This window comes from Atractosteus spatula, chromosome 4, assembly GCF_055471065.1.
Source record: "Atractosteus spatula isolate fAtrSpa1 chromosome 4, fAtrSpa1.hap1, whole genome shotgun sequence".
Lineage (NCBI taxonomy): Eukaryota > Metazoa > Chordata > Actinopteri > Semionotiformes > Lepisosteidae > Atractosteus > Atractosteus spatula.
The window spans coordinates 65,152,210-65,296,388 of record NC_142709.1 but is presented as its reverse complement, the minus strand read 5'-3'; the positions used below and the strand labels follow the sequence as shown (position 1 = coordinate 65,296,388).

Below are 144,179 nucleotides of genomic sequence, written 5' to 3'. Positions count from 1 at the left end.
GAACATTGTCACAAGCAGCAACATTTGAGTTTGTACTAATTTATAGGTCTGGGAGAAAGGTCAAGCTTTATAATTTTTTTCTGAAGGTGACTTTTATGTTCCGCTCTCTATGGAACTGCAAATTGACCAGTTTATACCCCAGAGATGACCAACCCGGGCTCTGGAAAACTACAGGCCTGCTGATCTTACTCCTATTGTCAATATGTATTTACAGGGTTGTCAAAGTAGAATTCTTCAAAGGATTTACATGTATGAGATGCACACATTCAGAAACACTCAACAATGCTATGTAACCAAGTAATATTACATTATTATACCTATTATACCTATACCTATACATTACCATTTATAATGCAGAACACAGATAAACAAAAGTAACATTTTTACTGTAAGTCAAAGGACATGATTTAATTAAATGAATGGAAATGATTATTGCTCAAATACAGTCACAAATTTTGGAAAGCACTGTGCATATCTAGCCCATTTGGGAGTTAGTAGCTAGTTCATCCCAGGATCTCATCCATCCATTTCTTGAAGGAAGCCAGGTTATCAGCTTCAGCAACATGGCTTGATGGCTTGTTCCATATGTCCACTTTGAGTAAAGACATTCTCAGCTTTACTTTCACGCAGTTTCTACCTGTGTCCTCTTGTTCATGTTCCAGTGTTAATTCTAAAGAAGTCTACCACATTAACCTTATCAGTGATAATAACGAACCCCTCAAGGTCCCCTCATAGTCTTTAACATAATATCTCAATTTAAATTCTACACTTGACTACATATGCTAACGTTTTGTTTTCGATTGATTCCCTACATTGTCTAGAAGATACCACTGATGCATCAACAGAAACATGGAAGTCTTTTAGAAGTAGCCAATTCTCAATCCAAACACATACATTTCCCCAAAAGCCTCATGCCTTTGAGAAATTATCTTTTACAAAAGCCTTCTGACAATCTAAATACATGCATATCCAGTACAGCTATGGTGTGTTCAAGGATATCCAACAGGTTGGTTAGGAAAGACCTACCTTGTTTAAATGTGGACTAACCCCTAGAACATTATTTCCACATAGATTATTTGCTGGTTTATCTCTAATGATTGTTTTCTTAACCTTAACTGTGACAGAAGTCAGACTTTGTGATCTACAATTACTTGGGTCAGTTATGTCATCCTTCGTATGCATGGGTACTGCATCTGCAAATCTCCAGTCCATGGGTACTACCCTGTCTTGAGCTAACAGCTCTGTACATTTGGTCCAAAGTCTTCTGGTGGTATTTGTGACAGACCTGTGAGCAGGATGTGTGAGAGGATTTTGACTTAAGAAACAACAGACATATGCATGTAGTCATAGGTAAAAAAAGTTTAAAAAATCAGTCACCTTTTATTTGCAGACTAAGAAACTAAAAAAAAAAACACACATACAAAAAAACTCAGTTTTTCTTTGAGGTCCATCTACACTTCGTTTTCTTCCACCAACACTGTTACAAACAATTCTTCTCATAACTCAAAGTTCCCAAAACCCTCTTCCTGACACTAGAATCTCTCTCTCTGAAATTATTCTCAAAACTTCCATCACTCCAAAGCCTCTTCCTTCAGCTGCCTCTTTGCTCCCCTCTCCCTCTCCCTCCGATCCACCACATCTCAGAGGCTCTTCTTTCCTCATGTACAGCACAAGGTGACAGCCATCCCAGAAGTCTCAGCTGCCCGGTTTAAAATGTCACCCAACCAATGGTCATCCAGGCATTGGTCAGGTGGTTGAGGACAGCAGGTGACTCCCCAAAGCTTCCTGGGACATTGTAGTTTAACAAGATCTTCTCTCTTACACATTTTATACATTTTGCCCCTTGAGCAAAGGTACTCTGATCCCAGGTGTACAAAACAAATATGGAGTTAGTAATTTCCGGGCAAACAGAGTGGCTACACTACAAGGAGTTGTTCTGAAGCATGCAGGTAGTGGAGTGGGTTCAATGCATGCTTTTAAATCTCTGATAGCTTTTTTTTTTATTTTGGATGTCCATCATGGCACCAACCCTTAAAAACCAGCAATGTCAAGGCCCGGTTACATTTGTTCCAGGTAGCATTACCTGAAGAACAACCTGTTCTTGCTAATTCACCCCAACTTGTTACATCAGTTCATGTCCAGACCAGAGGTCACTGGAAATTCTGGTCTCATCTTAATTTTCAGATCATTTTAGGAAGGACACTCGTTATTAAAAATATGAATACAGCATAGAAAAGACATCTTTATAACTATGTAAATGTAGAGCAGGAAACTGGAATAAATTTCGTTATTAAGAAAAATCCTGATGCAAACAGGATGCACCCTTTGAGACAAGAATTTTCTCAAATACACTAGATTGAACCGAAACTTATGAATTGGAATACAGTTATTTGAAGAACCCGACAAATACTGCGAAGGCAAGGATTATCATGGGGCGCTAAACTAGTGTAGCTTGTGAAACACTGCTGCCCTCTTGTGGTATTCAGATGTAATAGACGTGCAATTAGTCTCTAAAGAACAGCGGAAACACTACCTCACATATTGTTCTCGGAAGAAATCACAATAATACAAACAAGATATCTTTCCAAACCTTTTTGAGACAAATAAAAAAGTTTGTAATCTTCAAGACAATGTTTCATAATGTCTGGATAATTTCCCCACAACAAAGTTTTGGGTATATAAGATGATGTGTGGTGAGCGTTCTGGCGCACTATGGCTGCCGTCGCATCATCCAGGTGGATGCTGCACATTGGTGGTGGTGGAGGGGAGTCCCCATTACCTGTAAAGCGCTTTGAGTGGAGTGTCCAGAAAAGCGCTTTATAAGTGTAAGCAATTATTATTATATTTTTTAAACTGGGTTTTTGTGTTTTGTTGATATGAAAAGCTCATAAAAACGATTAAAATAATTTCACCGCAGAGCAAGTTGGATCTCTCTCTCTCACCACGTACAACCTGTTGAATTTGTTTGATTTGTACAATGGATGTTTCAATGTGCTGCTTTAATGGAAACAATGCATCACATTCTGTAGAACATGACTGCTTATTTTCAGGTTTCTCACTTTTATAACAACCCTTAGTTTTCAAGTAAATTAACCTTTGTATCCATGGGCTGTTCCTGCCCCAATTCTTTGAGTTATTAGTAGGCTGAAACAGTGCTGTTCCTAAAGCATCCGGTTCATGTACTGTATATTAGTAGAAAGACAGCACAGTAATGCAACATGTAAGCTTTGTTGTGTCAAAACATCAAAATGCATTTTTACTTAACACTGTACACACTTGACCCATAAATTACACTAAAGCTCATGGTTAGCTACACAAACTCTGCAGTGATTAAGCTGCTGTATCGTCACATTGCAGAGCAGGAATACCGTCTTCAAGTCAAGGAAAAATAAAGTTGTCCAACAGCAGTAATTGGAGAATTCCAGATCAGCAGGCAAGAACCAGTGGCTGTAGGCAGCGACTGTCCATGCATCTAGATGCAAAGAGCTAAACAAGCGATTAACTCAATTATCACTTTCAGAACAAAAAGTGCCTGGAAATATACTGTATCCCAACAGAATGGATTAGTCTAAATGTACTTTCACAAAAATTTCTTACTTGAACTTCAGTCTAAATTGAAAATGGGGGCGATATGTGATTCAGGCTTGACATTTGACCCACGTGTGCAACATATTGTCAAAACATCCTTCTTTTCCCTCTAAAATATCACCAGACTACATCCTATGTTATCACTAACTGTAGCTGAAAAGCTGATCAATACATTTGTCTTCTCCCGAATTGACTACTGTAATGCTCTACTTGCTGGGGTTTTTAAATCCGCATTGAACAAACTCCAGTATGTCCAGTTCCGTAGCCAGAATCCTGACCAGGTCAAATGACTCCTGTCCTGGCATCCCTGCACTGGCTTTCTGTCAAGTTTCGGGTCAACATCAAAATCCTCATGCTCACCTGTAAGGCTCTGCATGGCTTGGTACCTCAGTACCTGTCTGAGCTACGGTCTTCCTATTCCCCACCTCGCAACCTTCGTTCTTCTAATTCTGGTCTCCTATCTGTCCCTCAAGCCCGTCTACACTCTATGGGTGACAGGGCCTTCTCCTGTTCTGCCCCCAAGCTCTAGAATTCTATCCCCAAGGATATGAGAGTCACCTTCTCTAAACTCCTTCAAATCCAAACTCAAAACTTTCTTCTTTAGAAAAGCCTTTACTTTTTACTTTACTTAACTGTTCCTGTTCTTTACCCCCTCTGCTCCTGCTGTATTCAATACCCACCATCTACTAGCTCCTCTCATTGTGCATATCTTGGGTACTTTTTATTGTTGTTGTCGTTCTGAAAAGCACTTTGAGAAGCCACCTTTAAAGGCGCTATATAAAATAAAGTTTTTTATTAAAAAAAATAAACATTCGTCAATTAGTGCCACCTGGTGGTCTCTTGAGAGATGTTCAATGTGCTCGTAACCGTTGAGTCCAGTACATCAGACCAAGCTCATTGAGCAGAGTTACATATATTACTCCAACACATAGTAACGCAACCGTTGTAGGAATGTGAAGACCACCTAGACATAATCAAACACCGAATGCTTCGTACAGGATTAATATAAACAAAACGCCATGATTTAATAATGATACACTATTTAACCTTAAAATAAGCGAATGCGGCTTCTCAACCAGGAATTCACAGCGTGACTCTCCTTTAAAGGACAAGGTAATAACTAAAACGTCTTGCTGACTAACACTTCCTACTTCGTTTCACTGCAAAACCAAAACAAGCATATAACAGCCGCTGGGTTATTTTTCCCCCCCACGCAGATAGCGATTCAAGGCATTTAGGATTGGGGAGGTTTACCAATAGCGCAAGGTTTGTACAACTCTACACCCTGTTTCCTCGCCAAATTCAAAACGTCCAACCAAATCTCGCTCTTTCAAGGTCCCGCGATACGTCATGACGACTATATCAAACTCCCGCGATATTTCATGTCAAGGCCTTTGGTAGGGAGTTTCGATATCCCTTCCTATAGTACTCGTTTCCACACCCGGAAAGGTAACAGGGCAGCCATATTGCTGCGGTATGATTTCTAATCTTAGAGAGTTACAGTAGGTTACATGACCAACACACTGATGGCCTTACATTATGCATTATATACTCAGTCAAAAGCAGTAAATGCAAACAAGTTCATTTTGTACGTCTGAACATTTGACATTGGTTTTACACATTACCGGCACTAAAGTACCTGCCTAACGTTATGTATCTTGTGCTATCCCTCTTGTGGGTCTTACCCAGGTACAATTAAGCTAAATGTAAATCGAGGACCGTGAGCCTTTCAGTTTGTATCTGAGCTGATATTCTGTTTACGTCAATACTTTGCCAAATCTTCCAAATTTACTTTTAATTTATTAATTTCTACTACATTCTTACTATCGACCATATATTTTATTCTCCCAAGTATGCCTTACACATGTTACACACAATCCATTAAGTGGACCTACTATCATTTCATTCGATTGTTTTAATTTAAGTACATTGGTAATTCAAGAACCATTAGCGATTTAAGCGAAGGGCCTTTCTTCAGGGGGTAGCAGCAGCGTAAACCAAGGATTTGAAACCAGAACCCTCAAATCCAGTCTGGAGTCATCATTACCGCTTTGCAATTTCTGCCCTCTTGCAGTCATTTTTACCGAAAAAAACGTGGTCACAATGACAGATGATGGAGGTCCAGTTATTTTGACTTAGTGATTTAATGTAGGACTGTGAGAAACTTTTTTTCCCCTCAAAATTCTAATTTTCGTGTTACCAAGACCACATAAATTACCCGATCGATCTGTAGCTATCCATTACTCAAAACTCTCTGCTCACATACATTCTTCTTGCATTTCATGCATCGATTCATCTGTGTATATAAAAGCGGGTATTGTTTTATTTAGTAGATCACCGTGTACATTAATTCGATTCTACACTACAAGGCTAAACTGTATTCTATAAGACTGTCTTATTTATTATTGTCCTTAGTATCGTCATTATTTTTTTTACGTTAGACCTTAAGGTAGATATAAAAATAACAAGGAGAATGCCCTGAATCTCGGTGAACATCCCCTCCTCGTGTTGAAGGAGTTGGTTTTTTTTTTCCTGGAAGAAAAACAACTGACAAGTAATAAAGTGAAACTATTTATATAATGAATGTATATTAAATTTTAACCACTGTTTGTATTTTAATTTTTCGCCCTCTCTCTTCCATTACCCCGCATTAAAACTCGTTGTTTTCCAATACCAGACATGTCACAAATCAAAAGCATTTCAATCACTTAAGAACATTTCACTAATACAGTACCTTCGGGAAAAGAAAACTTTATAAGCCGTACTGTACTTCTGAAGCTCAAGGCTCCCTGTTTTGTGCAGCCATGCTACCCTCTGTCCGTGATCGATTTAAAACGTGTGTATTTTCAAACACGTGGTGGCCAAACACTAGAAGCACATGGGACGCCACTGTTCCACTCCCATTGGGTGTCTGTAAATGGGATTTGCTTGCGGGTGGATATTATGTATTTACTGAAAAGAATAGCCGTTCCGATGTATGTTACACCTCGCGTTTTTCACTTTGTGTTTTTGAAGTATCGCTTAAAACGTGTTAGAGCTCATGTGCACTTTAAAGTCACATGGATGGCCGGCGCTTTAGGTTTAATGGGCTGTGAACGGAACTCGAGATACCGGTACAATCCACCGAGAAGTCCAGTACACAAAAAAAGTTAATATTTTAACAGGTTTTATCGTATTTAAATTTGAAGTTTTTTTCTCATTCATAGTTTCGACTAAATGCCAAACGGTTCGATGAAATTGGAGCTTAAAATTATTTTTCTCTATTTTTTAAAAACTTTTACATCAATCCAGACACGAGTATACGCCTATACAAATTTCACACTAAAAACACATTTTATGAATACCGTGCCCCCAGCACTAAGTACATCCACTCTCGTCTCTTCGGGGCTCGGACAAGCGCGTTCACGAAAACCCCAGAAGCCCAGCGCGATGCAAATTCCTCCGACCCGATTGGCCAAGAAATAACACGTGGGCGTGGAAGGTGGAACGCGCACAACAGTAAAGCACCTCGCGCTTCTTCCTGCGAGTCCGTCTTTCTCGTCTCAGCGCCTCACCGAAGAGCAGGGTTAGGCCACGTGTGGAGCAGTGATTAAAACTTGCATTAGCCTTTTCGTTTTCCCGATCGATCTTAGTCGAGTAAACAACCCCGCAGACTGTCAAGATGGTGAAACTGGCGAAGGTAAGATGTGACTTTTCATCGCCGATTTCAAAATATAAAGTTCGTGGCGATGGGTTTGATGTACAAAATGGCACTTGAGATGTGAGATGTGAGATTTTGTTCCTTTCCGTATGCCTTGCCCGAGCATTTTTTTTTGCAGCAGATGAATGTTTTTTTTATGATTATGCGGGTGCAGTCGTGTTTTTGGGTAACGTAGGGGGTTACTAGTTTCCGGATGAAAGACGGAGCACAATGGAAGTGCGTTTTGGTGCCTGTTCAAGCCGACCCAGATTTCGAGTAATCAGCCATGTTTTTCTGCGTGGTGAACTCTTGTTTCTCAAAATGGCCATGCCTGCGCATTCGCCTGCGAGCGCGGAAGCTGTTTTTTTGGTTTTATCGCCTTACTTGATTACATTTTGGTCTTGTTTGAAGCAGTAATTCCTCTTAAATGTAAAATATAACTCCTAGCAGCGTGAGCGCTTTGCAATTTTGGCCAAAAAAAGGAACTTTACAATTTGGTTGCGCTTTTATATTATGATGTGGAAAAACAACAGACGACTGTTTCTTAATTGCTTTATTTCTGTTAATGATTAGAAACGTGATCGTGCTCTATGTAATTTTTCCATTTATGTTTATTTCGGGTTTGTATTAGCTGCATATGAATTACATATGACTAGGCCTCGCGGAGCACCACGTGGGTTTTCAGCGTGGAGCCATCACGCAGTAACCACGACGCGTGTCCGTCGAGCGGTTTAGACATTATTAGTTGGACATTGCAGGCTGTGTGCTGAACATTCCCTTTTTGGTTTTATTTTTAACTATTTTGAGAAATTCAGATTCTAAACATGCCAGCAAAGTCGTGTCCTAGAGAGGGAGCACGCTGTGGAGGGGACATGGCGGTGGCTTGTACTACACAGGCGTAGTTTTTTTTTTCCGGTGACCCGACCATTTTCCGTATACAAGTACACAAAAGTTTCGATGTCCAAACGGTTACAGTGTTTTTAGACGTAACTCCAAGGGCGATATACATTAGTTTTTTTGCGGCCTATGAATACACAGCGGGTGCCCCGCTGGGTAGTCATGCTTCATATGAAGCGGGTTTATTTTTATTTTAGGCAGCGAAAAAACCGACAACTACTCCTAAGAAAAAGGCCCCACCGCCTCCTAAAGACGTGGACTCCAATGAAGAGGAGGACAGCAGTGAAGAGGAAAATGAAGAGGTAAGAGCGACAGAGACTCGCCGCAACACGTGGGCTGAGGGTCGCGCTGTGACAGCGTGGAGCCAAACCGGAGGTCGTGTCCTACACGTGCTTGTGCGATTCGGGCCCTTTTGTTTTGGAGTTGGTGGTTTCGCTGGAAGGTGTAAGGTCTGTTTGGACAGTGACCCGTGTCCTAAGACGGGGTTCGACTGGAAAACCCAATACCAGTTTCACAAAGGGCATTTCTTTGTGCAGAAAGGGGGATCATGTTTTTTTTTTTTCCTTTCGGCTTCAGGTACCTCCCCCAAAGGCCAGCGCCAAGAAGGCAGCCACGCCAGCTAAAGTAACAAAAGCCGCCAAAAATGGCAAAGTGGCACAGAAGCAGGAAAGTGATGAAGACGATGGTAAGTGCTGAAACACGCCTGGGAGCCTTCATCTTTCACTCCATGCATGTTAGACAGGTCACGTATAGGGTCAAGTGGAAGTGCAAAGATCTGGACAGAGGCTGTTGCATTTGTTGTCAACCACCAGGTTTCTAAAATGGTGTCAACCATGTAGAAAATAACCAAAAGCCAGTGTTTGGCAGGATTTAGTTGTTAACCTACAAGATGCTAGCTGTAGTGAGTGTTAATTAAATAATTAGTAAATGTCCAAGTCTTTAAATCAGCATTGAGATGCCAGCAATACACTTATCACTATTATACGAAGCGTAGTTAATATTTTGAAGTGTTGTGTGGAGTATAAAGATTGTTCCACTCGGTTGTTCCTTCTTTGTAGAGGTTTAGGAAGCTGACACACTTACCTTTGTTGAGCCAGAAGGACGGAATATTTTTTGAACCCCACTGCTCTGAGATTTGCGTTGGGGGGGGGGGGGGTGGTATTCCCTTTTAGTTCAAAATGGCTGTTTTTTTCTGAAAGGGGGGAATTTCTGCTGCGATATTCCCCTGTATTTGGTCCCGAGTACAGTATGCTGGATTAACTCTTGCGTAATGTGATGCTCTTCAGAGGAAGATGCCCCCCCAGTCCCCGCCAAGGGCAAGGCCGCCAAGGGCAAGGCGGCGCCCCTGAAAAAAGCCGCCAAAGCTAAGAAACAGGAATCGGAGGAGGAGGATGACGATGGTATGATCAGTCACGGTGACTTTCTAGCCGTCAATAACAACAAGCCCAGCAATAGTCTTAAGAGGGCAGGGGTGGCTCGCCAGTGTTTGGCAAGGAGCTGGGGAGAGGAAGTTAAATCTCTGGGCTTGTGGTTTTATCCTGGATGGAGCCCTGCTGTTGGACCCTTCGGTAGAGATGAACAATATAAATGTTGTCAAGGTGGCATTTGTCCCCAGGAAGGGCCTTTTTCCGCTGGTTGCTGGCTGGGCCTCCATCCCTTTTCAGACCTTTACTTGGGGCTCGCTGACATCCCTGCCGGGGCCCTGATATTAAACCTGCTCGGGCCGGTCCGAAGCCCGGGAGACTCTTAACCTGTTCTGTTGTCGCAGATGACGAGTCGGAGGAAGAAGCCCCTCCGCCCAAGAAGGCCACCCCAGCAAAAGCCACCCCTGCCAAAAAGGCTGCCCCCGCCAAGAAGCAGGAGTCCGAGGAGGAGGATGACGATGATGAAGATGGTGAGTGACGGTGCAGTGATTCAGGGAGGCGGTTTAAAAGCCTGGGACGGTCTTGAGTTTCCAAGGCACTTGAGTGTGTAGGGAAAAATGGCCTCTTCCCTCCCCACCCGCAGATCTTTCTTCAAGCTACTTAATTGATTTGCTTAATTAAAATCTTTTTGGGTCCTGTTTTATTTGGCGGTGGTTCAGTTAGCTTAGCGCTCTGCTGGAGTCAAAACAGGAGGGTGGGATCGTGGATATGCAGAAACCCGGTAGGCTTGCCATATCCTGAAGGTGCTGCCAATACAGAGGTGTGCCTTCAATGCACAATGCAGTTTTAATCGCATTGTGTGTTTTAGAACCTTCTTAGTTGAGTTTTGGAGAGACAGGACTAGTTGAAAGCATAAAGGTAGGATATACAGAGGGCAGTGAAACAGTTTCTGGTGATCACAGATCTACTGTAATTGTCACTCGTCAGAAAGCTATACTTTTAGGAACATTAAGTTCTTGAATTCATTTAATGATTCCCTTGGATCTTGCCTATATTTTTGCCCTGTTTCTAACCCTCCCCCTTGGGTACGCACGCAGGCCCCCCACCCTTCACCAGCCTACCACTCTAGTATGTGGTCCAAAGCCCGGGAGGCTCTTAACCTGTTCTGTTGTCGCAGATGACGAGTCGGAGGAAGAAGCTCCTCCTCCCAAAAAGGCCACCCCAGCAAAAGCCACCCCTGCCAAAAAGGCTGCCCCCGCCAAGAAGCAGGAGTCCGAGGAGGAGGACGATGATGAAGATGGTGAGTGGTCTTGTGGTAAATTGCATAGGTGGAGAACAGTTCAGGGTTATTGAACAGCTTTGTCTGAGCAAAAAGCTTTGTGGATGCAGAAAAATTGCTTGCATTTTTTTTATGAACCCGTTGAAAGCAGTTTTAGGACAAATGTGCAAACTCAATATTTAAAGGAATGGCTAAGGTTTGAGTTTTCCTCAGATATGATGTTCCTGGCTCTCCAGCGGGCTTGTACTTTCTGTGGTGGTGTTGATTTGAATATGCCAGTCTGAGCTTAAGAAAAGGAGGCCCTGACCTTTTTGTTCCCCTGGTGCAGATGAAGAATCCGAGGAAGAGGCCCCTCCACCCAAAAAGGCCACTCAGGCAAAGTCTACCCCTGCAAAAAAGACCGCCCCAGCCAAGAAGGAAGAGTCAGAGGAGGAGGATGACGACGAAGATGATGATGAAGAAGATGGTGAGGGTTGTTTTGTTACATTTCAGAGCTGAAGGACAGTCTTACCTAGGAACTTCATTCTGTATCGGATGTATAAGCTGTCATGGCAGTGCAGGGCTTCTTACGTATTTGTTGCAAGGTCTGCAGATGTCGAGCTATGTTAAACTTTTTGCCAGCGGTATGTGTTTAAGATTATACAAAGAGTTGCAACCAGATTATACAAGTTGGAATTGCAGCAAGCACAAATGATGAGCAATAAGGGACTTAATACTGAGTTAAGTACTTGATGTCTTTTTTTTCCATACTGATGTGCTTGAAAATATGCAATTGGGTGGTATTTCCAGAGATCTCCCATCAAACCAGACATTTAAACTCCTGACAGTGGAATTGAAAGCAGTGGGTGATGAATGGTATGGGCTTGGTGCGAGGCTGGGGAGAGTGTACCAGTGAGGCAGTACTAACTTGTCCAGTGGAACAGTGGAAATGAGCACGTTGTGGTTTTCATTCCGTTTTAAAGACTCAGAAGACGAGCAGATGGACACGACTCCGGCTCCCGCTGCTAAGGCAAAGAAAGCTGGTATGGTGAAAGCAAAGGAGGAGTCTGAAGAAGAGGACGATGAGGAGGATGACGACGAAGAGGACGATGAAGACGAGGAGGAGAGTGATGAGGAAGGTGAGTTTAAAGCTCAAATGGACTTCAGACTTCAGCCTGCTACTAAAGGCCTGTTTGTAACTTGCGTTTGCACTTATTTTGTCTTTACGTTGTTCTGTGATTGTTTGCCTTTCCTGTTTGAGGCCACGGATGTGTAACTGGACTGTTTTTCAGAGCCTGCTCAGACTCCCGGGAAGAGGAAGAAGCCAGAGCCTAAAAAGAAGGAGACCCCTCCTGCCAAGAAGGCAAAGTCTGAGCAAGAAGGTTAGTAAAGATCTTGGTGTCCAGCTCAGCTAATCAGAACGTCTCCCTCGTTCCCCAAGATAAAACATAACATTTTTTCTGTTTTGTCTTTAGTGGTTGTGCACTTTTTAAATTTTGTTCTATTGAAACGTGAGGATATAAATGATGGTAAACTGCAAGACAAAGTTATACAAGCTCAGTTGCTGGGAGAGGCTGTTTGAGAAGCAGCTAATCTTCTTTTGTAATTAGCTGTTTTTTTTTTACATGGGGAAACTAAATTGGCCAAAGACGTGTTTAAAAGAGCCCTCATGACAAACCCCAATAGCGCCGAATATTGTATCCTTCCATCCACCTCTGGAACAGTAGCATTTTATTTTGCTGTAGTAGGTGGCAGGGGCTCGTCATAGGATACTCAGTGCTTATGAGAAAAGTAGGGGGGAAAAAGATTAAGATCCAGTCTGGTTAACCACTGGGCTTGGTTTTCATGCTAAGCAATATTGAATGTAACTAATTTCTTTTTTATTTTTTTTAGGCTTATCTGCTTTTGTCGGAAACCTCAATTCGGATAAAAACTTTGATGAACTCAAGGAGGCTTTGGGCAACTTCTTTTCCAAGAACAACCTCCAAGCCCAGGATGTCCGAATTGCGTACAGCAAGTGAGTACACAGGTTTCTGTAGATATTTGTGTGGCTTGTCGGACCATTTGTAATTTTAATGTTCGTGCTTTACTTGGTGCCAAAAGTAGCTTGAGCTAACTATTGCCGGTGTTTTGCTATAGGAAATTTGGCTATGTCGATTTTGCTACTGAAGAGGATCTGCAGAAGGCTTTGGAACTGAATGGGAAAAAGCTTCTGGGTTTGGAGCTCAGAGTGGACAAGGCAAGGAGCAAGCAGAATGCCCAGCAAGACCGAGATGGTAAGATTTTTGCGAAACAACTGTGAAAACGTCAGTATAACCATGTAGCCTCCTTTTATCAGCCTTAAATGCCACTTCTGCTTTCTGCTTGTCCTTTTGTTTGTTGATGTGTGACACTAAATAACTGAAATTAGATGACTTTCCCAAAAACGTCTTTAAAAAAAAAGTGTTAAGCTTCCCCTTGATGATGATGTGGAAGGTTGTAGCCACAAAGATGGTCCAGTTGCTTGACACCAGTGGGATGAGCCTGCTAATCGCTGCAGCTGTGCAAACATCATCAAAATCATGAGATCTAGTGACACTGCGGATGTCAGAGAGGCCCTGTGTTCAAACATTGATTATCATTGGCTCGTTTATGACATCCCATTCCCCTACAAAGCAAATGGTCTTTTCTCTACCTGAGCGTAGGAATGTTCTGTAAGGTTCAGCATTCTTGGTGTAATCTGTCTGCTTCCATCCTGGTCTATTTGAATCACTTGTTGATGTAATTTTCTCATTGAGGAGTTACTTCTAGACTAGGAGTGTTCAAGAAAGTTCGTAGTCTGTGGTGGTTGGGAGCTGACCTGGACACTGGCCCCTTACTGGTTCCATTTTTGTTTTTCTTCTGGCAGAGAGGGATTCGCGCACCTTGTTTGCGAAGAACCTTCCTTTCTCCATCACACAGGAGGAGCTGAGAGAAGTATTTCAGCAGGCGGTCGACATCAGATTACTGACTGCCAAGGATGGCTCCAGCAAAGGGTATGTGTGTTTCTTAGTTTGGCTTCAGGTGCTTGTTAAATGTATAGTCTTTGGTATCGAGGGGTCTGAGTGCCACTAAATGGATGGGTGGAGTCGGCCTGAGATGAATTTATAGTTCTTTTTACGTGCGGGCCTTTCTTCCCTACTCGCACAGCAGACTTACCTCCAACTTTATTTAAGGGTACTTTGCAGCTGGTTGTGTGCATTTGAAACTTCTGTTAAATTAACCTTGAGGGTAAGAAACTGACACAGGGGCTGTACTTAACTTGAGAATTCAAGTACATTCAAGCGTTTGCCTTTGGTTGCAGGATTGCTTATATAGAATTCGAGACGGAAGCCGTTGCCGAGAAGGTCCTGGAAGAGAAGCAAGGAGCCGATGTCCAGGGCCGCTCAATCATCTTGGATTACTCTGGGAAGAAAAGCCAGAAGGGGCCCAGGATGTCAGGTAAGCACTGAGATCGGATACTTTGCTGTACATAGTCTTCAAACATCGTCTCAAATGGATTGGATGGGTGTTGGTTATCTTGGGATCTGGCCTTGTTTTCTGCTAATAATTTAGTTCTGAAACGTGTCTTCCACAAGAACTCGCCTCAAAGTAATTTCTCTTGGGCATTGAGCATGGTTCTGGGTGGTAAGCTGCATTTAGAAATCTTTGGGCTTTACTCTTACAATTGAGCTCTGAAACATAGGGGATGTTTTGTTGTGCTTCAGCTTCTTTTCTGGACTAGAAATGATGAATTGAGACTCTGAGAAACCATGACGAGTTTTTTTTTAGATAGTCAAGTACTGAACTAGTCCTTACATTGGTACTTCATGTAGTTTAAAAGGGGTGAAAGAGTGCTGATCCTTTCTTCTCTACATTTCTAGAAAACATGGCTGGCAAGACACTTGTAGTCAATAACCTAGCCTACAGTGCAACAGAAGAGTCACTCCAGAGCACATTTGAGAAAGCAGTTGCTGTCCGAGTTCCACAGAACAACGGCAGAGCAAAAGGGTAAGTATTGTACTGTATTGTAGCTTGATGTATTGATTTTGTGATTAAATATCCAGATACGTCCGATACCAGACCTGTATTCCTGCTTTCCAGAAAAAAGACTGTGCTCATGTGATCTTTTTCTTTCCATCCAATCCATATAAAGATACGCATTTATAGATTTTGAGAACGCTGAGGATGCCAAGGAAGCCCTTGAAATGCACAACAACACTGATATTGAAGGCAGGACAATCAGACTAGAGTACAGCAAGCTTGCACAGAAATCGGACGGTGGCCGAGGGAGCTCCGGTAAGCACTTCTTCCCTGACGTTTGGGCGATTTAATGCTGAATTGCTGAGAATACCAACTTTTCATGTAGTGTGCGGTGAGTTTCGTCAGTCTATTAAGCGTTTCTCTTTGGACATTCAGGCCCCACCAAGACGCTTTTCGTCAGAGGTCTTTCTGAGGACACAACAGACCAGACCTTGAAAGACTCATTTGAAGGCTCTGTTGCAGCCAGGATAGTCACAGACAAGGATGGATCCTCAAAAGGGTAGGTTTTCTTCAGTGACTGCTTGGCAGGTCATCTGTTGGCAAAGTGAATTTGGATCAATGGTGTATTGGGAGCGCAGCATCTTGACGTCTTTTAGAAATTTTTCTGAACGAGGGTGGAACTGAAGTGGTTCTCTTCTCATGAGCTCCTCTCTTGTCTGGTTGGTGACAGAGTACGGATTCGCAAGAGAAGTAAACCAAACACAATTTGACCTCCCAGCTTCCCCTGCCTTGCGGGGAAATGCTCTCTAGGTCTGTTGTGACACGTGTATTAACTCGAGGATAACGTCGGTGTGATTTCCTGAACTTCTGTGTAGTCTAGGATGTGTTTTCCAAACCTGCACCTGCAGGTAAGGGGAAGAATTCACGCAGATGGTAATGTTAAGTTTTAGGAGTTGCGTAAAACAGTGGGGAGTGCTTTGTTTTGGTGCCGCAGGAAGAGAAAGTTTGCGGATAAGTGTCGAGGTCGCGTTTGGTGTAGTAACTTGGGCTTTTCCTGCCAGGTTCGGCTTTGTGGACTTCGACAGTGAGCAGGACTGCAAGGCCGCGAAGGAGGCGATGGAGGACTGCGAGATCGACGGGAGCAGGGTGACGCTGGACTACGCCAAGCCGAAGGGCGAGGGGCAGCGCGGCGGCGGCCGGGGAGGATTCGGAGGGTTCGGGGGCCGAGGCGGCGGCGGCAGAGGAGGACGCGGAGGCTTCGGCAGAGGCGGCGGCTTCCGGGGCGGCCGTGGGGGCAATCGCGGCGGGTTTGGAGGTACGTAGAGAAATATGACCGTTTCAGTTCTTTCCCCATAACAATGCTCCGTTCTCCTTTTGCTTCGTGCCCCCATCACCCTGTTTCAGTAGGAATTGTTCTTCAAAGTCACAAATTGGGATGGGTGGGTTTCTTGTTAAGGTACTGCTTGCTTCCAACAAATACTCTGGTCCTGGACGCGCTTTGCTGGGTTTTTCATTTATAACCCTTGGTGACACTAACCCAAGGTCTAGTGAGCAATCCTTGAGAAGAGAGGGCGGTCCCTGTCACTGTCTTAGAAGCAGGGTCTGCTGTGCTTCGGGACGATATGGAAGTTTATCTGCGACTCCCCCCCGTCTCGTTTCCTTGGAAAGTGAGCTTTGTAGGATCTGCAGCTCGCTTGTGGTTTAATTCTCGTGTCTGGTGTTGGTTGTCTGTTTCAGGAAGAGGCCGTGGATTCGGTGGAGTAAAGCCCCAGGGAAAGAAGACGACGTTTGACGACTAAACTTGTGTATATACGGTTGTTGTTTTTTTTTCAAATGGACTCTGTTTTCATTTTGATTACTTCTCTCAATGCGCTGACAGAGCCTTTGGACATTCCAGGAAGTAACAACTATATAAAATTATAAATGTGATGGACACCTTTGCCTTCCCTCGCCCCGTAGCTGAAGAGAGCTGTTTGAGCTCAGAGGTGTGCTGACTGCCCATGTTCATCTTCTTCATTAACTTTTTCAAAGGGGTAAAATGGAATGCGACGCCCACCTGCACTGTGAAACATGGTGCCGGTCTAGGTACATACTGTACATGTACATGTGATTTGTATGACTTCATTTTACCTTTTGTAAAAAGTGTAGTTTCCGTATGTGTTTTTTTATTTCTTACTTTTTTTTTTAGTTTGCTGTAAATGGAAAAGTTTTACCATAAGAAATGTGTTAAACTGTAACGGATGGAAGATTAAACAGACCCAGAGGAGTGTTTGGGTATTTAGATTCTCTGGTAGTTGCCTGTGTGTGCTGTTTGGAAATGGCAAGAATTTGTTCAGTGAGTTTTGTTGACGTCTTTCAAGAGGAGCATACGTTTTCTGATGGTGGAGATCGGTTGTGGTCAGCAAAGACCATTCGTATTTCATCTTTCTCTCTTTAACATTAATAAATTGATATTTTCAATTGTCTCTTAATTACTGGTTGCCGCTTTACAAGCAGATGAGATGCCTTTTTACAGACACATTTGATAAAGGCCTTTAAGATCTATCAACCGTTGGCCGTTGTCACAAGGGATTGTAACGAGCAGTAATGCTGTGCATGTTTTTTTTAAATTTCACTTTTCATTTTAAATCAAATTGGTAAACCTTGATCCAACTGGGACAATTGTAGTGTGAGTTTTTCACACTAATAAATTTTATATAAAATTTTTGTGCTGTTTGATTTGTGAAGTGCATTGCAGTTCTGCCTCTAGGCTAGTGTGGAATTAATGTAAACTGTTTTGTGGAAGAGTGTTCTAAATGAAGGGAATATGATGTTTGCCTTGGAGGACGTAAGAGGTTTGGCCGCTTCCTCAGGTTAATTCGTATATCTATGAGCTGAGAGTAATGAATGTTTTGATGTAGAAGGTTTCACTTGCCGAGTGCGTACTGTAGACTGGGAATAGGATCTTGCATTACATTTTCTGACTTTCACAATGATCCCTGTGATGATAAACAGGATGTAAGGTGGGGGGGTCATGTTTCCCGACTCGGTTCATTGTTCGGCTGACATACACCGGGTGAGAAGCTGTGGAATGGTGAGAAATAATTGCTTACACTTATATAGTGCTTTTCTGGACACTTGACTCAAAGCGCTTTACAGGTAATGGGGACTCCCCTCCACCACCACCAATGTGCAGTATCCACCTATCGGCGGTAATAAAAGACTGAAACCGATATCTTTGATGGCCCTTTTAGAGAACTATAGCACTTGACACAATGGAAGAAGCCCATTTCTTGAACGCAAGACTGGTTAGAATTTCTAGCCAATTTTTTCCACGTCCCTTTAATGCAAACGGTCAGTCGTAAAATTGTTCAATCTACGCCGGTTACTTGGTAACCAGTCCCTGAAATGAGAATAATGAAAGTGCTGCTTTAAAATGGAAGTGATTTTGGTCATCAAAACGGTAAATTTGCATCTGTAAGGTGTACAGCCCATGGCCAAAAGGTGGCACTTTAACTCGAGGTAAAGCGGTCGTTTCACATCCCTGTTCAACATCGTCAGCTTTTATTTTAAGCTACAGAGGACTGAATGAATGAACTCCTTGAATGTGATTGAAAATGCATATCATTTTGAGCCTGAAGTTCTTGTGAAATATGACGGTGGATTCTTACATGGTTTTGTTATTCACTGTTCAAGGCAAAAAGATGCATACCTTTTAATTTTCACAATAGAATAGTGGTATGTGCCACTAGATGGCAGTAAGGTCTTTAGCATCTTTGCAGGGCTGTTTGCCTTAAGTTTTAAACATAGTCCGATCCCAAATATCTGTGATGAACTGAGTTTAGAAACATTCATACAACAATTTTCAGTTCTCTTCTGGTGGGGGGTGATTAACATCATCCAGTTAATTTGTGAGTTCCTTACCACTTTTGTTTAGAATCCTACTCCACACCCATTTCATTTTCAAGGGCAGATGCATGAAAGCAAATTTTAAAAAAGGGCGGGTTTTGATCCTGAACCTGAGGGTGTTAAGTGAATATTGGTGGTATTGTTGGTTTTCGTCCTGGCTTGGAACTGGTTAGTTGTACCAGGCTGCTCTTCTTACTGGGAGGTGGTGCTCTGTGGTGTGATTTTCTGGGGAGGGGGAGGGTGGCATTCCTCTGGTCTGTTCAGATTCACAAAGAAAAGGCACCAGAGCACCAAGGAGACAGATGAAGGAAATTCATCCCATCATGTGATGTGTACTAGCAGCCTGGAGAGAACTTGTGAAGGAGACGGTCCTTGTCCGTCTTTTTCTGAAGCTGGTAACATCAAAGAATCAATTACCAAGAGCAGACAAGAAGCCTGACTTAACGCCTGCATTTCAAGTCATGTCCTTCCTTCTTCCTCCCAAATCAAGGCAAGGTAGTTTCATGCTGAATAGGTCAGCTAGGAAGAGCCCAGAAGGAAAAGGCACTTCTGTTTGGTGTTTATGGTCTCATGATACAGCCACTGACTAATGAGCCCTCATAATGATCATTTTTAATAACATGAATTGAGATCATATAAAGAATGACAAAACAGCACTCTTCCTTATCTTAAAGGTATAGTCTTCTCTGTAAACCTCAGGCTCTGGAGCTGTATTTTGGGTATAAAAGAAACTTACTTTCCCTGCCTCAGCCTTGCTTGCTGTAATGTGTAGTTTTCTAAAAGAAATGCCTTGGTATGCCTTTGTATACCAAGAATTGTTATATTCTTGAGAAGAGTAACAGTCATCTTCTGCTTTCAGTTGTCCTTATTAGATTGCAAGAGGGATTGTTTCCCTTTTTGACCTGGCATTTGTTTTAGATCTAAAATAAGATTTTCAGGTATGAGGGCGAACACAATTTTCAATACCATAATACTGAATTTGTCGCTTTTGGTGAACAGTAGATTGATGGACAGGTTGATATTGCTATCTAGAGAATTGCATTATGAATGCCAGGTGGGTAAAAGAGAATTCTGCAAGTCCTGCTTGCTTTGTGATCTGCATGGAGTTTGTACACAGACGCTTGGGAGCAGGTCAGCTTCTGCTCTCCTGTGTATCAGTATCTCGAACACGTCGAATCTCACACACCCCTCCCTCCCACCACCTCTTCTCCAGCTTCCCGTAGCTCTGGGTTTCAAGGGGAGGCCTCCTACTGGTGGGGGTTGAAGGAAACTGGAGGCAATCTCTGGAAGGTGGGGAGGGGTTCCCCTTTAGGGCTTTTCTTGCTTTCTGGGGAGGGGAGGGGGTCTCCTCGCGTATTTCTTGTTTTTAACCGAGGGTGTTCATCAGGCTGTTCTTCTGAACATGTTTTGCTCACGGACACAAGTTACATCCAAACTCCCACCTCCTGAAAATTGCACTATATGGATCTAGTACTTGATTTTCAGATTTTCAGTAGGCGGAAGCAAGAGCCAATTAACAAACAAAAAGTCGTCATTAAGTAGCAGCTTCTTTAAGTCCTGACTGGTGAATGGATTCAAGCTTTGGTCTGCGAGTATAGTTTGTTCCGTACCTTGAGAGTGAAATATTTCTGTAGATCACCAATCTACTGTTGTATTGCAAATTATGTCTAGGTACATGACACTTAAAGCCTGCACATTGTCTTCAAGTAATGTAACCTAGGATTTTGAACATCATATCGTTATATCAAATTCCATTAACTACCTTTATGTATGGACAATAACCTTAAACAATGTCTTGGAAATCAGGATAAATTTTAAATATCTTTATTTACAAACATTATTTTTCCTTAAACATCTTCAATTTTTACATTTATGTACACCATCCATATACAATACAGGCAATTTGTGACCTACTTGGTTATTATGATTTTATTCACAATTACAGTATATAATAGAAAAATAACAGGCAGTATTATTTTCTCTTTCCAAAGTGTGATTCTGGAGACTGTCAAATTACCATATCCCAGGTATGTACCAGTATAATTAGAATTTGATTTATTCTGATTATTTTTTAACAGTTCCAAAATATTTTCATTTACTGCTTACATTAACATCTGCGCATTTGTGTAAGACTACTGAAATATACAAATTCCACTAAATCTAAATATGAACGTTGAGGAAAAAATGCCCCTTATCCTGCTACATAAATATATATTAATAGATCTCAGAGGTAAACTATCGACAAACTAAAGTAGAAATGTTACTGTAACTGACTGCAGGATTTCATAGAGTAATTCTGTATTCTCATTAGAAGCTCCCCAGCTTCCAAGATGTAACACTAAGAAAACAAACTTACACTATTAGTAACAAACTCGCATTACATTAGTGGAAAAACTTATACCCACCAAGTAAGAAAACACCACATCTTTTTATAAAAAGCAATAGACAAAAAGAGGAAATCAGTGAGGTAGTGGCACTCTGTCCAGATGGCATAATGACAAGACAAAGTTATGCCAATTAATATCTGTCACTTCAGAAGAAGTCATCAATTATTGAGCAGTTCATTTAGCCTTCCTGAAACGTCAAGTATTTCTGCTTTAATTATTTAATTATTTTGTGTGGTTCTTATTTTCAAAAACGGGAATGAATGAAACCTTATGCATCCATCAATTTATCACTCAAAAGTCCATTTGTTTTTACTTCAATAATGTCTTGTTGCTTCATTTATAAATGCATCTACATTTTTCCCTAGGACAAGAAACAAACTCCATTCTTTGAGGCCTGCTGCATAAGGAATTGTAACTGGAAATTCATTCCAGCTTCGTTCAACTGGATTGAGGTTAATGGAAGCAAGATGAATAAGAACAATGAAAGTTGAATAAAAATCAGTGTTGGAGCATCTCTCAGTGGACAGGCTCGGCGTTTTCAAATGCCATTGAAGGATCCATTGCTGAAATGCATAAACTGTACATACGATTTTCAATACAGAATTCAAATTTCCCAAGAGCCGCTTTATTCCCAGGTATTCCATTACACGAGGTTTGCCCCCAGTACAGTACTTAAATTAACTAACTAAATTGTCCCAAGTCTTCTCCCAAAAAAGGGAGTACTCATCATTGAATACACTCTAATTTCACACTTGCTCCACCACCACCCACCCCCAGTGCAGTTTCTGTCACCCTAGGGCCCGTTCACTCTCCGGTGGAGTAGACTCAAGCGGCTATAAAATTTTTACTTTCCGGGAGCAAACGAGATTGCTGTTGACCAGCTTCCACATGCGCATGAGATCTGGAGGCAGCAACTTGTGTACCACGATCATACTTTTGAAAAAGCAGGGTTCTCTGTTCAGCTTGCTGCTCTTGTTCTTCACAAGCCCAAACGTCTTGAACGCATTGTGCTTGACGGGAGTGACCCGCAGCACCTCGAGGCACATGCCGAGAAACACGTCATCAATGGGATAGAGGTCCAAGGTTTCACAAGCTCCGAAGAGTCTCCTAGCCAGTGGCCCATCCATAAGGAAACCCCCACCGCCTGCATAGGGTGGGTAGTGGGTTTTATTGTACAATGCCTGGGGGATGTAGTACTTGTTCTCCTTTTTTCGAATGGGTTTGGCCTTGTACAGCACATCTCCTACGAAAAGGTTCCTAATCTTGCTCCCATCCAGGAACTCCACAATGTTCTCGATGCTCACGAAAACGTCATCGTCCCCTTTGAATATGTAGTGCACATTCTCGCAGTAGGTGGAGAACCACTTGAGAAAGTGGACCTCCTTCAGGGTGAGGTTGAAGAAACTGTCCATGAAGTTCCACTGCAGGATGTCCCTGTATTTGTAATCTTCGTACTCCAGGAGCTTCTGGTGGTTGGCTTTCTCCTCCTCCTTGGAAGGGGCACCCAGGAGGAACAGTGTCTTGATTCTTTTGCCATTCGCCTCTTTCTCCTTGCCCCATGTCTTTCTGATGACCTCCCTGCGGTCGTACTGCGTGATGATGGACTTGACGACAATCAGCAGGTGGATTTCTCCCTCGCACTTCTCTGGGTGGTTGATTGTCATGGGGAAATACCTGCAGTGTCTGTAGAGCAGGAACTGCTTGAAATTGGGCTCTAAGCCTCCAAACCACTCCATCTGTGTGAAGTTGAAGTTGGCAGTACAGTTGGTAGTGGTCACATCCCAGGTTCTCGGTGCTCTGGAGGTGGTGACTCTTGGCTTTTCTGTCGCGGATGCCTGCTTGCTTGCTTTCCAGAAGCCTTCCGTCCCAGATAGCAGGCCCTTTTTCTGCATGTGGCGAACACCTTCGAAGAGCGTCTCCTGCTTGGACGGGCTGTCCTCGCGAAACTGGGCTCCCCTCTGCAGCACAGTCAAAGTTATCACAGCGACAAAAAACATCAGACACGCCGTCTTGTATATTTTCCATCTGTCCCTGGTGGTCAGCCTAGAAGCAAGTGAAGAAAGAAAAATGATCCTAGTAGAGGTTATTGGAAAAAAACAGAACATGATATACAGTATACTGATATTCCCACCAATGAGTGGATTTGTCAGGGTGCAACTTTAATTTGTTTTTTCCTAAGTGAAACCTAAAACAATCGCATCAGTCCTGCGGTGCCACTCGTATGACATTACAAAGGATGTGATTGTTGTTTCAGGTAGGACATTCCCATCATGGGATTCTGGATAGTATTTTTGGGGCGAAAGGGACAACAGGCAAGACTTATCCATCGATTATCCATTGACTAAAAACATTTTCAAGAAACGAATGTGATTTGTAATGCACATGATATCTACAGTACCAACTCCTTCTTTGCCTAAAACCTCCAACAAACACAACAGCGTCTTTTAAAGACTATGGAGAGAGTTCCATTGATGTGTTCTACCATGGTTTTTAATTGTTGTTTTATGTTGTGATCTCAATAATAAAAATATTTATCTAAGAGAACCTGATACCACTTTTTTTTTGTTTGCCTTGCCTTGAGTCCGAGAGTCCCAATAATTAGTCATTTCATAATGGTCTCTTCTTTGCGCACTTAAGGTCGCGTTAAAAATAAAACCAAACGAAATAAAAAGTACGTTTCAGACGTGAGAACAGACAAAAAACGAACAACCAAAACGACAGCTTAAAAATCACACGGGATGCATACAGACATTAATTTTTTTTTAAAAAGCACTATAGGAAATAAAATGTTTCTTCTTCATTAACCAAGAAAAAAACTTGTTTCAGGTATCTACGGCCTTTTTTAAGTGCACTGATTTTGAGCAACCGTGGAAGGTATATCTTTTAAATTTGACAATTCTCACAATTCATTATGATATAGCCTTTACAGTTGTACCCTGGTTAACTCAATGCGTGGCATAGTGACAGTTTTCGTTTACAGGGCATTTCGTTTTCAAGCTATAGAAAAAATCACTGGATGGTCACGTCATCATACTGTACGTAGCGCCCTAAAGCAATGTATTTTCAAGAAAACAGCGGTTCACGTTAACCCTGTTGCGTTAATGGGTTTGGTCAAGCAAAAACAGAAGTAACCTAATCATAGTGTATAGATCAGCACTAGAAAAAAAGCCTGTAACCCATTCTCGTTTCAAAGAGACACATTTTTGTCTGTTTTAAAATATCACTATTAATCTTTTAATTATAAAGAACACAATTCTTATTCCTTTAAACAAAATACTTGTTGATATTTATTTAAATCTCTAATTCATTTTTCATTAGGTGGCTTTTCAATACTGTGAAATAATTCAGGAACAATGTGTCATAGTATAATGTTAGAGAGTTTTATATATGCTCAGGTACAGTTTTATTCCTCACAACTTTTTCTTCGTGATAATTACAACAGTGGGTTCTATAAGTCCTGAAAAAATGCACTTTTGTATTAAGATAATTCACTTCTTATTGTCGAGAGTAGTTTCTTAGTTTCAGTCTATAAAGACCTCATTTTTTCCACAGTTTTCCTTTTTTATGATCTTTTATTTTTCGTACATAATGGGCATACTACTTGTCGTTTTCTTTTTCCGGTGTTTGAATTTTTATCCGAAATGTGGAGCTTTTGCAAAAATATCGTGCCACGAATTTCGAGCAACATTGTTTAAAAATGCGATTCTGTGTGTGAAAAAGAAAATTCTGGAAGAAAACATTTGTATGCTCTTCAAATGAAAACCTGAGTGCCTTTGAATCGTGTAAGAACATTTTTCACAAGTACCGCCAGGTTAAAAGAAATCATAAACATGCAGCTTATTCAAAAGAATAAAGCAAGCATTTTATGATGATAATGATTTCAATAAAAAGACGAATACGTAATTAAATGTATTGCACGTCTTTACAATCTAAGACACAACGCTAAAAGAAAACTAAAACGTTTCTTCCATCTATATGGTAGCAATCTTAAAATGTTTAATATAACATGCAACGTGAAAATGTTACTAACGTCTGGTTTAAACACTTTCAATACGTGAGTTGTGAAGATCAGAATCGAACACAAGTAGTGAAAACATGTTTGTCCCATCCCATGCTCAGGCGATGAATTTCTGCCGATATTACGCTCATTGCGTTCGCAAACCAGTATCAGCTGCTTATCTTTCTGTTAACTGTAACTCCAAATAAGTTAAAAAAAAGCAACATATCAGTTCAGAAGGCGTCCGGACATTGTCCGTGGAATACTTACATTTTTTCCAGCTGTGATCAGGCGGCTGCTCAGAGCGGGTTTTGAGAAGGACTGTGCGTTTCTCGCACCGTGCGACCCCTGTCTGAGCGCTGTGCGGGCTCCTGCGCGATCACCAAGTCCGGCAGCACCTTCTCGTCGCGCAGTCCCACATCCCTCACCGCGGGGCGGGGGCAGCGGGAGTTGGCTCGGCCCTGAAGACACGGGCCCTGGAAGGCTATCAAGTAGATTCAAGAAAAAAAGAACGGGGGCCCACTCGTTCAGACTGGGCACCTCCTAACCCCAGCACTTCAAAAGTCAGGAAACCGCGGTGTGAAGCGTTCCTTTTCGCGGTGCAACTGAACAAAAAAGTAGTCCGAAGAAGAATTCTTACACTCTATGTTAAGAATTTAACGAGTTGTGTTTGAAGATCCGAAAATCAGTATCAATCATAATAATAATCGTTATCGCGATCATGTTCTCATCATTACCGTCATCAGCAGTAGCTTTATTATTTGCCTGAATCTCAAGTTTTTAACTGGTAATGAACGCTTTGAGCATCACTAAATGATCGTCATACATTGGTATGTATGATTTATTACACAGTATGATCAATATGTAAGTGTCTATCATGTCCACCTATCTTTCCTTCACCATTCCTCCTTCTCTAGCAGAAGGACCGGTGTATGATTATTATTTGTTTTTCAGAAATTGGGAATTGCTGAGTACATGGAGAGCCAAAGGCCTGGCGAACCCTGGCCAGCCAGCCAGTGAATGACTCATGCTCCAACTGGCGATCATAAAGCTCAGTCTGCAGAGACCTTACTAATGGAACCACTCATGAGGCCCCCTGCCCCCCTTCTCTTATAATCTTCTATAAGACCTTTCATATTACTAATGAATTGATATTCATTTTTATCATGTATTTTACTCAAAGTGTAAAAAGCCTGAAGTGGAGACAGCCACACGCATTACAGTATGTCTGTCCTCAGCTGCTTTGTAGTAAAGGTTTGTTCAGTGGTGTACGTGACATACAGGTGCTTCAATAATACTCTGACTGCATTGATACCTTCAGTACTTATAGACGCCTCTGAACCTTAACAGAATCCCTTGTTTCTCTGTCTTTGTTTATTAGTTATTGTAAATGATCACAAAACCATCTTGTCAAGGATCCATTTACATGCATTTTTGTAAACAAGGTCAATTTACCTGAAATCATTAACTGCTTAAGTGTTGCAAATCTAATACCAGAGCATGTTTCCTAGGAGACAAGTACTGTAGGTCTCTTTGACCTAAACAGAGTAACTGGCAAAACAAAGAGCACAGGAAGCTGGAAGTTCATAAGACAGGTAAGAGTGAATTATATTTTACCACTCCTTAGCAGTGGTCAAACCACGCATGAGCAGAGTTTCTGTATGTTGACCAGATGCATTTTGGCCTTCTCCCAAAAGAGCAATTGGAATTTCACCAAGAAGAAATGATTAATATTCATAAAACCATTTGAATGCATCTGTAATGGATAATGTTTAGGACTCAGGGGAGCAGTGAAGAAGAAAGCAGAACATTACTGGTACAGACGATTGAAAATCATTTCCTCTAAACAGTCTGCACACAAATGACATACTAACACAAAACTGTTAACATATCAGATTCCAAATGACTTGGTTTTGTGTAATTCAGAAGGGGGAAGTTCTGGCTCCCTCTCTGTGAGATAAGTACAGCAAAATTAAGTTCAAAACTTAGGCTTAGCTTCTCTTTTGCCTTTCTGTCCTGAATGGAAGTGTTATATTTCTAGGTCAAGTGCTACACTCTGGATTAATCAGAATCTAGGGCTAGGTCATACAAAAACAAGTAATTTATTTTTTAAACAAAGTTACATTCATTTTTAAAATAAAAATATTGCACGATACAATGTACTTCTGTTCAGTATCATAAGATATTGTTCATACATTGATGTCGTATAAATATTGAATTGTGTTTTCTCTTTTATGTGTTTCTCCCTCAGGCTTTAAACTTTAGAAAAAAGAAGAGCTTAAAAAAGCATGTAAGTCATTGGATCCATCTTTAGTTTTGAAATTGATGGCAGCTTTATTCAAATCTTATCAAAATGTTTCTTAAAATGAATGTTTGTGGACACCTTTTGAGTGAACACCTGTGCTTAAAAGACTTGGATACTAGTGAAGGTGACCAACACGGTAGCGCAGTGCATGGCTGGTCCCCTGTGTTCAATTCCAAGCCTGGGGTGCTCTCTGCACAAAGTTTGTATGTTAGAAAGAAGCAGTTAGAAAATGGATGGATGAAGCTGACCAAACACATGTTTTTCTGGACTAAAGGCACAGACCAGCATCCAGAACAGTAAGTATGCTGAATGCGACTTCATTAACTTGTATGTAAACATATCTACCGTCTGTATTACTGCCCCGCACTGGTAAAGACCATACACGTTTTTAAGTTTTTCATTAAGCGCTAAGCACATCACTACTTTCAGGAAATGCATGATGAACTGCTGGGATGTAATTCACTGCTTTTATCAAAACTCAGTAATGAAGCCTCCTTGTCAGGATGGAAAATCTTTAAGTGCTCTGTCCAGGGTCCTGAAATCTGAAGATGATCGATTTCCTTTCCTTTTAATGTTGAAGTGGATGAGCAGGAACGTTTTAAATGGTTTCCCGTTGGGTTTGTCTTTTAAACCTTCCTAAGGCATTTTTCCAGCTTGGGCTTTTGTTAATGGCAGCACAATAAGCCTGCATGCATCTCTGTGGTGTGTTTGTGGATGGACTGGTGGTGTAGCAACGCAAGATGTTCTTGGACCACAGCTCCCGGAACAAGGTCATTGTTTGTTTGTTGTTTAAACAAAAAGATAGGAGCAGTTTAATCTGAAGCTAACTGTTCTGTTGTGCACAGCAAAAAAACCCAAAACAAAACAAAACAGAAAAGCTCTTTCCTCTTTTTTCTCCCTCTCCATTTCCTGTGAAGTTCCAGCTATCCCTTCCTGGCCATGTGCATCCTGTAGTTTACTGCGAAGCGTTGCAGATTTCCCCCTCAGAACCGTGCCTCTGAGCTTGCTGTGCTGGCCCTGTGTATCGCGTTGAATTGGTGGAACACTGTACCTTTTCTTCTGGCCAACACAGAGAACACTGCGCCAGTCTTTCAGTGCACCATCCCTGGGGAGGGGCTACCATTCGAATACTACACTGCTGCCTTATGCCAGAGGAGGCCTCAGGCCAAGTGGAATTAATGTTCATAATAAAGTTATTCTTCACATAATGGCCCCTCTTTAGCTCTTCACTACCTACCCTGGATCTGCTTCTAGTTTCCCAAGATTTCCAAGATTTTACACAATACAGACCTTCCACGTGTTTTTTGTCAGTTCTTTTTGCGGAAAAAAAGGTGGTGAAGGAGTATGGTTTGGGAATACTTTAGCTTGTGAAAAGGTGGTCCTTCCATCGTATTTTGACTTTAGGCTTCGAACTGAATGTTCCAGATTTTTTAACTAAATGGTTTTTAAAAGAAATGGCTGGATATGATCCTTGGAATAATTAGTGACTAACTACCAGAAAGGATCTGCTCATCATCAATAATTTCTTTTAATAACCTGAATAACACAACACATAAAACTATCTAAATCATATTATTATATGTTTTGATTGGAGTGTTTTTCCATTAGATTAGGTAATTCACTTTGTCCTTACGTATTTTCTTTTTCTTTCTAATGGCTGTTTAATCATCGAAAAAGGATGGATTCATACCATAGATGTAAGAAACGCACTTAAAAACCCTGCTGGGACAAGCATGTCTTGTTTTAATGCAGATAAGATTTCTATATGTATAAAGATCATTTTTATAATATTGCAATCTCTGAATCATTACTCACCTAGTTTAATTTGGAACACCCATTCCAACTGTGGATACACAGATCTTGCTTTACCAAGGAACAGTAAAAGATGGGTTGCAGCCCCCAGTGAGAAAAACCAGAAACCTTCTTTTAAAAAAAAAGTCTGAGTGCCAGCTAGCACCGTAAGCAACACACGTAAAGTATTAACTGGGCGTCTCAACAGCCATTGCTTTGTAACTTTTCACAGCTACGGTTTAAAAACAAACACGAGTGCTTTTCCCCCTCCCATCTAATTATTCCTCTTTGCTTGCCCGGAAAAGTCAAACACTATCACAGAGTTGCGATGCAGTCATGCCGGCAAGTGTAGAGTCAGGGACAAAGACTGCAATTTGACATCGAGATTACACACTCCTTTCTTTGTTTGTGACCATCAATTATAACACTGTCATTAGTATGTAAATACATTTGATGTCAACACCTGGAATTCCTGAGCGTGTACATTGCACATTCCATGAGGAAGTCCTAGATCATGGATAGCAGATGCTGTTTTTTAATTTTGTTTATGGGGATGGGGGTATAAACCATCTCCAATCTGAGAAGGTTTATCTAATACCTTGACTGAAAGCCTGGGATGTTCTGCCCAATGCTGCCGATGAATCTTACCCTTAATTTCTTCTATTTCCTGTGCCTTACTATCAAGAGGAAGCACTAGCGCAATGAAGTGCAAGAACTAACGAGCAGTGCTAGAGATACAGAGCAAAACAAAATGAAGTCAGCAGTATCTACCACATGGTAGAATCCAGGAGTTGACAGCAGTTCATGACAGCCAGCAGACATGACGAATGCACAAGGCCTGAGATTGAACAAAGGTCACGAGTTGACCAGGAAGCCCCAAAGGAAAGCACTTTGTACTAGAGACATTTTAATGCATATGAGGACACCTCGAACATTACAGCAGCCCTGCTCTGAGCAGACATGACTAATATTTTATCGGGTCCTTGTCTGGGTCTTGAGACTTGGTCTGACAGGAACTGTAAAAGACACCAAGCACTTCTACTGCTCTGAATCTCCCAGCGAGTACTAGAGAAGAATAACAGTGCACGTAAAGGAGAATAGATTAAGAATGTTACAAAAATGTAGTCAGACGAAAGCTCTTATTTTTATTATTCTGTCCTGTCTAAAAAGGGTGTGCAGTGCAATAACCAATCCTCATGTAGAGTATCATCTAGAAATTTATCAAGAGAGAGAAGTGAGCAGAGTCAAAAAGAAAATCAAAACGTCAAAGAAAAAGGAAATGAAATGCTTATAGCTACATATCAAAGAGCACGAGAAAGGGTGTAAACGACAGGCCAATGGCCAAATTAGCTTGCTGGGTTGGTAGCTGTTCATTGATCTGAGAATTTAATCCAGTTTGTTCTTGAAAGAATATTTCTAATGTAATTTTTGCTACCAAATCACAAATGTATGTATTGCTGCTCAGGATTCAACCCATTGAAGAGTGAGCAGATAGGTATTCTGACTTAAAGGAATGTTCTGCTCTGCTAGGCTGAGAGAGAAGCCCACAGGGGCCCCATTTCAAGCATTGAAAATCCTGAAAAGCACTGGCAATTCAGACCAATTCAACCCACTGGACTGCGGAGTCAATTGTGAAACTGTGGAGCCCCAGGACAGAAACAATCTATATGTGAAAGAAGACAGTGCTTTTAAACCTGAGGATTGTTGGCTCTGCTGGGGGTCTGGAATGAAACACCCAGCCGTGTTGTTGAAGTAGCTGATACATTTGAGGCAGGCTATTCCAAGCTAGATGAGATTCTTGAGTCACTTAACTGCTAATAATCAAGCAAGCTAAATTGGCTGAACAGTCTCCTCTCATTTCTAATCTTCTGTTCTTGTATATGTACTGTATACTTTATGCTAGATACTTTAAGTTCTTGTATTTTCTATATATGCAACAGGCCTAATGCCTGACTAGCCAATATAGCAGTCTTCATATTAATATGAGAAAGCTTTACAGAAGTAGTTGGAACAGTTTCTGTCAATATTTGACATTGGCCACCAGTAAATAAAGTACAAGAAAGCCAATCTCTTCTTACAGTGCAATGCTGCTTAACACTACATAGCCTGGGCTGTGATATACAGTACAGCAGGCTTCAATAACAAGCACTTACAAAGTTAGGATTAGGATTAAGACATAAACAGTACATTTTCTAAATTATACAGTATCTTAGGTTTCATTTTTACTGTACTTTCCATAAGGCTCATTTGTGTATTGTAGAATGTGAAGCAACACAACTCCTAAATGTTAGGGTCTCAGAGATCTGTAAAAGAGTATGGACAAGGTCAGGCATGGGTGAGGCTGATTGCAGTTTATAGTGATATTCCAAATAAGAATTTACAGATACCAGCAAAGGCAGCGGGCTGAAAAACTACGTTAATGTTCTGAAAAAAAAAAGCACACAAAATATTTGGCTTCTGTTTAGAGAACATCTTTTATCAGTAATGCACACCATGGTTTCTAGATAACAAAACTGACTGAAATTCAGTGTTCCTAATGACATTGAACTCGCTACACTGCAGTCTATTCTCTGAGGAAGAATCACCCATTTTGCCAAGATCAGTTAAACCGAAGAGGAATGGCAGCAGCTGAGTACATCTTTAATTTCCAGATGACACCAGCTAGCATCTGTGAGGAATTTGTGACAAATGTGAGACAGGTACTCCAACTAGTGAACATGATAGTACAGCGAAGAAACCAAACTTTCTTGCGATCCGTTGAAGAAACAATTCATCAGCATTCTTCAGAGTGCTGCGCACAGTCTAAATACATTCTACGTTGCTGAATTTCTACAAAATGTAAATAAAACATATGATGTGGAAGGATGCTGATGCGTAGGTCTGTCGCATGTACTGTCATGGTGCATAAGGTGACATCTCCATTCTGCCAAAGCACACAACCAACCAACATGAATGCAAACAGAGGTACCCTCATATAATCCAACAGTTATTACTGAGATTCAGATAAATAACTTGCTTCTTTCCTTCAGACTCTATTAACTTGTAATTAATTTGTATTAATTCGTAGCTGAAGATTATGACAGTTACTAATGAACTCTGCATTAATTTCCATCCCAAAGTACAGGACATATATAAAGGGATTCATTTTATTCACCACTATGGTACAGCAGCTGCCTGGGTGACACACAGAAGCTATTATCTACCAGCAACCTCATTTCCAGATCAGATTTTTATCTTTTTCTCAGAGGCATTGAAACTTGGTTCCAATATTCATCTGTTTTGTTTTGAAAGCCTCTCAGTACATACTGTTTTGAAGTTACAGTAAAATATTAACAGGGATGACGGTCACAGAGCAGAGTGCAGTCAGGGATTAGACATTGTTATGAGAAGGAAATATTGTGCTGTCCTGTTGAGAAAATAATGGGAAGTTCTACAGAGACAGTGCCAGCACCACAGAGGCACTCAGTCTTAAAGAACTCCCTTCTGTCATTTCGCAGACTGGACCTTGTCTTTTCAGATACTTCTTTAGAATACTGAAACAGCTGCATTTCTCATCTTTAAAAGCAGTGAAGCCGTTTGTCGTTTGTTCGTTGATCGGGAATGACTCATCACGAAACAAGATTTCAGCATTCATTTATATCATTCATTTTGTGACCGATTGATTTAAATAGCTAATACCATAAGACCAGAGAGCATTGTGGTATTGTTGTATACACCCATCTACCTCTGAACTATGGAGCTGCACTTAACGACTGAAGAAATACCTTCTGAATTTCTAGAGTTCATGTGACTGCAATGCAGGTAGCTTTACGAAAGACTCTGGAAGGGATCTTATAATTTATTTTGCTTATTATAGACTTCAAAGACCACATTTTACAACCAAGGATGGGTTTATTAGGTATAGTACCTTTTCCATTGAGAGAGAATATACAGCAGAGGTAGCCTGGTGTAAAGCCAACATCACTGTTCACCAAACCGCACTAACCCAGCTGAACCAGTGTAGTCGCCTCTTGTCCAGAAGAATGGACTCTGCATGGTCACATTTACATGTGTACCACACAGTTTCACAGTTCTCATTACACTTTTGTACACAGTATCTTTTAATACACCTATGTGTGTGAGTATGCTGATGTCGTAAACTTAACTTTCATTTTTTGGAAAAAACACTTTGTGAGCCATGTCCCCCCCTCCCCCCCAGCAGTGTGTGTGCACAGTGTCGTCAATGGGGCCTGCTGGCGTGGCCAGCTGTGTTTCTAGTGAGCATATCCCTTTCAGAACAGGCCAAGTCACAGGCGGTTTCCTTGCATTGTGCTGTTGGTTACCATACCTACGTGCGAGCAAGCAGCAGGCATTAAAAATAATATGCAGCGGGTGACTAAATCTGTAAATCTCGCCCCTTGATTTAAAGGTTTGACGTAGCGCTGCAACCAGTGGTGTCACGGTGCCAGTTAGTGTAGGTCTGAAAAGTTATACACGTGTAACAGCACAATTTTGAGTTTTGTTAGGCAAAATACACTGGTAAATGATGGTTTGTACAGACTTGATAAATCTTTCCAATGAGCTTGTGTAATAAGTTTATTCTGTTTAGTTAATAATTAGAGAATCATTAAAAACAACTCAGTGAAAATATGTCAAAGTGTATTTTTTTTTAATTGACAGGCTCCCTTTGAAAACCCATATTTCTGTAACACATTCTGGGAAATAAAAGGAAAATTTACCATAACAGTAAAATAACCTAAGTGTGGCCTTTTTTAGAAAGATATTTTGACACGATAGAGGATTATTATTATAAATGTACAGAGATGCTTATTTTAAAAGAATTATTCCAGGCTGAGCCCCATGTATCCTAAGGAACAGTAGCTGACTGGAACCAACACATGTAATAACTATTTTTTCACTTTTTTACTGCCTGCAAATGTCCTGCTAGGGCTAAGTTACATATTCACAGCCACTCACTGATAACTGTCCATGATGTTCCCATTACACGTCTATTGGTCTTCCACAGTCATAAACAATCTTGGCTTGTCCCATATAAAGAGACTTTTTTTCCCCAACTTACCATGACTTCTTCTCAGCTCCAGCATACCACAAAATCTGAAGTCCAAAAATACTGCTCATATTTATAAACCCAAAAAACCATAGTTGTAATAGAAATAAAATAATGCACTTTAATGTATTTACAGCTTGAAGGTAAATATTAGGGAAACAGATTTAACCAGATGAGTCAGCACATACAGTAGGCTGCACATAGAATTTATTTTTTTAATCTGAATTTTATTTTTTTGAGGCACTTCCCAGAGTAGGAAGTATGCCAATTATTCACTTGCCACTAACTGTAAGTACTTGAATGTGTCTTGCTGATAACCGGTGGTCTACTGATACTGCAGACTGCTTGGAATTACTTTAAATTTCAAGCATTGCTCTCTACCTGTAGAAACTGAAACTGAAATTAATATACTCAGGAAACATCAAGAAAACAAGTTCTAAAATAGCTCCTATTCAGTAATATAAGGAAAAGGATATTATGCTACTTCCAATGCAGAGACAGATTTACAATTAAACTAAAATCTCACAAAATGAATGGGACAGATTGGATAATTCAGCTTTAGTATGTATTATGCTCTCCAGTTCATTACATACTACATGAATGTGTAAAATGGCCTATCATTAGATGAAGTCTTGCATTCCATGATCTACATACGGTATAAAGACAATGTACATCAAATCAGGAATACATACCAACAGTATTTAAGGTTTAGGTCTTTTAGCTTCTAATCCTGTCATAAAACTGCAAGACAACCCTCAGGAAGCAATACGATCAGATGTGACATTCTGAAACTTCTAAAATAAGAAAAAACAACTCAAGTGCAACTTTTTATAAATCTTGCATCTGTTTTTTTGATAAGACAAAAATGTCAACTTTACTACCAGTTTAGTGAATGTAAACTGTAACCATAATGCTCAAAGAGTAGAAGAGTAGTGAAATGCATAAAATGCTGTTTTATGTAAGGTACAGTAAAAACATTATTTTTCTCCTCAACCATAGTCATTCTTGCAAGCAGCATAAGTTGTTTGCCTGCAGATTCCCTGGAGTCACCACATTCCCTGGTATCGCAAACCAGTCAGGATTACAGCTCTAGCCTTCAACAAGATGTTTGCGTTTTGCATATGTTTGCATTTTGTGGTAGACGCACAGATGACTGGGAAATTCTTAAATTCTAAATTATCTCCTGCTTCTATTTTATAACTTAATCACTGAATTGTGATTCTGCCTATTGTACAGATTCCTAGGGACCAGCATCAACCATTCTTCCTCATCAGCGTGGCTAATGAGAAACTTTGTGAGGTTTCCTACCATGTTTCCTACCATCTTTTTAGCTAAATAATTGTACTTTATTCATACATATCACTGTTGTTGATAGACAATTGCAAACCACTGTAAATAACAGACAACACAAGAGTGTAAACGTCTAATCTAATTCACTGGAAATATTAGTAAAGGGATATAATTTATAGCCTCATCTCGTCAGACCTCAGGAGCTAACAAAGGCTGGGCCTGTAGTAGATCAGTAGTGGGATGAGAGACCACCATATTACACCATGTTGCTGTGCAGTAACTGGTATTGTTGACTAAGAGGTGACAGTCTTCCCAGAAGACCCATACCAGTATAAGAACTCCTACTATACTGTAGGAGGTGCTGTCGTTTGGAAGAGCCATTAATCAAGTTTGTGACTATTTGGTTTACTAATTATAACACTGTTTGAAAAAAAATTAGGGGTGTTAACTCCAATGTCCTGGATCAACTCCACTCTAGACTATCTAATGTTGCCCCTTTATTCAACTTTGGTGAGGAAATGTCTACCTTTCCACCTGCTGTGCTGTGCAGTAAAGTTATTGATGAATAATAGCTGCCACATGTCACCTAGGTGTGTGCTACAATTCAATAGTGTACACAGTGGGTTACTTCCTATATGTAAAGACATCATCAATTTAATATCTTTAAAAGCTTGCACATATTAAACTCATATTATGGAGAAAGGTTCACAGACCAAACACATCAAAACAAATTCAAGCACTGTAAGAGCCAAACTACATGGCTGTACAAACACTATAAGAAAATAAAAAGGCATCTTGGACATTAAATATTCAAAGAAACTTTTAATGTTATATTTCCTGTACAAAAAACAACTACACAACAGATTGCCGTGAAAATATAATACAACATTAAATACGAAAAATATAATTTAACACACAGATTAGCTTCAAATGTAGGTTAGCCTATGGAAACATGGCTTTTTGTATTACAAGAACAAGAAGTGATAGTTTGTGCTTTACAAGAATTTAAATGGAAGCAGAAAAATCCGATTAATTTTTTTCTTTCCAAGCCTGTATATTAATATCTGTGGTGTAAACAGGACCTTCATTGGTAAACAAGTTTAAATGAGGACAATTTGTATAAGACACATGTATATTAGCGATATACATTAACTTTCATTCACAGGATGTGTGATCGGTATATATTCAGAGTAGTGAGAGGGCACATATACATTCATGCATTGGATAGAAAACATCAGTTTCAAAATTACAGAGGCAATCATTCCATGCAATGAAAACTCACTATAGTAGAATTCCTACACGATTCTAGCTCGTAACATACACTCAATACGGAATCACCAAATGTTTTAAAAGTCTCCACGTTCCAGCAATGGCTCCTGTATCAATGCAAACAGGATGAAGACATACAGACACATCCACAACGTCCGAGTCATTGATCTTGTAACACACTGGAAGTTCCGCAGTGCCAGACGGAACACTCAGTGCCAACTGGAGGGGTGACTTGTATCTCACAGATGTCACTGCTTGCCTGCAAGTGCAGGAGGCACTGTTGCGCGGAGAGCCGAGAGGCCTGCGGTCAGCTGAAGCCCAGTCTAACTCGCTCACTCACTGCCAAGCGGGTGCTGCCTCTGGGGGATTCCCAGTCGGAGCTGGCTCGTGACCCCTGAGCCAGAGAGCTCAACCTCCTCTTGGCACAAATGCCTTTGCTACTTGAGCCACCGGGCAGCTAACATAAATCCATTTTATTCATCACTGTAATAGAGTACATTCATATCGCTAGTTCACAAAAACTGTTTATCAGACCCAAGAGAACAGACTAGGCTAGGCTGCTTCGATCCAATATGCGTATCTTATATGTACCGTGCGCTAAGTCTTGGGGGTTAAGGTCTTCTTGTTTGCATTCCGCTTGAGTGTTATGTGGGAAACTGAACAAATGGTTGAATTATCTGGACCATTTACTTCTTTTTCCAGGCCATAACCTGACTCCATGTGATGGCTGGAGGTGACCTTGGAAACCTGCTGGGACATGAACCCTGAGGACTACAGCAGACAAACTCATTTACAAGCAGCAGAGTTTTTAAAAATCCATGTTTGTTTCCAAAGATGCAAAGTACAGAGATAAATAACGTAGTAAATGCAGAACACTACTGCTGTGAAAAACATCTCTGCAGCAATACAGGAAATTAACATTCCAAATTGTTTTTTATTTCCACCCATTTCTCAGTATTTTCTGCAAATTCGACATGAACCAGGAAGCCTGTTGCTTACACTGAGCATTCCTGCTTCATGTCACCTGAGCACGTCAGCAAAAAAGCACACAATATACATTACACTGATAAATAACTATGCCGTGGTGCTGCAATGAAATTCTTCTACGGGAAGCAGGACATGAGCAAATGGAAAATAAGGACAAAAATCAATAGGATGATATACAGTACATACACAGTACACACATTATTTTTATATTAACTGTATTGACAGAATTTCTTTAAGAATGGGAGCACAGAAAATCAAGCGCAGTGTGACACCATCTGCTTGCTACACCAATCTTGTTTCAGTTGTCTACAGTCAACTCTGCTAACAGAGAAAGGAGGTAATTATGAAAATACCATCTTTTCTAACAAAAAAATGACAAATGAAAATGACCAACATGAAAGTGTCCAGCTGAGGTGCTAAGGGTGGTGGAATAGTGGAATAAAAAAAGTGCTTGCTGTGATTATTGCAGAGCGGCTTGTATTACAGAAGTGCTCTGTGCAGTGCCTCAGAGGAGACTGCAGTGTGACAATCCTGCGTATTGTTCCATACCTGAGGCCCAGGCCTGGCTCCATTGCCATGATCCTGATAAGCAGTGTGGATGAAGTTACAGGAAGTCCGATCAACCTCAGGGGATATGGTTGTAGGCCACTCATGTGGTGAAAGGTCTGTTTTCACTTCCTGTACGACTGGCTGCCTGGAAAACAGAAGAAAACAGGGCAAAAAAAAAACACACCAGAATTAAACAACAGAAAAAAACTAAAAGATTCTGTACAGGAGCAAGCCTAACTTCATATCATTGCAAATCTTTTTTGTCTCAACAATAGAAATGAGTTAAACTAAACTCAATTAATCTTGCTGCTGTTTTGTAAAGTGAAGCTATTCTGGACAACACTGCTGTGACAGAGTATCATATTTATAGTAGGAACTAGGTCAACAAATACTTGCAATTGGGAAAATAAATATATTGGAACTTCTGGACCTGCTTCTCAAAAGGAAACAAAAGATAAGGTCTTTTTAGTAACCTGGCACAAAAAATAAACAATGTGGGCAACAGAATTAATTGGTTATATTTTTTTATGCTCAGAATTCTACCTTTAGCAAATAAAACCTATTTTGAATTTATCTTAATTAAAGATATTTTAATTTATTAATGATATACAAGACTAAATTAGCAGTATATACAACATTAAATGGTCAATAAAATAAAACAGTATGTATAAAGGGTTTATAAGTGCAGCAATTTTAAATGCTTCTATTCATTCTGAATTTAGTCAATTAGGGGTTTTCATTAAAAAACAACCCACAGCAAGCATTCAGTTTTGTAGTGCTATAAATCAAATTTCTTACACCAGAGGTAATACTTTCCTGCAACACAAGTAATACTTTCCAAAGTAACAAGGGAGTTTTAAATGAAATCCCTCCCATTGACTGCACTGCATTTAGAAACGTCAATGGTTGTTTTTTTCCCTTTCAGAACAATGAACTGAAATGAAATTTCACAGGAGTACTTTGGACAGTTATTGATATTCCAAACTCAATCAAGGGTATCAATGCATCAGATACTATGGATCTACAGCCTGGCTATAAAGTACACGAATGTCTGCTATCCTTCAGAGCACTAATGAAGTTTCCAGTAATGGATCTCAACAGTGACAAAATGGATAAAGGTAACAGTGGCTAAAAAGAGACAGTGTTTTCAGTGATCTCATCAATTTGCATGTAGTGCATCTTGTAAAAAAGAAGGTGAATCATATCAGCACAGGTCAATCACTCAGCAGCTGGGATATAGGTCATTGTGGGGATATCAGAACAAACATTACGCCCTTAGGGCTACTTTCAGTTTTAATGTGTGGGCTTGCAAAACTACTGTAAAGAGACCGGGTGTTATTGCATTGATGTTTACTTAAATTTATTAGAACTTGCGAAGTGTACTGAGAATGTGAGAGCCTTTCCTGAATTCAGTGTTACAACTAACAGATTCATTTGCGGGTGATATTAAGATGGCAAATATTATCTTGCCTAAATCTTGCACTTTCTTTTTAGTATTTACATGGCAGCATAATGTTTAATCTCAGTGAATACCCGATGGGATTCTAAGTGGAGCTTTAACGGTGTGCCACCTTTTTAATACAAGAGGATTGCCACTGGAACTTAATACTGTGGGAACAGTTAGACATCACATATTAAACAATAACTGAAGACATGTTAAGGTCACTGTTTCCTCAATTTTCCTTTTCTCTTTTCTTTTTTGTTTTGTGTGCTTGCTTTAGGTTTGAAGCAAATGATCCAAATTCTTAACGGAAGCAATCTTTTTTCTAAGGATGAGGGACTTGTGAAACAATGGATAAGACACATGGCAAGGAAAACTGAAGTTTGGCTGTACATCTGCGTTTCTAAGGTTTTTTTTAAGCACAACTACAAAAAGCCAAGGAAAGACTATGAAGTTTTTCCTACGGCATTGGTCTATACAGTACAGCATTCACTCAGAATAAAATGAAAACCCTGAAACCAGACATTTCAAGCTTAACTTATGAAATTGTAAAGATAAATGATAGAAAAATACACAGTAACTGCATACTAGCCAAATTAAGTAACGGTAGACTTTAAAAGTGGTGAAGATGTACTAATGTATCATGCATCATTGTTTTTCATTAACATAACAATTTTACTGAGAATTGTGTGAGAGTTACAGGGATAACTCAAGAATATGTGTTAATAAACTGAAGAAATGAACACTCGAATTAAAGCCTGTGACGTCGCTGGGCGAAGCAGGTGATGTTGTGGCCAACATCCAGATTTCAAAGGTGTTCCCATAGCTGTGAAACCTGGGCAGAGAAACACTGGAATGCTCTTACACTGACGGTACTGTAAGCGTGTGCTAACCTCAGGTGTGAAGTGTCAATGCTGGGCAGATATGCGGAACACGATGACATTTGAAAAAAAAAACAAACCGATGCCCAATTCTCTTCTGATCGTCAGTGAGCAACAGCAGCTTAATTCAGATGGACTCCAAGGGCATTTTGTACTGTTACAACTGCTCTTGCAGCAAAATGCAGAAGGATGTGGGTTTAACAAAAAATTGCAATGCTCTTCATAAGTAACTGCAGGCTTCCTAGGAAGTGAAATTGATGCCTCAACCAAAACCACTGCTGAGCCATTACTGAGAGCACTGTTGTATAATGAAATACTACTTGTTTATACAATATTCCAGTAATTTCAATTTGTTATACATCTGGAGGGACACAATCAAATGGGCTTTTTCCCGGCTATTTAATTAATGAGCAACATAAAGTAGTCTACTTCTTGATAAAATTTGAAGCTAATTATTGAAATTTCTCTCTCCTTTTCGAATCAATTCGAGTGAGTGGGAGCTGAACTAAAATAAAAACACAAAAGAAATCAGGTACACGCGCAAAATACCGTTTTCAGAGATGAACTCCTGAATTTGCACGGCTGGCTTTGTCAGGATTACAAACTCTTGTTCCCTCCCAAAGCCTCCAAACATGAATGGCAAAACCAAACTAAAATGGAAACGTATTCAACAGAATACTCTTATGCAACTGTTTTTTTTTTATTTGCTACACATCAGCTCTTCCTTTTCAGCATGTGCCAGGAAAAAAAGGCTTTTGGGGGGAGGAAATAGCTTTCGGCATCTGATGTGTTTAAAAAAAAGGAGCTCACAGGATCCCTTCCAAAGGAAATGCTGACGTCAGCAACCCACAACATTTACCCACTGAGATGCACACTACCGTCTGTCAGATAAGGAATTTACGTTCCTACACCTGCCTGAGCTGACACTCGGCTGCTAAGGCCTTTTAACAGGGAGCCACATCAACACTACATTTCATTACCTGGCTGGCAGACAAACCAGAGGGAAAACAGTGCCATTATTAGTGACCACACCTTTTTAAAAATCATTTAAGCACAACAGCTTAACAGCGTGAATAGCACCCTTTGACTTAATTCAGGTTTTAGCTCCTGTCTAGGCATCTCGAGCGAAATAAAAAAAAGATTCTTTAACTCCTGCAGTGTTAAAGATACATCTAAAGTCTGACATGACACTCACAAACAGTGCCTTTGTTCCATAACTGTGGGAAATGGTACAGACAGCACGTCTGAACTGCTGGAGGAGAATCCAGATTCAGGATTTATGGCAGATTCAGCTGTGTCACATCATTGCCTAGGACACAGATGGTACTAAATTCATTCTCAGTAGCCTTTTCTGCACAGTGGCAGAGAAGGCAGTTTTGTCTGCCCAACCAAAAACATTCTCATATACTCAATCCTTGTCTTTTTTTAATCTGATTTTTGTGAGACCCAGAGAGAAGTAGATAATTGAATTTCATATATAAAGGCTTCTCATCGACCCAAAGTCAAACAAAGTAGCAACAACAAACCAAATGATCAAATATTTTTAAAATGTTGAGCAAATTCCAGAGTCTATTATATTTCAGTTATAAATGACAATGCTACTAAAACTCTTCCTACCTTGTGTTCTCGTTTGACAATAATAGAAGCCTTACATCTTACTGAACTCAAAACAGGACAGTATGAAAATGCATCCCACTACTATGTTTTAACATCTTAATAAACGTAAATAAACTTAATGTCCCGCCCTCCAGAAAAAAACAAATCAACACAAGTAAAGCAGCATGTGTGAGAAGTGCAATGAAGAGGCCGCAGTGTGGAGCAGTGATCAGGGCCTTGGACTTTATACTGTAAGGCTGTGGATTAAAATCCTGGGCAGCTCACTACTTGTACCCTAAAGAAAGGCTCTGTAGCAAAATACCGGCAAAAATAAATTTGAGGAACATAAAAAGTACAGTGACAGTTGACAAAAACTTATCAAATACAAAGGGAAAAAACATTTGTGTCCGTTTTGCACTAGCTAAGAATAATGACATTAGCTCCATGCACCTTCTTCCTTCAGAACAGAATTAGAGCTGCTGGTAGCAACTAGCCTAGTCGTAGACTATAAGTCTAAGAGGGAGCTTCTTTAATAACTGAAACAATCAAACACTTCAACACAGATGAAACCGCATCATGATAACCAATGTACTGTATCTCCCCACCCCACCCTCAGCGCGCTGACAGGTCACTTCTGAAGTGTCGGCGGAGCTGGATACTCACTCTGCCGGCTTCTGCCCAGGGAACCTGCAGAGCTGGGCCTGCTGGTCTGCTGGGGGCCGGACTGGGAGAACTGTGGTGCCAGAGTGGGGGTCCGGGCCTTTCGAGGGCTGGTGGACCCACAGTCAGGAGTCCGGGGGATCCTGGGTCGACTTGCAAATCCAGGAATGTGCTCGCTTTAATGCAAACAAGAGCAGCACCTGGTCAGAAATCTACTTTTTAACATAAAGAACATGAATGACAAAAGCAGCACCTTGCAATATCATGTATACATCACATGTACAAAATACTGTACAATAGCTTAAGTTGGGTTTTTCACTTGCTACATTTGAGTCTCTTGTGTTTTTCTTTTTCTAAAACACATTTCTTAAAAAAAAAAAAACTTTCCAAAACAGGAAACGTAAATTCAGGATTTGAGATGGATTTTTGCTGATGTAATGTACATTACAAGTAGTCCTCTGCCAGAAATTGTTGCCATATTAGTGCTCAATGACTGCCGAGTTTGCTTGAAGACAGACAAAAATAGATAACTGTTTCTTCACAGCATGAGACATTCTCTCATTTTAAGTGCCTTTGTTCTTTATAGGCAAGTATAAGATTAGATTTGTTTTCTTAAGCACAGAGGACCTATCCCTCATAAACAGGAGTGTAGTTAATTAAAGCAGCATCAAAGCTGAGCTTAATAAATGCAGATCACTTATAGACTTAAGTTCTTTTCTAGGATTTGCTGATATTTAATCAAGCCTGTCTTGGAATGCTGTTTTACAGGCAGATAACTGACAAGCTGCGAAGAAATCTGCTGAGTCAGAAAAGGTAGATTACCACCTTCTTTAAGTCGAGACATAGGAAAGTCTTCCCACCACACTTAATTCATGGGCTGACAAAAAGTAAATGCAGAAGATAATGGGATTCAATTCTTGGGAACACCTTAGATTTCAAGAGTAACACTAGTAATTAAACATTTACACTGTCAATTCGTATTTCATTACTACACAAGCTGTTCCCTCTGAAGCCTGATGGAGGTGTTAGGGGAAAGTATGCTCACCTGCCAGAAAGACCATTCTCTTCTGGAGCCCGGCTGGGCAGGGCCTGCATGGAGAGTGCTTCGAGATGCCCACTCAGCCCCAATCGCTGAGAGGACCGGCCACAGTCCGCGTCTGCGGCTGTGCCATTGCAAAGACAGTTACAACAGAAACAAGGTACTAAAACACAAGTCAATAACAAAAGCAACGCTTATTAAGCAAATAGAAGACAAGGTGTACCAGAGTGTCATCGAGAAATATTAATAAAATGAAACACAGTTTCCAAAATTGAAATATTTAAAATAATATGAAGGTGAAAGAACAGAAGCAACTTATTCAATTCTACAGAAATGCATACATGCACACACACATATTTTAGATTAGACAAAGTTTTAAGGTTATACATTTACATATCCCCTAAGGGCTATACTGCCACATCAAAGAAAAAAATTATCTTCTAATATATTACCAAAGAGCAATATGTGAACAAAGCAGCCTGCTGGCATGGTTTTAACTCAAGCAGACGGAAATTAAATGTTTTTTGTTAGCTGAGCAGAGACATGTGGTGCAAATATTGGAAACATATTGAGTAGGTTTTCGAGGGATCAAAAAGCAATTTTCCGTAACTATTATTACATCGCACTTTGTAATATTTTACATTCAACTTGTATGCTATAAAGAAAAAATATTTTTATACAGATAAGAATGTGTTCTACACAGCATTTATGCTGTAAACTGTAGAGAATCTGTAAAAATACTGTATAAAACATTCTGGAGTAAAATAAATTCTTTATATTTACTTTTGTATAAATGAGTAAATAAAAATGAGTCTTCGCAGCAAATTAAACAATTCAAACAAATCTAGATGTGTTATATATTATGTAGCGCTTTCTGTGTTGCAGTAAATCCTGTACATACAATATACAGTGGTGTGAAAAAGTGTTTGCCCCCTTCCTGATTTCTTATTTTTTTGCATGTTTGTCACACTGAAATGTTTCAGATCATCAAACAAATTGAAATATTAGACAAAGATAACACAAGTAAACACAAAATGCAGTTTTTAAATGAAGGTTTTTATTATTAAGGGGAAAAAAATATCCAAACCACATGGCCCTGTGTGAAAAAGTGATTGCCCCCTAAACCTAATAACTGGTTGGGCCACCCTTAGCAGCAACAACTGCAATCAAGCGTCTGCCATAACTGGCAATGAGTCTTTTACAGCACTGTGGAGGAATTTTGGCCCACTCATCTTTGCAGAATTGTTGGAATTCAGCCACATTGGAGGGTTTTCGAGCCTTAACCACTTTTTTAAGGTCATGCCACAACATCTCAATCGGATTCAGGTCAGGACTTTGACTAGGCCACTCCAAAGTCTTCTTTTTGTTTTTCTTAAGCCATTCAGAGGTGGACTTGCTGGTGTGTTTTGGATCATTGTCCTGCTGCAGAACCCAAGTGCGTTTCAGCTTGAGGTCACGAACAGATAGCTGGACATTCTCCTTCAGGATTTTTTGGTAGACAGCAGAATTCATGGTTCCATTTACCACAGCAAGTCTTCCAGGTCCTGAAGCAGCAAAACAGCCCCAGACCATCACACTACCACCACCATATTTTACTGTTGGTATGATGTTCCTTTTCTGAAATGCTGTGTTACTTTTACGCCAGATGTAATGGGACACACACCTCCCAAAAAGTTCAACTTTTGTCTCGTCAGTCCACAGAGTATTTTCCCAAAAGTCTTGGGGATCATCGAGATGTTTTCTGGCAAAACTGAGACGAGCCTTTATGTTCTTTTTGCTCAGCAGTGGTTTTCGTCTTGGAACTCTGCCATGCAGGCCATTTTTGCCCAGTCTCTTTCTTATGGTGGAGTCATGAACACTGACCTTAACTGAGGCAAGTGAAGCCTGCAGTTCTTTGGATGTTGTTGTGGGGTCTTTTGTGACCTCTTGGATGAGTCGTCGCTGAGCTCTTGGGGTAATTTTGGTCGGCCGGCCACTCCTGGGAAGGTTCACCACTGTTCCATGTTTTCGCCATTTGTATATAATGGTTCTCACTTTGGTTCGCTGGACTCCCAAAGCTTTAGAAATGGCTTTATAACCTTTTCCAGACTGATAAATCTCAATTACTCTGTTTCTCATTTGTTCCTGAATTTCTTTGGATCACAGCATGATGTCTAGCTTTTGAGGATCTTTTGGTCTACTCCACTTTGTCAGGCAGGTCCTATTTAAGTGATTTCTTGATTGAGAACAGGTGTGGCAGTAATCAGGCCTGGGTGTGGCTAGAGAAATTTAACTCAGCTTTCCAAAGATGTGATAAACCACAGTTGATTTATGTTTTAACAGGGGGGGCAATCACTTTTTCACACAGGGCCATGTAGGTTTGGATTTTGTTTTTCCCTTAATAATAAAAACCTTCATTTAAAAACTGCATTTTGTGTTTACTTGTGTTATCTTTGTCTAATATTTCAATTTGTTTGATGATCTGAAACATTTCAGTGTGACAAACATGCAAAAAAATAAGAAATCAGGAAGGGGGCAAACACTTTTTCACACCACTGTATATTGTTAATAGAAATGATCTTTTTTTACTATATGAATGAGAAATTATGCATTGTTTAGAGCATGAAATGATAAGTTATGGGAATGCACCATTGTACAGTACTAACGTTAAAAAAGGTTATTTAATACCCAAATATTGGATATACGAATGAAGACTTTTTTATGTAATAACGGACAAAATAAACTAATAGTTTCTGCTACAGAAATTGTTAAAAGTCTAACAAAAAGTCTTCCTAAGTCTAGAGTAGTTCAATAAAACCATGCAGTTGGATGTACGGATGTCTAAGTTAAGAGTGACAGGGAATTTATTTTGAGCATTGCAGACATGAATAAGTGGGTGTGTTCTCAGGTTCTTCATGGTAACGGAGCTTTAGCACAGGGAGTCCACAGGGTGCACAGTAGCACAGTATGCTCTTCCCCCACTTCAAGAAGACAAGTGCGGGGGTGCTCACCAAGGATGGGGCTGAGAGATTCCGCACTGCTTGGCCTGCTCCCGCTGCGGGTCGGAGGTCGGGAGCTACACTGGGACTGGGGGAGGCTGACCTCGCTCCTGTGCGTGCCGAGAGCACAACGCCCTCCGCTGCCCAGTCTGGAATCCCTTCAGGGCACAGAACAACAGACTGCAGGTCAATCAAAAGTACTATACTCGAGAATCAGAACTTAGATTTCCATTATGCATGATAATCCCAAAATTCCTGCTGCCATGAAACAACATTTGCATGAATCTGTTCATATTTCTCTTTCAGTGTTGTTTGCAGATGAGTTTGATTTAATTAGACATTGGGGTTGAAGAGCTCTGAAGAAAGACCCAAGTAAAGACGAAGAAGATTCTAAGGGAGACAGCTTCTTCCCTTGACTCATGTGCTTGATGTTTGACTTGAGGGCCGGCTGACCTTGTGCTGGAAAAGGCCATTCCAGGTGTTTATTGGGGGCAATAAAGACATGTCCAGATGGTAGCACTGCCCAACAGATGGTTTACGGAACAGTAAAAAAAAGGCTAGACACTAAAAAACTAAAGATGGGGGAAATTGTGCTTTCATTGTTTTAAATGTTTAACAAGGATAATTTCTAAGGATTTACAAGAGAGATAGCAAGAGGATGACTGTCTTACTGTGGATTTTAGAAGAACGCCCCTGCATTCTCAGCAAACATTATGTATGATTAAAAAAAGTGCAAAAACTAAGTATGTACAGTAAGTATGGTAAAAAAAAACCTGCAAAAAACAGTGGTGAAAAACCTGAACTTAACCGGTAAGTTCACAGTCAGCAAGACTCACGGTGTGTAGGTGGTGCGGTGAGAACTGGGGGTGACAGGTCGCTGGAGTGGCTCATCGACGATCTGACTCATGGCCTGGGCTGACTTCCTCTTTGCCTTTACCGTGTTTGTCATGATCTGGAAACAAGCATGACAGCTCATAACAAGCCTCCTGACAGACTAGAATACAAACACAAGGGTCATGACTGAAAGATTCTGATAGTTATGTCAAGAATAATTCTACTTTGGTTTGCTTTTTCACAGCTAGTGAAGTAAGTTTACAGTGATTAATGAAGGAAAGAAACTGAGGGATTAAAAACAGATGGTCACAGGTCACACAGCTATTGATGTCAGAACTGAATACAGGGAATTAGATCAGAGGAATACCTGAATCCTAGGACAGGAAAAAGCACGAATGTTGGTACTTCTAAAGATTGACCAGTACAACAAGCTTCATGCAGTGTGTAATGTTTTGCAGCCAAGTGCATTTCCAGATTTTCATTCAGTTTGTATATAATGTGCACAACAGATCTTACCCCCAGGTACTCGGTTGTCAGCAGCGCTTCGCCTGAAAGCTCCCTAAGCTGTGGCTGAACCACTTCTTCTTTGTCCAGATCTGCTTCCATTGCATCCTGGTCTTCCTATGATTGCACATTTGTTAACTTACTTCTGCCTTCAGAAATGATCTAACAGCAGCTCACAGAAAGAACAGTATTTCTTCTCAACTGTACTAAGTCTTGAATTCTTTAAAAAACAGAAAATAGCTTGGAAAAAACTATTTCAGTGTTTATAATAAAATTATCAAATAAAACCATACAAAACATTATAAATGACAAATTAGTTGCATATACAACTAAGGTAAGCCTCTTACATTTACTATTGCTGCCTTACACAGCATGTGTTATGAATTATGAATAACAACTGAAAAACAAAAATATTTTATTCTTTTTCCAGATTTTCACATTTTTATTTCTATTTTTAATCCCATTTTTGTCTATTAAAAACCTTTTTTTATTAAACATTATGATATATACAATAGCTTTGTTTCTAGGTAAGAATGAATCCATGTCTAAACTATTTCTGCGGAGCACTGAAATAAAACTCTCGCCAGCGTAACAAGAGACTTGTTATGCACTCATTTCTCAATCAGATGTGTGCGTAACTAGTTTGAAAGTTGTTCTTTCTCCTCAGTAATTATCATTCACTGCAGCTAGCTTACATCCTCATCGTCCTCTTCGTCTTCGTCATCAGATTCAGGCCCGTCTTCTGAAACTTCCTCTACAAATCAATAGGCAGTGAATACAGAAGTCTACAGGGAATTTAATGCGTCAGATACTGCATTTGCATAGACACAGGGGAACAATATACAACTTTGTCTTCCCCGTTAATCTTCTTTCTTTATTATCGTATAATATCTGAGAAATGTTATGTATGTACAATTTAAAAATTTGTTGACAACATATATTAAGCTTTAAAACCTCTTCATTATGATAAGCTATTTTCACACTATGCATTGAAGTTCACATTAACATAATACCACAAAGCATAGTTCTGCTGTATACGTGGAAGGCCTCTTCTGTTCAAATAAGAATAACAATAGCATTTCACACACTTACCCGAGTTTAGTTGTTTGATGATGAACTCAATCTGTCTGTTCATCTCAGCATTTTCCTCCTTGCTGAAGCAGTGAAGTATCTCCTCCAGGCTCTGCAAACACGGGACAAACATGTGATAATTCAAATTTCCTCGGCTGGACTGCTGCGTCTTCCAGACTTTACAGCAGTACAGTTCTCACCATGGCCCTGGCCTCCTCTCGCACTGCTGACACAGAAAGAATGCTGTACAGGGCTCCATTCACATAGGGCCGGATCTGATAAGAAAGAACAGCCAAATGCCACATAACTATGATAGTAATAATGAATCACATCGTTTTAAATATGCAAACTTTCAATGGTTTATTTAAATGAAACATGTCAAAACTTAATTAAGTAAAATATAGAAAATGCTAGCTAGCGGGCTCCCAGTCTCATGATGGCTAAGCCATCAGTGTCAGAGGTGTAATCAGTTTGCACTTAAGCCTAAAACCCAACAGGAGGAGCACAATTCTCTCCTGGAAAACTAGGAGATTTGTCTCTGCACAATTTGGACAAACAGATGCCCCAAAAGAAGATACCTATTGAGAAGGGCTTATTGATTAGCTCTGCTGTCTAGTGATAAACAGCTAGGGTAAAATGTCTGTAATGTAAATAAAAAGAACAACTAGTTTCCCCTTTCTGCAATAACACAGGAGACTAAAGCCATTAAACAAAGAAAAAGAAGTGCTGCTTTTACTGTTTCACACAATATATTACCTCATGGTTTTCATGTCCCAAGAGATCAGTCAAAACCTTCAGCACGTGTTTAGCATTCTGAGCACACTTCCTTTTGCCTGCAACAGTAAGACATTACAGGGATTCATGCCATTCTGCATTAATCATGACCTTTCATAGATGGTACAGAAAGCAACCACAGAACACTGCAAATTTTCCTTCATGATAAAAAAGAGCACATCAAAGGTGCAGCCAAATACAGCTATTTAGTTTAAATCCCCAAAATAATTTTGGAAACAGCTGTCAGAAGCTAAATTCCTAGAAGCCACAAGAATTGCGATTCAAACATTGTAGAACAATAACTGACTTTTGTCATTCTGTACATAAAAGTCTACATTAATGCAGTATTATCAATTATTATATATAATGCATTCATAATTTTATGACAAATAAACTAATTGAATTCTGGCAATCAAATAGGTAAGACCATACCTTGTGTTCTCAGGCAGAGATTCATTAAGAGAGCTACAGAATATTCCAAAGTGTAGTCAGAAAGTGCATCTGTATCCTGGAGCTCATCAACAAGCCAGGGAATTAAACCATCTTGGATCATAGTCGACTGCAGAGTACGTCTGTCAATTGCACAAGATACATCAGCTCCAAGCTCCTACTCAGCATATAAGGGTTAGAATTTGTTTTTGCGGCAATAAATTCTTAATGATCCAACCACAAAAACAACATGAATTCATAAGAAGAAAGTCAAATCTCAGTCTGGATATAGATTAACCTATGTATAGAATTCATCATTATTTTATCATTTATAGTTTTAGATTTATTATTTTATGATAGTTTTCATCCCAATATGTAACTAGCTTGCATGTCAAATTTGTTTAGAAGCATAAATACTGAGGAGATTCTTAGAAAATCATGTTGAAAAATTGAAGGTCACCTATATCACCTCTGGAAAGGGTGTTTGTTACGTCCCAGTGTGTGGTCTATGTGTGTTTTTTTTGTTATGTTCCACACTTCTGACTTTGATTGTTCTCCCTCCCGCACTGGTCCATCATTACACCACTGTTTCCGTATGACATCATCTTCAATTAGCTTCTCGACCGATCACAACTCATCTTATTCAGTATAAAACGTGGAGGCTTTGAGAAGGAAGGGGCCTTTCGTTTGACTTCGGCTCGGCTCTTTTTTCCGTATAGCTTTGGCTTTGTCGTTTTGTTGGTTTCTGTTCGTCTCTTTGTACTTTTGTATGTTTGTGTTATCCTTATTTTGCCATTACCTTGCCCAAATTTGTTTTTGTATCAACCTCTGTGTTCTTTTGTCCCCTGTTACTTGTCTACTCTCGTTTGTATTCGTACTTCACTTGTGTATTTGTGTAAACTTTTGTGTATGGAGTTAGTTCAGGTTGTTGGGTACATGTTGCACACACGTAGTTGATTCTTCACACTAGTTTAGTACTGGTGAGTGCCGTTTGTCTTGTATGGTTTTTTGTAGTCAGTGGAGGTTAGCTAGGGTGTTGAAGACACCGAAGACCCTGTGTTTCGGGTTTTCTTTTGTAGTCGGGTTAGCTTTCCCTCACTTTCCTAGCCAGCTCCATTTTGTTTGTTATTTTCTTTTCTTTGGCACCACTCTTGTTCCCTTACCCTGTGTGTTATTGTGTCGTATTTTGAACCAGTCACTTATTCACCTTAAAATTAACACTTTTTGCACCAACCCTTGTTATCACGCTTCCTAGTCCCTCACCAAAACCCACCTGCTTCCAAAAATTATCCTAAATGCTACACCCCTTTACCCCTAGACACTTGGGGTCGTAACAGTGATCTAGAAGTATAAAGCACAAATAAGTAAAATTTGTTATGTGGAATATAACTTCAAGGTTGTAACATCAGAAGGGAATAAAGCAGGGTAACAAATTTGATTTCTCATACTTGAGGCTGAGCTTCTGCAGAGCTCCCAGCACATTCTCCCTGGCAAGAGAATCCTTCTCTTCCACCCTCAGAGTGCTCTCTAGAACTCTTAGCAGGACAGGGCTCTGGGACAAGTACATGCGACCTGTGACAGCAACACATACAAAATATCGGCAGCATTATTTATAGCTGACAAATACGTTAATAATTTTCAGACAGGTAGTTATTATTATAGTAATATTAAAAATAATGCTTGGTTTAGGAAAATACAATTCTCTAATATGAATAAGGAATAAATCTTTTTGCTTTCTTGTGTATTTCAGGTTTGTGCTGCTTTTCTTTTAAGAAAGCTAATAACATTTTGCTTTAAAGCACAAATTCTCCACATGGGTTCAATGATATCTTACTAAGGCTGCTGATACAGAAAGAGAAGTCCATCCTACCCTGGAGTGCTATAACCCACTAAAAGTTGGGTTAAGTTCACTCCCCATGCTTGGCTTCTTTTATTTAAACAGACACACTTCTGCACACTCAGGGGTGTGTTGCCAGGATCTAGAAAGTAAGTGGGTTTTGGGAAAACAAGCTCATAAACATAGCCATAAAGTTAAAGCTCCTCTCACAATGTCCCTGGGAGTGATGATCAGTCATTTCCTTATCACTGACCAATTGTCTTTTAGTAAAGTGTCAGGTGACTGAGGATGGCAGGTCATTCCCCATTGCCTTCTGGGGAATGTGGTCCAAACAAAAAGTGGAATCTAACCTTTCGCCCTCCAACAATGGATGGAACCAAAATATGAGGCAATTCTCACTAACTGGCAACCACGATTACCAATATCCTTTCATTTATGATAATTAACACTTTAGAAAACAATAATGCAAATCATTCCTAAAATAATCTTTTTTTATGAGTTCACGTCATTAACAACGGATCGACGTACCTTCTGAAAGCGAGGCAAAAGCATTGATCAGTCGTGCCAAGTACTGCCTGACAACCTCATTCTTGGAGTTCAGCAGCTGTAGCACATTCTTCTACAAAACAAGACGTTGTATATTTTTGGGACTTTTGAAAAAAGTTTGAAGCTGACCCATACCATAAACTAGATTATAAAATAAATCAAAATGTGCGAGATAATAAGTTTAAACTGAAACATAGTTAAAATAACTGTTATGTTCAACTGTCCTTCTAATTGTTGGCTCTATTAATTTGAAAAGATAATGTTACAGAGCTCAAGCATCTATTCAAGTGTGTATTCATTCAAGTGGTAGGTTTATATACATATTCATAATATACATAAACAAAAACAGGGTTACCTGATTATTTCGCACATACAAGAAAACCCTGTAGGTGCAACCTGAATTCAAAGGAGTGGCACAGAGAAGTCTGACAAATATTACATAACGTAGCAGTTAGTTATGGAATTTTTGAGCAACATTCTTCAATAAAAATAACTACAGGTATGTGAAGTGAAATATTGAAATGTTGTTGAATTCCAAAGTATTTCAGGCAGCTCAGCGGCTCTCGTGCACCGACGCTAGCTTGTGTAGAGCTGTTCACCTGGCTAGTGCTGTGACAGTCCACAACATCATTGCTGATGTAAGCCTGTAGCACTGTCTCCCTCTGCTCCCCATGGAAAGACTTAGTCAGTCTCTGAAAGTGAGAACAAAAAAAGTTTCAAAAACTGTTCCCAAAAGAGTTCCAAAACAAGTTCAGTAAGTGAAATAGTTATAAATTGTGTCTTGTGCTTTTATTCAATAAAAAGCAAATGGCCTCTTAAGACATTCTGCTACAAAAACAGAGATGTTACAGCACACAAAAGTCTAGAAATTTGCATCCGTTTTTGGATCCAATTTTATTTTTTAAAAAAATCAACAAAAACAAGTTGTGAAAGGACAGCCATGAAGGAAGCATCTTGATTTCAAGACAGAATAATTCAATGACTGTTCGGCGCGGTTATGGGATTGTATTGTGCTATTTTACATGAATCACAGGCTTTGTATACTGTTCTGGCACTCCTCTGCCATTCTTCTTCCACCTCTCCTCTAAAGAGCACCGTTTCATAACAGGACTCGGCTGCTAGTCAGGCTCACTCACCCAGCGCAGCGCTTGCAACAACAGAGCCTTCAGGCGGTCTGTCCCATAAATCAGGTCTTTCTTCAGCTTCTCATAGTCTAAAGAGGGCAGCAACGGCACGTCTTTGGACTTCCTGATAGCCAGAAAAGAGCTTTACTAAAGGACATGCCGCAAAAAAAAAATGACCAGGGAACCAAGCAGCCAAGAAGCCTACGTTATAATGCAGTTGCATGCGGCTTTGAAATTCAAGGGAAGAAATGAGATCTAAACCACTGAAGAGTTAACTGCGACTCTCATAGTAATGCACAACATAATGCAAAAGCCTCAGAAACAACTCATTAGCTATTATACACATGATCCCGACTACAGCATTACCACATTGTGGCCTGATCATTTCACGTCTCAGAAGCTAAGCAAGGCTGGGATTGGTCAGTAGTGGGACGGAAGAGTTCTAAGGAAACCCAGGTTGCTGCTTTCAGTGGTGTTGGTGGACCAGTGAATGGCAACAGTTTCTCTGGACCAGGATTTCCAAAACCAAAGGCCCGGTTTAGTGAATGGAGACACTGTAATTCATCCTATGTATGAGAAATGAAACCTAACTACTCCCTCATTAATGATCCCAAGGAACTATTTGTAATGTCCTGGTGTGCTGGCTACGTTTCCATTCAGGATTGCAAAACTGGCCTTCTAGAAGTTCCCTCTTTACTCAACTGGATGAGGCAGTTTCTCACTTTAGTGGGGAATGGCACTTTAGTGGTCATTAAGTGGGTTTCTAACCCGCTTTACATAAAAGATTTTAGGGTTCCTTTGGTATTAAACCATCTATACAAACACTTTTATACAGTTACTATTAAATAATAAAAATCATTTTCAGTCCCTTATTTTCCCCGAACCTTCTAAGTAGTTTTAAACTACTTCATAATGAATATGGTTTTCTAGAACTAAAGTTAAGTAATTTTATTGATGGGAGTCCACAATATTAAGGAAAGGGGTTGTGTATAGAAGGATACCGTAGACCTATTGTAGTATCGGTCACTGACAGACTAATACATGATCTCCATTGATGCATGTTGTTTGGATATGATTGATCTCCATATTATATTCTGATATAATTGAAATGTATTCCTAAGACTGCTTTATGTTTAAAGCTTTTTTGACAGCTCACAGGTCTGTTTTGCTTCCTTTTATGCCTGGTTGCTTCTAATTCAATTAGGAAATCTCACTTACGGAGTGGGAATGGATGCTCTCAGCATAGACGAAGCCTGGGGAAGAAAGAACAAAGACCAGGAGAGGAATCAGACATACTGTATGCTGTACGCAGAGACTTCAGAGAATTTATAGCCCATTTTCCAGACGTGGGGAAGGACTGCAGCAAGCTTGTGTTAAGCTACAGTATTTTGTAGTCATTTAGTTATAAATAGGTCTAAAAGGGATAGAAATCCATTACAAGTTCAATGCTTTGGCCTTCATTTCTTCATGTATATTTTGGACCATTAAATGTCTTTAACAAATGTTTATCAACAAATAAATGTATTATAATGCATCAAATAAATGTAAACAGTCAACAATAGTCATTTTTGATTTAAGATATGTATTTATAATTCACAAAATAATGACAAAGCAAACAATAGCAATAATTGAATTATTTTGTTAGTTCTGAACATTTTTATCTGACTCCCTATTTTCCACCCCAAAACCACATCAGTACTATTTGCATACTGATATAAGGAACATTAGCCTTCTTTGAAAAAACATTCTCTCTTAATACTTGTGTAAAAAATACACGGGACACATCTCATCAAAATCAAAAGATTTTAAAAATATTCTAGTGCTGTAATATAGGTGCTTGTCCTGCCATATGCATCTAGTTCAGGGGAATAAAATGAAAATAAAAAAAAAAATCCACAATTCCCATTACTTACCAGGGGTATTCCTTTAATTATATGAAATCACAATGTTTCTTTGGAAGGGAAGGGTAAATTGGCAGGACATAAGGTGTTGGAATAGTCTGGGACATGCAGAACATTGAGATGGCTGTGGTGACCATGCAGTAAATTAAGATACAAAGAAAATCCCGTATGCAGACCGGAAAGCATTAGGGGCATAAATCTGCAGCATCCCTCATTGTTTTATCACACACCGCTGAATTTTCTAACCCCTGTCACTGTGATGCTATTCAATGACTATTTGATCAACCTGTTATGTGGAACAATGTGTAAACCTGTCAATTGGCTATTGAACTCATACAACAATGTCTCTGTGTGATGTAAAAATTCCTGCATCCCTGAATGTGTCACAAGTAAGTTTTTATCAACATTATTACTGTTTAATATTCTTTTTCAATTTTGCCTATAATATGTAATCATGCCAGTTCATCAGTATCTGGGTTTTATAGGTTTGTTAATGGATCTTTAGTGATAGAAATATTGACCATAACATTAACTTAAATATCTACTAAAAATACTATGCTATTGGATTTAATATGAAAGAATTTAAGAGACACTGATTTCAGACACTTCACAATAAAACTCAGTAGCATATGAGTAATAAATTGAGATACTGCTCTTAGAAATTCCATGCACAGCTCCCATACATTAAGGATAACCCTTAATGTAAAGGCTTACAGTCTTTATTATTCTGTTAGTTTCATAAAGCCATGCCAGTAAGTGCAGTGAGTGCTACGATGCAAATAAACTTGGAACAACATAAGAAGTGAAACAAGACATCTGGAGTTACGATCTGTGTAAAATATCCTGACTGGGTACTTATTGAATTAAAAAATCTGGATTTGTGGTTCAGATTTTAAATTGTTCACAATTTCTACCAAAGCAAACCTTTAAAGCATTTATCATCTAAACTTTAATATGGATATAACAATCAAGATGCTATTTCTTACTCTGTTCTAACCTAGACAAACTCAATATACACACTGAAATCTATGGATGACCAAAAGCAAATGTGAATGCTACACTGGCTGGTACTGCACAAGTGGAATATTATAGTGCTGGCCACTGTTACTCTACACAAAGAGTGGCATCCTAACAATAAACACAATGCTTTAAGGACCGATTAAACAGGGCATGACAGGGACTACAATAAAACACAAAAGGAATTAGGACAAAGACAAGGGAGGGCATGTAGAGGGGACGAGAAAAGACTAGCAAGGTGCAAGCAAGACGAGAAACGGAAATTAAGAAATCATCAGCAACTTACATATCCGTCATCATTGTCATTAGGGCTCATAGAGTAATATCCCTTTAAGGGTAGACGTTCATAAGAAAGAAGTCACAAAGGACATTAGGCAAATTACTGACAAAGAACAAAATATGCAGCAAACAGAAACGTACACAACACCTGGAAACACTATAAAATTAATGATGAATTCCGATTATTGACCTATTACCAATTCCATGTTGCCTGAGCTGAAAAATAAATCGCCATTTTTAATTTACAAGAGCTGTTGAAAGCATGTCTTTTACCGCACGTTATGGGACAATAATCTTATGGTACTGGCTCTTACTACGTGCACGTTCATGTAGAAGACTGAAAGGTTTCACTTGCTGAATGAAATCTCCGTCATACTTTCAAAGGGAAACAAACTGAGAACGATATCAGCTCATGATTCCTCATGTACGTTTCGCACACTTACAGTCCCGGGCCTGGTGAAATCAATGCTTTGTGCCACACTTTGCCGAATCTGGTTACTGAACAGACGGACACAGATGCTCTGGAGGTATTCTGGTGTGATCTGAAAAAACAAGATCAGTTCTTCTGAGATTTTCAGGTAGTACGTGCCGACTTTCTTTTGCTGTTTCAGCAAGAGAGAAGAGATCAAAAGTTGGCAGAAGTCAAATAGGCACCTGATTTACCATTTTGCCATTGACTGTAGCTTCCAGTGAGTCGACCAGTTCTGCCGTGACACCGATCAGGTTGTGGTAGTCAGCCTGCATCTTGTTGTACCTCTTCATGTAGGTTGCAGCTCTCCTTTCTGCATCAACTAACTGCTGCAGTATGTCTGTACAAGAAGGACACTGCTGTGATTCAAATCCCATTCCAACAACAAATCCCCTCCATAGCACCATCTGTTTCATTTCTAAAAGATACATTATTTACTCACACATCACATTTAGAGGCACTGTTACTGGCAGGTTTTACTGTCGTTTATGAGAACACTTCCTAACTATCATGTGCTACAGTACATCAGACTTAAAATGCTGAGGAGCCTCCAACACAGGGGGAAAAAACAGAACAAATTGCAGAAGGCAGGAAATCCAGTTACTAGGCTACTGAATAAAGAGTATAAATCATAAGCCAGTGCAAGAGAACACTATATTAAATATGTTTTCAAATTCAGCCCAGGCTGTGTTATGGTCACTACCAACTGATGTTAATCTACGCCACACATCTGCCATACCGGAAGGGTAAAATACCAAAGATGACATTATAACAGACTGAAACTAACTCCATCTTGAGCATATAGTTAAAATCAATAAAACTGACACAGAAGCATCTCAAATTCAAGAAGATAATTTCTCAGTTGCAGACAATGCCATCTCTCATTTTATTACATTAGATACAGCACACAGTTGCCAATTTTCCTTCTGACGTTTCTATGGGCATTTAACCCTGCCCATCAGGAGATAACGTATACTTCACAGTTCTTACAGATTAACTTTTCTTATAAACCTGTAAAAAATTCCTGCTTATCAGACATGACGTATTTACCTTTATTGCCTTGCCCTCTATCCTTCTGTGTTTCTGATGTTAATGAACAAAACGCACCACTCAGTTGGTCAATATTTTACTTTGAATAACCTTGACGAATCCTCCCATTTTTTACTGTCTCATCCAATTCCTTGAAAGAATTTTAGTGGAGGAATCTTAAATTACCCGTGTCACAGGAAGTCAATCCACCCATAAACTAGATTGAGTACGGTTTGAAGAGCTGTCTTAGGCGGCAAGCTGAATCTTTAGCTTTTCGGCATTGTATATTAAATTTTGAAACACTCTGGCTCTTACAAGTCCACTATTATTTAGTGGACAAATATAAATTTATTTATATAAATATATATACAATAATATTATTTTAAAATATTTTTAAATGCAGCTTTTGAGGCAGGGGTTTAGAATAGCGGTCAGGGATGTGGATCTAACAGGAAGGTTATGAGTTGAAATCCTGGGTGGATTACCTACAACTCACTACCTTTGAGCCAGGTACTTGATTCAGATTGGTTCAGTAGAATACCTAGCATATTTATGTTGCTCTGGATAAAAGATAACATACATTTTTTAAATGTCCACAGAACAAAAGGGTGTGTGATACAATGGGATATACTAGCGCATACTGTAAATCCATAAGGTAAACCTTAAAAAGATACATTCTGGTTCACTGCTTGTTTCATGAACATTAAAACAAAATATTTGACTCTTTTCAAGCTTGGCTGATTCTTGGTTTGGGTAATGCCAAGTTTCTTTTCTGTTTCTCTTATTTTTTTTACATTTTCTAGAACAGGAGTAAATAACAGAATACATTTATTCTTCAACTCTGTGTATACCAAGCTGCATTTAGTATAATGCGATTAAGAAATGCTAATTTAAAAGTGTATAATAATTGTCTATATAGGCAAAAAGGAAAAGGCATATTGGAAAAACCTACAATTTCACAGCTTGAATCTAATTTCTGCATGCATAATTTTATAGTAATGTTATTGTACTGATTTCGTTGTTAAGACAACATTAACTTCTTTCATACTTTCAAACTTTATAGAAAGATTTTGAATGTTTAACTTCTTCTAATTGAGATAAACCAGAAAGAATACAGCAAGATAATTGACAGCATTCCAGAATGCAAGTCACTTAGAGACAGCTTCTGTTAAACTTCTAAAATGATGTTTGTTTACTGAATAAGGTGTAAAACACCCAATACACATATATATAACATACATTATCAATAGAACTTTATACACTGTATAAAGTTATAATTAAACAACAAATAATGAAGAGGTGTTGAAATTACAAATTAAAAGAAAATTGTTTTCAAACTTTCACTAAAGTACTTTGTGAAGGATACATATAAAGTAAGCAATTTTGGAGTACTGCTGGCTTTTAGTGTCACAGACAGAAATTTTTCTAGCCTTGTCTTGAGGTCTGGAGTCCAAGCATCCTAAAAAAACAATTTCAAGAAACAGAAAAAGTATTTAAATAAAAAGTACATGGACATCACCTCACAACTAATTCGCTCGTGTTAGAGGGTATTATTTTTGTGTTTCCGACAACTAGTATATTTTTTCTATACGAAAAAAAATGTACTGGCATGGTTGATAATGTGTGAAAGTACAATGGAGTAACAAAGACAAACCTACAATGTCTGTACAGCAGCTTTGCAGCTGAACTTCAGCCAAGGTGCATTTCATACTGGCACCTTTGTGATATAACGTACTGGCAATGTTCTAGCAAAGCCTGTGCTCTGTGCCGGGACTTGGTAACAAGTGGAAAGGCAGACCTGGAAGAGAGTTTTGAAAGACGGATGCACTTTGGGATTAGGCACAAAGGGCAAGGCGTAGAAGGGCAGGAACTCGGTGGTCTGGCTCAGCGCTGCTCCTCTTGTCTCCAGGTAATGCCTGAAGTGTGTTATCCTCTCCTCAAAATCCGCTCTGTCCTGCTCATGGAACAATACGTTCTTCCAGTTTATTATACCGCTGAAAGCAAGCAGACTGCTGCCAAAGCTTGAAAGTAGACCTCGGTGACACAACACTGATTTCTGTGCATGCACTGCCTTATCAATGATACCCCATCCTTTTACAGGAATCCAAGGACTATTACACAAAAAACAAAGCAGATCCCCAACGTACTCTTAAACTAGGTTATCAGCTTCCCTCATCTCTCAATGACTGTCTCATTTCTTTCTTAACCTCTCCATTCAGACCCTTTTTCTCACCTTCCACTGTCATTCTCACTTTCTCTTTTGTCCTCCTTACCCACTCATATTGCTTTTCTCTTCCTCGTTCTCCCACACACCTGAGCTCGACAGACACAACACTGTGCCTGTTCTTCTGTCTTTCTGCTTTTCGGTGTGCAATTAACCTCTACTTACACCTTAAGGATTAGGAGTATTCTAGACAATGACATCAAAATGAAAGAATGTAAATCACCCTCCTGGCTATATTAAAACAACAATGCGATGAAATAGCAAATAAGATAATATATATTTTTAATTCTTAATGTATAAAGTAGTGTGGTGGTACCTGGACACATTACAAGTACTAACAATGTAGAACAATTAAAAATGTATTTTTTTACTTATATTTGAACCACGCAATAGAGACATCTGGTGGATAAAGTAAGAACTTAGTCCCCTAACAATTACAAATTCTAACCTGCATGTCTAGGAAAATCCAAATCTGGACAGTACAAATACTGTTGGTTGCTGGAATCACTCCTTACAAAATTCTATAATGAAATAATAGATTTTTTATTACATTTTCATTAAAAAATTGGACCAAGTAGTCCTATTACAACTATGATGTGCTAAATTAAGGAAAACCTACTTATCCCACTCAAAGAGAACAACAGCATTGAAAAATCCTGATCCCATTATTTGCACTGGTGTAAGACCTTGATTGTTTGAAAGGGAAACTTGTGATGTATTTCAATGTTGCTTACAGGTGTTCCTAGGATGTGTTTCAATGGGAAGATCGCGAAGTGGATGTGCAGATAAAACTCAAGTTTCTGGGCGAGAAGGTCAACGTCTCGAATCTGCGCAGGGATGTGTTCATTCCACAGCTCAAAGAACACTTTCAGATCTCCATCCTCAAACGAGCTGATCATCTCCTTCTGCAGAACAGGGCAAAAGTACCTATATTTACAATGCAGTCCCATATGTAAAATAACATCTTTTCCTTTTGGAGCCATAGACTGGACTGGTAAAATATGATATTTATCTGATGGAATGATAGATTTACCTGACTCTCCTTTTAAGAGTATTGGTCAAGGAGAGTCCAGATCTGAAATTCTCCTTCTCTATGTGAAAATGTGCATGTGGACTTTACAGTATTTAAACTTATTTAAAGGGTTACGCTTCAATTTGTTATCTGGTGTCACTGTTCCAATTCTGTACAAAATGCTACTTACGAAATAAATAAAAATCCAGAAACATACCTGAATAATTAATGTTTTGGAGTCTCTCAAGACATTCCCCGTGGTTTTTGGAAGAGGCTTTCCTTTTGTCTTGCATTCTTTCTCAAAAAGTTTCACAGTTTCGTCAAATTCGGCAAACCTTAAATACTAGGCAAAGACAATAAAACGTACTTGCTAGAGCCACCATCATTGCCAGCACAATAGAGAAACAACTTCAGCTTCCCAGTGTCATAAGCATCTTCAATTAAGTGACTTTGGAGTAGTTCAACAGGAGAAACATGCTAAACAACAATATTAGACTCCTGAAATGTATAAATAACTCTGAATTAACTTCAATTCCAGTACAATGCATAGAAAATTACTTTTAACTACAGAGGTATATAAAAAAAAGATATATCCCCTAAGAGCAAAGCAAGTGAGCCAACATACCCTACACCAGGCCTGTAAGCCACTGACTTTCTTACAGGCATAATGAAGATATGGCCTTTGGACAGCACATTTCGAAATGAATAAATATAACCAAATGTTTCTTACATCTAAGCTATGAAACACCTGTGTCCTACGAAGCCAACTTCCAGCAGCCATATCACCCTGCAACTCACAACTGGCAACCCACTGAAGCTAAGCAGGTGTGAGCCTGGTCAGTACCTGGATGGAAGACCTCCTGGGAAAAACTAAGGTTGCTGCTGGAAGAGGTGTTAATGGGGCCAGCAGGGGGCGCTCACCCTGCAGTCCATGTGGGTCCTAATGCCCCAGTATAGTGACGGGACACTATACTGTAAACAGGTGCCGTCCTTCTGATGAGACGTAAAACCGAGGTCCTGACTCTCTGTGGTCATTAAAAATCCCAGGGCGCTCCTCGAAAAGAGTAGGGGTGTAACCCCGGCGTCCTGGCCAAATTTCCCATTGGCCCTTACCAATCATGGCCTCCTAATAATCCCCCTCTATGAATTGGCTACATTACTCTGCTCTCCTCCCCACTGATATCTGATGTGTGGTGAGTGTTCTGGCGCACTACAGCTGCCTTCGCATCATCCAGGTGGAGGCTTCACATTGGTGGTGGTGGGGAGGGGAGGGGAGTCCCCATGACCTGTAAAGCGCTTTGAGTGGAGTGCCCAGAAAAGCGCTATATAAGTGTAATCAATTATTATATTATTATTACTATTACAAGAATATAAGCGTTGCCTAGCACTTTAAAATGCTTTGGATAATCAGTCATTTATCACTAAAGTGCACTCACCCTCTTCAGAACTGAACAACAAGAACATGATGCTCATTTTTACAGTACAATCTATGAAAAGCATCTGTGCTTAAGTACTCTGTTTGGGATGGGATTTAATTATCTATGAAAAAACAATTGGATTATATCTTGACGGATGATTTTATTATCTATTTTACCATTACTGTTGTTCTTCCTGCTCAGAGAAATATTTTCCATATTCAGCAAAACCTTCCACCAAAGCCAAATCTTAGGCAGACTCCCAGAACATACTGCCAGAAAGCACATTCAAGGGGAGGACAGCAGTGCTGCCCATTCTCATTCTGACTTTGTCAGAGTTTCCCATGACATCTCCTTTAGTATCCAATGGGTTAGTGCCATATGAGCCAAATGGTAAAAAAAAGCAGCATAAAATTTCATTCCATAAAACACTTTTGAAAAAAAAAACAGCACTTAAGCACACTCTGAAAACTACATACCTCCTTCACCATTCCAAGAAGCTCGCCTTCGTAAACCAAAATATCTCCCATTTTCCAATATAATCTGTGTTCATTTGCAAACTGAATCCGACAAATCTGCTTCACACTTCTTTCTAAACAGCAGGAGGAATGACAGTATTCAGATCATTACTGTTTTGTAATAACTCAGCATTTGTAACACATATTAAGCCTACCGACACCAAACCCCAAACCTGAGTACTTCAAAAAGGTAAAAACGTTAGGATGCAGGTTTCAGCAGCAGAGTGGAGTTTCATTTGATGAAAATGTTACATAAAATCTAGATGTTCCTTTTCCATTAAAGAATACGGCAGCTTTGTACACTGCCAAACCCCTGCAAAGTCTATACATTGCAATAATTCAACGTGTGGATCGGCAGACTGTAGACGCCAATTACGTTTAATTAACAACATAATGCTCTTCACACGAGCCCTTTGATGACTGTTCAGCAAGCAAATCGCATTCCACATTATTTCTTATCCAAAAAGGAATCAGTTATGTTCAAAGAGAGGAAATCTAAAGATGACATTCGTATCTTTTTCTTTGCACGAGATGTTCAGAGGAGGCCTCTTTGGAAACAATACTTAACAACATTGTTGTTCACACGATCTTACCTTGCTTTTTTACATTGTAACCGTTTTCGCTTCTTATAGTCTCCCGATATCAATGAAAGGACAATTCGGTCAGTGAATTTAACGCGTTAACATTCATTTCAGACTTGACGCAAATGGACACATATCTTGCTTATAAGGATAGCAACACTCGATGCACGAGACGCTTCCAGAGAACACCTGGCAACCAACAGCAGCCACGGCACGCACGGACGTAAGAGCCATAGATATAAAAGCGATATAGAGGGGCCCATCCTGTTTAAACGACTCTGGGTTGAGTGTGAAATGGCGGCCATATTGGTAGGGTTTACAATTCAGACCCCATAAGGCAATCACACAGAGAGTATTCGGTATAATACGTGAAAACACGGGTTAGGAAAAAACATCACTAAAGGTTAGTAAAGGTGTTCATTTGACTATGATTTAATCGTAGGTGTAGATGAAAGATTTACATGAAAAGTATTCTTTATGCGTTTATTTTGGTGAGCGGAGCACTCGACAACCGACATAACGGGAAACATACTGCAAATATTTTCACACTTTTACACAGTCTAAAAAACCTTATAGTGCGATGTAAGTCATTAGTAAAAGAGCTAAATGCATTCTTATCCATAACAAAAATTTAAAAAAAAGTTTAAAACTTGCGTCCACGGGATGCCGCAATAAAACGGTTAATCCTGGACGCGGCCAGGCGAATTCTGGGAGATGTAGGAAATGATTTCTTAGGGAAAGGTAGTTTTCATGCATTTTCAACATGGCTGAAAGCATGAAGGTAATGTAGTGGGCTTTTTTTTCCTCCCCAAAACTGTAGTTTATTGATAAGCGCTGTCGAAAGTACAGAATATAAACTCGCATGTTGCGCACAGAGGTGTATTACGAGTTAACACTTCAAATGAATGTAAGTTGTTTGCGGTGCGTTTTTATGTCCGTGATTGATAACTGTGATGCTTCATTGCCTATCGGTCTCAGCATTCGCTTGTGGTCGCTCTGATTTTATGTCAGCCCTCCGTTTATCTGTTGTGCCATCCGTACAGTCCGGAACCTCTAAAAACAGTTACTCGAGTTATTTTCGCAGGTTTCATTTTCCCCCACGATGAATGTGATGGAGGCGAATTAACACTGTGAGCTATTTACTCGCTGCCTGGCTTTCTATTGGAATTTTAAGGTCTATTTCTTAAAACCTAGTCTTAGAGGGGAAATACTTTAATATTCGCAGTGGTTTTGGAGAAAACGCGTGACGATGCCAAAAGAAGGAGTCAGTCCCTTAGCAGTTCAGCTTTGAATTAAAATACTGAGTGTCTGATCGGAGCCCTGTCCCTCTTGAGTCATCATCGAGGGTAAGCTTTAAAACTGAGATAAGCACGGCTCTTCCCTTGAGCTAAGAAAAGCCACACACGAGTGCAGAGGAAGCCACACTCCCCCAGCTGTGGCAGTGCGGGGCTTAAACAGGATGTTTGGTCTTCTCTGGCAGGGCCATGGGCATCCTGAGGTCCAGCCCAAACACCATGGCTAGGGCCAGCGCCTTCCGATCCTACCAGCTGCTGCTGCTGCTCGCAGCGGCGCTCGCCGTAGTGGCTTTTTACTACTTCGGAGCGGAGCGACAGAGCTTCTCCAGCACGACCAGGCGCCTCAAGGAGACCCAGGCGAGCCTCAACACGAACAGGAACGATGCGGACTTGTCCTCGGACACCCGGGCCGGGCACCCCGACCTCTACTACCACGCGCTGATGATGTTCACTAAAGTGGACCGAAACCGGGGGCTGCAGGAGAAGTTCCGGGTCGCTCTGAGGTCCATGGCCGCGCACGGCGCCTTCGCGGACGGGGAGGTGTTGGTCCTCCACTTCGTGAGCGACGCGCCGAGCAGAGAGCTGGGTGAAAGGATGCTTCCAGAGCTGCTTCGGGATGCCACCTTCCGGTATGAGGTAGGTCGGGAGAGGCTGTTTGTCTGTTTTCTTTGTTTTTACAGTTTCGTGCGGGTAAGTGTCATGTCTGCTGGGAACACGTCAGCTGAGAAGTAGGGTTTGTATCTTTACCTGTTGCTCTCTGGTCTGCCAGTGCAGGCGAATGGTTTCACTTGACGACCATGCATTTTCTAACCCCGAGACGGTCCCGGCAGGCAGCTGGCCCAAGGTAGGACACACCCTGGGTGAGGACGCCGGTCTGTCTCGGGGGGCCCACAGACACACACACTCACATCAGAGCCCAATTTCCCCGAAGCCAGTTAAGCTACCGGGATGTCCTTGGCTTGTGGGAGGGAACCCCATGCAAACGCAGGGAGAAGATACAAACTCCATGCAGACAGCACCCCAGGAATTAACCCAGGCCCCCAGTGCTGTGAGACAGCAGTGCAAGCCACTGCACCAGCATGCTGCCTACATCTGTACACACCTACGTACTGTGTACGAGCTGAAACATGGAGATCATGGCATAGTTTGTGTCGATATTAATATTAAGATTGATTAAAATATTAAATCAATATTAAGATTCCCAACAGCTGAGGTGAATGGTGAGATTGCTCTGGTGAAGTGGATTTGTTTTTGTCAAATTCAATTTGATAAGATATGTTTCTTATATTTCCTGGTGAGTGCCGTATACGGCCCCTATTAATGTTAACATTTATTTCTCAAAACATGCCTTAAAATGCACCTTGACCCTCTGTAGATGCCTGTGTCTACAGCAGAGAACCAAAGAGGTCTTGAAGAAATCACGTCTTTCAAAGTTAGTGTTATTTCCCACAAATACTGGTGTTTGTTTAGCGTTGGTTATTCACCAGGTGGCAGCACAGACTCAATAAAATGTAATTTTACATAATATAAAGCAATCACAGAAATGGATTTATGGTGTGGTGTGGGAGACCTCAAGCATGACTGATTGGAAAGTTTGTCAAATGCTGTAATTTTGACTTGTTCTTTGGCGATGTTTTATTTCAGTATCGTAAGAAAATGGAAATTTCATTTTTACGTTCCATTTGATCAGTACTGGATAACAGAATCTAAAATATCAGAAATATTTTATGAATTTCTCTAGGTGGATTAATGTATTTCCCTTTGGTGTCAAATAATATAGGGTTTGAATGGATTTGTAAAGTGCAAAATTGACAAAATATGCCAAACACCGATGTAGCCCTACACTCTTTAATATCAGGGGTAAAGAGTTGGTGCTTTATTCATTTTCTTTTTTGTGTTTTTAAACATCAGTAGTATTTTCATAGCTTACTCCAGCCCCTGAGATGGCTGGTAATTTGTGCTAACAATTTGCTTTCTTGCAACTGGAAGAAAATTGGCAGCAACTTAGAAAGATCATTTGATGTGAGGTATTTACAGGTATATATACACGAGAATGTTTGAGAAACCTTTGTAAGTTTTCATTTTTTGTGGGTGGGCTTGTGCCTGGAAAGATGGGGGTGGGGGGGGGGGAATAAAAATTAAGCTATGGGGAAAAAAAAAGAAGACCCAAAGTGATAGCTCTTAAAAATTCCTGAGGTGAAATCACACTGACACTGTACATCACCAGTGAGGTAAAGGGATGGGGCAAGTTGTTTTGCAGACCAGCTTTTGCTAGGTGTAACATTAACATTTAATGTGAGAAGGGGTCCCGCGTTCTGATAATGCTGTTTTAGGGCTTAGTGGTCAGTAAGGCCTTCAAGATGTTATCTGAATCAATTAATGAAAGCAATTTTTTTTTTAAAATTTTGTCTCAACCTTGAAAGCCAATCTGATGAGTTTGTCAATGTTGTATATCTGTAAGGTGGAATATTCCTTTGAATATTTATTTTTAATTGATCTATCCATGGATAATTCTTAAAAAAGGGTAGGTTCTTCCTTTCAGCCTTACTTGCTAGTGAAATATTCAAATTGAGCCTATCCTCCTTTACGCTATAGAATGTTCTAGCTACTTGTGCATATTCATGACTTGATACCAAAAAATTCTGTTTGGCCCACATTTTCTTTTAAGATTAAGCTTAGTAAGAACAGGATTTTCTGCCTATGTCTTTAAAGACATACAGTATTTGTTTTTTTCTTAATGTTTTCAAAACCTTAAAAATGATTATGCAAAATGGATTTCTTTCACAGAGGCTGCAGTTCACTCTGCTGCAATTTTGGAATTAATCTCTAGTTTGACAGTTCATCCACTAGGGGCCACTGTTGCTCTTTGTTGTAGTATCCTTCTTAGCACTGAAAAATGCAAAACATTGTTAAAATAGGCCCTGAATTATAAAGGTTGAATGTGTTGTTTTATAAACAGTCTTTGCAGATTTGCATCCGCAGGGCAAGATGAGACCACACCTTTAGGTGTTTTTCTAAACTTTGTAGGCATGTAGAGAATGTTCTTAGTGATAGGTGTATGGGTGGTGAAAGAAATGAATAGTTGTGATTCCTAAAAATCTCATCAGTCATTTAACTTTAGTCTATTAAATGATAGTGGTCTAAGAAAAAAAATGTGCAACAACTAGTAAGACTTGTTTCTCATCTCACAGCTGCTGAATCAGAATTATGTCTTGCAAGCTTTCTGTTGTCAGTTCTCATGTACAGTATGCTACTTTAACCTGAGTCTTTATTATGAGATTTCATAATGAGGGTGTAACACTATTTAAATGGCAAAGTCTCATTTTACTCATGTAGACAATAAACAAGCGGTGACTAATGCAGAAATATGCAGTGTGCATTAAATTCAAGTAAGACAGTTAACCCTCAGTTTGTACTTGGATAGTAGCTATCCAAAGGGCAGTGCAGTGGCTCTGTGGCTAAGGATCTGTGCCTGCAGCTGGAAGGTTGCTGGTTTATATCCGGCTGCTGGCAGAGGAATCCTACTCCATTGGGCCCTTGAGCAAGGTCTTAACCCCAAACTGCTCCAGAGGTGCCATATAAATGGCTGACCCTGTGCTCTGACCCCAAGCTTCTCTCCCTGTCCATGTCTCTCATGGAGAGCAAGTTGGAGTATGTGAAAAGACAAGTTTCTAATCCAGGAAATCCAGTTTGGGAGAGCTGGTATGCTAGTGTGCATGTTGGTTGTCATTACAGCTTGGCTGTTAATGTCCTAAACTTGTTCTTTATTTTCTGAACTGGACCGATTTAATAACTGCTGAAACCCAGAAAACCTGCAGACGCGATGGCTCCACAGGACCAGAATTGGAGACTCCTGAATTACTATGATGCATGGTATGGCACTTGTTTGTTTTCTGAGAGCAGTGCACCATATCTCTTCTGGTAAGAGTAGAGAGTGAGCCCATCCATCCATTTTCTCACTGCGTCATCCGATTCAGGGTCATGGGGAAGCCGGAGCCTATCCCAGCAAGCATCACCGGCGCAAGGCAGGACACACCATGGATGGGACACCAGTCTACCACTGGGCACGCACGCACGCACGCACGCACGCACGCACGCACGCACGCACGCACGCACCACCTTTTCCAGAAGCCAGTTAACCTGCCACTGATTGAGGTGGACTGTGCACCCACCAAAACTCCATGTGAAAACTGTGTTCACACTAACAGCACTCCAGGTCTGGAATTGAGCCCAAAGTCCCAGTGCTGTGAGGCACCAATGGTAACCGCTGTGCCACCTGAAAGTGAGTTAAAACTAAATCAAATGATTCTGTCGACTATCGCATTTGATTCAGTGGCAAAGAAAAACTTTTAAGTAGAAGGACCTCTCAGGATTTTCAGTCAGACCCAAGCTCAGGTTCCCTAGGCCTTGGTTTGACTTGGTTTGCTCAGTCCGGCAAAGGCAGATTAATCCAGAGTCTGTGCTGAGCCAGATTACTTGAGAATCCAACCCCTTCCCCCACCTTGCTGTTGACAGATGCCCAGGAGCACAATGAGTCCTGACGGTTGATCTGCCTCTGTAATCCACTTTTCATGAGCTCAGCCATGTGACGGAGAAAAACAGATATTGTCAGGGTGTTTAAGAAATATCACTGTTACAGCCTTTTTTTCTGTCTGGAGAAGCATCAGTATAAAGGTGGTGATGGTAAAACAATAAAAGCAAAGACAAGAACAAGAAATAAATAAAGTGCAGTTGAAGACGGATGCAATCTGAGGTGTTAAAAGAGCTGCAGCTGCTGTAATCATTGAATAGTGAGGGTTTCTCCATTCTTACTGTAATCCTGATAGTTTAAGAGATCCTTCCATCCATTTTCAATTACTGCTTAATCCAGTACAGGGTTGTGGTGAGTCAGAGACCAGCCAGACAGACAGTGGACGCAGTGGATCCTCTACACAGTCAGGAGTTTGTGGTTTCTAGCTGACCCCTTTTGGTGAAACGTCATTTGGGCTGCCTTTTGTTTGTATTTACACAGCACAAATGCTGTTGTTTTGAGTCTCCCTGAGGATCTGGAACAAATTAATCTTGTATTTCACCCCTTATGCAGTCAGACCACCTTGGAGTCTGATCACAGATGATATGAGACACCAGCAGGATCTAACCTGGTTGCTGCCTGTTTGGGGGGAGGAGGGGCTGGGGAAATGGGTGGCTGTAGAATTGGGCGTGTGTGTGTGTGTCGGGGGGGGTTGCATTATCTCAGACTGCTAGCACTGCTCCAGCAGGTTAGATGGTGTTTAACACATTTATCTCTTAGTGCTGCACACAGCGGGACTAAAAAAAGAAAGTCCTATAAAATATATGAAATGTTTTGGTTCTCGTTAGTCAAGTCATCAGAAATAGTGTTGCCAGGTAAAGAAGAGAGATGTCCCCATTGACAGGGTATGAGCAGAAACAGCAGTGGGGTTTTACTGACAGGGGATCACACTAGCTGGGTTCTAGGGAGCAGCTAGAGATGTTAATGACTGGGGATCACCCTAGCTACACTGATTGAGCTGGACATGGGTAGGCTGTTCGGCTTGAACAGTTTAGAGGCAACAAACAAAAATAGGTATTGGAAGAAGGGAGATTTGCAGAGCTTTCGCTGGATTCAGATCAAATGGATGGATTATATTAATTTTGTCACACCAGTGCTGCACTGCTGTTTATAAAGGAAGAAGGAGGCAGTTTTATTCTCCCCATTACCTGGAATTTTCCTCTGTTCCCCATGATGGAGGATTATGTTTCAGACTAACACCACCAGATTTATACTGGCAGCCAATCCTTTTAAGGGCCTGTGCATTCCAAATCTTTTTTTGAGCCGTCTTTAACCACTGCAGAATTTATTTATAGACATAATTCAGGGATGAAGTTTTCATGTTTGAAACATAAACTAGATAATTACAAGTAATTCTGGTCTTGCAGTTTCTGCATTTAAGACAAAATTGATCAGCTTGATTTTTAAAAGGATACTCCACTCTTGTCTCATTAATAATTACCAGACCAGAAAGCCTTACTCAGAAGCAGGCTACAGGAATTCTGTCTTTGATCTGGTAATGAAATGCAATTTTGGAGACGTTTTGCTGATAAAAGTGGGATTTTGTTTTTATTTTCTTCAAAGCTAAGCTCAGAATGAAAAAGACTTAAAGGTGGTGAAGCAGTATTGATATTCACAGGTGATTCCCACATTAAAATAAAGTCATTTCAAACATGAGATGCTCATCTGTGTGCTTCCAAGTTGTGATCTTTAAGAAAGGAAGAAAACACACAACTTTATTCCTTTTAACATAGTCTTTGCTGGGGTTTTAGGGTTAGACTGAAAAACGTCAGCATCAGAGACATCCAAGGCATTCCTGAGTACTTAAGAGCTTGAATTCTGGTTCCAGTAGTCATATGCACTGAAATAATACTTACCTTCCCCTCTTACAGTCTTGATTGAATGTTTTAAAATATGTAGTAATTGTTCTAGTCTGTAAAATATGGTAATATGGTTCATCCTGGTCCTGATCTGTGAAAATTAATAGGCAGAATCCCATTTAAACTGACCACTGTTTCAATTTCCAGCAATTATGTCCTTTTTTTGTACTTGTTCTTGTGGCTGCTCTCCTATGTTCTGTTTAATACCTCACTGTCACCTTGATAATGTAGTTACATAAAATGCTTGAGTTTAGAGCATGAGTCACCATGATAGTCTGGGTCTTCTTTGAAGATGCTCTGATAAAACAACACCATTTAGAAAGAACAATATAGTGCCCATGTTTTTTGTACTCATTTTTGTTCTTTTTTTGAGCTTAAATTAAATGACTGTTGTACGTTTTCTGCTGTCTTCTTTCTTTTGACACTCATACATTCCCAGACCCAGAGGTATTTAGTGTAAACTTGTTCAGTAATTGCAGGAAACAAAACTGACCCATTTACTGTTAGATTCCAGTTTTCTGGTAATGGGTTTATCTGAAAAGTAAGATGTTTAGTCTCTAAAAAAGCAAAAACTGTGAAAACGTAGCCGTTACCAAGCAAAACCTGCACATACATCTAGGTGTGCACATGGTTTGTAGACCCTAGGATGATCTGATTATTTTTGTCACAACTTATCACTCACAGGATATGGTTAGCTAGGTCTGCAACCTAGCTGTGCAGACCTAAGAGGTGCCAGGCTGGGCAGTCAGGCACCACACAAGTACTGAGTCACCATTTCAGGCACTTTTATGTCACCAACAGCATGAGTGGATATTTAGCAGGAATTTCCTGCTGGAGCACTACTGAAGTAAGCTGGCTACGAGCTGGGTCACAAAGTACAGTGAAGTAGGTGAGGACCTGTGCCAACATTCTCCTCTGTCTCTGGCAGAATTACCAGTCTTGCTAAAGAATTCAAACCAGTCACAAAATGCAAGCAGTGTGCACAGAAGAAAAAAACAACTGTGGCTCAGCTATTTAATCTCTAAGCAGATATTTTTCCAGACAGGTAAAACATGTCTGCATGACTGGCTTGCAGTCATCTAGAATGATTTGACTTATTTAGAACATGGATTTTCTAGCACTTTCATTGCATACAATGGAGTTTTTCCAGTCTGGCAAAGAAATGATTGTCCATTACAAGCAAACTGGTTAAAAATCGAAGTTTTTCTTTTTGTTTTCCAATTATTATCACAGCCCTGAATATTTAACCACACAATATTGATTATAGCAATCTGAGAATGAAGTAAAGTTTTCTTCCATATATGCATTTTCTTGGTATTTATTAAAGTCAGCGGTGTAGTGAAGTTGGCTGCCGTTAAAGTTTAAAGGTACTCAAAAAATACACTAAGATTGTTTGTCATACCTCTGCACTAGTATTCATCCAGATTAAATAAAAAAGAAGGATAAAACAAATACTGGCTCAATAAGAATGATTGTATTTCCTCAGTAACAGGACTGAACCACTCCCCCGTCATCACAATTATCCAAGTTATTCCATCCTTTATCAGAAAACTGCTCATTCCTGGTGATGTTCAAGGCAGCCTAGAATCTGCCTGGAAGCAAATAAATCATAGCAGGACTACACCCCATTGTTTTGTTGAGAAATACTACTTGTAACTGAGTGCAGGTCACGTTGAAACAGTTCCCTGGTGAAATGTCTGCTGCACAACCTGTGCTTATTTGCTCATACCTTGCATGACATTAGTTACAGTGACTAGTGAGCAGGAAGGAATCCTTCACGTTGCAATTCTCGCAAACTCTTGCTCTCACCCGTTGCCAGACCAGCGACTTGCAACAACATGGTGGCCACACAGTACTTTTGCTTGCACAAAGTGAATTAATTTATTTTGTTGCCAAGATTAAATCATTGGTCTGAGAAATCGGGATGGCAGTTCAGCTTTAACGTAGCCAGCATGTTCCTGGAAAATGAGAGGAAATTGGGGTCCTCCAAACAAGACCGTATGGAGACCTCCACACAATAGGCACCCTAGTCCTGGAACTGTGAGGCAGCGGTGCTAAACTAGACCACGACACCTTAGTGTCTTGGTCTCCTGGGTCTAATACTTCTTTACTGCTGTGTGTATTTTTGGAAATGCGTTTCACTTCAGCCCCTTGACTGCTAATATGCACCTTCGGCTGTTTAATGTGCAGGGCACCCCGCCCTCCCAGAGACTTTAATTATCTCATTTCCAGCCATCTCTAACCTTTGTAACTGTATCAGATTTCAGATTTGCGCATCGTCAATTACTCAGTGATCCTGCTCTCAGAATTCAAATAATTTAATCCAGTGCCATGGTTATTAATTCAGTAGTCTATTGCTAAAGTATGTGATTATTTCTTGCTTCGATGTGAACAGCTGAAGCTTAACACATACACGGAACGCCAGATAGCTCCTGACCAAAATCTTTTAGAGCAAACAGATTTCTTGAATATCTTTAAAATTTGACCGAAGCCTTATGCTGTGCTTTAATAAAGGATGATTTTATAGAATGGGCATTATCCTGACTTTCTTTGTATTTATTTTTGAATGGGTTCAGTGTGATTCAGCAGTTGTAGCCATTTTACTTTCTGTCTGAAGCATACAGTATGTATTGTTTTAGTCATTTCTAAAATGACTTTTGTGACTAACAGACTGTGTGCCTGTTTCATGGAAAAGTAATGATTAACACTTCCTTACTGCTTTTATTGTTTTTAAATTGTCTTGCCTAAAGTATGTGTACATATTTAGAATGCAAGGTAAAACTTCACAGCCTTAGAGCTATTGATCAACTCAAGGTCTTTTAAATTCTGGTTTCAATGCTTCCAGGACTGTTAGCCTAAACCCCCTCCTACTTCTTACTGAATAAAAGTATATAATAAAAAGTACAGTTTTAGAATTCAAGTACATTAATATAAAATATAGGAACAAAAAAAGATACAGGTCTCCATCCTAACCTTAACTCATTGATTGTCATTTTGCATGCTAACCTGAACCTAGAATCAGCTTCGGTGTTTAATCTCACCAGAATTGCAGATGAAATGTAGGTATTGATGCAGTCGGCTACAAAGAGCTGCTGTCCATAGATGTCCCTTTAGCTGTTGGTTCCTTTGCCATATTCAGTACTTGCAACATAAAATTTTAGGAGGTTCTAGAATGGAAAGACGGCATTAAATGTAGATCTTGTTCTATTAATAGCGTTCTGACTGCCTGCAATGTAAAATCAATGCCCCCACTCTTTCACAGCACATATGTGGTCTGCCATGACTTTATCGCCTGACCTTTGTGAACATTTTCATCCTACCACAAGGCTTGATTAAATCAGGGTTTACTGTATATTTCATGAGGGTGAGCAGCTTCTGCTTCATGCCAGCTCCTCTCCCGTAGTTCTCAACATATGTGCCCTCATTATCAAAGGCCAGTGAGGGTGAGGATCAAGTCTGAAGCTAAACTTCAGACAGCAAGCTCTGTGTTAATTACAGAAAGGTATGGAGGTGTGGTGCTGTTACTAAAGGTGGCTGTGTTTGTACTTCTTGTGGAACATTTGGAATGTGTTCTCTGGTAAGTGAACCAAGAATTGTGAATCGAAAGGGGAAGTTTCCTTTTACAATTTCATTGACAGACAAAATTAAATAAAAACACATCTTCTTTTTAAAATGCATCTGTGAAAATGACTCATTTAAGGTATATTTTAAATTAAAACACGTTTAATCTTTTTCTGAGGTAGGCTTTATTTGTTCTAAATATATAGTTCACATTCTGTTCCCTCGTTCATGAATTGTTTCAGCATTTCACATGCTTTGTAAAAGCAGACACTGAGGTGTCTGTACTCTGATTCAGCAGGACATGAAAAATAAAAATAGCATTTTTAGATGGACTGTGTAATATGAAATTTAGTAGTACAAACATAAGTGATGCTCTTTAGATTTTATAGATGTGCTTTACTTGCGATTGTCTTTTTTAAATGGCGTTCGTTTATTTTATTCTTCAAATTAAATATATACTAGTACATGCTCTATTGAAGTAAAAACTCTTCCATTCTCTAAAAGGACCAGTCTATAAAAGATGCTCTTTGTACCTTAATATTGAACAGTTTTATTTAATGGACAGTGGACTTTAAAGAGAATTGGCGTGGATTCGTAATAAATAGACTGATGACTATAGCACGTTCCTGGTTGGAAACTGATTGGGTTTCATACCAATAATGCAGTGCTCTTCCTCCACGTTGTATCTCGGCATTCTGAGTCATGTACTGTATGACATGGTTTTCACTCAATTTTTCCTTTTCTTGTCTTTTTTTATTTCAGGCCAAGGGTAACAGTGTTCCTTTCTTTGCTTCTGCTGTTTATTATTTTACATGACCTATTTTCTGCCTGTTAGCAATATGCAAGGTGTTCATTTGAAAAATAATAAATGGATTAGCAGCTCCCTCTTGAAATCCTCAGTATTCCTCAGAATGGGCTTTGTTAATACCATTAAATTGGCTGAGTTTTAGAAAGATACTTAAGAGAATGGAACTACAGAAATACCAATTATGGTTTTCGTCAAAACTGTTATGGATAGTTGAAAAAATAAAGAAGACCTCTCATGTTGTACTTTAATTCTTGCAAAACCTCCTTATATAGAGTAACGTTTCTTTGTACACCCACATTGTAATCATCTGCGGTTCTACCCTAAATTCCTACAGGTCCATATATGACTGTATACATGCTCCTCTTCTGCATTCTTGGTCGACTAGAACGCTCAAAAAGAAAGAGACATTTTGGTTTTATTAATCTGGAAAATGGTCTTGGGTCAACACGAACAGAACATTGAGTCTGTTATCATGTTAGGTTGAAACGTGCTAACAAACACCTGCTATACAGTACAGTTGGAAGACTTTGTAATCATTAGCATTCCAAAGCAGTAGTAGTACGTGTGATGTGAAACAACTCCTGCAGGCATTGTCTAAACTTGAAAGGGAACATTGGGGAAATTAGAATTCACTCATTTCAGTGCAGATTGACAGATTCCTGTCTACACTGCTGCTTCTGCTTAATGAACATTTGACTTTTTTCTGGCTCAGATGGCAACGTGTGTGATACGATAGGGAAAAATATGTTAGAACATATTTATGTAAAAATGATTAAATCTGAGTGTGAAGTTACTGTATTTACTGCAATCCTCTTCTGTTAATCTCCTTTCCCAGTGAATCCCCATTATCTGATTGTGGCATGGATTTCTGTCGAATTACTGGAGTTCCGTTATCAATCAGACTTGCCATTCTGTTTTTTTATGCCTTGCAGTGTTTCAGTGTTTAATATGTTTATAAACAACCATTGCAACTTTGATAACCTTGATTTTCCTTGCAGTCTTTTTTTTTGTAATTAATGCTGTTAAATTTCGTTACAGTGTCCAAAGCTCCCTCTTGCATCCTTGAAAATTCTCCAGCTGGCTCATTTCTGGCACGCAAAAACAAAGCTATCCCCTATTGTGTTACTCTTGGAATAATAGAGCTGTTTTTTGCTTTTCTTTTTAGGCCACTGCTGCTTGTGTTAAAAACAAATTGAAACATCAGCCCCTTTAGTTTTGTGCAGCCACCTTTTGTGCTTCAAGATGCCGTGTGTTTACATGAGATTGTGGCAGTAAGAAGAGGCACTTAACATGGCTTGGGGAATACGTTCTCTGGAACAGAGGGCTGCCGTTTCATTAGACTGCTGTCGTAGGCAAAGCAGTGTTTGAAACCAGAGCAGCATTTCAAGAAATCTGGTGATCAAGTGTGAATAGAAGATAAATGTGATGCCATAGCCCAGGTAGAATACTGTTCTATTTTCAGTCTATAACACATCTTACTTGTACCTTTTACCTATCCCATAGTGGTTAGTAGACTGTAGCGGCAGTATTTGAGAGTTTGATAATATTGGTACTGGAGTGTTACCTGTGTTTGTGCCATTGAGTTGAGTTTCATTCTGTCACCTGGAAGAATTCTCACAGTGCATGTATGTGTTATTATTCAGTTTATTGGGAATATTGTGAGCTGAAGCAAGAACAACATCTGAGGACAACTGCACCAAGGCCTGCTTTTTAATCAAGCAATTTTAATCGAGTCCTGAAATGTTCTGCTTGCTGTTTTTACACAATTGGGTGGGACACTTAGTTGACAAGCCTGGAATTCTGCAGATGTCATTTTTGTGTTAGGTCTTGGATATAAAAGTTCACCACAGGAGAGTGCTTTATCAAGTAAGACATATTAAAATGAAAGCCAGCCGCCAGGAGCCTGAACGGTTCCCCTGAGCTGAGCTGGTTCCCTTTGGAGACGTGTCTCTGTTTGTCTCTGTGTGTCTCTGTGTATTGAGTCCTCAGCCCCGTGTCCCTGCGCTTTCCCCATTTCCCCAGGTCGTATTCCACGATGTGAGCACCCTGACCGAGAAGCTCTTCCCCATCGTCGAGGCCATGCAGAAGCACTTCAGTGCTGGCTCGGGGGCTTACTACAGCGACTCCATCTTCTTCCTGTCCGTCGCCATGCACCGCATCATGCCTGCAGGTCAGCACAGCCGCCGCCACCCCTCGGAACGGGCTCGCACTGGCCAGCGGCCGCTGTGAGTGTGTGGCTATAAGTCACGCCTCAGTAGAGCTTTCCTCAGGAAAATGCCCTTAATGTTGCTGCTGTTCTTGTAAAGGCTATTTTCTGATTACTCTGTTTTTTAAGAGCTCTTTTGAGGAGTTTGAATTAGCTTTGTGGAAGGAGCTAGACTTAGACGGCGTGACTCTGTTAAATTATGTACTCTCCCTAACCCAGGCGTAACTAGCAGAGTCTCTTGTAATCGCGTCATGGTAGTGCAAAACCACAATTGCTAAATAACATTTTTTTAAAATAGATGCTCGTGTATTATACGTATAATTATAGGTGTCCATGTTAATTAGCTCATTATCCAATCACATTACAGGAGACTACAGGTTTTATGACTTCTCAGTGTTTTTTTGTGTACATAATCAGAGTTAGCAGCTGGAACGGGTGTTTTCACTCTTATCTAGAATAAACACTCTTTTGGTTAGGGAGTTAAGAGCAACATTTGCAATGAATAATGGATGTAAGTGTTAAATATGCTACAGTATAAGAATAACTGTTTATACTTCTGTACCCTAGCTGAATCATTTTTTAAACCACAGAAAGAGTTCTGACGTAACAATGCCTAATTCTGCTGCTCAGTATTGTAGTCCACTGGACAAGTAATTCAATAACATGTCAATGAGGGAGCCCCTAAAGCTGCACAGGCAGTATGACAGACAATTCTCATTCAATTCAGTTCTGTCAGACACATGGCAAAGTGACCAGGAGACATGGGACTGTTGTACCGTATAGCCTGTTCCACACTCTCCCACTGGCCTCACAGAGTTATTTAACTGAAACCTCTCTGCACTCATCTGTGTTTTCACGTGAAAGTCAAGCACGGTCACCAAAAGAAGAGGACTGTACAAGAGGATTCTGACACCTTTAGAGAATGTTAGGACACTAATAATTATCTGTTGGTTTGTGTTATTTGTTTTACAAATTTGAGGCCATAGAACAAAAATTATTTTCATATCAGTATCCGAACTTCACAATACAGTTTTGTTAAAACAATACAAGGCAACATTCAGCCCGTTATTTCTCCTTCTGCAATAGTTATTCCATTTGGTACATTAAATCAGTTTGGACAGATGTTCTCAATAGTCCAGAAGTAAGTCATGTATCTCATTTCCCTATCACAGCTACAGCAGGGTTCTTTACAGACTAGTACTCTGCTTTTATCCAAAACGTAGATTACAACCCTTAACTTCCAGCTTCTTTGGTGTACTGATGTTGATTTCACTTGATTCCCAGAAACAAAACAGAAAAAAAAGACAAATATTTTTTCCTCAATTGTTTCTTATTTGTGGCTTCTTGTTTATTTGAGTGGAGCTCTTGTTTTCAATTTATCAAACAGCTTTGTAAAAGTTTCACAAGCAAGTGAACACAGACCACATATTTATATTTTTAACTTGTTTTTGCTCAGACATTTAACTGTTAATGTGCCATGTTGTGCTTGTCAACTTGATTCCGATTTATTATGATAAGATGCCAAGCAGTTATAGCTGTGAGTTTAACCTGTGGGACCTCTCTGTGAATAGTGTGGTATAGGTTCGATTTCTATTATCTAAACATGTTCAACCATTGTGCTTGCTTTAATCATCATAAAATACTAGTCACTTAAATCCACGACTGGAATACTTTCCAAAATCAAAGGTTTTGGTTTACTTTTGCAGTAGTTTTTTGTAGTTGTCTGTTCTTTCAAGTTATATTTACAGTCAGTGGTTTGTGATTTTTAACATTTATAAAAACTCTTGGCTTCCAAGGTATTATGTATTCAGAGATAAGCATAATTACATTCCAGATTTTTCTTTAATAAAAAGCAACACAACACTGAAGGATCCTTGTGGCCCGCTGTGTGAAATTTCCCAGGATCCACTGCGTTGGCCTGGCGATCAAGTGTTATTGCCAATACCGGGAGGGAGGTTGTCGGCTCACATTATTTCCACGTTCTGCCCTGTGGCGCTTGCTCCATCCATCGAGCTTTTCCTGCTCTACATTTGTCCAACTTGGCGTTTTCCCTGGCCTTTGGCTTTTGACCTGCTACTGTTGGTAGGAGTGCACAGGCAGGTGCAGAGGCCAGAGTGTAGTGCTCTCCATTAATTGTGAGAATGGGAAAACTGGGGAATTCTGCCTCCTAGGCACTCAATACAGCTTTTCTGTGAGAAATTTATGGCATTCATCTGTTCTCTAATTTCAGTAATTTCCAGTAGTTTAGTCAAAGTATTCACAGAATAAATGAAAATGTCAGGGACGCAGTACTAATAACCACTGGTAACTGTGAATTGGGCACTTATCTAACAATTGGTTATAAAGAAGAGCTTTCTGTTATGGTGAAAACCAGCCACTTACTTGTTCCTGCTGCACTGGCTTCATCTCACGGTATTGATGCTTTTTAATTAACACTACCAGGTTGCAGTTTTCATCTTTTTTGGTACACTAAGAGGCATTGTGCTTCAGAGAATTAACCTGCAATTACACCTGCTGACTCTTTTTTTAAACAGGTATAATTGTACAGTGTGTGTTTATTTAAGCAGCTGAACTCCAGTTTTTTACGGGATGTTTTTGTCTGTTTGAAAAGTCGACAGCTTGTCAGTGACATTTCAAGGCTCAGTAATTCTGGAAGGACCCTGGAGCCAAGCCACTGAACACAATAAGGGCCAGAAGAATGGCTTCTCTAAAGTGCAGATTCAAATGGTACAATTGGCTGAACCAGAAAAGCAGGTTCCATTATATAGAAAGCAGGTTTCAGGTACATTTCAGAAAATTGTCATCTTTGCTAATGCTTTGCAATGCAGTACTTCATTGGAAATTTTGGATTTGACAGCAATGATACTCAACATATAGGGTAGACTATAGAAAGGGAAAAGCTGTTTTGTGGATATCTTTATATTTTCTTTTATACATGAATAACTCTTGAGATGTACATTTTGACAGTTTTGTAACGTTGTGATTTCTGATGACTAGGCAATCCTGATCTACAGTAGGTGGATTAGTTAGTGGTGATCCTCGCTAATGATGCATGTTGTTCTTATGCATGATAGTGGAAAAAACAAACATTCTTATTTGGTACCTACCCGTGACATTCTCCGTAAACAACCTAAGTGTTGCTGTAGGCTGAGTATAAGCGTGTGGCTTCTTAACCGAGTTATCTCTCTCTCACATACACTGACTTGTTTGTCTTGGCCAATTAAGGCTGCCTGTAGCTGTTAGCGCGTGTGTTAGTGCTCCATCACTGTTCTTTATAGAACAGCTCAGCAAGCATTACAGTCTGGTTTCCTTTATTCTGGGATATTTGCCATGGGCAAAAATGTTGGTGACCTACATCACTTTTCCACTGCGGGTTTCCTCGTAGTCATTTTCCTTGTTTTTTTTCTAGAACATGCAAGAGTTTTTAACTCTTTGGTTTTTGCAGTTTAAAATAAATGACTGTAAAGTAATAGAGATAAAACTATGCACAGTTGTTTAAGGCAGCCTGTTGAACGCACAAGCTTTTATATCTCAAGATGTCCAAACTCATTTCTTTCTATTGTTCTCTGAGCTGAGCCAAAAGCGACACAAAAGTTCCTGTACAAATGCTCTGCAGTTTCTGTATTATTTTATTTTTTTGTAGATATTTTTTGTCTTTGAAACCGTTCCATTGTTTCTCTTTGCAGACAGAAGCCACTGCACAACTTCCCCATATTAGTATGTTTGAGATAACCATAGATGATGTTCACTTTCAGGATATCCTGTTCCATTTTTTCCAGCTGGCCGGCCGTGTGCTTGGGTAAATCAGGTTAGATTGGGTGGCCTTTTTTATTCTGAGAGAGTAGGAAAACCCACATCAGCTGCAGAGGGCATGAAGCGAACAGGTTTCTGCATGCAGGCCTCACTGCCTTTTTATTTTGGACTGGGCAGTCACCTCATGTCCCCAACAGTTTCAAACAGAGGCCGTATGTTGGCTCAGTAACGCACGGAATCCTAACCAGCCTCAGGGGATGGGAACACTGGGAGATGATGCAGTTCCTGCCATGTGCCTTTTTGAATGGCAGAACTCGGCTGGCCTTTGCTGTAAACACCCTATAATCGGTTACTGCATGTCCAGCACTGTAACACACCCGTTCTTAGTGTTGTGAACTAAATATAGAGTATATCTGCCCATTTATACCAAAGACAAGGTTCTGCCATGAAGGTGTCACACAACCGGTTTTCTTTGCTAACGGCAATTGTTCAGTGTGAGATTAGAGACCATTGGTCAGCAGTCGCACATGAAAAATTGAACTTGTTTATTAGTTGTTTTTACCGTGTTTGTAATGAAAGGGGATGTGCAGAATAATCCTATGGACAGATCTATAAATAACACAGGATCTTTAAGTGTATTATTTTGAATAGATAAACATTTTCTTCAGTCTTGCTGTTGGTTCAGTACTTTGCAGGTGGATAGGTTTACTTTGCACTGGGTTGACAAAAACCTACTACATACTAAATTATTCGAAGTTGTGGTTAACCTTAGTATTGCCTCTAACTAAACAAGTTGGACTATCAAGGTTTGTTTATCAAAAGGTTATGATGGCTAAATAGAAAGCTGACTTTCACCATCAAATATTAAAATAAATATTTGATTCATTATGGCATACAAAGGTAGTGTACTGGAAATAGATGCTACAGGCAGTGTTGGGGAGCCGAGAGGTGTGGATAAGAAGGCAGCGTATAAAAATGTGTGATGTCACATTTCCCATGAGGCTGTGCAAGAGCCCAAGACCGCAGACGGCCTCAGGGTTTTTCCTTTCTCCAAGCTGTCAGAACAAATGTGTTGAATCCATGTGATGCATGTTCCCACCACTGACACAGGTGGAGGCACCAGTGTTGAAACTCATTCTTTTACTGATACCCAGTTACATCCAAAACATTCAAGGGCTATTGAATCTGTTGCTTCATGTTAAACCACTTTCACCACCAATGATTAGGCAATTGCCTTGTTTAAAGACGAACCTTTATGAGGGTGTCATTAAAAACAACACACTGTTAGTGCCATGTTAGTATTGAGAAATCAGGGAATGTAACTGAAACAGCTAGAGCTGGTTTCCAACAGCCGCATTTACCCATAGCTTAGCTTAATCATCCCACTCATCAGCAGCCAAATATGCCTTGTGAACACTAAGTGTTTCAGACTGGGAAGATTAAAATTACAGATGAAAATTAAACAAGTGCTTGAATATCACAGCAGGTTGAAAGTAAAGCAATGATGCATTTGTGTTTCCAGCCAAATCCTTTTATCACATTGCAAGACGACAAGAGTGTCAGCTATCCAGTGCTGTGTATTGGTGGTTTTGCACCAGGCTGGTCGTTTTCTAATCCCTGCTGTCTCCCGTCAGATCTGAAGCGGATTGTGCAGCTGGACCTGGATCTCAAATACAGGAGCAACATCAGGGAGCTGTTCCAGGAGTTCACCCGTTTCCCTGCTGGTGCAGTCATTGGCATTGCCAGGGAGATGCAGCCAGTCTACAGGTACCCAACACTGCAGATCAGTCTATTGTTATTACCTTTATCCTGATCATAACAGTGGAGATATTTTGTAAGGTGTATAGGGTGATGTTTAGATATACTTGTCATGATATATACAGATGTATATAATTATATATAGGGTTATATATTTCTGAGCGGCATTTCATTAGAATAGGCAGTTCTTAGCACACAACCCACCAAGTGGACTTCATTGCTTTTATTTTAGCTCACCTTGAAAAGCACTGTAATTAAAATCTCCCCCCCCCTTTTTTTATAGACTGCTTGTTAACTCAAGGAACTGTCTTGTAGGTTCTTCCACCCTCTGGAAGGCACTGTATAAAATTGTTTTTCTCTTCTTTATTGCTACATTACAGTCTTAATATACCCAGTGTGAAAAAGAACACGTTTTCACTATTTCAGTTTAATCTAAGTGGTTTTGAGTGTTTAAATGATTTTGGTGTGGTTTCTCCTGCAGAAGATTGTACCTGTGCTAAGTGCTATCATTAGGGATTTAGTTTTTTTTTCTGTTCTGTGTTTGTGTTAACTGCTCTTCTGAGCACAGAATCAGTTTGTCCTGTATCTCATAGATCTATTAATACTCCTGATGAAGCTGTACACATGCCATGTTCCATGTTCCACAGTCAGACCAGACTGGCACACGTTTTATAGCAATGAAAGGAGGTATTCAGATTATTCTTTTATCTTCTTCTCCCTGTGGGAGCTCTGTGTAGGTGAGCTGAGGGGGCAATGAAATTGTTTTGTGCATCCTTAACCACGATAAAATGATGATGATGCCCGTGATCATTGTAATTATTGTTTTCTGTGGTACTCATGGGATTGGCTCATGAAATGTTCTCATTTCTGGGCTCGGCTGGAGAACAAGGAAAAAAAAACAAGCCAAATAGAAAGTCGTTGGTGCTTCAAGGCAGCGGAAAAGAAGCCTGGAAAGGCCATTAAGATCCCCTAAGAACATCTTCTGTCGGTCACAGTCTGAGATTTCCTGTGAATTTACACTGGGGTGTGCTCAGTACAGAATACCCAATGTAGAACCTGCACTCTGGCTGGCAGGTGCCCTGGTCATGAAAGGTGGCATTAAAAGCAGCTGGTGGAGTGAGAGTTGTTGGAGAAGAAGACTCCTGCAGTTCCAGGCAGGTGATAGCTCCAGCTCTTTAATTTTACTTAACCGAATTGGCGAAAGAGAAGCTGTAAGGTGACAAAAGAAGCTAAAGCATGGCAAGCTGTCTTCGTTTAAAGAGACATTGAGAGCACCCCAGGTGCCGGGGAATGGACCTTGCCCTTTTCCCCACCCATGCCAGTGAAGAGAGGGGGCATCGCCCCAGTGGAGCTGATTGTGGGATGGATCAGATTACTCTAGTGCCATCTGAACACCAAGGCCAGCAGGATCCATGCATACAACCCAGACCTGGGATGACAATGTCCCTGCTGTAAATGTTGCATTTTCTAAATTGCTGTCAGGACAGTAATCATGTTTACAATGAAAAAACCTCATAGGTTTGAGTTACAGAAGTTACTTCCTATGCACTATGTGTGTTTACCGAATACAGCTGTGCTAATGGGTTTACAGGTTTGCAGACACCAGCTGGCAATTTATTAGGGAAAACAGCAGGAGCCAGAGGAAGACTGATCTCAGTTGTGCATGTCTTAGGAAAAAGCACCACCAGAGTGACAAAGCTGTAGCTTGAGCAGTTCCCCCTGCCATCCCTCAGTTTTTGTCTGAGACCATTATGTTTTGTTCAGTGGCTCCCACGGCAGCTAGGAGCAAAGTGTCCCTTAGGACTTCTTTCCGAAAAAGACGCACACAATGGTCGCTGGAGTGACAGAGAGGTGCAGAGCTGCAGGTTTCCCTGGTGCACTCAAACAGATTCTTCCACCGTCACAGTGAACGCAAGCAGCTGTCAGTAGCCCGAGAGGGGGGGACCTGTGATCTGGCAGACCTCTCTGTGTTGAATCTCCCGTTTCTCTTTTTAGCTTCAAACCACGACTAGAAAAGGAACAAGTCAGGAAACGGCTCTTGGTGCAGTTTCATATCCTGAAGGTCATGGCGTTTGGGCAGCAACAACAGGATACCCTTGGCCTCATTGTTCTGGCTGACTCACTTGTGGAGGACAATACCTATTTCCAGCCTGTTGTTGCTCTCGGCTAAAAAGCCCACGCAGAACGTTTCCAGTGGTGTGTTGAAACCAGTAGTAATGGGAGGTGTGGGACAGGCTGACTTTAAAGCTCTAGTTTTACTGATGTGGGTGGGGGGGGGATGCACTCGAGCTGAATTTCAGGGAACTTGTGCAGGTACTGGAATTAAATGTGCACATCAGCTGAATCCTGATCTGAAAGGACCAGCAATTCCTGCAATGCTTAATTTGAATTACTCTTATATAAACTTTATTAAATATTTAAGAGTTGAAATATATCAAATTTGTGTTGTGTCTCAAGGTGGCTGAGGATACGCCATTGAGTAGGAATTACTTATACAGAATTGCTCTTATCATTGAGTAAAATCCTAGTGTGGGAAGAATGATCCTTTGTTTTTCTCCTCTTGGTCTAGTCCTTGTTTTTGCTCTTGTTTTTTAAAATGGATAAAGATCCAGGCCTAGTTCTTGTCAATAATATTTTGACTGGCCTGGATGTCTCATCCTGCAGGTTGTTTACTCTTACCAGAAACAATGCATTGTTGGACAAAACAATTCCCTTCATGATCTGGAACGGGGACAGTGTTATGTCCATTCACTAGATGGAGCTGCAGACACAGAAGCAGAGATAATATTTCCGGACTCCCCCCGCTGTCACTATCGGGCTCCTTCCAGCCATGGGATTCAGCCAACTCAAGGTCAGGGCTTGAGTGAGCCGTTTCCTGCACGCACAAACCCCTCAAAAAGCCAGATAGAATCCTTGAGCTCAGAGAGCTTAGAAATGTAAAGAATGTTTTTAAGGCGTTGCCTTCAGTCTGGTTTCAGTACTTTGTTATTAAATGTTTGCCAAGGTGTGCAACCAGTGATGATCTTCCATTCCTTCTGTGCAGCACATCATACCATACACAGTAAACAGTGTGCCATGCCAGCTGCAGGATTTTGAAACAGGTGCAGCTATGTTGTGGTTTAGTGGCTGGTGAAGATATAAGAAAATATATTGGGTGTTGGCTACTTCACGAGAAGAGAAGCAGAGCTCGGCACATAAATGTATTAGCAAAGCAGTGCAAATAAATTAAAAACTTGACTCATTGCAGTATTTATTTCTGTATTAAGAACTAAATACTTAGTTAGAAATCATGACTGTCCAGGTTAAGGTAGTCTGTCTATTTTCAGGGGCCATAAATAGGGATTTTCTACACACTAGATGATTTAAATCATTGATTGGCATTGCAGTCAAATATTTTGGTTGAGAGCCAGTTATTTGTGCTGTTTTCCTGTGTTTATTTTTAGTTCCTCTGAACTTTAGCTGTCACATTAAACGAGAGAACTCAACAGACAATTAAAATAAGATTTGTTTGGCAGAATTATTAATGAAGATGGTCTTGCTGATTTAAACACTTCTAAAATGCTCATCAGTTTTGCAAATTCACATGAGGTTATCTTGATCAGTGAAGATCATATTATTGATCTTATTCATTACTACCTTCCAGCCCGTCATCGGCAGACTATAAAAACTAAGGAATGCTGGGTCTGGTCAGTGTTGGCATATCTCTAAGGAACGCAACTGTTAGTGATGATGGGAGACCAATAGATGGCTCTCTTCCCTCTGCCTGTCCCAGCCTGGTGTAGGAGGTGTCAGATTTATGATTAAACATCTTTGTAATGTTAAGATTGTCCTGGGCCAAATCTGACCCTAAGCTTGCACCAGCTATCTTACGTAAGGTTCATCCTTCATTCAATAGATGAAGTAAATTTTCGCTTGATCTGCTGTGTATTGTAGCTGTTGGCACTTGTGCAGTAGTAGATTAATTGGGTGACCTGCTGTATACAGCATGAATCAGCTTGTCTCTTTGTCTTTTACACAGCAATTTATAACCTTCTGAAGTTGTCTTTATATATAGTAATATTTAGTTCTTTGGTGTTAATGACATTTAATTTTTTCTTAGGGCTTCACAATCAATATTCTTCATCTTAATTTTAAAGTCTAAAATACACAATAAAACCTTTCAAGATAACTGCTGTTAATTGTGGTCTGATTAATGATGTACAGCCTTCAACCTTGAAATTCTGCTCAAGAGAAGCATTTTAATAGTATTCAGTCTGGAAGGTGAAGGAATATTACTTTCTCATACTTTCTTTTTCGTGACAATATTTGGATCGTATGCAGTGATGAGAATCACTGTATAAAAATGGCCTGTCTGTACAGAACTGCTTCTTGGTAGGATCCAGTTCAGACTGCCAAGACAAACACTGTGCATTTCTACTCAGCTATACTACCATGTGGTATAGAGACGAAGCCAATGTAATCAGCCCCCAGAAATTCCAGCAGTGTATTTGCAAGCCCTGTTCTTGCAGTGCGCATGAATGTGATATGATCTGGGGTCAACTTAGTGGGAAGGAATGCAGAGTAAGCATAATGTATGCTTCTCCTTTTGGGTCTTTTTTTTCATTACTCATATTTTGATTTTGCCTTAACATTTTGACCTTTTCATTTATTTGGTAGTTTTTAGGTTTACAAATAATTTAATTACACATTGCTGTCGTTTTCAAGACAATGGCAAAATTTACAAGAGCTACCAGCAACATTAAGATGGTTCTACCCAATCCTTGTGCTGGTGTGGTTACTTTATTAGTCTAATTAAATTATCCAATTTCTCTGACGTCTCCAAGGGAACGTACCTCAATTTTGTGTTTAGTTGCCGATACCTAACGCTCTTTATGTAAAGTGCATCCTGTTTTTATTCGCATTTTATATTCTTGAGATGAGAACTGAGCATTTTTTACTCATCTACTTTTCACATCCCTTTTTTCTTATTTCCCAGGAAAGGACATTGTGTTATGCGCAGAATACAAATGGGGCTTATTTCTGGCTGGATGGCACCCTATAAGGATGGTCAGTGTGATTTGTGGAAATTGATGTCCAGTTGTTTTCAAGTTTGCGTCCTGTGTTGCCTATTAAAATCGTCGTGGCACAGAGTGGACCTGCCATGCTGCATGACGTCAGAAAATTCTCATTTCCTACTTTCTAAGTCAAGCTGATTTGCTTTAAGTAGCTATGTTTCAAAACAACGGGTAAACATGTTTGCCCTACATGTATTGCTGATTAAAAAGCCTTATTTGATTTTCTGTTTGCTCCCACAGGCCGGAGTGAAGCTTGGTGCGCCGTTATGTTTATTTATAGATGCCAGCCAGTGCTTGCCTCCATGTCTGTATACTGTATGTCTCCAGGAAGATGTGTAGGTAGCTTAGACAGGGTTAAATGAAACAATTCGTTTTTCACGGCTGGTTGGTTTCCTGTCACATTTTGTTTCTTTGGCCTGTCTTCAATGTGGAAAAATGTATTTGAAAAAAGTTATTCTCCTCTTTGGCTGTAGGGACAGGGCTGCGGGGAGCTGTTTGCTTCATTGCATTTCGTGATTGCAGATACCTGTGTTTCTCCTACAGAAGTGCTGTGCTGCTTAACATTTGCAATATATTGTTTTTAATTAAATTGTCACATTTTTTATGTCACATACAGTGTGTGTGCTCTCTTTCATATGATGATTCTCTCTCATCCCCCTAATACTTCTTCACCAATACAAGATATGCTTAAAGTCAGATTTATTATTATTTATTATTAAATGCAACAGCCAATATTGGCTACAGAAGCTTTGCATCGCAAAGAAGTGTTAAAGCGTTGTCCTTCTGGGTTCTGACAAGTCGTCTAGCTTTCTTGAAAGAATGAGATGGAAATGAACTTTATTAGGAGCAAAACGCATAGTGGATCTGATAGCTTCTGCAATGTTATTATAAATAATGAGCTTTTATGTGTAGCTTTTCCATGGATTTCAGTTCATTAACTTCAGGTAGTGCCTCAAGGGTTGTGTGTTTTTCAGGTTTGAGTAGGGTTATATTTAACAGTAACCTTTTAAGATGAAATCAGCAGGTTAAAAGAACTCAAGCAAGATATTCTTGTTTTTTCCCCCCATTTTCCCGAAGGTATCTCAGTTTGTGGAAAGGGACAAATTTAAAAATGAAATGACTGTGTGCCAAATGTGGAAGTTCAGTTTCTTTGATCTGTTTGGTTTGTCATGGCATCTAGCACTGCTACAACCCAGCTTTTGGTGCCCATGTGATGAACCCATGTCCACATTGACAACATTCTTTGTGCTCTGTGCTTCTGGAATAGACTCTGGGTTGCCATAACCCTTACCATGGGCAAGCAGCTTCCTGGTAACTGATGGATGGATGCTGTTGAAGTCCCATTTCTTTGAAAGAAAAGCTGAGGAAGGAATTTCATAAGACTTTGGGAGATTTCTTACTATTAAACTTTCTTGGTTGCTGTGCTGACACAACTGGCCTTCCAATACAAACAAACAAGCTGTGTAAGATTCTTCGCTGTTCTAGTATCAGACACTGCCGCATTCTGAACTTTGTACGATAACTTGATTTTACTTGTGAAATTGTTTTTTTTTTTCTTGATGGCTAGACACCCTAAAGCCACCTTGTTGTGAAGTGAAAGGCGTTTCGAAAGAGGAGGAATTAACTGGCTGTAGGGCAGCTTAACCTAGTAAATCAAAGAGCTACAATATTATGTTGTAGTAAATCTTGTCCCAATTCTGATTTTTCTTTGGCTTTTCCAGTTGAACAATTGGAGTGTTCTTTTTGTACATGTTGTATTCTGTCTGGGTCACCCAAGATTTATGCAAGTTCAGTTAAGTTGTGTGCTGAAAGGTGGTGATTCTAATTAGTCTTGATAGCTTTGTTAATATCAGGTAATTTAGTACTGTTCAGTAATTATAAGTACCATCAAGCAAACACTTTTACACCTTCACATGTTCTTAAGGGAAGTAACCTATTATTATTTTATATCCTGTGTTTGCATATGTTCAGCTATTAATCAATTGGCCATCCAGCTATGCAGAATGAATTCACTTTTTTCCCCAAGTGTTTTCATCCAGGTGGATTTAAAATGATAGGTTAGGAAGAGTTGGTGCATTAATTTTTCTTTGTCATTACAATTATAAGAGCTGTATTTCTCAGCAAAATCAGAAATCTTTTCAGCTTATTAAATGGAGGCCGTTTTTGAATACGTTCATCTGGAGCAACAGAAGTGATTTGTAGCTGCCTACCAAATATGTATAAAAATAAATACCCTGTCCAGATATAGATTCAAATACATTGTTAATACCAAGTTACAAGTCATTCTTTATGCACTGAGGACATGGCTGCCAATCAACCCTGTCAAAGTGGTATTAGTGCCTGCAAATAGTTTTGAACTTAAATCTGGACAATGGCTTCTCTGGTGTGCATGTCCCTTCAGTGTGCCATGCATGTACCCCACCTGTGGGTCTCCTAGTTTGTGGTCCACTCCACATCCTTGCTACTGGTGATGGCAATGGAGCAGCTCTGTCATGTGCTGTTGGGAAAGCCAGGTCCTGCCAACGCGGATCTTCCATGCCTTTCTGTGTTTGTAAAGCAGTGGAGCAGATAACGAACAGCAGCCATCCTCTATACAGCGTCTGCAATAGGGAAGTAAAGACTACCGAGGTCCATCCCTGACATGTGCCGAATTGGATTACCCGATTGTGCTTTTTGTCGCAGTTGGTCTGGCATAAGCCCGAGCAAGGCACTGAGCCAGAACTCTCTGGAATCCCTGCCAGTGCTGTTACTTGATAAGACTGCAAACACACCGGGCAGTTTCAGTCGTTTCAAGCTTTTTTACGTTATTCGCAGGAAGATGGATTAAACGTCCTGCGTTCACAGGCCTGTTGGGCAACAAAGTGGGGGCACTCCCTTCATCCAGTGCTCTCTCGGAGTGAGCCTGGTTTCAGAGACTGAACTCTTTTTTCTTTTGTACAGTGTTGGGTCTTTGTGGTAAAAGTCTGTTTAGACGGTAAACACTGCTGCACTCAGCTCAACAAGGATTCTGTTGGGATAAGTAGGAAGTGAAATCTACATTGATAAATATTGGCCAGATCTGTTTTCTGGGGCAGTTATGTGAGACTTATCTTTTAATACATTAATTCTGTCAATAAAGTAACACTTACTCTTGGAATAGAAGCAGAGATTCAATTTTCATTGCGTTTCTTTTCAGCAAGAAATATTTTTGTAGCTAATTGGTGTTGGTACCAATTAGATACTTAATCCAAATGAGCTTGATGGGCCGAAGAACTACGAAGAAGCTTTATGTTTGTGCTGGGTGAAGTAGTGACTGAAGCTACAAACTTGCAAGCGTATGGGTTCAGATCTTGGGTGGGTTGCTGCTGTTATGTTCTTGAGCAAGGTACTTCCCTGACATTGCTGCAGGTTGTGCTCAGCTGTACAATCAGGTACTCTTTAGATCGTGATAGTTAGGACTTTGTTTCCAATTAACGTATTTAGTTAAAGGGTGAAAATAAAAGGCAGTTGTGCATTTTTTCATTGGTGAACACTGATGTCTGATCCTTTGTGTGTCAGCTTTTCCAATTGACTTTGAACCCTTGTGTTATTTTTATTACTGTTCCTTCTGGACATTTTATGACCAGTTTTATTGTTCACATTCTGCAGGTTCGGTGAGGGTTCGATGACTGTCATAACTACTTTAAGTTATATTTGTACCTCTGTCTATATTGCCATTTCATTTCCTCCAAATCTTTGTAATATTTATGCATTCAAGATAAACACTGTTGCTTCCTGTCCTGCTAATTTGATTGAATTTCCAGCGTATGCTTATAAAACAGACAAAAGCACAACATTGATTTCTGCTTTCCTCCTTTCCAAAACTTTCCACCTGCCCCAGTATTACTTTCTAGTTTAATGATGTTTTGTATACAATTATAATCATTCTATACAAAATATCATTCAAAGAGGAAATAAATCCATAAAAAGCATAATTACAACTTTCTCACAGGTGTTGTCGTAGTCGGATAATTTGCTTTACTGTTGAAATGAGTCCCATTAGTCAAAACAAAAAAGCAAATCTAGGCCACCATGTGTTATGTTCTGCGAGTATTTTATTGTAAATGCTTTGCAGCCTGTTTGAGTCACGTACATGCCAATTGTTAAGTGCTCTGAGGAGACGCATTGCATGCTGGCTGTCTCGGAGAAACAGTTCTGACACATTATATTCCCTCTGTGCTGAACAGAGAAGATAAAACATAAATTTAAGTCGAGCAGGGAAAAAGTCCCCTTCTCAGAACAAAAATTGAGTACAGGTCTGGCCCCATGGAGGCCTAATTCAAGAACAATGTTACAAACAGAAGATTCGCTGCTGGTACTGTGTTTTTGCAAAGTATTGCTTTTAAAATGTGTCGCACCATTTTGAAGCAGTATGATGCTTTAATAGCCTGTCCTGCTCTTTAAAATTTGTGTACGTATAAACCCAGGGGACGTGTGAATTGTTTTCCAAGGTGTCACCCACGATCTATTGATTGACTTTCAGTGATTGAGCAGTAATTTTTGTTAGTAGTTTCATGTGAATTTGTAAACAAACTACAATCTGAAGGAGAAAGACTGAACTAGTTTGTGTAACCATTTGGCACAAAATTATATATAATCTTTCTTGTACTCATCCAATGGCATTTAACTTGTTAACATAATTTGGGCATCAGCTGTTTATAAAAGGTGAAGAGTTTAAAAAAATATATTTTGTTTTAAAAATGGAAATGTACTGTTTAGAGCACTCTCATGTAGGGTTAAACCATTTAATTCCAGTGTCTGCCAGCTACTTCATTATATTAAAGGATACTTTGTTCAGCTTCACAAATTTGCATTGCCCAAGATGTTGTTGCTAAGGGGATAAGAAAAAACATAACCTGCATAGACATGCCTGTTGACATTTCTGTGTTAGATATTCCTTTGGATATTTCCTCAAATGTGTTATATCCAATGCTATCTGTGTCTTGTGACAGCACTAGTTCAAGGCCAGTGGACACACAAGGCCTATGAATTCTGATGGTTTAAAGAAGTTACCTCTCAGAATTACCAGTGGTCATTGTGGTTGGGCTCTGGGAGAAGAGACTGGTGATGGTCCATTCTGTGTCTCTGGTCAGACACCTTTCCAGGATATGGCGGATTAATAGACTAACGGACTATTTTTCTATTCCTGGCATATGATCCTGGCTTTTGGGCCAGTTGATAGCTAAGGCTTCTGGACCCTCGACTTTTGTGCTAACTGGTGGGGGCATGACTGGGCCCTGATGGTGCCAGAGCTGGAATGAAGCAGTCCTCTGTGAAGAGTGATCAGCACAGCACACACAATCCTTAGCAGATGGACTAGGGAGTGGTTGTAGGACACTGTTTTGGGTGCTAGCTGCGCTAGATAAGCCTATTATTCAATATTAGAGAAAATGCACTGCATATTAGTAAGCCTCTACAGTTCAGAAATAAAACTTTAATTTTAAGCTAAAAAATATTTGTAAATGGAATGAACCCTACAGTATATAGTATATTAAATGGAGTTGTCCACCTTTCCGAAATTCTAGCACAAAATCAGTTGCACAAAATACTTTATAAAATTAAATTGTTTCTCCACTGTTTTATTTAGATAGCTTTAACAAATCAGGACAGTGGAGGCTATTTAAATAATTATGGGCAATGGAGATAAATTGATCATTAGATAGCGGAGGCGATGCAGAAAACTGGTCGCAAGGGTAATAGCGGGGGGTCAGTTTAAATTTTCCCCACATTAAAATTCTAAAATCTTTTGGAGTTTCTGGCACATCTTTTGAAGATACACGCTGAGCTGTCATTAAACTAAAAAGAAAATTGCCAGTCTTACTTTATCTCGCAGCGATCCCTGGAGTAGTTTGTGTATGATGGTCATGTGGCTGTGGGCAGAGTTGCTGTATTTTAAAAAGCACTCAGTGCATGTGGAGAAAATTAAATCTTTTCTGTTCTTAAAGTGAATTTAACATTCACATGCAACTGAGGACAGTGTGAAAACGGGTCAGATTACAGGCCCCGCTTTTTATTAATTTCTTTTCCACAACCACGAAAACCAATTTGAATGGCTGTTCTGTCAACGTCAAACTGTTTTTTTGTTTTATTCTACTTGTTACCGAAAAGCATCCATAGTCTTGTTTTTTTCCGGGCTTTTGTTGAGTTTGTAGGTTGTCCATAAACTACTGAGGGCTTGTTTAAACTTAAGAACGTGTTCGGCCCTTGAACCCCAGTACTGCTAAGATTCCCATAGTGCTAGAACACACTAAGGTGGCCATAACTCTTCATTTTCGTTCACGTTCAGGAAAACGGTATAAATATTTACGTACACAGATCATTGCTGTTGCTTATTATACTTACTACTACCTTGAGATTGAATGCGTCTTCTTGGCCTGTCCAAAAAGAGAAAAAAGATCATCAAGTGCTGAAATTGTTTTAGTAGTTGGGTGTCCGAAGATTACAATACTCTGTAACCTCCAGAAGCACATTGAAGTTCTGTGCCGTCACTGCTGATCGACGGAGGCAGTGAGGCTGCATGTGTCGGGGTAGCTGTGCAGGTGGTGTGTCTGTACTGTACACTTGCCTGTACTTCCAGTCGTCCCCAGCTGCAGTCTTCAGAGTTTGACTGTGATGGGACCTTATACAAGAGCAGAAAATCCTCAAAGGCCCTGAAAGTCCACACAGTGGACCTCCTCAGAATGAGCAGTTAAAATTGCATGGATGTGCATATACTGTAAAAACCAAGAACAGGAGGCCCTTTTTAATCCAAAGGGTTGTGGGAGTTGGGAATGCTGTTGAAGCTGATACCTTAGCTGTTTTTTAAGAAAAAGCTGGGCAAGATCCTTAGACCAATTAATTACTAAATACCAAATGTGCCAGAAAGGCTTAAAGGCCTACTTGAATTATTAACCTTATGTTAGTATTTCATTGAATTATTTCGAATGTTTTTTGGTAAAGTTTTATCTTAAATTCATATTCAACATGACAAACCTGATCATGGAAAGTGTGTGTGTATATATAGAAATACAATATAATTATTATATTACTTATCGCTAATTGGCGTTTTTTGTAAATTATTTGAACTGTGTGTGATTTTCATGAGTTGTTGTAAAGTTCTTGAATTATTGCTTTTAAGTATAGAAACCACATTCTTGGCTTTTCAGTAACTTTTTTTTTTTGTCATGATTGAAGAAGGATTCAAAGAGGTTTTAGATTAATGTATATGACTTGAGGCTTTAAAAGTATACCATCAAAGCTACAGGAAAGACTGCCTGTTCTGGGTTCTTTCTCCCTGGCAGTGTTATGCCTTGTCAGTTTTGGAAAAAAAAACAACGAGATTATTGAAGCAGTACCGTTTCCAGGTAACGCTGAAGTGCGCAGTGCTTAGGAATGCAGACTGTTGTCAGCCTTTAGGCATGTTTTCAGTTCCACTTGGATCCGTCATCTTCTGTGGACGGGGAAAGCACTAATATACTGTGTTACGGACCATTAGCAGGTAACGTGTTTGAGGATCCTGTACGTCATTAACTGTATGTTTCATCAGTTGGGCCAGGTGTTTTTAATGGCTAAAAACATCTGCATTGGATGAGAGAGGATTAAAAGTTCCACAACTGTCTGTTGTGAAATGTAGATATGACGTCTTTCATGCTGTCAGGAGTTCCTTTATGAAAATATCAGTAAATATTATGGATCCTTTGCTTTTGTTTCTTCTTTTGTGGATTGAGAATATGCGTACCTTAAATTGACAGGTGCTCTGTTCTTTGTTGCACACTGTCCTCGCTGTTTAAGTATGGTTATATTTCAGGCTGATCTACTGCTGCTATGACGCCATAGAGTGCAGACTGATTGTTTTGAAATGAGTGGAGAAGGAATGCAGCTTTGTGATTTTTTTTTTTTTGCAGTGGCTATCGTTGTTGGAGTTGAAAAGTCGTCCCATTGCCTTTTGCCACTTCTTGCCACAGCACTCAGATGTTAATCGGTTAATTAATTAAAATTTGTTAGGGCTGGAAGCAATAAAATAAGGACTACCAGCTGCAGTGAAAATGAAAACTGGTTTCTTATCAAAATGAATTGGAGAAGTCTGCCACCAATCAACATGATCATTTGAACTTGAAGAGATCTGATGCAAATGAGGCAGGAGAGCAGGTGGTGGACATACTAAATCACAGTGTTCCAGGACCGCTGTTCTGCTGGTCTCACTTCAATCATTAAAACGTTTCCCATTGTGACATCTTCCAAGATCTTGCAGACTAGCAAGAAGTCTCACTTGTAAAGCTGTTAGAGGTTGTAGCTGCCAGAGAACCAATCAAAACTTTTTGGAAATCTCTAGAAAATGTGAATTATTTTTGTTTTCACTACAATTGCCAAACAAAAAAAAAGTATGAAGAGTGTGAAGTTTGCAAATGCGTCCTCTCCCAGTTTACCTTAAAACTGATAGACATACTGTGTCAAATAAATCAGACCTGGTCCGGAAGGTGCTAACTGACCGACTGTGACAGAACTGTATTTTGGGAAAGTGCCTCTCACACTGTATTAGGAATTGAATTCTAACAAAAGTGAGCCAAGGAAAAGGCTGCCTTAATACAGCATGGAAAAAAAGTGCCACATGAGTCTTGCTCTAAGGCAGATAACACTTTTCATGCTTTTTGAGGACAGTGTAGGCTTTGCTAAAAACTCAATGACCAAAAAAAAAAACTAGATCCCGGACAGCACACGTCATGGTTTTATTAAAGCCTTTGCATTTCGTGCAACAGGAGTTTATGTGCATGTAGGGCATATCGGTAAAAGTGGTGTGATGTTTTCAGAATTCAGGAAAACCTTACTTCTAGGAACTTTTGACTCAGGTTTGCAGCCCTTTTTAACCCAGAAATGAGGTTTAATTATTTCCTACACAATGAGGGAAGCAGTGAAATTCAGCGTGCTGGGAACAGGTGATTACTTTTAACAGTGCGGCAACTGCATAGCTACAGTATGTGATGTTCTTGTGATGCAGTTTAATTAAGTTCTAACAAACCAGTGGGCTACTAGTGCTAATTAGTCTTATTAGTCTATTGCATCTAATGCCGAACGACATACCTGTGGATCTAAGTTTCTGCAGTAACAGGTTTTTTCCAAAAGTTTGTTGTTGCATTATGTCTTTGTAACCTTAAGAAGTTGGAGCGAGGTCATTTGGTCAAAATGGCCAATTTAATCCTGAGCCATTCCCATTGCCAATAGAGCATCTGCCTCACTCACAATTTTATCCTGGTGCCAGAATTTCGGTGTTGCAAATACATTTCTTATGAGAAATTAGCTTTGGCTGCACGGATTTAGCTGCATTAAAAGACAGACAAATCGATGGTATTTTCTCCTAGGTTATTCCCTGAAACAGAATATACCTTTTAGGACCAAAAAAGGCAATGGAAAAACAGAGCTAGGTTTTCTCGATGTTAATCAAACCCATCAGTGTTCTCCTGTAAAAAAAAAATAAAAAAGAAAGAGAAACAAATTATGCAAAGTTTGTACCAGCACTGCATCGTTTTGCTACATCTCTCTCAGTGCTGCTACTGGCTCCTAATGGGCTGCATTATGCAGAACTGAAGAACTGTCTGTGCATGTATGCCACGCACGTATACTTAATAAAATATTCATAATAGAAAAAAATGTTATGTCTGACTTGCCTGCCAGAGCCACATCTTTAATTTTTTTAAATACTGCAGCTGCTAATCATAATGCTAATGTTATGTCACAGATTTCAAGCCAGGACTTGGTCTGATAGACTGGACAGTACAGTAGGTGGGGAGGAAGCTGTCTCTGAGGAAGACCCTGGCCAGCATGCCTTCACAAGCTCTCTGAAGGAGGGGCAGAGTATCAGCTATAAGAAATACAAGTGTACATATTTCTATAGACAGGAGCTGCAGTAACATTTCAGTTAAAATAATATAACAGTCCACCAACAAGGTCTCGTGCCCCACTCATTCCTCTATCGCTCCTGCTGTCGTGTCAGTCTGAAAATTGTCATGATTTATTACTACTGAAAGTGGTCTGCAATGAGCAGTTCCTAGTCCCGATTCCGATTTTCAAATTAAAGAGGTCCTTTTGAAAAATCAGAAGAACTGTGGGTTTCTGTAGGATGTCTGGGGGGAAAAAGGAAGCAGTAGTCTCTGTTGAATTGTGAAGTGTTCTCCCTTTGCTTTGAGCCATTCTGAAGATTCATATTCATGACAGACTAGCATATAACACTTTAGCTGAAGAAGTGGCTGTTTTCCAATGCTTTCAAGTCTTGGAGGAATTTACAGTATTCTGTTGCTTTTTGGCAGATTGAATTTGTACTTATGAAGATGCCACATGATAGCCCAGGGGTTTAGATTTTACTGATTATTGTAACTTGAGTTGTTCTGATGTGATGCTGAACAATAGGTGGAAGTACTGTGGGTGCTGGATTTTGCAGCTTTCCCTTAACTTTGTGGTTTTTTGTTAGTCTTGGATAGTCTGTGTCTTCCAGCAGTATTATTGAATCTTATCCAGAACTAAAACTCTCCTTTTTCTCAAAGCATCTTTTAAGGGGTTCATTTTTTGTGTATTTGTATAAAAAAATGGCAAATATTTTATTCAATGACTCTCCATACTACATACATATAGCTAAGGATCGTAGACTTTTAGCTCCTGCTGCTGTTAGCTAGGACAAGGCAGAGTGTGTCCTTTTGGTATGAAAGTAGTGACCTGAAACGTAAGAATATTTAATTCCATATTTTCATTGATTTCCTGTTTTGTGTTAATCTTGGGTTTGTCTATTTACCTAACTCCTGTACCTCACATTTTTGTGTTGTTCCTTTTAAGGTGACTTTTTCTAATTTGTTGTGTGTGCTGACTAGCAGAAGTCAGTCTTTTCACTCTTGGAAGATGGTGAGGTCTATATGGATTACACCCACCTAAGTGCTTATTGCTTTACTGCTTGCTTCATTGTTAATGCTTACATCATTACATCCTAGCAATCAGGATATCTTGGATAAGTCTTTAAAATAGCACGTTGACATTTATGGAGAAAAAAGCAGAAGTGAATCACGCAGAAAACATCTGAGTGATTCACTAAAAATTCTGCAAGAAATTAAATTGCATTTTGCTTTTTGTTTCCTTAAGTTTGTGCCTTTTCCATATAATTGGACCTATTGCGGTGGTATGTGTGCTGTATAACTGAGATGAATCTATTTGTTTTTTTCAGTTAACAAAAAAGCCTGTTATCAGGTCTGAAGTTGTGTGAGGCTGTGGAATTGTCTGGGAAACTGTTACATTAATTGGATACAATATTGTCTTGAACATCATTTGCTGGAAATGTAAGGCTTAGATGTTTTTGTGCTCATGTTTTCCACAAAGATCACAAGGTACAGTGCTGTAATAAGATACTTTGTGTTTAAGGAGTTGTAGTTATCATCTGTGCACATACACATTACCATTTTTCCTCCCTTTGGCTTTGTGTTTTCAACGAAAGTGCCATTAATGACAATGCTCCAGCCTGAGATGAGAGCAGCTCTGAGTGTTAATTTGAAGGTAGCTGCTGTACGCCTGTCTTTCCAAGACAGCACTGGGTTTATACAGTACCTTTTCACTCAAATCTTTTTAAATGAAATTACACTGACTTGAATGTTATTTTTTTTTTAGGGGGGGACAAATGTCAAATGGAACAAGAGGTTTATATTGCAATATTTATTACCTTAGTTTAAAAACTGTAATTGAAGCTGCAAATAAGAATATCACACACTCCTTTCTTTTTTATGATTTATTTTCCTTTTAGATAGTACGGGCTTAAATCAAACGCCAGTTTGGGGGTGAAACACGTGTGGCTCTTCCATCCATCTCAATATGATGGCGAAGGAAAAGGTTGAAGTTATTTCCATCCAGAAAAGTAGAAAGTTAAAAAATTCAGTGATAGAGCAGAAAAAAACTTTCATCCTTCCACTGTTCAGCATGAAATTAACCTCTGTTTGTTCCTAGGCAGCCCCCTCACTGATGGCTGTGCATAGCTGTGAGGATCTGACAGCTGTTCAGATAGATATGAAAACAAATCTGAAGGTATTAAATCCCTAACATATTTTAAACATGCATTTATTAAATGCTGCATGTTTTTAATACGTTGAAATCCTGGAATAATTCCTCTGATAACAAGAACTTGAACTGAACCTCTGAATCCTTGAAATGTTTTGGTTCAAATGCTCTGTTACTTTGCAACAAAAACACTGACTGTTGCTCCCGCAGATGCTATTCACAGGGTATTATTTGGCTCAAATGTCCAGAGCTTTTCAAAAGATTTTTAAAGTGAAACATCTGCTGTTTGGCGTTTGCCAAAGATTACCCCCCCCACCCCCCCCCCCCGACTTGTGGAGGGCAGGCGATTTGGACCAGTCTGGAATTTTTTTCTTTCGAAGAAAACTTGTGTATTGTGTAACAACCTTTGGGAAAACAAAAATCTGGGATGAAAACCACGGAAGGCTGCGTTCATCACAAACAGGTGCCGACTTGCCTGGCAACTGCACTTGCTCCTGAAGCGAACAACAGTTCGGAAGTTTCCACTGTAAAACATTGCTGATCCTACAGTATGTGCAAACATGGCAACTTTGGGTCTTTTTGCAGTGATTTGATGTGATTCTGCAAAGTTTTACAGTGTGTATGAAGATAGAGACCCAGTATAATTTTATGAGGCAATTTACTTAATCATATATTATCAGTTTTTTTTGCAGTTTGCAAGTAATATATTTGTTTACTTTCTAGAAATAAGACAATTACAAGCTAATATTTTTAATAAAATGGACTCAGTTCTGACCTTATTTGTTCATTCTGAAGTGAAGAATCATGAAGGTTTGTAGATCATAAACCACCATTTCCTGTTAAAATCTCGCCCCAATTTGTCCATGTCAAAGCATAAGTAGGATTTTAAGGGGCACATATTCTTTATCTGATCTGATATTCTGAAAATTAAAATAAATCATCCCTGAATGAACTTTTGAAACTATAGCCACCTTTTCCATCACAAAATAAATACGTGGTTTGCCACTAACTATTGCATTTGAAATGTATTAGGAAATATGGATTATGCACTCTTTAATATTCTTTGGGGTTTTTTCTGAACAAGTGGTATGCTTAAGTGTTCAGTTTTTTGATTGCGCAGATTATCAAAAATTTGATGTCTCCTCTGTCATTAAACAGGACTAGAAGCATGCTCTGGAATGCTCTCAAATTCTCTTTGAAGGGCCAATATGCCTTTTCAGCTAAGAAACAAAGCAAAGTGTAATAGACGACCAAAAGTCACAAATTGTCCTGGACTCGAGGCTTCGGTGGGCCTGTCTCATTATTCCAAAAGCACTTTCCATTAGTGGGTTGTAGGAAATTATAGGAAATCATAAGTCATTAACTCACACTATTTTAAGCCCCAGAGTCCCAGTCAGAGTAAAGCTGGCTCAGATAATGCCTTGGTTCTGAACTCCCTGCTGAATCTTGTCCTGTTTTTTTCCTGCCTCTGGGGAGCTCTTGGCCTGAGGCTTTACAAGTTGCCGTTCCCTACCTTTCTTGTGTATCTAAACAGTTGCCAAGGGAACACAAGACTTTGTTAATCCAGTCACATCCTCGCTTTCTTTTTTACGAGCCGAGCAAGCCGGGAATCTCTTCCTCCGGGATGGATCGGGACCTGTCGAAATCGCCCGCACGCCTTCCCCGCTTCGCCTAGAAACGTCTGCGCGGGAGCCTGCCGCAGGGCATGCGATGGGGCAGATTTCACAGCTCTCGCATTCCATCTGCAGAGCCGTGTGGGGAGAACGCCGCGTGGTGCACAGCGCCCACGCCTTCGCTCTGAGTGGCCCGTGAGAAGTATTTACCTCTTCGGCACCAGCTGTGATCTGCTGGAGCGCCGTGCTGTTTTATAATCCCTACGCATCTGAGGCTGAGCGGCTTATTAAGGTCAATCAGTTATGACTAAAGCAGTAAAACGCACAAAAAGCACATTTTTAACCTGTTTCAACAAGGCATTGCGTTCATCTCATTCAGGGTGTTACGTCCCAGTGTGTGGTCTGTGTGTGGTTTTTTTATGTTCCACACTGCTGACCTTTGCTTGTTCTCCCTTCCCCATTGGCCCATCATGACACCACTGTTTCATATGACATCATGATCAATTAGCTTCTCAGCCAATCAGGATGCATCTTATTCACTATATAACATGGAGGTTTTCTGAAGGAGAGGCCTTTCGTTTGACTTTGGTCCCGTTTGGTTTTGCTTTGGCTTTGTTGGTTTGTTTTGCTTTGTGTGTGTGTATTTTTGTATAGCTTCGGCTTTGTTGTTTTGTTGGTTTCTGTTCGTTTCTTTGTACTTTCGTTTGTTTGTGTGTTTATCCTTGTTTTGCTATTACCTTGCCCTAACGTATTATGTTCAACCTTTGTGTTCTTTTGTACCCTGTTCCTGTTGATTACTCTCATTTTCCCTTATTTGTATTCATAGTTCACTTGTGTTTTTGTGTGAACTTTTGTGTATAAGGTTAGTTTAGGTTGTTGGGTACATTCTACACACTTAGTTGATTTTGTATTAGTACACTAGTTTAGTACGGGTGACTGAAATTTGTCTTTTATGGTAGTCAGTGGAGGTTAACTAGGGTGTTGAAGACGCCGAAGACCGTGTGTTTCGGGTTTTCTTTTGTAGTCAGGTTAGCTTTCCCTCACTTTCCTAGCCAGCTCCATTTTGTTTATTATTTTCTTTTCCTTTCACACTTTACCCTGTGTGTTACAGTGTCTTACCAGTCACTTATTCAATTTAAAATCATCACTTTTGCACCCACCTTTGCTATCATGCTTCCTAGTCCCTCACCAGAACCCACCTGTTTCCAAAAGAATTATCCTAAATGTTACACCCCTTTACCCCTAGACACCTGGGGTCTTAACAAGTGTGATGACTGCTTGGACTGCACCTTTGTGGTTCAGTGTGTTTGTTTCTGATAGCAGCTTTACGCCAGTCCTGTCAGATGTGGTAGTCTAAAGCAAACGACTTCAGTATATCATGAAAAACCAATGAACAGACTTATTGGAATTTAATGTGAAATTGGTTTAGGCTTTATGCATATTCACGCAGGTGGAATGCAAAAACATAAATTGTTGCAGCACAATAATTATTGAAGACAATTTGGCGTTTTGAAATTCTCCATCATATAAGTCCTTCAACTTAATATAGAACTTATAATGGATTTTTTTTCAAATGTTTCCTGTGATGAACAAGTCTGTCCCAGTTTTTTAGATAACTGGCTTTATATCCATTTAGTTTTGACTTGGGGGTAGTGTGTAGTTAAGTGCATTTCTTATTTCTTCCGCTACCCTTTAAACCCAAACTAAGAATACAGTGTTTTTTAATTATATAACTGTGAGAATTGTAGGCACATGAGTGATGAGCCATCAGTCTCATTTCGCATGCAGTGAAATTAGCTGCATTCTGGTCAGTATGACATGCAGAATGATGTCTGAGACGTGCTCCGGCTCTTCAGATACTTCAGACGCCAGGTCAGCAATAACAAATGTTTTGTTTCAGCAGCATGAAGATATCATTGCTAACCTCAGGCCCAGCCTAGTCTCTGTCCATTTCAGAGCTGTGACTGTGAAATGGCAGCTGGAGTTGGCAAATGTCACAGTCTTGATTTACGCCATCAGTCTCTTGGCTGTAGATGCCCTCCCCTTCAAAAGCCCATTTAAAAAACACACTGTCAAAGATATGAGAGTAATTTGGTTATATGAACTGGACGCTAAAGATGACATGCCCTGTCCTTCGAGGAAATGAAAGCACCTCGGATTGCTTTCCCAGTTAGTGCTCACTGTGAGCACTCGCATTAATGTTGAGAGTGCTCACAGGCAGCCTTACATACAGTAGGCTCTTGTTAGGCTGTTAGTGTAAGCTGTTAAGTACATGATGTGCATGTCCACTGTATAAGACTTGGGTAGTGTATGTTTTTATGATAAGAACTGTGGAGGATTGTGCATCCTTGTGATGTGGGATTAAATGTATGCCATTCTGCTGCATTGTGCCCCAGCTGGGATTTGATTTTGGATCCTTGTGGGTTTGATGCATCACTAACTGCACAGAGGAGATCTCTACTATTCCAAAGCAGGTCTTCAGCTGTGGAAGAGTTCTGTACTGTCTAGGGTTCATGAGGGTGATGTCACTTCTGTAACATGCTCAGTGTCACTGAGCCCTGGTTCAAATGCAAGTGCGTTTTACATCAGTAGCTCGTTGGGCACATGTATAATGTTATAAATATTTCAAATAATGAGCACAGAGGCTTGCTGATTATTTTGGTAGCATTATTCCTTGAGATAACAAAATACTGAGTTGAAGTCCTGCAATTTCATAAGTGAATGAGATGTTCAGTGTTAAGAGTTCAGAATTTCTGTAAAGAACCTATAAAGACAAGACTTTAATGAATGCAAGAATAGTAAAATATACAACAAAACCCTGTAGATGTGACTAAAGCAGATGGCCAGCTTGAAAAAAATTAAGGTGGCCTGTTTTTGATAAACCCACATAATGAGCTGCAGCAGTCTGCTGACTTGTCCAGACAAACCAGGAAGCTGAGCAGGCCATGTCCTGAGCATTAATGGGTCACCAAGCCAGCCCAAGACCACCGATGTTCCTTGAGACTAAAGTTGCTATAGCAGAAGAAACTATAAGAAATGACCCACACTTTAGCAAAATGATTAGTACCTTGCTGTCTGCATGAAAAGGGTCTGCATAAGACTCCAGTGAAGCGACAATGATGCATTAATGGTTTGCATGCTCGAAGACCACTCAGGGGCAACGTGCACATCTGGGAGACAAAATCTCATCTTCTGTGAGTATATATGAGTATTTAATCTCATCTTCCAGTATTTGTGCTGGTGGCCTATAAAATAGTGTTTATAGGTAAGTACTATTTTGTCCTTGACAACCCTGACAGAAGGCAATGTGTGCCAAGATGTTACTTATGCTGAAGTGTAATGATGTGGGTAATTTCAGTGTAGTGAGTGATACGTTACATACTGGAATCTTTTATGTGTGTTGTCAAATCACAGGAAAAAAAAACAACTAAAATAAATCATTCAATTAAATGCATTGGATCCAACTGTGGCATATCCTTTTATTTTCAGTATATGTTGCAAATAAAAACCGAATAAATGTATCCTGTACGTCTGGCTTTTATTTACAGCTGGGGCCACTAATGTTCCATTGTAACTCCAGTTTTGGAACTGAACGTACTGTAATTGTAAGTAATGTTGCCTACTGAAAGATGACCTTCACACCTAGGCAACACTGTTGCGTATAGAATGTGCCCATGGAGTATGCTGATATTAATATTCTACATCTGAGGGCTTGCTGATTCCCTGTATATGAATATTTGTTCCCAGTCTTGGAGAACTGGGTTTTATAGAGCAGGTCTTTATGAAAAGCATCTGCTTGCCAGGTGTGCCTTGCAGAGTACTGTTGCCATTTCTGAGAAAATCAATTCCCTAGAAAGCCAAGTGTGAAATTTACCTAGAGTATTCAAGGTGGAAAAACACTGGTTACTCCTCTCTCGCCTTATTTTGTTTTTGACTTTTAAGTGTTGCGCAAACATGTTTCGACGTGAAAAGAACATGCAGGACTTAAAAGTTTTTTTTTTTAAGTGTGGATTTTTCCGATCTTGGCCCAGTCTTTGTAATTAATGTGTTGTTGCTAGGAAATTCTTTTATGACCTGTTTATCACCTGAGTTTAGGAACATGGTGTTCAAATATACCCTTCCCTGTAATAGAATAAGCTTTTGCAGGATTACAATATGAGACTTGGTTAAGTTTAAAAAAAGATTCCAGGTCAAACTTGTTACGTTCTTTTCAAAAAATATTTTTAAGTGTTATTGTTTCTAGCCGTAAAGGTGTCATTCACAGTTTTATCCTTAAGTACAGTATAAATTATTCTGGATTTTCCGTTTTGCAAACCTATTTCCTCTTCATCGAGTGCAGCACGTATCGCCCAACAAAAGTTTTTTTTTTCCACGTGAAATAAAGCAGAAAGGAAAACATTATAATGGAGAAGACCATTTATGTAAATGTCAGTGACCTGCTTCTAAAAGCTCTGAACGTGTCAGAAAGTGCAGTATTTTAACTGAGGGAATACTGAACTTTCTTGTGTAAACGGAATTTATAGTGACTGAAGATTGCTGTGACTAGTCATTGATCTCTTCACATGAGTCGCTCCTGGCCGAGCTGTTGTATAATGGCAGCATAGCGCACATCTTCAGAATGAAGATCGGAACATGAACCAGACGATGCAGGTGAAAGCGAAGTGGAAGTGTATTTAAAACCAAGAGCAGGAAGCACTTTACCCAAAGGATTTGTGAAAGTGTGGAACAAGCTGCCCAGTCAAATTCTTAAAGCTCATACCCTTTCTAGATATTTGTACAAAGAGTTGTGGATGTTTCTAACAACTATCCAACCATACTGTTGAACCTGAAGAGGAAGTGATTGAAATAGACTTTGGCTCGTTCAAACAACCAAATGAGTTGGGGTGGATGACTTTATCCTAAGCTTCTTTCTGTTAGTGTTGAAAACAGTGGGAGATTCGTTTACTTCTGCCTTCTCTTGTTGCTCCAGGGTCCTTTTCTGTTTTATTATCATCTAACAGCCTTCAGCTGACCTTTAGTTATACAGTGTGTGAAACAGTTTGAAGGTGGTTCATTTTTATTTTACTTTTAATAATAGTAATTAAAATGTATATTAGATGCATCAGACTGTGTTTCAGTAGAATTATGTAAATAGGCTTGTGCTGAATTCACCTACCTCAGTGTAAAAGAACAGAACAGAACGTACTGTGGATTTTTTGAAAATTGAGGGCTTTAACATTCAACCTTTCCTGTAGATTCTTCTGAATGCTTGTAATATTGGACACCTCTTAACGACAAGTGTTCTTGGTAAAGCACAGCTCTGACTTTTAATAACAATGGCAATATCTGGCATTATACACTTTCACTGAACAGGACTCCAGTACAGGATTTGTAAAGGATTTGCAGAGTTTAATGAAATTAATGAAAAATAATCAAGCTGTGGGAAGTATATATAGTTAAACCAGAAACAGTTTTTGTTTAATTATTTACTGTCGTCTCTGATTATGAAATGTAAAAAATGCAACATTTGGAAATATTATGAGTGACAAAAATAATATTTTATAATATCTGTCCTTCGGATGAGATGTAAAACCGAGGTCCTGACTCTCTGTGGTCATTAAAAATCCCAGGGCGTTTCTCAAAAAGAGTAGGGGTGTAACCCTAGCTTCCTGGCCAAATTTCCCATTGGCCCTTACCAATCATGGCCTCCTAATAATCCCCATCTATGAATTGGCTTCATTACTCTGCTCTCCTCCTCACTGAGAGCTGGTGTATGGTGAGCGTTCTGACGCTCTATGGCTGCCGTTGCATCATCCAGGTGGATGCTGCACTTTGGTGGTGGTGGAGGGGAGTCCCCATTACCTGTAAAGCGCTTTGAGTGGAGTGTCCATAAAAGCGCTATATAAGTGTAAGCTATTATTATTATTAATTAGTGCTCTTTGCCGACAGCAAGAAGTAAACCAAACATTCTCCTTTACTCTTCTGACACTACTTTGGTTCAGAGTACCTTTGCCACATTGAATTTGTAACTCCAGTGATGGAGATGAGCCTGTTTGTCCAAAAAGAGTGTCATTCCGCTTGAAAAGCTGCGTTAACAAAAACTGAATAACTCCGGAGGTTATTTCACCAAGGAAAAACAGAAAATTAATCTAGAAGCAAGACGAAAACATTCAATTTCATCTCGGAATCTAAAAAGGAAAGAAACTACTAATAGTCCTGGAAAGGAAACTGTTTCAAACAATTGTCTTTTGATAGGCTAGCAATTCTTGCTTGCTTGTTTTTGTGTTTCTTTTGTATTTGCTTGACTTTTTTTTTTTTGGAGAAAATCTAAATGGAGACAGAGTGTGCTCAGTATCGCAATGGGCGAAAACATTGAACTGTCATCTTTTCCTGGGCAGATGTCTTTCACCATCATGTGAAACAGCTCTTACGGGATCTTGCTGAACTGCCTTTGCGTGTTTTACCTATTTTAAGCTGTCTTGGGACAGTAATTTTGTGGAGTTTTTCCACCCACTTGCACTTTCTCTGGTCTTCTGTTTGGAAAGTAGCAATCAGTTAATATTCCTTATTGTTAAAAAAACAGTCTGGATAGCGCAATGCTTTTTATTCGTAACGAGCTTTTAAAGAATATACAATTAAGCTAGCTTTTGCAAAAAAATAGAATTGCTCCTTTAATATATGCAGAACTTTGACAGTGTTTCGGGCCTTTTGCCCTTTTCTTGTCATGTTATTTTTGCATCTGAATTTTAGCTCTGAACTCCCAATTGTGGTTTTAAGTCCACCTCACAATATTTACTTTGGGATGGGAAGGTTTAGCAAATCTGTGTTTTGTCTGATATTGTAATTGTAGGTGGGTCAAGACTTAAGAAATCGGCCCATGATAATCCCACCATTTTGATCGTTCATTTCCTGTTACTATTATAATACACTTGCATTTAGAATTTTTTCTTTTTCTTTTTATTTTAAATGAATTCTTTAACAAACTGAATGGTACAGTGTGGTGGAGTGAACTTTTTCCCCCCATTACTGCCTGGGATGGAAAGCAGATCTGTTTGAAATAAGATAACTTGTGTGGTTTTTGCTTTTATGGTTTCATTTGTTTAAAAATGTACTGTCATTTTGTCCCAATGTGGCACAGCTTGAAAGTGTCAGTGTGCAGAGAATCAAGACTTTAAGGAAGCGGTGTTAGGTGGCAATAGAGGTGCCTGTACATGCCACAGTAGTGGTTTTCATCAAACAAAAGCATCATGCTGCTGCATGTTAGTGTATTCTACCTAGTAAAATGTGCCTTTGATAAAGAGGATTCAGCGGTTACTTATTTAAACAGTTTTTTTGCTTCCCAAATGTTAGCAGAGATGTAAAAATATTTCCTATTATTTCACCATGTTACAGCCAAGGCAAGGAGTACCGCTCATATGATATCTGAAACCTGATCTGCTTGTAATCACCTTGAACCATGTTCCAACATCGTGAGTACTTGTGCCTGGTGATGCAGAGGATACAGATATTGCAGGATGGTTGGTGAAAGATGAGACTGAAATTTACTTTTATGAATGATTTGGTTGAAAAAAAACAAACATTTGACTTGGTCTTTCTTGACATGCACTGTTGCACGACAGGAGATGGATGTGGAATGGAAGCCAACCGTAAGAATGTTTTGGGTTTTCCCTTTCTTTTTCTCCCAGGAAAAAAAGGATTTGGGAATTGCAGCCCTCGCCTTGTAGAATAAGGACGCGCTGCTGTTGAAAGTGGCGCAGGTGGAAGTTTTGGTTTTTCTTGTCTGAATTGCGCTTTTGCCCTCTCGGTGGCTTTCAGGCACACCTTCTGGCAATACCGGCGGGAGAACCCGAAGACCGCAGTGGGCGGCCCCCCTCCCGACGGCCAGCCGGGCTTCAACAGCGGCGTGATGCTGCTGGACCTGGAGGCCATGAGGCGCTCGGCGCTCTACAACCAGCTGCTGGAGCCGGCGAGGGTGGCGCGGCTGGCCGACAAGTACCACTTCCAGGGCCACCTGGGGGACCAGGACTTCTTCACCATGATCGGCATGGAGCACCCGGGCCTCTTCCACACGCTGGACTGCGGCTGGAACCGCCAGCTCTGCGCCTGGTGGAGGGAGCACGGCTACGGGGACGTCTTCCAGCTCTACTACCAGTGCGACCTGCCTGTCAGAATCTACCATGGCAACTGCAACACCCCCATCCCGGACGACTGAGTCCCTCAGTTTGCCCGAGGCGCTGCCGGCTTCATCCCGGCGGGAGCTTGGAACAGGGAGCCTAGCCAGCACGTGCTCCGCGTTTCTTAAATCTGCTGCTCCGTTGTGCGGGCTCTGTGGCAGTCCTTTCTTCAGTACCGATCTCGTTCCTGACTCCAGCTCACTGCAGCAAGACTTTTCCGCCAGAGGTGTGAAAATGTTTTGGGCTCCAGTCTTTCAGCTCAGTTTGGCCTCTAGTAAAACACCAGCAGGCTGCAGAGTATGTGAGTATGTGTGGAGCAATACGGTGCAGAAGGCAGGTCCCACTAGTTTTAGCCACCTGGGCGCAGGTGGTGATGAACGATGGCAGTTTAATTTTGAAAAGTAAGTTGTCTGCTCACAAGAGTCAGTTGGTTTACCATAAAATATCAGACCAGGGAGATGCTGACTAAAATGGAGCAGCTTTACAAACAGCAGCTACAGTAAAGTCATTATTCCATTTAGTCATTTTTTTCATTTGGACGCGGATAAATGCAGTATTACCCTACTGCACATAGTCATTGATACACCTTGCTGGCCAGGCAACAGATGTTTTATGCAATTACCTGGTTGTTTTCCCCATCCATAATGGATAAGTACTAGGTGGTTACAATGAAAGAGTGAATTTACACAAGATGCACCATGGTGAGAAACATATAGCAGTGTAAGATGTGTGGAATCAAAAACTTTTATATGTAAAATAGAGGGATCTTCTTTTAAAAGAACAAATTTAGCCCTACACCCTTTTCAAATGCAAAGGATATAGTACTTGTGTGAAGTTTTTACTGCAGCTGAAGAAGAGACCAATATGAATGCCTGTTATTCAATCAAGCGTTTAATTATGTTATGTCATTAAGTTGTGAAGAAAATTAAAGCTTAAATGTTAACCTAGTTGCTGCTCTGGAATGTGGAATTTTCATTTTTCACCATGATTGTGTTGCACGGTTTTTAATTATGCAGTTTTTATTTAGAGCAAATACCACTTGTGTAGTCAACCTGCAATGTTAGCCAGTCAGTGTTCCATTATAGTTCCATTTAAAAAAACACTTGTGTTCCTCTTCAGCTTGATGGTTTATTAAGGAGTGTCTAAAGTTATGCGGTTCCATGTTAAAGAAATTTAGTTAAGACCTCGACAAATTTGCGTAGAAAGTGTGAAAATAAGATTAATGAAAGGAAGGAAGAACTAGGAACAAAACTGTAAACGTATTCCAGTTTTCTAGGGCTGCAGCTACTGGTTATCACCTTTCTGGTTGAACCGATGCTTTTGGAAAAGATAAAATCCCTCCAACCCCCTTCTTGATCGAGATTGATGCAAGACATTTTTTACATGTACAAAACACGTTAGTGTTGTGTTTGAGCTTTTGTCCTCATGTTGCCAAATGTAATTTTATCAAGTGCCATTTAATGTATATTGTTTAAAAACTGGATGTAAAAATTTGAGAAGAGATTCTAAAATTCTTCCTTTTCTTAAGGATGGCAAGCAATAGAATTTGAAGTGAAGGAAGAAAAAAGTCACTTGAGACCAATGAACGTAACATTTTAAAACCCAAAGAAACCAGACCTGGTCATGAGGAGATTATTTATTCAGTACTGTTTGTCACCTATCCCGTGATGGGTGTCTTCATTTCTTATTTTTTGTTGTAAATTTGCACTTCCTGGTACCTCATCTGTTGTTCCGTGTTTAAATTTCCAACACCTTTCCCTCATATGGAAAGGAATGTTATTATACCGATATATAGTGTTACTTACATTGTATTCTTGAATGCAAGTTTTATGTGTCATCTGTTTTATAATATTGCCATGCACAGATTGCATGGGGGACTAATAAATAAAGAAAAAAAGCACAGTAAATGTTCCCATTATGTATTGAAATTATAAATATCTATTCAAATGTATTTCAATGCAAAAAAAAGCTAAATTGTTGTCATATTCCCCAGAATCCACAAATCACAAAAGTGGTTTAAATCACAAACGGGATTCAATGAATGTGTTTCACATTTGTATTACTCTCTTGTGGACTTGTTTCTCTCAACCATGTCTTACAATAATTTCTGCTGTTTAGTACACGGCACCGATACACAAGGTATGTAGTGAAGCTAAAGTGGCACTGAAAAACATTTCCCCACTGGCAAAACAGGAAAATGTTGAATGTTAAAAAAAAAAAACGTCATGGAGCAGTAACCGATAGACTAACTCCAATCTTTCATGGAAAAGAGGTGTTTGCTTCTCCTGTGACAAGTCACCATCAATCTGAGAGAGTGGGATTATGAAGACAGAATTGCTGGTTAGTTCCAGTGCTTCAAAGCCAGTGTACTGTATCTTTTACATCACTCAAATAGAAAGCAAAAGGCAATTATGGAAATAATTTTTTATTATTATTATTTATTTTGCATGTTTTACCCCAAAGCACTATACATGCAGGAGGAGCACATTTCAACTACCACTGAAGTGCTGGGCCTCCCAGGGTGACATGTAGCACTGCACACTGCACAGCAGATCAGGTGGAGAAAAGAGAACGGCTTCCTTGCTCACTGATTTACCGTCCTGCTACTGCAGCCACTGCGAGCTGATCTGTAATGACCAAGTGGTCAGTACCTTGGTTTAACTTCATGTCCGAGAGGTGATGCCTCTCACGGCACAGTACTCTACTCGGACATTAGTTTGGAAGGAAGAGTGCCTCCTACTGGTCTACAGACTCCATCTATTAAACTGCTTAAGTTTTTGTTTTTTTTTCCAGTTAATTGAGCTATGATATGATTTTTCCTATCTGTGTTCAGCATTATTCTCACTCTATTTTTCGTTTCACTCTCTCACAACTTCAGAACAGTACTTTTTAAAAACGTTTTGTAAGTTTAAGGCTGACCCCATTGTATTGACAGCAGTATTGCCTATATGATGCGTACTATTACTGTGAGATTTACAAGAATTATCAAATGCATTCTGAGCTCAAGCGGGAAAACCAATTCATTTCTCCCCTGTTCTTAGTTTTCTGTGTAGATTTAGATGACGGAGAGGCACAAAAGAACTCATTCCAGAGCCGTGAAGGTCCTGCCTGAAGTTTTCTATGCATATTCTCTTGCTGTTTAAGTTCTGGGACAGATATATTGTTGGCTGCTCGACCCAAAGTTATTAAAGAATGTGGAGCTGTAGGTGCTGCCTTTGGACACGCAGAAATGTGTTTTGGCTGAATTGAGAATAATGCTTTGATTTTCCCAATTTCTTTAGTAGCCTCGGATTTGTTTTGATGAATTTAAGCTTTTATTCAGGTTTAAGCTATAGGCCATGAAAAGAACATTGGGAGGACTCAGGTTTGCTTAGAGGGATATTTTTTTATTTCTTCCTCTCTGTACTGATTGCAGAAGCTGTGCGAACTCTATTACAATCCCACACATTGTCACCCACCCATTTCTTGCATGGAGCTGATGGATCACTGCAGCACATTTCTTAATATGAAAAACCTTGAAAAATCCTATGGAAATGTCTGGGCTGTGTAAAAAGGAGTGCAAAGTCATCAGTCTGTGCATATTGTATTTCCACTTTTATTTTTTTTTCATGATTCATCAGAAAAGGCTGAGCTCATAAATCATTTTTTGTATGTCTCAGGAGACATTCATGTTAAAAAACGTGGATTTTGGAGTCTGACAGAGTGCTGTGTTTTTATCCATTTTTAAAATGACAGGCTTATTACAAATCAGAGCGAGGCTTTGCTTTTTTAAGCATGAAACCTACTTTATGACAACTAATCTCAGTTTTTTAACATTTGTGTCCTTTTTGGTTTGTGAACATTGACGCACATTAGGCCTGTATAACCACGGAGAACAAAGGAATGAAAAAACTAAAATATGGACCTACCGAAATTGTGTTCTTCCAACAAAGGTTTTACCCAAAGAAAAATCCATTTAAATGATTGTGTCAAAAAAGATATCAAAGATTTTTTGGCTCGCTGCGGAACTAGCACAAAATTAAACTTGCAGTAAATCTTGGTAATTAAAGGTTTCCACAGTTGATTTGTCTATTTTTAGGATAATTTATATTCACAACAGTGTTAATGAAAACTGCTATCAGTGTTCAGTTGTACCTATATCATGTTACAAAAAGGTCACATGAAATTCTTACATTACATGTGAAACTTGCTGTGATGTTGACCAACAGCACTAGCTTTCTTTGCAACATTACACTACTGCAGGAACTGGGTCAAGAACGGAAAACCATGTGGAAACAAGTAGTATTTTACTTGCAAATCTTAAAACAAGTACTAGAGTGTCTTACAGAGAATTGTATGACAGAAGATTAACTCTTTTTATTTAAATTTAAAGACCACTGCTGTTTGGCATTAAGACATCGACCAGGAATGTGTGTATGTTAGACATGTATAGTTCTATTTTAAGACTAGGTTTCTCAAGGTTTGAATTATATAACACTAATAAGTTGAGAGTGGAAACTTTTGATTCCAGAAATGTTCTAATTGTAATTGTCACAACACTGATGTGACTGATTATGTTGAAAGGTAATTTTCTATCTCAAAAGCTGTGGTTTTCCTGATTTAAGTTTAAAGATGACTGCTACTCTATAAACATCTTTTTTTTTTTAATTGAGCTAAATAAAATGTTGTGAATTAACGGTGTTGTTTGCTCTGAAGGATTGTGTTTGCATTGAAGAACAGGTATGCATTTCATTGAGTTTCAATATTTTTCTTATTTTAATTTAATGCCCATTTCTCCATACTATTACATTTTAGAACTGCAGACAGCTTGTTGAGAAAAATAAATCTCCTATTATTACAAAGCTATTTCTGTCAAGTATATATTACAAATGCACAGGTAAAAGGTTCTATTTTTCCTTCAGTGTACCAGAGCTGTATGGTTGCATTTATCTGTATTATCCTTTGTTTAACCAGATAATCATTTGAGTACACATTCAGTGAACAAAACAATTAATGTTGTACATTATAGGACATATTAGTACATGATCACGTATCAAGCAATAACCGTACAAATCAAAACCTTCAGATATGAAGCTGAATAATTTCAGCTTATTCTGCAAATTACTCTACTCATTAGCACTGACTAACTGATATAAATTGCACCTGAGAACACATTTTGTTCCTGAAAGGTTTAATTAAATTGTAAGATGAGATGGAGAACTGCAATAGATTGTGCACATAGGAAGGTTGTTTTTCCCTGATTAAAGATCCGTAAATTAACTTAAACTAGAGAAGCATTCATGTAATGTGCTTCAAGGTCAAATCAACAAGTAAAGGTCAAAAGAAAGTGCGATGGGGAAAAAAAGTGTTAAATTTCATGCCAAGATCAAGTCTGAGAAGTTGCCTAAGAACAGTTTTTAACTCCAATCTGAACGTCAACGTGACATTTGAATTGGTAAAATATACTTGTTCCCTGCTTTCTCTTTAACTCCTCAAAAAGATTATTTCATATACTGTTTTCCATTGTTTAAGTTGGTCCCTTGTAATATCCTGTATTTTCTATGTGACGTTCAGTTTGATTTAGAAAACTTAATATATCCTGTCCAAGACAGGAGAAATGTTACTTCTCCTTATTTATGAATACAAATATTCCAGTTATAAATGTTGCCTATTACTTGCACTCATTGCTTGTATAATTATTTTGGTTTTATTGCCAAGAAGGTCTTTATTTTATTCGATCTATCCTTAGCAGATAGTGAATCGTTCACAACTAAGATTTTCTAATGAATTCATGTTCAATACTGAACTGAAAACCAGGATCTATAAAGCTTAGGCACTCTGTAGCTACATTACCTGCTCATGTTGCATACTTTAATGCCAGTTGTTGTGATTCTGCTCGTCTTGTTTTTTCCAGCGCTTATTACACATCATTTATATAAATTTCTCTTAAGGAACCCTTGAGCAGCCTTGCTCGAGTGTCTATAGAACAGATTGTAGTATTTAGCTAGGATGGCAAGAGCCGTAATGAATCAGTCACTTTCTAATGACATTACATCTGAGTCACACAAAGCCATATCCTTTAACCAGAGGCCGTGTCCCTGTTGCCCTCTTGTGTGCAATTATCCCTCTCTTTTTCCTTAAGGGTAATTTTCCATTGTAGTAAAATGAGATGTTTTATTCTAGTGAGAGCCCTGAATAGCCTGGGGTGCCCAAGACAAGTGGCTGAGTAGCCCCTCTGCCCACTCTCATGTTTACTGTAGTAATGATAATTCCGAGAAGAAAGCAGAACAGGGTGACTGGATTTAATTACATGAAGTCGGGCCAAATCAACCCCACAAACTGCAACAGGCAAAACTCGGTGACCTTGCCCCGGTGGAATCCGTGACATTTCAAGAAGGGGGAGCAGGAGAGAAGTCGGCAAGCCGAGTGACGGCTGGTTTGCCGAAACGTCCGAAGCCCCTGCGCGGTTCAACAAACAAAGGTGCTTGCTCTGACCCCCGGGTGCACTTTGTGTCCCAGTGTGAGCCTGGGCGATGTTGCTGGCCTACCATGAGTATCAGTGGCTGACTGTGGGGTTGAGATCTGCTGGGATGGTGGAGCCAGGATCCTCTCAGCTTTGAGTGAAACAGCCGACTCCGAAAACTAGGTAACTCCAAATTGAGTCGATATTTAAAAAATACTCCCAAGTACTATAAGTAAAAAAAAAAAACTAAAAAACACTGCAGACATGCAAGCCAAGCCAAGCTGACCTGGAATTATATAAAGGCCTCTTGCTTTCAGAAAAGGAAATTACATCAAAGGAACAACGTTTTTATTTTTTGTGGTTCTTTTTCATGTATTTCTGGGCTCTGGCCTGTTTTTTCTTTGTTTTTCTGGCAAGTGCTGTTCTCCTGCGCTCAATCCAAGCGGTTGCGCTCATTGCCCGAGCGAGCCATCTGGGCTACTGTGAAGGAATGCGCCGGAGAAAGCAGTTCAGGGCCTGAAGCTGTGAAGCTGGGTGGAAGGCAGGAGGTCTGCTCTGCACATAGGGCATGGCAGCTGTGCCTGAGGGGGTCCAGAGTTTTGGGGGACAGTGCACTCCAGAAAATGCTGTGATGAAACCACCAGGGCTCGTCAGGTAACAGTATGAATAAGACATTCCATTCTACTGCATTCTACTGTTTTGTGTTATTGTGAAACAAACCCCATGACTACTTTGGATTCTGATCAAAGTGAGGGAAAGTCACAAGAGTGTATTTGAAGCAGAAGATATTTGTGTGTGTGTGCACGCACAGTAACTTGCAGGCCGAAACCACAAACTCGTAGAAATTTAGTTGTTTTTTTTAAGGGGAAAAAGTATTTTTCACAAAATCACAATCCAGCTACGTTGATTGCTTTTTGTGCTTTAATATGATTTTGTATTACACTGTTTTATGAAATACTGCAAGTAGAAGGTGATATCGGAAGCTCCATGCTGTTTCATTGTATTCTTCTGTCGTTGTCAACAAAATCTTACGTGCTTTCTTTCTGAGCTGGTGAGGCTGTACTTTTTTCCTGTTTGTCCGCAAATCATTCCCATCCTTGTTTGAAAGCAGGAAAGAAAAACTGACTTTGTTTCTTGGACAGAACCCATGAACTGTTACAAACAATTGCAACACAATGTATTGTTTAAACATTTAGATAATTATGTTTATGGATGGAGATTATATTTCAATTATTATCAATATTAATAATATCTCTTGGATGGTTTTGAAATTTTTTTTTATCAGAAAGCTGCTGCATAGTGAACTATAAGTGAACTATAAGATCAGAATGTTTCCTTAATATAATTGTTGTTGACTTCAAAGATGCACTCCGGAAAGTCCTGGGTGCGAGATGTGTATATCCAGGAGAGCGGAAGTGTGCGAGATTAGGATCTAACCTTCCTCCTGAATTTCTGTTATAACTCCATTAAATGGGGATTTCTGAAAGTGGTTCTCCGTCCTTCCTCTTTAGATTGTGAAGTCAGCCCGTGAGTGGGAAGCGAGTTTGGTCCTGCAGTGCATTCGGCTCAGCTTTGTGTTAATCTGACATTATTTTCTGCACAAGGCCTGACCTCAGCACAATTTCACAGACTGGACACTTGACAGTCGGTCAATGTGTCCGAGAGTGTTGCAGCATAGACGGTTGCCGTGAGAATCATTCAGATTTTGTTGTGCTCGGCCTTACATGTTTTGGTGGGGGAAAAAAAACAGCCCTCCTGTCTCAGTTAACGTTATTAAATGCAATAACACGGGGTTTGTGTCAAGCTGTCACAGCCTTTACAAGTTTAGTCTTCGAGTCCAGGTTCATGTGCAGACATGCTGCATAAAATGAAAAGAAAATTTAAGCTGAGTGAAAAGCAGAAAGGGTATTATGACAAAAATATTGAATATATGAAGAATTAAAGATACTACATTTAAGAGCTTATTTTAAACACAAGAGTCTTAACTGTAAGAAACTCCAGTCAGTGTTATACGTCTAAGAGCTGCAGTCGATATGAATTGTTAATAACATAACATGAATTATATATTTATCACAATGTTACACAATATAGTTATATAATTATAGGAATACTATTCACACTGTTTGAAAGTAGAACTGTATAAAGTAGACTTTGAATTCATGTATATTTAAAGTAAGTATCCATGGGCAGCTGTTTCTGCCTTAATTAGGACTCATCAGCATAGTATCACTGTACTTATAGCTGAAAAAGCTAATTAGTATTCATACGTATTGGTAACCTACTGTTGTCTTTTGTCTGGAGGCAATGTTACTAAGTCACTTATTCACTTTGGAAGTATTGTTTTTCTCTACTGCTCTCTTTGGTATTCAGTTAAGACAACCGTTTTTCAGAGGCCTTCCTTTGTACCATCCATTTTAGTTGTTTATAACTTCTTGGTATTTTATTAAATTCTGTTAAAAGTAGTATCAAAGATGTATTTTTTTTTTTAGAAAAAACAACTGTCACTAGTTACTAATACGTGACTGCGTGCGACTGTGGCACCATGCAGGTGCTAATGTGAAAATATGCCACAATGTTTCCTTGGGTTTAGTAAAAAGCTGTGCCATGCCAGATGGCATTCTTCCGTTCTCGATGCTGGCATGGCAGTGCTGCTGGAGGGCACAGCTGACACCTCGCGAGGAAAAATGAATGGCGGCTGTCAAAGGCAGCTCTGCAGCGGGGCTATGAAATTAAAATGCCAATGAAGGCATTAACAAAAGCAACACGCCGAAACAGCCGATTACTACTGCTAGACAAACGAAAAGGAGGTCAGCAAACCTCTCGGGCGCTAGCAAGCAGTAGATATGAAAGAAACGTTTTCCAGGGTCATAAAAGAAGTACTGTAGGAACCAGACAAAAGATCAAAATCTGTAACATGCTTCTTCATGCATTTGACTTTTTCCCTACAGTTTTTTATGTTCAACAGCATTGATAATCACTCTCACCAAAAGAATTTTAAATCTCCATCTTGACTTAGCTTAGGAGAGAATAGTTGCTACCATGGTTACGGTTATATGTGTTGTTCCATTATTTTAAGTCACTTGGTTCCTGGCCTCATCTGCTTTTGGAATATACAGTGCTATACAGTACAGGATATACATACTACTCTTGTGCACATGTTGTGTTCCAAGTAGGGCTAAGACCACTATTTGCAGTCTCTAGCATTGTTTGTAGTGAAGTTGTAATTCCAGGTACATTGTATACACTGTACGATGGCTGTGATGCTGATGCTGCAGCTGTTTGAGTGCTCTTCTCCTCGACAGCCCACAGCTGCAGCTGGTACTGACTCATTGTTCTTCTGCAGCTGTGAGCCAGTCATCTCAGAGCAGCTCCAAGCAGGTTAAGGGGGTCAAGTTCAGGTTTATAGTGGAGTTCTGTTTTACTCTTTTTCAGCATTTCAGGTTGTCTGTTGATTTTTTTTTGACCTGTCCAGAATTAGTCATCGTTTTTTTTCTTGGAACTTGGTTTGTTTGCTGTTGTATAATGAGCAGGAAGAAGAAATGCGACAATCCATGTGTTTATGTATTGTACAGTGGTGCTTCTTAAAATACATACATATACATACATATAAGATATATTGTATTGCAGTGCATTAAGAATAAAGGCCTATGATAATTGGCATAGAATTCTGTGGCAACAGCAAATTTTCCATTTTTTTTTCTTTTGTTACCTTGTGTGCACATGCACTATGTTACTTGCTTTGTTTTGCATGTACTTTGGGTGTTTGTTTTTTCCTTTTGTTTTCAAAGTGGCTGTTGAGATTCAACCTTATAAAATCTGTAACAGGGTAAAGTCGCTTGTAAAGGTTAACATTACATTGTAGTATTATCCACTGAAAGAGTGCAACTTTTACATCAGCTCTCAACTCAGTAAATTGTGTGTTGGATTGATTCCTGTTTTTTCCAGCAAACAGTGGGAATATCAGTTCTTGAGATCTGGCCAGTTTTTGCTGATGTTATGCTGACTTATGCAGCTGCTAGTGAACAGAAGGAATATTGTATTGTCTCTTTGGAGAATTACATTATAAGGAACCTCAAAATTTTCAGAAAGACTTGATTTAATGCTTCACTAGCCATGCAGTACTAGCAAAAATTACTTCATGCTATAGAGTCCTTGAAATACATTTTCTGTGATTTGATTTTGGATTTTTGTTTTAAATGGTGGATCTCTACCAAATGGCAAATGGTACAAAATTTTGAAAGAATCAATTAATTCAGATGTGTGAACGGACAAAAGCCTGTTTTTCTAATCGTGCATAATTGACTGCCAGTGCAATGCTGTGGCTGCTATAAAGCTTATTGTACAGAATGTATTCTGCATCCATGAGAACACAATTGTCACTTTCAAGTATTGATCTTGTCCTATGGGTTTTGGCTGAAGAGGTTGAAATGGTTGTATGTTTAATAAATATGTATACACATAATCTAGTACAATGCTTTAAACAGTATTCCAAGATACTGATTGTGGTACTGTATATGCTGTGGTATATAAGTACATATATACAGTATATGAGTATATACTTATATTATCTGCTTTTCTCATTCAAAATGTAAAAATAAAAGCCGTAAATAAACACCTAAGTAGAAAAATTACCAAACGATATATAAACTTTGCAGCTCAAAGCACTAACCATAGACTTGAAAATGACTGCTGATCTAATTGGCAAGGTACTCTCATAGGGGGTCTGTCTAGTATAACAACCCCAACTTCCTTCATTCCCATTTCCTGTTGTGTGTATGTAAAAATAGCCCATTTGCTTAGCGACTACCCCTTAAGGCTTCATGTCTGCTTACGTACTGAACTGCTTGTTGAAAATGAGGACCATTTCCATATAGCATCTTGATTTCTTTTTCTAACAGATGAAAGTGCCTAGCTGTTTGTTCATCCAGTCCGCAGATTTCCTGTCCCAGTGTGAAACATTCTTGTCTTCAGATTATCTTAGACATGTAAGAAGCTAAACAGTGGCTGCTGTGCTTGTGCTGGCTAAGCCAAGCCATTATCTTTATAGTGTGCAAATCCTTTATTTCAAAATTATATACATTCCATATACATATACATGTATACATATTCCATATACATTATATACAATATACATATGCACTTCTGAAAAACATCAAAGACAGATCTGAATTCTCTTGCAAAAGATATTGTGCCTGCTTAGTTCCTGATCTTATATAATAGATGATAGATGTTTCTTGATTGTAACATTCAGATGGTCAGGTGTAAAGCCTTGTTTTCTGGGCATTCATACAGCATTTGGGTTCAAATAACTGATTCACTTACTTCTGTGTTTTAAGGTGTTTTAGTTAAGTCTATTTCTTCCTAAAAACACACAATGAGAAACAGAATGACACTGTGCTCTTTCTTAGAAGCTTTTGACATTGGAGAAAGTGAACCAGACAAACATCAGCATTCATTTATGATGAAGTCATGTGATTTAAAGGTTCTGTTTTCATGCAAAGAAAGAAAATGTTCTCAAGTCAGTAGATGAATGCCTTCAGTATTCTTAATGTCTTACAGCATTTTTTCCCTTTATTCTTAGTGCCTTGCTAAAAGAGAGAGAATACTGAAAGAGAAAAGCAGTTGAAATAGTCTTCCTGATTTTGTCAGCATTTTCTACTCTGCCATTGTATTTAACAAGCCTCTTTGCACTACTTTTATGTATATCCTATGATGCCTTAAGGAAAGAACACTTGACATTGTGTATTTTTTATGTTGCATTCTGTTTCAGAATGTAATACTATATGACTGGGGAATTATTACAAAGTTATAGTTTCCACTATGTACTAAACAGTTTTAAAATTTACTTTAATTTAATAGCATCCAGATTTATATTAAAAGTCTTTCACCCTAAAGGGCACTGGCTCTTTTATCTACTCATTTGAAGAGTTGCCTGTATGAGCTAGGGACAAAGAAAATGTCTGGGTTACTCTGCATACCAGAGACTTATTTTAAGTATCTAAAAAAAGGATTAAGAAAGAATCTTAAGGTAATTCTGTCACTGAGACGTGTTAGCAAACAAAAGTACAGTATACATTATACTGTAATCTCTGTTGTAAGAATCCTGCAGTTATTTAATTTGATATTTACATTCTTTTTTTTCCATTTCATAAGTCAACTGTTTCATCACTGAAGTTTTGAAAATCGATCATTCATCCACACGGCTCCTTTCTTTTGCAGGAGGTGGTTGTATAAGGTGTTTTGTAAAAGAAATGCAGTAAAAGTACAAGAAAAACTGTTTTGTATTTTAAGAAACACCAGGTTCTTGTTAGCTGAAAATGATGATTGGGATTCCTGGTATTCTGACTGTGTTGCCTGCTTTCCTGTGAACTGAGCAGGGAGGTAGGGCATAGGGTTTAACTCTGAGGGAAGAACAAAGAGGAGCTAGTCAACCTTGTTCACAGCTCCCTTGACCGCCCTCAACACCCATCCACACCAGGCACTTTCCCTTGCAACAGAGCTCGCTGTATCACCTGCAAGTACACATCCACCACCACACTCATTCAAGGCCCCTCAGGACAATTCCGGATCACCCAGACAGCATCTTGGACCTCCAACAACCTTATTTACTGTATCTCTTGCAGTAAATGCCCAGCCATCTACATTGGAGAAACAGGAAGGAGACTTGGAGACCGCTTCAGAGAATACGTCAGGGCTGTGAAGATTAAAGATCTCTCCAAGCCCATTGTTTCTCATTTCACCTCTGATGGCCACGACCACTCTAATCTCTCCGTCTGTGTTCTCAAAGACGGTTTTCCGAACTCATACATCAGAAAGACCACCGAAACCAAATTATTCTGCAGCTAGGATCACACATTCTCCCTTCTCTTAACGACAGACTACTGTTCTTTTAAATTTTCTCCATTCATTGGAAGTTTCATTTCACACCTCTCTGCACCCATTCTGACTTCACACCTCTTGATTGGCCTCTCTTTCTGTCCCCTCCTCCCGCCTCTCACTCCTCCTCCCTCCCAACCTTTGTTCTCCCGCTGCTTTACCTTTGCCTACTGCCCTGTCTCTCTCACACCTGAAGAAGGCTCCACGGCCAAAACGTTGTGTTCTCTTTCTTCTTTTTTTCAGCATGGAATAAACCTTTTACTTGTTCCTAAGCAGGACGTCTTTGGAGAAAGGGGAAACTAGAGCACCTTGTTAAAACCCACAGGAACATGAGCATGCGAACTCCGTAGAGGCACATGGCTGAGGCCAGAATCAGACCCAGATTCCCAGAGACATGGGGCTCCAGTGTTAATCAACCACACCACTAAGTCAGAAATGGACCTGTATCTTAACACAGGGCACGGGCTAACAGGGAGATGAGGTTGCTGAAATGTACCCGGGTCTGAGGCCCCTCTTGTGACCAAGGTGAAACACAGAAGAAGAAAGGAATCTCTATAAATATAGAGCAGGTCTCTCGTCTGCACACATCTCCCAGAAGGAACTGGGTCAAACTGCAGCCGGTGCTGACGCAAGTTAGAGAGGGAAATAAATCAGATGCTTCGATTCTCACTCTGGGCAGTCTCCGCTTAGTTGTACAAAATCAGATAACCTGATTGTATACAAAAACAAAACAAAGATAATAGCAGTTCAAGTTAAAGTGGGTCAGACTCTTCCTACATTTATTATGTGGAAATTAATAACATTTGTCTTGTAAAGCAATTTCGGCTCACATGACTTACATTGGAATTAACACACTGCATTAAACTACAGTTTAAGCCTGTTCAAACACTCAAGTCTTAAGCTCTTTACTGTTTATGCAATAATATATGAAGTCACATGCTACAAGAAACTAGTCACTGCAGATGTGCGGTGTAGAGAACATTGTGATGCCAGATCATGTAACTACTATGTTTCTTCAAAAAAGTCCTATTTTTGCTAAACTGGATGCCTTTGTTGAATTGTTTATTGAATGCATTTACGACACATTTTCTGATCACATGAACATAAGTAGTGCATTGAGCAGTTTTATAACCAGATCATTGTTTTGTTTTCAATGCATTTCTCATTGTAACCATGTGAAGCAGTTATAGTAATGGAAATATATAAATATGTAAATATAGTTTCAAGTGCCTTGTAACTCTGACCCAGAAATTGTAGCTGACATTAGACCAAGCCCAGGGAGCATTAAAAATCAGTCTTATAATCTTAATTTAACAAAAGTTTGGTTTCAGGTGGCTTTGTTTGCTCTGTGGCTCAAAGACCTATGGCTCTGTCTTTTTTTTTTTGCTGTTGCACAAAACAAGAAGAACCTGTAGGAAACGGCAAGGGTCGTCTGGAGAGGTAATGAATTGCTGCATGAGAAGGTCAAGGTCTCTGTCTTGCTAAAGATATTGGCCTCCGCATTTTCCCAAGTTATAAAAGGACAGCTCTTATTGTGTGCCAGCTGAAGGTTAAAGGTTAATTGGGGCTGGAAGAGTTTTCATTTTCCTGTGTGTTCCTTGATACCGACAAAATGCAGTATTTGCTGGAATCGTGTTTGTTTTTAAGGATGCAATTTGTAATCAAGGAGAATCATGTGATCGTAAATTAAATATAAACCCTATAGGGACATGTATGGGGTATAGAATTAATTATTGTTTTGTATTGTATATATAAAGTAGTATTGTTTCCCAAAAGGTGGCAGTTGAAGTATTATTTTGGTTGTTTTTCTCCCCAAGATTTACTGCTTGTGAAAAGAAAACCCAACAGATACAGTAAGGCTTACTTTTACAAAGGCTAATCTGCTTATAGTTCAAGCAGTTCAGTACCTAAATTGCATCTGCTTTATTTTAAAAGATTAATGAAGTCGCTCTGCTTTAAGAGAGATACTCTAGACGCATTAAGTTAAGTAGTATGGGGTCATGCTATTGTCTGGCTCGCTTGCCTGTTTTAAATTTTGGTTGTTCTGACCTCAGAACTGGAAACATTATCATTAGTATCTGTGTTTTGGAGGAATTTTTTGTTTATTTGTTTTTTTAGAAAGATGAACTTATTTGTGCTCAAAACAGACTTCACCAATGCCCACTGATACCCTGCTATTCCAGACAATTCCAGAAATAGAACAGAAAAGGCAGCTTGATTCCAATGTGTGCTTTCACAGCACTTGTGAACGCAGTTAACATGTAGAGGAACAGCAGCATTTTGTTCATAGCAATGAGACATTACTGTTATCATTAGAAAATGTCATAACAGACTGGGGTGACAGATTAAAAAATAAGTAATTAAAAAAATTCAGTAGTTACTAGCCCCTTTCATGTTTCTGTCTGGTGGTTTAAGCACAGCCTCTGCAGGTTGAGCAGTCCTCCACTTGACCCACTGTGGCTGTTTGTAAGAGATACTTTTTAATGTTTTAATAGTCTCTTTGCATCAGTTGTTCATTTTGTTTTTTCAATCAGAGGCTTAAATACTCCATACAAGAAAGTGAAGCAGAGGTGAATAAAATGCAAATGTTGATAGCTCATTTAATTTTGACTTGTAGAATGTCTATCTTTACCAAGAATTGAAAACGCATTTGGGGGATTGACAGTAGAGGTTAAATTTATTACCGGTCTTTCACCCCTTTCTGGGTTATTGAATGAGATGGATCAGGAGCTCAGCCTTGAGACAGGCAGCCCTTTGTCAGACATGTCCTCTGGGAGACGGAGACAACTGAGAGAAAGAGGATCAACAATGATTAAAATGGGAGACTTAAAGGGTATTGGAGCTCTGGAGATTGAACTGAATAAATGTGGAATAGATTATTTTATTCTTAATGTGTACATTGTGACTGTTTTTGTGACGTTGAGCTACAGTAGGTGACACAAGCTAGTGTGGAACAGTGTGCCTCTTAGCAATTTAGACAACAGGGCAGCTTTTTCAATCACATTTGGGCTAGATTTTCTAAATCTGAGTCTCCCTGAAAAACCACGCTTACCTATGTTCCTGAGTTCATTTTTGTTTCTGGAGTTATTTGTGTTTGCACAGTTGCCAAGTGGAAAAAATTAGAATCAAAATAGCTAAAGCATTAAGGATTACCATTGCTTTGACTGTATTTCGTTTTCTGAGCCAAGAGAATGTGTTGTTTGCATATGCCTGGTGCCATGGTGCACTCTTAATTGGTACGGAACTCAACCCAGAGTTCATTTCAGCACATTATAAACATTCCAAAGGATGCAGGAAGTCCAATGATGTGAGCTCTGTGTTGTGTTGAGTATGGCCAGAACAGGGCATTTGGATTCCCACAATCTAACAAAAGAGACCTCAAAGGCAAGTCATTTAAAATGTAATATATAAAAAGTAAGCCAAAACAAATCCATAAATACATTTAACCTGGCCTTTGTGTTCAAAGTAAATGCATTTAATGAACCCACAAAGCAGAAGAGAGTGATTCTGATGGCCTTTATGCTATGATAGCCGTTTGTGTCTATCTGATTATTGACGTCCTGACCTCATTATCTGTTTTCCTGTTGATTAGTTGTGTAGTCCTGGCCTAAACAACTCTGTTAAAAGCATAAAAACAAACTTTCAGAGTTAGTGGGTCACACAAGTCTACAGGCAGAGGGGTAATTGGTCTATTCCTCTTTTGAAAAGGAAAAAAAGGACAGCAATGATCAGAACAAAAAGAGCAGCACCTGAATCTAGGACACTCCAAGAATGGTCCCGTTCTTTAAGTAAATTGTACATGAATTGATTTCTATTCAAACAGTAAAATTAATCTCAGGATGTAGTAGTTCAGGTGGGTAGCTGCATCAGCATGCGTAGGCTGCAAAGGAACAAGTAATAGGTTTATTCCATGCTGAAAAAAAGAAGAAAGAGAACACAACGTTTCGGCCGTGGAGCCTTCTTCAGGTGTGTCAGTGTGCCTAGAGACACACCTGAAGAAGGCTCCATGGCCGAAACGTTGTGTTCTCTTTCTTCTTTTTTTTCAGCATGGAATAAACCTATTACTTGTTCCTTTTTAATCTCAGGATGTCTCCTTATAATACCTTTTTCCTGCTCTCTTGTTGACATCAGCGCTATAAAACACACACACTTGCAAAGATGACTCCTGTTAGCAGCGCAGAACAGGATACTGATTTGAATCCTCCAGACCGTTTAACTGGATGCGACAGCAAAGCAGGATGTCCATTAATCAGTCAGATGTCCTGACAGTATAAAGTGTGAGTTATTTCAGAACTTGATGACACATTTAATTTTCCACGTGTTTTATTTCAGTGCATAACAAGCTTCCTACTCATCAGATTTCAGTTTTCCACGGAGCTGGCAAAACCTCCCATTAATTATACGCACTTCTTCAGGTGCAAGAACTATAGAATATGCCTTTGGGAGTTAGCATAGGTGTACCAAAACATCCCAGAGAGGGAACACAACTACTTCTGTTTAACACCACCAGTGATTCTTTAGGACTAAAACAGCATTTCTCCAGGTTAAACTGATATGAGAAATCTCACTTCATACAACAGCTTTCTAAGACATATTTTGAAAGGTTTCTGTACAGCAGTAGCATAGATATGAATCTCAGGGTGGTTTCACATATTGACTAATCTGACATGTTAATTTTCTATTCTGGAGAGTTTGGAATGTCAAACAATTGATTATTTGGATTTCAGTCACACAGTTAGTGGTCAGCTCTGCCAAATTCAAATGCACAGCCTCGAAGTGGACATAAATCACCAAGCATAAAACAGAGGAGACATGACAAATCCATATCAAGCCCTTTTTCCTTTACATTTTGAAAAGCCTAATCGAGTTTGCTGGAAGACTGATATTTATACCACTCACTGGGTGGGGATTGTGGACATTATTTTGCAGGGTGTCAATTTAGAAGATATCTAGAGGAATAATTAAATATGATTAAAAAAATCTTCAAACCACTTGGCAGGTCTTGAAGACTTAAAAGTTTGTCACGTTCAGGGAGAATTGGTTAAAAGAAGTGGAGAACCAGAACATTTTAACCAGCACTCTCAAAACTCTTGCGCTCCAGTTTAAAAAACACATCAAAGGCTACTGTAATTTGGTTCAATTAGGTTATTATGTTAATTTGTGTTTTGGAGAGCAGGAATTCTTCCCCAATGCAAAACATTTCAGTGTAGCAACCTTAAAAAGTATCAGCACTCTGAATCGGAAATTTGTTTTTCGAAAGGCAATTTAATTGCATGGATAAATTAAGCCCAGAATTAGGGAGTTTAGAGTGAGCCCTCCAAAAAGGTTGAGATCATTGAAACCAGAGGAAGTCACTTTCTAGAGATTCTAGCTGTTGCCAGTTTCTTTTGCTACAGCCTGATCTTGAATTACAGTACTCTCCTCTAGCTAAAGAACAACCTGTACAGAAATCCTGTTGCGGAATGGATTTGTGGGCCTGACATTAGCCTCCACTTGACTTGCCCTGATTTAACGCCACTCTTGAGCTCCCTAAGAAATAAATGTTTTCTAAACTGTTGATTTTATACAGGCCGAGCTGTGACACGTGCAGTCATTTCACGCGCTTCAGAATCTGTGACTTTTAAACTAATTCTTTCGGGTTTTCTGTAAATGGGTCATTGACGGCAAACCCTTCAGACAGTAGAAGTGGCGTGAAACAGAACATCCATGGTTGCCATTGTCTGCTGTGTTAAGCGCAACAAAAAACATATACTTGGTGTTTGAATGATTTGTTTCACCCCTGATCTGGGAGAAGAAAGAGGATAAAACACGGAGGTGCATTCTTTTGTGTCTTGCTTTGAGAGAGAAAAATGTGTGAAGGTCAGCCCCTGACAATTCTTTTGAGGTTGACGGAGTTTAATTCTGTCAGCAAAGACGCGTGTGGTAGAGGCATTTATTTATTAATTTCTTAATAATGTTTGCAGCTCATACTTGTCAATATATAGTATACAATAAAGTGACAGTATTTTATAGTGCACTTTGGCACAACCTAAGAGTATAAGATATATATACAACGTACTGTATTTCCAGTGAAATTTGTCCCAGGTGAAGACACACAGCATTTGTAACCTGCTATAATTTAGGATGTCCTTTTGCAGGTTGGTAAAAAGAGCCTAGAAAAAAACATGTGTTCCCTTGTAGTAGTGCCGTACTATAATTATAATGTCTAGTCTTGTTTGCCTCAATCCGTTTCTCATACTCCTACTTTTTCACCCGATTTATTCTTTAAGTTACTTTGCTTTCCATTAAAAGTTACAGCAAAAAGAAGAATTTTGCTGTTAAGCCATTAATTTAAAAAGTGAATGTGTTTTCTGAGCTACAATGTTTCGCTGACAGTCTTTGCTAGGTAACAATAGCTTAATGCCTCTTAGCGATGATAATTTGCATGTTTACATTTAGGGCTCTATGGCATCTGCCTGCACATGTTATCTTAAAGAAAGTATTCTGTTTGTGTCTTGTAACTTTTCTAATGACCTCTAATAATTGAGCATCTTGTTTTGATTGGTCTGTTTTCTTCTTTGCTTCCTTCCTTCTACAGAGGAAGTTGTGACACTTCCTCACTATGTGTCAGTTTTGTGCTTTATATTCTCTCCAGTGTCAGGCACAATGTTACTCTCTTGTGTTTAGTTTTTGTTTTGTTGAATTTCATTTTCAAAACAGAATTTCTCATTGTATAGAAAACCGTAACAATGCAAGCTGTCAATTACTATAAAATTCTTAAAACTGCATATATACAGTTGTTAATTTCAGACCTTAAACTTTGATCTGTGTATTTGGGATGGCCATAAAGCAGGTATGTTTGTATCAGTAAACAAACTGAATTGTACACACTGATCATGCAACTTAACAGTGAAATATCAAGTAATAACTGCTGAATGCTGAATGGTGCTGTTTGATTCTAACAGAATATGCATTTTAAAATTTTCTGCTCGTTGTCCCAAAATAAAAAAGAACTTGACATCAATCTTTTAGTAACTGCATAATTTCAATACAGTATCTTGGTGAGCCAGAGATGCAGGCATCTTAACCATGCAGGCAAGTGACACAAGGAAGACTAAATGCACACACCCTTGAAGGGATACACTGTCAGAGACAGACATGCAGCTATCAGCTATCAGTTTAACCTACACCTGTCTTTGGACCTTGGGAGGAAACCACAGAGCACCTGCCGAAATGTGTGTATTCTCCAAAGAGAAGGCATTTAAAGCTGGTAACAAACCAACAACTCACAATGTGTGAGGTAGCAGTGTTAGTCACCTGGTCACTATGCTTTCTGAGCCCTTGCCAGTATTTTAAAATATACAACTGAAGCAAAATCAACTGATATGTAAAAACTGGCCTTTTAAAAACAACCCCTTAATCTCAGCACCTTTATCCATCCACTGAACAGAAAATATTGTAAGGTAGCAAGATTTCTTGGTCAAATAACTAAACAGACGTGTGGAATGTTTAAGCATTTAATACTGCACGTGAGATTCTTAATCTTTAAAGTGTTTATATGCCAAATAAATATGCCACAGGTGCTTTATAGAGATACCCTGTCTGCAGCCATTTTCAGCTGCCTTCACATGGCAAATAGATCCTCAGTGGATATGTGCAGATGGGCACAGGCAGGTCTTCCATCAGGCATGAAATTCCTCAGCGTGGAGTCTGCACAGTTAATTATATGCAGTGACTTCTCTTACTGGCGTTAGCAAAAGGACACAGCACATACAGGATGTGTCTGGCCTACATTTGTCTCAGTGGGGCACGGTGCCAACCTTAATAGAATAGGCTACCACAGGCCTTTGATGTTCTCCCTGCAGCTGCTTCCAGCTTGCATGCCAGTATTTATCCTAATGGACATGCAAATCTGAAAACTACTGCTCTTCTTTTGGAAGCTGCACCGTCTTGCTTTTAAATTCCAAAGGAATCAATCCGAAGTTTATCTAAACTCTGTAAACATTCTATAAGAGATAGTAGTGAGTGGTTGATAGTGAAGGGCCCTTTTAAGTTCATACTAATACCAACAATAGGGTGCCTTGGAACTTATATTTATCCTGAACAGTTTGGGCATGGAGCCCATGTTGATGAGAAATTCTGTTCCTAAGCTTTTTTCCTAAAGTTATTTCTGTTGACAGGAGGACGTACAATTTTGCAAAACTCTTACAGACGTTGACCCCAATCAGTAACATTTTCTGCTGGTCCGCATCATTTCTTTCCTGCGGCTGTGTTTTTGGGGAGATGTCATTCAGAGGTTCTCAAGGGATCCCCAGGCAGTCAGGGAGGCAAACCTGTTGTCTGTTGGGTTCTACCAGATTGTACCCCATGGGTGCTACCTGCCTTTGCTCAGATGTTGTTTTGTGTCATGTCTTGAAACGTACTTAATTTTCAGAGGCACACTTACGTTACATTTTCACTTTGATCTCAAAGAAGCACTGTGACAGGAGAAACGGAGAGGCTGTGTTAATGCTTGCTTCAGCCTGCTTATCAGTGTGCCAAGCCTACTCTGTCAGTACAATACAGGATACTGTAAGTGCTTTGACAGTGTCACAGGATTAGCAGGAGACAGCCTGCTGCAGTAAAGGCTAATCCAGTTTCTCATTCTGCCTGCTGATAAAGCAGCCGAGCAGGGGAAAAACACAAACTGCGTGAAGAAGGACATATAAATGCACTGGTAAGTTCAAACAGTTTTACAGCTTTGTAGATGCTGTTCTCTTTCTTTCCAAGCCTCATATCACTGAAGCAGTTTCTAGAAAACCATCCATCCATTCAATAATTAATTATTAGGAACCCACTTACAAAGCAACCCAGAAATATAAAGATGAGGAGAAGCATCACCCCCTGTGTGTATAAGAGACACACATTAAGCTAGTCAGCATGGTTTTGAGAAGCACAGGTACACCAGAGCACTTTCTCTAAGACCTACTGTCTATGAATATGCAAGTCCCATACGGAAGGCATCCCATTCTGGAATCCATCTCAATACACATCTATGGGTCTTTGCAGGGTTGTTCACAGTGATTATGCACATATCAAAATAGGTTTAAACTTTTTACAGTAATGTTGTTCTATAAATGATGAAGTTTTGATCATAACTATCACGGAGAAAAAAAAGCCCATCTTCTATTAATTTGGCTTTATATACAGTATACATCAGGTGGGCAGCTGCGTCAGCATGCCTAGGCTGCAAAGGAACAAGTAATAGGTTTATTCCACGCTGAAAAGAGAAGAGAGAAAACACGTTTCGGCCGGTGAACACCTGCAGAAGGCTCCACGGCCAAAACGTGTTCTCTTTCTTCTTTTTTTCAGCATGGAATAAACCTATTACTTGTTCCTTTATATATACATTTTGTCTTTATATATACACACACATTTGGATTACCATTTGTTCAGCAGGGCTGCTTGGAGCAGCCTGGGTAAAGTACGCTATTGTCCTTACATACAGTACGACCTGAAACCACAACCTTCCAGTCAGGAGTGTAGAAACAATGCGAACTATGATCCTCCTGTGTTTTTGTGCAATGCACACATCCTGTTAGTGTCTTAACATTTTCTCCCATGTGCTTCCGTATCTTCAATGTTCATGGTGTGTTAGTATTCTAATGCACTTGTGATTGCACTTTTGATATTGTGAAAAAGACATTCAAAGATCTGGGGTGACTTTCTTGACTTTGTAAACTCTATTAATTCTCCTCAGCTGCATCAAAGTACACAATATAAGACCTTTTCTTTTTTCTCTTCTCCTAAATCATAGCCCCCTTTTTTATTCATTTACTTATTGTTCTATTTCCCAAAGGGATTCTCCATGTGCAAAGGCTTACAGACTGTACTTCATACCTCTCTATAAAGTACTGCATTGACTGACGCATTGTGTACATGATAATATGAAATTGGATGCCTATTTATACTGTATGTAAATTTTGAAATCCTCAGTTTTTACTTTTAATTATTTATTGTAAAGATGCCCTCCCAAGGTGGGCCTCAGAGAGCTATCCAGTAATGTTAAGAACCCATTAGCTGGACAAACAGGCGGCAGGGTTAGGAAGCCTGCAAACAAGTCCGGGGGATTGGGGACTGCGCACTCTGGAAATAAGGAGCAGACTGCCTGCAGACTCGCTAGCTTAGTAGCTACGCACACCATTAACAATGGTGCTGTGGCTAGCTGGAGAATCCAATGCATGGAGAACGCGAAATACAGTCAAAGTCCGTGGTTGTAAGGGCGAGGATTGAATCTGGGGATTCCGAGAGTTGAGTTTCTTCCCAAATTGAAAGCCGGAGAGTTACAATTTAGCAATGCGGGGGGTGGGGTGGGAGTTAGAGCAACAGCAAAGCCAAACACTGGAAAACACCGCCACAAAGCTCCAGAGACTTAGTGCTGAAACTTAGTGTCCGACGAACATTTGTTCTGAGGAGCGCCTGGAACAGGTGTGGTCATTAACGAGCTCCTGGTGCTCCGAGTCTCCAGGTGATGAGTTTTCCGCGGCAGCCGGAAAAAAGGAGACGGGTCGATGATGACGCCAGCGGCTGACGCGCCACAGCTGGCCCACCCCGCGGTTCAGCAGTCGAGGCGAAGCAAGATGCTTATCTTTCCTTACCGCAAACTGCCAACGGTGTGTGAAGTACTGATTGCAGTTAAGACCAGGGAAGGAGGGGGAGTTTGTTTGTCAAGCATTGTCTTTTTCCTTAATTGTTATTTTTGTGAGAAAATACTTAATTAACATAAAGTTAAAAAAGACATGGATGGTCAAAATTCATTCCTGTCATACGAGCATTGTGTCCCCTTTATGCACAATGGCATGTCTTTGAAACATGGCAAAGGGGATGGGGAAGCAGAGGTATACTATTTTCTTCATTTGTTGCGGTGCTCTTTGGCACCTGTAGGTAGACCTTTTAGTCTATCTGCTACCTGCAGTGCCATAGGCCATAACTTTCCTCACTTAATCCTCAAAGGCTGCACTGACCTCATTCTCCATTCTGTTCATGGGTATTTCTGGCCACACACTCGCACTGGTGCCAGCTTTTGTTCTAAGCTACATTCTGATAGCCAATATTTCTTCCATCACTTTTTCATGTATTCCTTCCAAACTTTTACTTCAATGTTTTGTGAACTTTTAATTCATATGCCACTTACTGGTCAATAATAGTCAACTTAAGTTGAAGAGAACTAGAGCTCACCACGTAGCGGAATAAGAAATAGGGTTGATTATGTCCCTTGCTGGGCTCACTGGCTCCCATGTGCTCGACTAAACACTGACACTGCGTGACTCCTCACTGCTGACGTAGGCCAGCCCAGTGTGATGTGTTGTTAGGGAAACACAGTGGCATGCCACCCGGCCTACCCTCCGGCCAGAATTTGTTCTCATGAGTAACAATGTTGCACTGACTCCTAGTGAAACATAATGTCAGCCCTAATGGATCTTCAATATATACACACGCCTCTGAATATTTGTTTGTGTTTGTTCACCTGCGGCCAATTAGCTCCTTCTTCTGTCACAGCCAGGGTGTGCTGACAAGCTACAGCATCTTATAATATTACAGACTGATGTTTTTAAAATAAATTTCATATCGGCTTAATAACAAAAATCCAAAACTGGGATTTTGCTGTCTCGGCCCACACTGTGTGTAGCAAAGGCTGTCACACATCTGCACTGCACGTTAGTGTGATTTGACCAAAGCTCCAAAAATGTTTGAAATTATTAGGTCGTACAAGAAGGGAGGACAGAAAATTTTGCAGCAGAAGAGGAAAAAGTTGAATCAAGCAGGAATCAAGGTTGTTATTGAAAACAATGAGACTCATATTGTGCTTTTAGATATGGTTTCTGTACTTGATTTATTATCTGTTTCCTCATGGAGAAAATATCTTATTGAACTCTTTGCTTTTTGTCGCTGAGGGGTCAATAATGACAGATGACTCTGCACTAGAGGTCTTCAAACCAACTGACCTCTAGCTCAGTGTGTTTGACCGGTCAGGATATGTGACAGGCTGTTGCTGCCACGTGCGGAGATCCATCGTTTTAGTCAATGTGTGTGGGGATTCCCAGTTTGTGGCACGTGTGGTCATACTGGAAGGACTGGATTTTTGTAACGGCTGCTTGTACACTCACAGTGGCAGTGACTTCGAGTCTCTCTCTTCATACCAAATAGGACTCCACAGTTGTGGGAACACCAAAGGCACTGCCACACACAGCATACACTCACATTCTCTTGTCAACTCATGCCAGCCTACAGCTGTAAGCAGTTTTAACTGACTCAATGTACAGAACAGAGCGTCTTTGTCCTGCCCTGGACTTAAGCAACACATGTATGGAATTCAGCTTATGGAATGCACACTTGCACTTGTAGACAAGTGTTTGTACTGGAATTTACAAAAGCAAAAGGCTTTATCACATTGTAGAATGATGAAATAAATGGTTTTCCACAAGGCCTAATAAAGCCTAATAAGAAAAATTGTTGAAGGAAAGTTTATCGGGAAGTCAGACATGAGGAGCTTTGTCTTAACCTGTTTGTCCGAGTGTCAGTCCCTTGGCTAAAGGAGAAAGAGGTTAGGACCCCCCTTCAAAATGAGGAGCTAAGCGAGGCATATCTGCAAAGGTGGACAAAGGGTGGAGCAGGGCTGCAAGGTGTTGAATGTACAGTATGGAAAAGAGTGGTATTTGCTATGGTATTTATAGCTTTTGAGGAAGTGACATCATGGAGGGTTATGATTTAGAGTAACAGAGCTGAAGGAGAACTTGGTCGCTGTGACTCCTCCTGAAATGTCATTAAATGCAGAGAACTGTTATGGGTGTGTTTACTTTGTATTTAAAAGCACTGTGATGTTTCAAGCAGGTGCTAGTAGACTAGATTTAGTGCAGAGCTGTTCATGCTTAGATACAGCAGGGATATAACGAAAACACACATACAGTATAAGTGATAACATACTGTGAGGTTATGCTTTGTCTGTTTCAAATCCACTTCATTAATTTTGTTGAACAAGATTCTTCATAACACACATCACAACATATCTTGACTTAGATCAGACGTAGAATCCCTTTCAAGAAGAAAATGTTTACAATTGTGTAAAAAAATCAAGCAAGATATCTTGATATCTGGTCTGCACCATTTTTCTCAGGTTTTTCTTTCATTCTAAATAATTGTTTTTGAGAAATAAATATAATGTTGAATACAATACTGGATATTTGTCATTTTTAAGCCAATCCCATATAAAGACTACAGTTCAGTACAGTAGAAAAACAGCATCAGAAACAATCAGGTGATGTATGTTTTTTCAGGCAAACAAAATGAGGCTTCCAGCTGTGATCAGTGAGATGGAAGCAATACTGGTTGATTAATTATCTAATTTATCCTTTGTTGTACTGTGAATACAATCTTCTTTGAGAGATAAAAGACATACAATTTTTTATTTCCTGATTTTGATGTAGCCAGAACCACACATACTGTAGTCTCTGTGACTGAGGTGCAGCTTTATTTTTTAGTATATTTGAGAAGCTTTCATACTTTTTAAATGTCCTTACTGAGCAAATAAATGAAACAAACATGTCATAAATGCGTAACACAGGGTATCAGGGATCACATCATCAAAGTCTAAGAACTGTGCTACTTTCGTATCAGTGAACATAACTACAGCACTGAACACTTTTTGAGAAATATTTGCCTTTGGTATGTTTTATAAATGAAATCAGTGTTAGAATAGTATATTTTAATCATAGCATCTTAACAGTAGGTTGTATTTTACACACAAAAAAACAGGTTCCTTACTTGTGGGTCGCTGTCGTTTGTTGACAGTTATGTTTTTGGAAGTATTTCAGCATTCTCTAGACAGTCAGCCAGGCTATTTTGATATGTGCATGAAGGCTATGTTACCATGGAAACTGAAACAGTACTGAATTTTTGTCTTTCTCACCAAACAACTCTATTAATGTAGCCTATTAAAAAAAAGATCAAAATAACCCATATTTGGTATTGCTTCAACCAAAGTTAACTGATATTGGAAGCTGTATTTTTGATTAAAGCTGAAAATTAACAGCAATACAAAAGTTATTAGCTTACGATGCAAACACTTATTGTCTTGTAATAATGTCATCATAACAGAGGATTGAAGTGGATGACGTAATATATGTTTTTGAGGTTCTCTAACACACCTCACTTCCTACCATGTTTCCATTAGAGAAAATGTTTCACCAAGCAGCTGATGAACTGCCATAAGTACAAAGGTGAGTACTGCAATGTGAGGTGCCAATTGGAAGCAGCTTTAGTTATTCATGAAATTAACTGCACAGTTTATATTCAATTTCCAGAGGAAACCCACATGAACATGAGGAGAACGTACAAGTTCCACACAGATAGCCGAGCCCAGAGTCCCAGCACCGCGAGACAGGAATGCCAACTATTGTGTTATTGTGCCACTTTTATTGAAATCAACAGTTTTAGTTCAGTGGGTGCTGTAGTTCATAAGATTTTGAAAAGGTTTTTGAATACAGTCAAGCCACCAATGTGGTTGATTCGGAATCCCAGTTTTTGTCACAAATATATTTCTCTTCCATTATAAAATGTGAGCAAAAAAGTTTGCAATCACTATACAGTAAATGTACACCGCTTAGAAGGTGCTAAAAGAATACAAGAAGTGTTGCTTCAGTGTGAAGTGATTTCAGTGCAGTAATACCTGCAAGCAAATTCTGTCTTAAGTTGTAGACGTTTCTATTAGGAACAGAAATTAAATCCTATGTTTTGCCTGAGCAGATAAGAACATGAAGCTGTTTTTTCAATATAACAGACAAGATGAGACTCCCCATCCCCCCCTCCCCCACAAAAACAGCACAACAAAACTATTAAAATACAGTAAAAATCTGAATATATAATATTTTGGCCTACGTAATGCACTCTTATATGTATTATATTAGTGCATCCTCTTTTTAATTGAAATAATCAGTCACATTCCTTCTTGATGTATGTGCCTGCTGTTAAGAACGAAGTATCAGTTTGTGGTTCAGCACATCCCATCAGCAGGTAATAAATGATAGTGCATCAAGCTGAGAAGAAAGTAAGAGCCTCATGCGCAAATGCATGATGCATTTTGGGTGTAATTATCACAATTATGTCTCTTCCAAAGCTGAATCTGAGGGGGCTGATTTGCTGTTTCTTAATAAAAGCACTTACTTGCCTGTTCCCTTCAAAACATCCTCTTCATTAAAGGGTGAACACAGAGTTCTGGGTACAGTGAAGTGAAAACTTCAGCTGGTGTCTGAGACAGATGGATTAGTTGAGTTCATGCCTCTGCTTTGTTGTACTTCGCACTTAATACACATCCATACACACACTGTCTGAAACAGCTGGTCAGGTGACTGTACTGAGAGGCATTAAACATGCAACAGATGAGTATTGGAGTCAATAGCATCTGTTTTATTTTTAATACCCCAGTGCATCATTTTCCTTTAGTGGCTGTCACCAAACAAAGCTGCTCGCTTTTTATTTAGTATACTGCAGACTCGGAAAACTTGTGGAGAAAATTGAATGTTTTTTTTCATAATATTCCCAGGAAAGATTTGTGCTAAATGAGCTCAATCAATAACCATATTTCAAGTATCAATATTTTTAGTGCTATGTACTATATACTATATATACTTCTGTATATTTAGTAGTATATGAGTACTATGTAAGTCATAATCAAACTCTTAATAAACAGTGCCAAAAGTTATATAAGGTTATATAACCACCTCTCTGATTAATACATTAAGCCTCAGTGAGCTGGGGTGACACACTGCACCCAAGACTCAAGAATCAGGAAATAGGCACATGCTTATCCAGGCCCTGTGAGAAGAATAGGACAGCTTTTTCAACCAGGTGCAGAGCATGTGTGGCAGATACTGTATAAAGCCTGGATTCTAGTAGTCTGTAACATTCACAGTAGTACCTGGTTGATGACAAATGTTAATCAGCAGAATGAATTTACTTGTCATGTTGTTTTAATTAAGTTAGTGCACCTGCTACAAAAAAAGGACATTTTCCTGATAACTTTGTGAATCTGTGGCAGTTGTGAGTGATACATTTCTTTTGATGTTCAGCATGGTTTTGTAACATATAGCTGCCATATTGCCACATGATTCAGTAACACAAATAATATATTTTGAAAGGATGGGGCTGAACGTTTCTAGCAGTGCTGCTATGCTGTGATCAAAGCCCAAAATACAGTACTGCCACGTCACACATAATGTGAAAACATTTTCATGCCACATACTGCAAACTGTGATATAATGAATCATAATATACTGTGTATATACATACTTAGCGCTGGCCATGCTTGAATGTGAATGTGGCTAGTAAACATATAATGTAAAGAGATTTACACAGACAAGTGTTAGTCTTTGAAAGCTAGACAGAATTAATGTTGGAACCTCCTGCAAAAACGATCTATCCCATTTCTTAGCTAGTGGAGGACAGTGACAAGTGCATAGTGAAATAATATTTTTTCTTCATCATTTGTAGTTTGGCTTAAGCTACTTTTCCTTTCCTGCCCCTCCTCTGGAAACTCATGCACGCTTACCTTGTGCCGTCTTGGACAGTGGAAACTTTTATTGTTCTGAGTTCTCTGCAGGCAGCACCCTGGGAGCGAGATTATGTCATAATATTCTTCCTGTGATCCTCTGCCACAGCTGTTGCTGCTGATTATGAGCTGGAACAAGGTATTAACAATCTCTGTCGTTGTTCAAAGCACTACTGATAACACATTGCCTGTGTTGCTCTGAAACAATTCCATAATTAAATTACAGATTTACACATGAATGTTGTGCCTCATGTAAATAGCTGTCTTTAGTAGCTGTCATACAGTAAATCCGTTTTGTCTGTGTTTCACAGTAACGCATCCTAGAAACATTACTGGGTCCTTTCCTGGTAGGCATGTTCCTCGATGTTTTAATTAATCACACTTTCATTTGTTGTATATTAAAACATAATTATTAAAAATACCGTGTTGTGCCACAAGGCGAAGACACTATATATATTAAAGTGCCTTGGAACAGCTGAAATCCAGCTTAGTGTTAGATCAGCATGAACACTGAACTGAGAAATTCTGCTCAAAGGCTGGTTTCACAGGTCCTACACTATGTAAGACTTTCGAATGTTGTGTCATTACACAGCCTCACAATACTCCCTTGTGACACAGTAAACCCACACCCATTGCCACAGAAAGCAAGAGAGAGTAGTATCTAAAATACCCTCCAGGGGGCTACCACAGTCTCTTTGAGACAGCCATTGTTTTATTAATCTTTGAATTTTATTCATTTATTTACAGATTAATCTGCTGCATGAGCATCTTAAAAGCCGGAGACAATTGAATGTCCCCCCACCATTAACTGAGTCTCTCTCACCACATTTCCTAAAGATCAGACGGCCAGATTAGTCTGCCCAGGGTGCTGTTGATCCATCTGGCATGCTCAAAGAACAGGCAGCTTTCAGTACAAGCAAGCAGTGAAGAGTGTGAGAGCTGGGCTTCATCACCTCACTGTTAGAAATCTGTCTGGGTCTTGTGTTGGCCAGGTGATTTCACCCTGGAATTTGACAGTAAGTGGGTGTGTGGATTGTGGAGAAATATCATGCTTTGTAGAGTTTAATTATTAATAGCGATTATGATATGTAATAATTGTAAGCCTCGTTGCACAATATGTTTTAAATCTCCACCTTCTTTCTTCTGAACACCATAAAGTTTTTACAGTATGTTTACCTGTGTTTACAATACCAATTGTATTCCTCTCTTTCATTATACAATCATTCTTACCTTCTATGCATACCACACTAATGAATTGTTCAATGTTCATTTGTCCCGACTGTACTTTTGTGGGATTTTGCCCTAGTTAGAAGTGATCGTTAAATGATACTCCCCTGGTTTTAAGTTACTTAAAAAACATTGGAGGAAATCATTTTCGGAAGATAATTTGTCCAAAAGTGTGGCTGCACTTCGCTGACCCAGCGATACCCTGAATAAGAGAAATATAAATAGAATCTAAATTAACTGGTGTGGACAATCTTTAGTTTTGTGTCATCCAATGGCCAGGGTTGCTACAGAAAAATTTATATTAAGCCCTTCCTTTGGAAATAGCATAACAGTCTATTACACTGTTAAAGGCTTTATTTCTGTAACAGAATACATGTGGAGACTTCTTGCACACCTGTTGACCCATATGCAATTACCATGTAACCTGCCTGTAGCACATAACACTGTGGGTATAGTGCAAAAGAACAGCATGGCTGTTGACCTCTGCTTTTAACAAGACAAGAAAAGTGAATCTGGATGATGCACAAATGTAACAGGAGTCTGTCCCTTTTGTGCAAGCTGGGAGCTCGACTTCCAGAGCTACTGGATCCTTGTCCATCAAGTGGAAAACTGCAGGGAACCCAACTTATAAGCTCTGAACACAGCTTTGTCATGATAGAAAGAAACACCCACTTGCACCCTGTCACAATATACAGAAACATCCATTCAAACTGCTTTTGAAAATCCATTATTTGCTTAGAATGGAACTGTCATCTTATTGTGGAGCTTCATAATGTAACTTTTGTAGATTCTGTAATTTAAGGAGTGAGGATCCACCATATAAAAAAAAACATTTATAAGGCTATATGAACTTTAACCCCGAATTGCTTATAAATAATAAAAATATGAAGAAAATAAATAACAATGAAAATATTTATACATTTGCTAGCAATTTAATCTTCAGGTTATATAATATATAACCTTTATAATCTTTATTATATATTTTTTATAGCTCAAAAACTTTCAGACTGACCTTGGTGTTACTTTTTCCAGAAGTAGTATTACAGTACAAAAACAAACAAGTAAACATGGAACAAAAGAAAGAAATTCTTGTCGGTTAAATGTGTGGCAACAGTTTTAATATTGCGACGCGTGAGTTAACCGTAAAAATGAAATACATGTTTCATTAGGGGAAAATAAAAAGTTAATAAAAATACAGCACAGTAATTTATGTGATTGCTAGGTGGTTTTTGAAATTGTGCCATAATGGATTTGTACAGGGGATTTGATCCAGTTAAGTAGGCAGTGCATGGTCTCCAGTAACAGGGAAATGTTGACTCATTTCTCTGTCATTGCACTCAGCAGGAAGCTAAGTGACTTTGCTCGTCTTCACAGTGGTTTGTTAAAACACTTAACGATTAAGGTCCTAAAATAATTTTCTTTAATTTGTTCATTTTTTGCAGAAGAAAACAGAATGAGCAGAGCAGGCCCTGATTCCTAAACTGGGCAATGCAACAAAGCTGCAAAAGGATTCAGGAAGAGAACAATTTGCTTCCACTGTAATGCAAGTCTGATCATCGAGATTTTAAGTATTAAAAATACAGCATGGAAATGTAAATCCTTGAATGCTACTGTCTGAATCGAGATCAAATGTGAGACCTAATGCCAGGAGAACCAGATAGTGAGCCGTGCCTGGCAGGCAATTATGTTTGGAATATTAAGTTCAGATGAAGCCAAGTGATGTGGTGTATCATCTCATAGTTGCAAACACATAGCCACTTAGTTTGGAGAATTATCTTCTCTCTCAAAGTTTCATAAAAAAAACTCAAATATATGGCCTACTTGAAAGAAATGGTCCTATTTATTGATGTCTTATCATATATTCTGCTTTGTTATGTAGCCATTTTCAGTAAGTAGCCTTTTTTTTATTTTCTAGACCGCTTCAGTCTTTTCTGCTGTTCTCTAGCCTGCCGTTAGTTCAGCTTCATCTCTTTTAATACCTTGTCG

General features: G+C 39.6%; 4 protein-coding genes and 1 non-coding gene across 9 annotated transcripts; 3 read left to right on the top strand and 2 right to left on the bottom strand.

The window, feature by feature from the left end:
* The first annotated feature begins 7,078 nt into the window (after positions 1–7,078).
* nucleolin (nucleolin multifunctional protein) lies at positions 7,079–17,469 on the top strand. 2 transcript variants are annotated; one of them, XM_088912903.1, is made up of 18 exons: positions 7,079–7,267; positions 8,362–8,466; positions 8,741–8,849; positions 9,451–9,564; positions 9,933–10,058; positions 10,706–10,828; positions 11,136–11,273; positions 11,770–11,925; positions 12,079–12,168; positions 12,680–12,803; positions 12,926–13,062; positions 13,674–13,800; positions 14,109–14,245; positions 14,668–14,794; positions 14,940–15,082; positions 15,203–15,326; positions 15,829–16,082; positions 16,505–17,469. In XM_088912903.1, the coding sequence occupies exons 1-18, from the start codon at positions 7,250–7,252 to the stop codon at positions 16,564–16,566; spliced, it is 2,214 nt and encodes a 737-aa protein (XP_088769029.1). In that variant the 5' UTR covers positions 7,079–7,249; the 3' UTR covers positions 16,567–17,469. The 2 variants fall into 2 exon arrangements, with proteins under 2 accessions (XP_088769029.1, XP_088769030.1); XM_088912904.1 differs by lacking the exon at positions 9,451–9,564.
* Positions 11,491–11,565, top strand: LOC148836876 (small nucleolar RNA SNORD82). Its single transcript, XR_016091028.1, has one exon. It is a non-coding gene; the product is annotated as a small nucleolar RNA SNORD82 (small nucleolar RNA).
* A 2,997-nt stretch (positions 17,470–20,466) lies between the features above and the next one.
* Positions 20,467–25,439, bottom strand: b3gnt7 (UDP-GlcNAc:betaGal beta-1,3-N-acetylglucosaminyltransferase 7). The gene is made up of 2 exons (XM_088913358.1): positions 25,310–25,439; positions 20,467–23,085 (listed from the first exon to the last, which is right to left on the bottom strand). Coding segments are annotated over exons 1-2 (1,212 nt in total). The 5' UTR covers positions 25,312–25,439; the 3' UTR covers positions 20,467–21,875.
* A 10,838-nt stretch (positions 25,440–36,277) lies between these two features.
* armc9 (armadillo repeat containing 9) lies at positions 36,278–64,626 on the bottom strand. 4 transcript variants are annotated; one of them, XM_088913357.1, is made up of 26 exons: positions 64,449–64,626; positions 63,817–63,929; positions 62,140–62,265; positions 61,645–61,815; positions 60,485–60,640; positions 60,053–60,145; positions 58,708–58,732; positions 57,852–57,997; positions 57,632–57,730; positions 57,196–57,237; positions 55,210–55,244; positions 54,004–54,115; positions 53,467–53,559; positions 52,850–52,940; positions 51,933–52,056; positions 50,488–50,627; positions 50,038–50,114; positions 49,482–49,556; positions 49,303–49,393; positions 48,906–48,964; positions 48,223–48,327; positions 47,709–47,824; positions 46,885–47,030; positions 43,901–44,018; positions 42,859–43,031; positions 36,280–38,422 (listed from the first exon to the last, which is right to left on the bottom strand). In XM_088913357.1, the coding sequence occupies exons 2-26, from the start codon at positions 63,865–63,867 to the stop codon at positions 38,400–38,402; spliced, it is 2,487 nt and encodes an 828-aa protein (XP_088769483.1). In that variant the 5' UTR covers positions 63,868–63,929; positions 64,449–64,626; the 3' UTR covers positions 36,280–38,399. The 4 variants fall into 4 exon arrangements, with proteins under 4 accessions (XP_088769482.1, XP_088769480.1, XP_088769483.1 ...); XM_088913356.1 differs by lacking the exon at positions 57,196–57,237 and having other exon boundaries at positions 36,278–38,422; XM_088913354.1 differs by lacking the exon at positions 57,196–57,237 and having other exon boundaries at positions 36,278–38,418.
* A 553-nt stretch (positions 64,627–65,179) lies between these two features.
* xxylt1 (xyloside xylosyltransferase 1) lies at positions 65,180–113,145 on the top strand. Its single transcript, XM_088913353.1, has 5 exons — positions 65,180–65,217; positions 65,917–66,367; positions 78,552–78,699; positions 84,123–84,255; positions 110,729–113,145. Exons 2-5 carry the CDS (start codon positions 65,921–65,923, stop codon positions 111,123–111,125), a joined length of 1,125 nt encoding a protein of 374 aa, XP_088769479.1. The 5' UTR covers positions 65,180–65,217; positions 65,917–65,920; the 3' UTR covers positions 111,126–113,145.
* The last annotated feature ends 31,034 nt before the right edge of the window (positions 113,146–144,179 follow it).

What these genes read in the sequence shown, in the direction of transcription:
- armc9 (XM_088913357.1), bottom strand. Translation starts at nt 63,867, where the DNA reads ATGGGAGATATTTTGGTTTACGAAGGCGAGCTTCTTGGAATGGTGAAG. An exon ending in TTCTTGGAATGGTGAAGGAG is followed by an intron (nt 62,266 to 63,816) that starts GTATGTAGTTTT and finishes GTCTTTGCCTAG; the next exon opens with TATTTAAGGTTTGCCGAATT. An exon ending in ACGAAGAGGACGATGAGGAT is followed by an intron (nt 48,328 to 48,905) that starts GTAAGCTAGCTG and finishes GTGCAATCATAG; the next exon opens with GAAGACCAGGATGCAATGGA.
- xxylt1 (XM_088913353.1), top strand. Translation starts at nt 65,921, where the DNA reads ATGGGCATCCTGAGGTCCAGCCCAAACACCATGGCTAGGGCCAGCGCC. An exon ending in GCACCGCATCATGCCTGCAG is followed by an intron (nt 78,700 to 84,122) that starts GTCAGCACAGCC and finishes GTCTCCCGTCAG; the next exon opens with ATCTGAAGCGGATTGTGCAG. An exon ending in GAGATGCAGCCAGTCTACAG is followed by an intron (nt 84,256 to 110,728) that starts GTACCCAACACT and finishes GGTGGCTTTCAG; the next exon opens with GCACACCTTCTGGCAATACC.
- nucleolin (XM_088912903.1), top strand. An exon ending in GGAGGACGATGATGAAGATG is followed by an intron (nt 10,829 to 11,135) that starts GTGAGTGGTCTT and finishes CCCCTGGTGCAG; the next exon opens with ATGAAGAATCCGAGGAAGAG. An exon ending in TGCCCAGCAAGACCGAGATG is followed by an intron (nt 13,063 to 13,673) that starts GTAAGATTTTTG and finishes TTCTTCTGGCAG; the next exon opens with AGAGGGATTCGCGCACCTTG.